Source organism: Trachinotus anak, unplaced genomic scaffold, assembly GCF_046630095.1.
Source record: "Trachinotus anak isolate AG129_WGS33_773 ecotype Australia unplaced genomic scaffold, CSIRO_AGI_Tana_v1 ptg000005l, whole genome shotgun sequence".
Classification (NCBI taxonomy): domain Eukaryota; kingdom Metazoa; phylum Chordata; class Actinopteri; order Carangiformes; family Carangidae; genus Trachinotus; species Trachinotus anak.
Genome location: NW_027273856.1, coordinates 12,374,659 through 12,487,518, shown reverse-complemented (window position 1 = coordinate 12,487,518; position 112,860 = coordinate 12,374,659). Strand labels below are relative to the sequence as shown.

The 112,860-nt window shown below is 42.6% G+C and overlaps 6 protein-coding genes and 1 pseudogene across 18 annotated transcripts; 2 read left to right on the top strand and 5 right to left on the bottom strand.

The window, feature by feature from the left end:
• Window positions 1-4,068: 4,068 nt before the first annotated feature.
• cep85l (centrosomal protein 85, like) lies at window positions 4,069-19,407 on the bottom strand. 4 transcript variants are annotated; one of them, XM_071478370.1, is made up of 13 exons: window positions 19,045-19,407; window positions 14,873-15,037; window positions 13,142-14,001; window positions 11,794-11,879; window positions 10,987-11,104; window positions 10,715-10,882; window positions 10,476-10,628; window positions 8,952-9,103; window positions 8,131-8,248; window positions 7,990-8,040; window positions 6,465-6,569; window positions 6,074-6,254; window positions 4,069-5,975 (listed from the first exon to the last, which is right to left on the bottom strand). In XM_071478370.1, the coding sequence occupies exons 1-13, from the start codon at window positions 19,088-19,090 to the stop codon at window positions 5,809-5,811; spliced, it is 2,370 nt and encodes a 789-aa protein (XP_071334471.1). In that variant the 5' UTR covers window positions 19,091-19,407; the 3' UTR covers window positions 4,069-5,808. The 4 variants fall into 4 exon arrangements, with proteins under 4 accessions (XP_071334471.1, XP_071334470.1, XP_071334472.1 ...); XM_071478369.1 differs by having other exon boundaries at window positions 8,952-9,106; window positions 19,045-19,406; XM_071478371.1 differs by having other exon boundaries at window positions 6,074-6,257; window positions 6,480-6,569; window positions 8,952-9,106; window positions 19,045-19,406.
• Window positions 19,408-31,994: 12,587 nt separating this feature from the next.
• Window positions 31,995-72,711, bottom strand: cenpe (centromere protein E). Of its 8 annotated transcripts, none has more exons than XM_071478348.1 (55): window positions 72,437-72,710; window positions 64,703-64,815; window positions 64,511-64,600; window positions 64,289-64,407; window positions 64,081-64,200; window positions 62,509-62,590; window positions 62,351-62,418; window positions 62,199-62,273; window positions 62,026-62,077; window positions 61,825-61,912; window positions 59,237-59,366; window positions 58,884-59,003; window positions 58,647-58,799; window positions 58,411-58,561; window positions 58,221-58,320; window positions 57,668-58,031; window positions 57,470-57,526; window positions 56,872-57,039; window positions 56,603-56,677; window positions 56,228-56,296; window positions 54,649-54,780; window positions 53,100-53,277; window positions 52,847-52,992; window positions 51,634-51,927; window positions 50,915-51,082; window positions 50,530-50,700; window positions 50,280-50,429; window positions 48,885-48,989; window positions 48,661-48,765; window positions 48,441-48,557; window positions 48,120-48,353; window positions 47,719-47,793; window positions 47,427-47,540; window positions 47,110-47,331; window positions 45,948-46,028; window positions 45,586-45,669; window positions 43,724-43,885; window positions 43,292-43,513; window positions 42,403-42,450; window positions 42,115-42,228; window positions 41,798-42,019; window positions 41,623-41,718; window positions 40,761-40,841; window positions 38,368-38,493; window positions 38,087-38,281; window positions 37,789-37,998; window positions 37,404-37,616; window positions 36,173-36,376; window positions 35,270-35,446; window positions 34,978-35,078; window positions 34,636-34,733; window positions 33,643-33,778; window positions 33,205-33,551; window positions 33,064-33,102; window positions 31,995-32,214 (listed from the first exon to the last, which is right to left on the bottom strand). In XM_071478348.1, exons 1-55 carry the CDS (start codon window positions 72,493-72,495, stop codon window positions 32,129-32,131), a joined length of 7,506 nt encoding a protein of 2,501 aa, XP_071334449.1. In that variant the 5' UTR covers window positions 72,496-72,710; the 3' UTR covers window positions 31,995-32,128. The 8 variants fall into 8 exon arrangements, with proteins under 8 accessions (XP_071334449.1, XP_071334447.1, XP_071334448.1 ...); XM_071478346.1 differs by having other exon boundaries at window positions 42,403-42,477; window positions 72,437-72,707; XM_071478347.1 differs by having other exon boundaries at window positions 42,403-42,477; window positions 48,885-48,968; window positions 72,437-72,704.
• Window positions 72,712-72,875: 164 nt separating this feature from the next.
• ddx51 (DEAD (Asp-Glu-Ala-Asp) box polypeptide 51) lies at window positions 72,876-79,993 on the top strand. 2 transcript variants are annotated; one of them, XM_071478374.1, is made up of 16 exons: window positions 72,877-73,102; window positions 73,701-74,035; window positions 74,711-74,886; window positions 74,995-75,145; window positions 76,091-76,236; window positions 76,317-76,388; window positions 76,467-76,573; window positions 76,768-76,876; window positions 76,958-77,103; window positions 77,444-77,633; window positions 77,728-77,843; window positions 77,926-78,042; window positions 78,914-79,015; window positions 79,115-79,178; window positions 79,263-79,397; window positions 79,649-79,993. In XM_071478374.1, the coding sequence occupies exons 1-16, from the start codon at window positions 73,080-73,082 to the stop codon at window positions 79,664-79,666; spliced, it is 2,007 nt and encodes a 668-aa protein (XP_071334475.1). In that variant the 5' UTR covers window positions 72,877-73,079; the 3' UTR covers window positions 79,667-79,993. The 2 variants fall into 2 exon arrangements, with proteins under 2 accessions (XP_071334474.1, XP_071334475.1); XM_071478373.1 differs by lacking the exon at window positions 79,649-79,993 and having other exon boundaries at window positions 72,876-73,102; window positions 79,263-79,610.
• Window positions 79,977-83,033, bottom strand: smim8 (small integral membrane protein 8). The gene is made up of 2 exons (XM_071478401.1): window positions 82,783-83,033; window positions 79,977-80,763 (listed from the first exon to the last, which is right to left on the bottom strand). Exons 1-2 carry the CDS (start codon window positions 82,909-82,911, stop codon window positions 80,605-80,607), a joined length of 288 nt encoding a protein of 95 aa, XP_071334502.1. The 5' UTR covers window positions 82,912-83,033; the 3' UTR covers window positions 79,977-80,604.
• Window positions 83,034-84,998: 1,965 nt separating this feature from the next.
• gjb7 (gap junction protein beta 7) lies at window positions 84,999-88,375 on the top strand. 2 transcript variants are annotated; one of them, XM_071478343.1, is made up of 2 exons: window positions 84,999-85,225; window positions 85,851-88,375. In XM_071478343.1, exon 2 carries the CDS (start codon window positions 85,866-85,868, stop codon window positions 86,688-86,690), a length of 825 nt encoding a protein of 274 aa, XP_071334444.1. In that variant the 5' UTR covers window positions 84,999-85,225; window positions 85,851-85,865; the 3' UTR covers window positions 86,691-88,375. The 2 variants fall into 2 exon arrangements, with proteins under 2 accessions (XP_071334444.1, XP_071334445.1); XM_071478344.1 differs by having other exon boundaries at window positions 85,824-88,375.
• Window positions 88,376-88,737: 362 nt separating this feature from the next.
• On the bottom strand, window positions 88,738-104,765 carry znf292b (zinc finger protein 292b). Its single transcript, XM_071478342.1, has 8 exons — window positions 104,524-104,765; window positions 99,581-99,735; window positions 99,366-99,444; window positions 98,816-98,951; window positions 97,717-97,919; window positions 97,110-97,246; window positions 96,509-96,650; window positions 88,738-95,956 (listed from the first exon to the last, which is right to left on the bottom strand). Exons 1-8 carry the CDS (start codon window positions 104,686-104,688, stop codon window positions 89,141-89,143), a joined length of 7,833 nt encoding a protein of 2,610 aa, XP_071334443.1. The 5' UTR covers window positions 104,689-104,765; the 3' UTR covers window positions 88,738-89,140.
• Window positions 104,766-110,525: 5,760 nt separating this feature from the next.
• Window positions 110,526-112,212, bottom strand: LOC139621252 (5-hydroxytryptamine receptor 1E-like; annotated as a pseudogene).
• Between the last annotated feature and the right edge of the window lie 648 nt (window positions 112,213-112,860).

The following is a 112,860-nucleotide window of genomic DNA, read 5'->3' as shown; positions in this document are numbered from 1 at the left end:
TGCGTTCCCTGCCTGGGGCTGGTCCACAGACATCTGCCTGAGGGCAGCAGTGGACCATGAGTACACCCTCACGTGTTGAACTGATTGTTTTTGATAGGAAACATAATTTGATTCTCATCAAAATTGACATGTTTGATTTTTATTTTCAGTTTTTCTTGTTTGGTTATGAATTTTCCTGCTTTTCGCTTTTAAAGGTGGAGTCAGTAATTCTTCACTGACTCCTGAAATCACAAACACAACGGAGTAAAAGCTACAGTTAGTTGTTTTTAATTGTTTTTTTATCCATAAGAACCCGGACCCATTTCCCATGAAAGGAAAATTATGGGGAATATAAATAAATAATATAATGGACCACACAGAACACATTTCTAATTTGTTTTTTAAATTCTGACCCCTACTGGCAAAGATCTGGAAAGTTACATATATGTCACACTGGGCGTTTATAGTAAATGTATTCCTTATTTGAAAATAAATCAGCTTGACAGTTTTTTTTGTTCAGTAACATATATTTGTATTTTTATTAGCATTTCCATAAGATACAATAACATTCTAACTTTAATGTTCAAGTTTAACAAAAAAAATATTTGTGTGATTGGTTTTACAACAAAAAATGTGCAAATTGAAAACGGTTGCGTGACATGTTGTCAGCCACGATGGGACACCTTGTGTCATTTTCCCAGTATGCACGATTTCCCGGTAGTTGGCAAAGACCCATTCGCAGGTAGAGGCCAATCAGTATTTCCAGTTCTTTAACAGTGGTGTTAATGTTGTTGTGACGTTCTGATTTTTGTACACGATACAAATTTGTTTGCTCCTTCAGTGACTCGAGCATTTCTGGTGTTATGAACTTTCTGAAATACTCCAGGGGAGTAGAAAGATCATCTGGAGATCATCTGGAGGCGTGACACTTTGGCCTTTGAATGTGCACTCAGGGGCTTCAAAAGGTTTTTTTCTCCAAGAAAATTTTTTTTTTCCTTGGCCAGTTCCTTGGACAGTTTCTTTTACAGTTTCTTGTACAGTTCTTCTGTCAGTTCTTTGGTCAGTATTGCTGCCCTGGGTTCATGTTTGTTTGTGGTACTTCATCTAAATCATTTGATTCACTGTCTGAATCACCACACCCACTTGACTCATCACTCTCCATGTCTTTTTTGCTGGGAGTGTAATCTGGGTCTTCAGGGTCTTCATCTGAGCTATCTTCACATCCCTCAAAGTCACTGTCATCTTCAAAGATGACATCTAGTGCATTCTGAACACTGTAGCATTTGGCCATACTACAAAAAAAAAAAAAAATTAATAGAATTACATTGAATTAGGAGCACCGTAAAATCGTGTTTGTTTTACCTACAGATATTCAAAAATTGTTTTGTAACATATATTATTAATAATTTTATAAATTTAACGTTGTTATATTTGTTTAAATGTGCTTTGAATTGAACATTTTTCTTATTGTAACAAATACGTCACATCATATTTTCCACGACTATGTTATGGTTAAATATCAATGTCACCACAATGTTGTTGTAACTTGTTTTATATCAATTTCTTCAGGAAATGTTGTCAGAACATGTTAAATGTAATATTTTACATCTTATTTAAGTATCAGAATTGATAAATCGGTTGAAACATACCTTTAGTTACCAAAAATAAGATGTTTGAAATGAGATGATTTGGTCAGGTGTGTTTACCCTGCACACGGCTATCTTGAAAATGGTGTCATGGGTACCCAAATTCACAGAGTGTCATGTGACTGCACCAGGAAGTTACGAACATGTCACTTTGGGGCCTAATGAGGTAAAGTCAAGGATAAAGCTGTGTGAGAAAGTTTGCAGGACATTTAAAGTCACGGTGACACCTGTGTCACAGTGGGTTCTTATGGGTTAAAGTACAGTGACAGAGGAGAGGATCGTAGGTTTGTAGCTAAGCTAACATGTTACCTGGTGTAGCATTTGTAATTAATCATCAGTCCAAATAAATCTACTCTGCTAGAAAACTTGTGTTTGTCCTTGTCCTGAGCAGGGGCTGTGCAGGGACACACAGGACAGACAGCTATCATGAGGAAAGTGGCAATCAACTCTGAATATCACAGTGTGGCTCACTTGTCCAGGATAAGCATTAGCATTAGCAGCATGCAGCATCTCCAGCCTTCAGTTTAATATTATGATGTTATGATGTCACTCCTATGTGTCTTCACTTTGACCCAGGTGTCATCCACACACCTAAACCAGTGACTGGGAGCAGTTCCTGTGGAGATCGGGGCTCTGCTCCCCGCATCTTCCACTAGAGATGAGCTAGTATTAGAGACAATGGTGAGCCCATGGCATTCCTCTGTCTGTAGAAACCCTCATTATACAGGAAATGGTCGTAAGGGACCCTTTGTGGTCTGGGGTGAGGTTGTGCTGTCCTGTTGGAGATGTTTCCTCACAGTCTTTCCTGCTTCAGAGGTGGGGATGCATGTGAAAAGTGAAGTGACATCATAAGATACCATGGTTACATTTGAGTCCAGTTTTATTTTTTCTAACCTTGTTGGCAAAATGTGAATTTATGAAGTGGTGTTGGGTGTTGCTGACCAGAGGAGCTGGGATGGTGGTCATTCAGTGTTGTAGGTTTTAATGCTCCCGATGATGGGTCTGAGTGTGGCTCCTTCAAGGGGTTGTTGTCTCAGGGATAGATCAGATTATAAAGTCTTTATTGGTTTGGTTTACAACAGTAGTCAACACACCCGATACACATCATAGATAGATAGATTAATACAATAAACGGAGAAATGAACCAAGTTAACATACACTAGATTTGATCATAATAAGTTACAGTAAGATATGAATCACTAAGGCTCCATCAGTATTAGTTAATTGCAATGACAACTAGGTCAACAACTTGTCCAAGAACCCAACAGCTGATGGGACCTTTGCCCTCTGAGTAGCTCTGACCTGATAAACCCAGATCATTCAAGTTAGTGCCAGTGATCTTTTGGCAAAGTTTAACAGTATTTCCCAGCCTGTTAGTGTGAACTACACTGAGGTTCCCAAAACAACAGATCACTGCAAAAGTTAAAACTGACTCAATAAAAAACAAAGAAAAATTTTTTAAGAATGATCTGTCACATCCCTGAAGAAGAACAGGCTCTGATTGGCCTGTTTGCAGATGAAGTCAATGTTGGCCTCAAAAGTCATTCCATCATCCCGAATGGTGCCTAAGTACTTAAACTGGCTCATTGTCTCCACAGCTGTAACATTAATAAGAAACGGTGCCGTGATAGGCAGAGTATCGTATTTTGTCTTTGTGGAATGTGTTTTTGGAACTATAAGACTGTGGCCCTGGGTAACATCTTCAGGCCACTCACTCACTGACTGTACTGCTGTTCGGTTGTGTTTGTGTGACTCCATTCATGAATGTTTATTAAACTCAAGAAAGACAGCTGACGCGTGAAGATCTTCTTTTTCAATTATTGAACAAGGTAAAACATTTTTGCCACCACAGCCCTCAGTCCAAAGACATGCACATTAGGTTAATTGGAGATTCTAATTTAACCCTAGGTGTGAATGTGAGCATGAATGGTTGTTTGTCTCTGTATGTCCAGCCATGTGATAGACTGGCATCCTGTCCAGGGTGTACCCCGCCCTCGCCCAATGTCAGCTGGGATTGGCTCCAGCCCCCTGGCCCATGGCCCTGTACAGATAAGCAGTATAGATAATGGATAGATGGTGAAATGCACCTGTCTCACCCTCTCTTTGAGCAGCTGGTTCTGAGCCTTCTCCAGGATTATCTTGTTTTATTTACAGTGCAGTCCAGGTGTAAACTGTTGGGAATTATTCTGCATCCCTAGTTGAAAAGCAGGTAGACCTACTCTCAGTGGTTTGGTTTGCTTCTGGTTTATATTTATGGAAACTGTTCATTTTTTAATAACCTTTCAGTATGTTTGATTTTCCTCGGTGAATGATAAGTGTTGTTCTGCTGCAGGTAATCTCTCCCTATTAAACTTCCTGGAACCAGCTCCTTGTTGACCATCATCATTTTTACTGTGCACATTACACTGACTCTGACTCCAGTTTGTAAGAATCATACACATAATTCTTTAGAAAAATAATTTTATTTTCCATTTGAACAAATATGATCAAACCTCCATGTGGACAAAACCCTTGTTTAGGAACATGGCTGTAAATAAAGATACCTTTGGCATTCATACATTTTGGCAGTAAAACTGAAAGAATTTCTTCTACAAAGGAACAAACCATCCAGTGGCTTGTTAAATCACCTTAACTTGTACAGAGCAACTAAATGTTACAAACCTGTTCATTCATGCAGACAAAACATTTGACGGTTAGTTTGATAGCTCGAGCTCGGAATTTATTTATAACTTTCCTGGTTGCACATAAGACAAAATCGACGAAAGAGCACGTGCTCTTTCAGTCTCTGTCAGACTCTTTGGCTGATGCTTCATCGCACTCGAGGCGACCGGAAACAATAAGCTCTTCAAAAGTGACAAATGATAAATAATAAACGACATGATGCCTGTACAAATAACTTCTGAACATCACCTGATGAAATCACTTTAACACCACAGCTGCACAGTTGATATTGCTTATTAAGACATTTTCATTCACAGAGATAAGACTTTCTAACATCTGTCAGTGTCATTATGTAGGGAGAGGTGCAGGAGATCCACATCGCTGAGGTTGGATGTTTGAATGTCAGTCTGAGCATGTGCTTACACAGTTTGCCTCATAGTTTCTTCACATTGTTATTTATTATTGTTCCACTCTGAATCTTTCATTGCTTATTTAGATGTATAGGCAAATAATACAAGTCTTCATTGAATTAAACCATTGAACTAACAGGTATCTTGGGTCGGCTGGGGCGGCACTGACACTGACTGTTATGGTGAATGTTACCAAGCAGCTGTATATTTACACATCTGGCAGAATCAGAAGCCTATTCTCTGACACGCGGTTGTTTGATCCATTGTCAGGAGGAACACGTTGATTTTTGTCAGATCTTATTTCCTTCAGTTGTGTCGATGAATCTGAGGATGGCCTCACATCCTTGGCCGTTATCCAGCAGAGGCTGGTATGTTGAACTGGTCGAGCAGGAGTCGTGGTCATTTTCCAGCTCACTAACTTCCTTTTACAGCTGCTGGAAGGGTCTCACCTCAGTGTCTCAGAAGTGGCCGTGTTGCTGAGTAGACTGGTTACCTTGACAACCACCACTGTGCATCTTCCTTCAGATGGTGACTTCTGTCTCTTTGGAGCGATGTTGGTGCCATCCTTTCCTGGATGCTGAGCTTGCAGGGTGAGGGTGGCTGGTCCACCTGGGCTCTGTATCCACTCTGTATCTGCCAGCTGCTGCTTCAGATCCTGTGGCTGTGGGGAGGTGGACCTCTGGTACCTGTTCTGGTCTTATTGTGAAGTTCAGTCCCTAACCAGTCAGACCAGTTCTTCACCCACTTCTCCTGAGTGTCCAGCTGTGTTGTGTTGTCATCCTCCTTTCTCCAGCTCAGTTCTTCTGGTCTACAATAATTGCTGAGTCATGATTGTAATGTTTATGCTGTTTGCAGTGGTGTGATGCAGACTACTGGTACACCACAGAACTGTGGGCTGCGGCTCAGGGCAAGCTCTGGTTCAGTCCACAACCAATGTGAAGGCCAGCTGCTCCATACAACATCACATCCTCCATCATCCATTAGGGTGACACTTGTGAGGTAAGAGCTGCATTGGTCTGAACCATATAATTCTCATGATTAATATATGTCTCTGTGTGGTTATGTATGCAGCACTAACAGTTAAAACACAGTGCGTTAGAGCAGTGCTGGTGTCACTGGGAGACACAGCTGTCACCCATGTACTGAGCGTAGCGGTCTGAGATGCTCCTCCTCAGCTCGTCAATGTCTCTCCTCAGCTGACCCACCTCCAGCAGCTTCAACCTCAGCTCTTCTTCTACCACTGCTCTGCAGTCGCTCTCCTCTGCCGATACACTCAATGCTGGACAGAGACAGCAAAGCACAGAAAGTTATCACTGGGTATGTGATGTGTGTGTGTGTGTGTGTGTGTGTGTGTGTGTGTGTGTGTTATCCACATACACTTCATGCCCAGCAGCAGAGATAGGTTGGGCTCTTTCCCCTGCGCTCTCTGAGCCAGGATGTTGCAGAGAGCCTGGAGGTCCAGAAGACACAGGGACATCTCTTTCAGCAGCCGGCCCACTTCTGGCATCTCCAGGTGGGCTAGAGGATGCACCAACAAGCCTTCATCCACCTGCCGTGGCTTCTTAATGGGAAACAAAGACACGTACTTTAGTTTCCTCCACATATCAATTCTGTGTTGACTCAACTGATCTGAAAGCAGTTTCAGACCCATAATGGTGGGTGGTTGGTGTAGGAAACATACAAACATCTCAGAGCTGTCACAGAGAATTGACTGAAGACATCAGTGTGGATTTCATTTTTTTTTTAGAAATCTGTACAAACTAACCACCTTCTCATGGGATACCTGTGGTGGGGCTCTGGACTGGGGGGGCAGGCTCTCCTCCTGCTGGCGATGAGACAGGCCTCTCTTCTTCTGCAGTCTTGTACTGGTGGCCTGACAGAGCACAGAGTGCGACTGTGAGTCTGATTTATTCTTTACAGGAAGGACACACAGCTTGTGTTGGTGTTGTGGTTTTACTCTGTGTGTTGTGGTTTGTAATATACACTATTAAATGGAGCCACGCACAGACAAGCTCGCTACATCAATGATGATGATGCAGACAGTTTGGACACATAATTAATTCGATAAAAAAGTAACTGGTCTCAAACATTTGGCCTCAAATGTCTGAATTCATATGTGCACTGTTGGAGAAATTAACTGTCATCAAGCTGAAGCAGAGCGGTGAGACACAAAAACAAGGAGCTAAAAGAGGCTAAAAAGCTCCACAGCAGCAGCACCTTTCACACATTAACAATTAATATTCAAAAAGTAATCAAGTGACCCATTGTTAATATTGAAATATTGATTAAAGCTGATTTGAAGTGATGGTTAGTCCGTTTGGGAATAAATACACTAATAATCAGTATTTGATTCCTTCCCAAGATTTCTTCCCAGCCTCAGTGAAATGTCTACAGGAGTTAGCTTAGCTTAGGTTGGCCTAGCACAAAGCTAAACAGCTAGCCTGGTTCCTTTTGGAGGTACAAAGGCAAATGCTAACATGTTATCTTGTGAATATAACATAACACAATACAGAGGCTGAATAAGGTCTTCTCACAGCACTTTTTATGTTAATGATAATGATCGAACATTCAGGACTGAACTGAAAACAGGGGAAGATCCGTTTTTTTCTTCTCTGTATGACGGGGGACAGAACACTTGTCGTCCATTTTTAATGCTCCAGTTTTTGTCATGGACGTAATCACTTGGTGGGGAAAGCAGACTGGGATAGTACACAGGTATGTGATGTGGTCTGGAGGTGATAACATCAAAGGTCCTATCACTGGTTTATTACAGTGATAGGTCTTAACATGAGGGAAAAAAACATTGAGAGTAGTTGTTAAACAATTTTTAAGATCTTTTATTTTATAATAAAATCTTTTCAACGAATTGTACTGTTTCGCAAATGATTGATGGCCTACAGGTTGGAAACCACAGACAGAGACATGATGATGTGACACATCACTGAGTGTAAACACTTCTCTCCCTCAGAAAAACCATCAGTCACATGTTGCCTGTTTCCTGTCCTCAATATGTTCAATCTGTAGTTTCTTGCTTTCACTCAAATAGTTATTTTGATGACCACTTTAACATCTACGTCAGTGCTCGTTATTATCCTCTCACTAATGTAGAGTTTGAGGCCCCTGCAGCATGCACTGTACAGTCCAGGTGGGTGACCTGTGGTGAAAGGTGATTTGGGTCACCTGTGTTCACCTGTGGTCACCTGTGGTCAGGTATATTTGAATAAGACCAACTTATGAACTTATTCTGTTTTCAAGAATGTGATCCAAATGTGTGGATGAGTTTGTTACCTTACCGTTAGCTGCAGGGTCAGTCTCTCAATCTGTTCTTTCTGATGCTCGATCAGCTGGAGGTGGAGCAGAGACAACACGTTAACGGCTTTTTGTCTTTGTGTGTATGTGTGCATCTATTTGTGTGTGTGTGTTTGGGATGCTACCCTGCCACTGTGGTCTTGCTGCTCCAGAAGTTGAGAGTTTTCCACCTCAAGCCGCTTCAGGTCTTGCACAGGCAACCTGACCCCGTCATCCAGACACTGCTGCACCTTCTGCTGCAGGCTGCCCCAAGACAACACATGACGCCAAGAGACACGGCCGTGTTAGACTCATCTACTGTAGGGGAGTTTGTTCCGACTCAATGCAGCACAGTTACAGTTTATCTAAAGACGGTATTGGACACACACTGTGAACTGTGGTGAAGCTGTAACCATGAGAGTTAAAAATGTTTCAGTTTGACTCGTCCTCATAAACGTACATTAGACAAAAAGAAGCTGCAGAAGAAAAACTGATGAAGCTCCTGGAGGTTTTCAGATCAGAGTTCCAGCTGTCACACACAACACACACCCAGAGAAATTAGCATGAATAACACAAGGTGAAAATCTTCACTATGATCAGTCTGAAAACACAGTAACTCCAGATCCACCACTACAACACTCATTATTATTACCACTGTTATCTATTATTTTTATTGAGAGCACCATTTCCTATAGTATATACAGCTGTTCCTGGTCTCTCTCTCTTTTTCTCTCTCCTCCCTCCACCCCCTCTTAAACCCAACCGGTAGAGGCACACCCCCCCCACCCTGAGCCCGGTTCTGTTGGAGGTTTCTTCCTGTTAAAAGGGAGTTTTTCCTCCCCCCTGTCACCAAGTGCTGCTCTTTGTGGTACCTGTTAGTTTCTCTCTATAATAAAGTCAGGTCTGACCTATACAAATAAAACTGAAAGTGAAATGACATCAGGACAAGTGTCAGCTGATGATGCACCTGTGCACAGATGTAATCAGCTCCTTCTCTCTCCTGGTCTGCATCTCGATCTTAAAGTCCTTCTCCTTCATCAGAGCACAACCTTCCTCCAGGCTCTGCTGCAACTGACACACCCTCTTCTCCAGGTTCTTAGCTTTCTGCTGGACCTCCTCCTGCTGAGCACACGCACATGCACACACACACACAGATGCAGCATGTGAACAGTCAAGGCAGGCAACTGCTTGGGGCTCCAGCCTGTTAGGGGGCCCCCGAGGGTTGACAAACTGGACTCTACAGCACTGTCTCCCCTTTAACAACTAATGAACGAGCTGTGTTGCAGACAGTTTGTGTCAGTAAAGCTGCACATATGTAGAATTTTTTAGTCTAAAGCTAATTAAACTAAAGTGACTGTAAGTAACTATATAATTAGCTTCTTTTTTCAAGCAGCTGTTTGCCAAATCTAAAACCTTTATGAAACACAGCATCTAAATCTAGTGAGAAAATCACTGTTACCGGCAGCGCTTAGTGTTGATGAGCACTGGACTTATAATGTGGGTTATTTATAATGAGACAAAGCTGAGGTTATTTAGTTATTTATTTAGGTTTTTATTGTTCTTTTTAAATCTATACTTTGAAAGTTACAATTTTTTGCATGTTCTTTATATTTGAATCTATTTTACAAACTTGTTGACGTGAACATTTGAAATAAAAAAATGTTTAGATTTATTAGATTTTCCATTGGTGTCAGATTATATATATATATATTATATAAAAATGATGAACGCTGATTGATGACTGACACTGTGTGACAAACATCACTGATTTATTGACTGATTTATTAAGTTTTACAGACGACACATATCCACAATGATCTGGAACAAACACTGCTCATTAATAGAAGGGTGAGGTGTTTATGGACAGACTGGACATAAATGTTGTCACAGCCTGAACTTCACAGTAAAATCCATCCATGTGGTCGATTAAACTCCTATCAACTTTTACCATTTAATCATTCTTCACTACATTTCAAAGGCAACGTATTTTTACTTCTTTACATTTATCTGACTATTGGTCATTTTACAATTGAAAGTTATAAAATCAGGGTGCACTGTTATCAATCCAATAATCCAATGGTCTATACAGTTTAATTCTTCAAATTAGCACCAGTAATAATTTAATAATTAAAAAAAAAAGAATTATGAAACATGTGCCTTTATGTGGAGAAACAACAAGTGCTCCAGTTTGAATTTATGGCCAGTTTGCCACTGGGTTACAGGTTTACAATTACATGTTAATTTTTATTTAAGTTAAATTCATAATTAATCAAAAGTAATGGGTTTTTTTTCCACTGTACCAAGAACCTGACAAACCAAGGATTTAAAACCGAGGTACATACCAAAATGTGACTTCTACGTACCATTATATCCCCAGTGACACGGAGCTGCAGGAGACAGGTGGAGTTTACAGAAACACCCCTCTGTGGCACTGGCAGGCACATAGCCACAACCTGTGTGTGTGTGTGTCTGTGTGTGTGTGTGTGTGTACCTGCTGGGCCTGAGCCTGCACCTCATCCAGTGTTGGTAGGTCAGACAGGTATTTCTCCAGAGTCTCTATGCGTAGCTGTTTTTCTTGGCTCTGTTCACTCTCTCTCTGACACTTCTTCTTCAGACTACTGATGTAACGATCCCTCGTCTTTATCTGTGGACAAAAACACCTCACAGTTAATACATGAGACAAAGTGCTCCCTGTGGGTCATGGCGCTGTGTCCTGGTCATGCTCTGCACCTTCTCCTCCAGCTTTCTGATGTCCTCAGTATATTTTTGTGTGACTTGCTTGAATAACTCGTTCATGTGGAGCACTTCCAGTTCAGCGACCGCTAACTTCCTGCCAAGTTCCTCATCACAGCACAGCCTATCAGACGGCTGCTTGCATGGTGTTCTCATTGCTGACTCCTATTGGACAAGCAGAATTTTTATTAAGAAAATATTTGATGTGTGATCATCAAAAGATGGATTTGAACATGCTCATTAATCACAGCGGTGCAGCCATGAGTTACCTTTGTGTTCAGGACGTGGGGATCATCCAACCAGCCTCTCTGGCTCTGCAGGACCTGCTGTGCTCTAAGCTCATTCTCTCTGATCCGGGCATGGAGCTGCAGGATCTGCTGCTTCTGTCTGAAATGCAAAATCCCTCCTGCTTACAACACAGTCACCTGTACATATAGTGCAGGTGCAAAATGGTTTTTGAGATCATACAGCAGCTGTTTTATTTTAAACATAAACTTCAGATAAAATAAGATCTGAGTAAAGAATATGATTAAAAAAAAAAAAAAAAAAAGGTTTTTAAGAAGTGACATGGGCTCAGATTGTGTGAATGAATGCTTGCCACAAACCAGCATGCACTTTACTCTCGGCTCCGCACATGCCCCGCCTCTTTGTCCATATTTGGATTAGCTGTGTTGTTGTTTGTGTTGTTGTCTGTGTTGTGCTGAGAGGTGGTTGTTTGTTGAATGTTAGCAGACTCCATTTCTAAGCTAGCATTAGCTAGTGTTGCACTCTGTAAGGGAAAGGCAGCATCGAGTGAGCATTAACGTCACATCAGTTAACGACATGTAAAGTGCTTCACATTAATTATTATCTTCATTTCCAGGTTCACACTCTGGGCTTGAAGCCTTTCAGACACAGTCTGTCGTCATGATAAGTCCTCCATCATGAAGGTTCTACTGATCAGTTTGTGTTGACACTGATTTTGAGCTATTGATTTGACTGGATGGTCATTAAGTAGATGGAGATTGTGGTGCTGTTGAACTGTATTGTGTTACACAAACAGTGTGTCAAGTGTTTGTGTGTGTGTCCTGCAGTACCTGTCTATCTCCAGTTCTCTCTGTCTCAGCAGCCCCTCTTTGACCTTCACCAGAGTGTTGACAGGAAGGGACGTCCCCGTCAGCATCTGAGAACAAACAAACAAACACACACACACACACAGACACACACACAGGTAGATAATGACATAATGTAGTGATATCACTGCGTTGTGTGTGATTGAATGAGTGATTTCTGTCCACATAAACCTCCAGGAATGTCAATTATAAGCAATACTCTAAATTGATACTGGTCATGTTAATGATCAATAATTGATGGGATTGCTATTATGTTCTTCTTGGCAGCCATTTTTTTTATTAGCAGCAGCGTTTGTCGTAAAAACTCCATTCAAACATGAACTTGTGCATTTCGATGGGGAGTTTCTGGACACTACTTTTCTCAGTGTTACATCTGATCATTTCTGAAATATTCAACATTTGAAATGAATCGATGTTAGTGGATGTTCAGTCTTCTTTCATACAGAGAGACACCCAAGCATAGAGTCTCCCAGAATTTGAACTATGACCTTCAAAGTAGTAGGAGTATAATCCAACTGCCCCACAGACTGCAGTGCAAATTAAGAACCAGATTTTCAGAGAAAAGCAGAAATGTCCTGTTTTTGTAACCTTCTGTTTCTCCCAAATTTTGACACCACAAACAAACAGTTGGTTGGTAAAACCTAAGTTACTACTGTTGCAGTTATAGTTCATATTATTTATATAATTTGTTCACTTTTGTGAAACCAATTTCATAATTGAGAATTTATTTGGGTTGTATTTGTTATTTGTACGTTGTTTTATTTAGAATAAGCAATAGGACTGTTATTTTGAAGGTTTAAGGTTTCAAATTGTCATTAGTTGACCAATTACAAATCACAGCTCACTGGGGTTTTACCATCAGAGGAGGGGCTGCTCATTTGCCCCCCTACTACAAATATAGACTTGGTTGAAGCTCACCGCACGCGCACACGCACACACACACACATTTACACCACTTGACAGAGGTCATTACATTGACCCAGAGTCATTTGTGTAACAAGATAAAACCAACCAAGATGGTGACTGTGAGGATATGTAGTATGTGAATACAAAAAAAAAAAATGTAATCACATTTTTTGAGAAACCATCAATCCCACTGGAATTTCTCCACAAACTGTCTTGTCGAGTTAATTGTTATTCTTGTGTAAAATATGAGAATATGCAAGCCCTTTTATTTTGACTCCTGTTACAGTTTTCTGTCAGTGTGAGGGACATTTACTGACCAAAATCACAGCTTAAAGAGAAGAACTGTAATTCTTTATTCTCCTTCCCTCTTTCCTCTGCTTCCCCATTATTATAACACTCCTCTCACCTGGTTAAGCCCTGGTTCCTGCTTATGCCCCTGTTGCCATGACATAGTCCCATCTCCACAACAGCTCTCTGTTCCCATAGCACTGATCTGTCCAGGGTCACTTCCACGCTCAGCTTTGGGCCTGTACTCCATCTGCTCAGTCAGCCACATCTGGGTGCGAACAGCAGGCTGGATTGGGGAGCCTCTGTCAGTCCGGGGACCCAGTGGTGAGTCTGCTTGTTTGGGTAAACTGAGGCCATAACCCTGTCCGCCTCCCCGACCCAGCTTAGCTTCTGGCAGAGCACTATAGTTCATGTCCAAACTGCTGTGTCTTACTGGCGAGGACAGAGCTGAGGAGAGGGACAGGCCTGTGTCCAAACCAGGGGATCTACTGCTGTGGTTGTACCGGTAGCAGGGGCCTGCACCGGGTGAGCGCTGCAGCAAGCTATGGCAGAGCACGGAGGAAGACAAAGGGAGATAAAGGTCCACGTTTGTACCAAGTGGTTCCTTTCTGTACCCATATAGCAGACCTCTGTCAAGGGAGCCTTGTGAATGTGGGTTGTACTGATATCCTGACGTCCTTGTGGAACTTTTATCAGCCCCAGATGACAACTTGGTGAGAGAGGACCACCTCCGGATGGGCTGGTGGTCTTTCATGTCCAGACAGTTTGGTGGACCCAGGTGAGACATGGCCGGTGGAGGCAGCTGGCAGGACCTGCTCCAGTGACTTGTGCTGCTGGGTGAGGATGGTATTCTAAAACTTGTGTTGGGTGAGGAGGATGGGGACAGCATGATGTGGACAGTGGGGACGCCATCATCATCCTGGCCCAAGTGATGCTGGGACAGTGGCTGGAAAGGTGTGGTACTGGAACTGGAGTCGTCTGTGTGAAGACATAGAGATGAAGACTGTCATCATCATCATCATCATCATCATCATCATCATCATCATCATCAGCACCACAGGTATATCAGTCAACATTACAACATAAAGTATGATGGATTGTAAAAAGCAGAACATAAAAAACAACATGTGAGAAACTGAGGGGTCTGAATATTTTCTGAGTGACTGTTTTAAAAATGTGAGGAATGAACATGAGTATTTACTGCTGACCCAAGTCAGACAGACACAGACCATATAATGCCGTGATCCACTTCATAACAAATCCAGTTATGTGCCACAAAGTATCACAAAGCTGGTTCACTCTTAAACTGGGTAGATTACCACGGTAACCAGTGCTGCATGCCTAAGATCTGCTGTATCCCAGTTCAGGGGCCTCGTCCTTCTAAAGGTTCCCTCTAACATGTCCCTCATTTCCAGGGAAACGAAGGAACCAATGAGTGGATCCCTTACAGCCCAAGATTCATGGTGTGCCTCTGAAGGATCACTTTTCAAACACAGAATAATGTGGATGCAAATAAAACAGCAGCTGAGGATAAGTATGAAATCCTCTGTCGACCAGACCATCTCATTTTAGTTTGGCCTTCACAGTATGTGCTGTCTTTGGAGGCCACACCTTCACAGAGCGCGTCCTCCGAAGGATGGGACACAGCTGGTCATTAGTCTGATTAGTGTCATGACAACATCAATAAGAACCAGGAGATTTGAGGAGAACTAGAAACACTCAGAGTTGGTGAAAAAAGAAATGAAGCAGCAGCTCCAGTGCTGGAGGTTCATGGAGAAAAGCAACATGGGAGTTATTTTGTGATTGTGTGTCTGCGGCAACACTGTAATAAACAGACAGAACATCTTACCTTCCACACTGTCAGAGTAGTAAGTGCCAATGCCAGTGTCACCACTGTCAGATACTGTGCTGTGCCGGCGCCCACCACAGATACTGATCTCAGGGCCAGGGGGGTTGCTGTACCAGGTTGACTCGTGGCCCGGGACCCATCCTGGAGAGCCACCGCTACTGGAGCCTGAACAACAATTTTAAAAGGCTGTTACACAAGTTATTGAGTTACAAAGAACGGGGCTCATCAGGTGGGCTGATTACCAGTATCTACACACAGAGAGCACAAGGCCAATTCGTCTGACCAGTTTGGTTTGTTCTCAAAATTTAATTTACATTTCTATGTTTCTGTAGTTGGGCTCAGAAACTGGAGTCTAAGTGGGTTTAGACCAAAAACAGCCCTGTGGTAAAACAACACAAATGGTTGTGTGAGGATTGGTGAGTCTGAAGGCTTGCACAGTGGTTAATAATACTCTGAGACAGGATTTTACATGATGCGACACTGATCCTGAGGTGAACAGCAGAAGTTTAGTGCCCCCATTACAAAGTAAGAAATGTTTCAACACACCTTCTCACTGGATTATGTTGAGCAACAAATACAGGATCCTTGAACCTTACTCAACTTCTGCCAGAGCCCTCCACCCTCTGCATACATGGAGGGTGCTGTGTTGTTTTGTTTGTGTTTTTTTTCCTATTGAATCAAGACAATAGTCTGCATCTCACCTCTCTGTTCACTCCGCCTCTGACACTTTATTTGGGTTGATGTTGGTGAAACTGAGATGTCCATTACCTCATGTTACGTTACATGACAATGATTCCACTGACTTATATACATTTAGGTAAAATCTGGTAAAATAAGCATGGCTATCTAGAGATGCACCATATAGGCAAACCTAGAAATGCTCGGGGCCCCAAAAAAAATTGGGAAAATGGGTCCCCAAATGGCCCCTCATATTGGCAAATTTTGCAATGACTATAAATCCCCCTACACCTCCTATAAAGACACCCAAAAACTCCCTCAGAAGGGCCCCTGATGATTTGTGTGTCTGTCCAAGACAGGATGTTGCCAGCACTTCTCATAGGCTCTCCTGGGGCTGCTCACCCAGGAAGATTAAGACCCACCCAAATAGATTTTGGTTGTGTGAGGTTGTCATGTATGGTCAGTGTGTTACCTGCAGTAGATTCAGATCAGCTCCAGTTTAGAGAAGCAGCCTGAACACAGCACACTAGCAGAATGATGAGCTGCTGTGTTCAGGGCCATCAGAAAAAAACGTGTTTTAGACACTTTTAAAAGACACGCACTGAAACAATCCAATATCTGTTTAAATGTTTGCTTCATTTAGAATATTTTCAGAGCTTTATCTTCCTGTCAGAACAGCACTTTCCTTTGGTACTACATTTCTCTCAACTGCTTAACTACTGTATTCCTACGTACAAGTGCACCTACGCCGCTCACACTGTAACAGTTTAAATCAGAGTTATTATTAAAAATCAGTTTATTTCTTAACATACTGTTCATCTTGAGTTTGACAGCATGTAAGGTTTCCATTGCACAGTTATCTCTTAGACTCAATAACAGAGTGATAGATATCAGGACACTGAAGGTAAAAAATGGACTGGTAAATGGACTGCTTATATAGCGCTTTTCTAGTCTTATTGACCACTCAAAGCACTTTACAGCGTGAGCCGCATTCACCCATTCACACACACACACAGTCATAGAGCACTTACATCTACACATGGAGTGCTTCTAACATTCACACACACTCATACGCTGATGGGACAGCCTCCTGAGCCACAGCCGCCCACAGGGGTAACAAACAGGTAACAAACTGCACAGCACTGATCCAGTGAGCATCCAGACAAATTTGTCACCCTATCTGGAAAAGTGGCAGCTTTGCTTCTAGAACAGATGAGCTGATGAGATCTCATGTAAATTACACACTGCCTGAATCGCATAGCACACACACTAACACAACACACATTCACACCACACATCTGCTGCCTGGTGACACTAGTTTTTGTTTGGCCCCTCACCTGACATCATCAAACTGCTTCCCATACTGGACAGCAGCTGCCAGAGACCAGAGCTTTAAAAGGTTGAATAATGTGTCCTGTCAGGGTCAGTAAATCAGTTTTCTCAGCTGTAACTGTCACCGATGGAGCCTTTCTTCACCAATTATGGTCAGGTTTCCCAATGTGGTTTAAAGCATTGGCCATTTCTGAAGCCCACCCCGACTCCAGCTGCTTATAATAATCATGTTTTCAGCCTCTCTTCCATGTTGCATATGGATGTGTGTGATTTGAAGGAGATGGCGCCTAATTGCCTGTCTCCCTCTGGCCAATGGCAGTAGGGAGAGGGGGGTATAAAAGCCGGTAGGTGTCACCGGATTTCTCTCTTTCTTGTGGAGGCCGAGGGTACGTCACTTCCTATTGCCTCATCCCTGTCCTTCTGTCGGGGTCTGCAGGGCCGGATTGGGTTCCGCGGGTCTGTGAGCTGCGCATGATTACTGCGGGTCGCCGCTGCAGAAACAGCAGTCTTGGGTCCTTCCCCTCTCCTGCGTGTGTGGACAGAGGCAGCTGGACTGGTAACGGCTTTACTGGGGGGGGAACGACTGTATCGGCTACTTTCACTGCCCGCTTGACCACTGCTGCTTTGCCTACGGGAAATTGTTTTGCTCACGGCGAATTGCTTTGCTTATAGAGAAATACACTGATTTTAGGGGATTCCCTCTCTGGGAATTACCGTACTTTGGGGACTGATTTGTTCTGCCGCACAGCTTGACCTGTTGGAGCCGAGCACTGTCAATCCGTTTCGGACTGCCTTGCCTCACGGAGGGTTGTCGGCCCCCGCGGCATTGGTCGCTTCGGCCTGGCGGCCTCTTTAAGTCGTGTGTGTGTGTGTGTGTGTGTGTGTGTGTGTGTGTGTGTGTGTGTGTGTATTTTGTGGTGTGCGTTCACTGGCCTTATGTGAGTGTCTGCATGCAATTAAATGTTTAGTTGAGTAGTTTTGTTTTGTGGGAATTTAAGTTGATTACAAATTGCAATTAACAATTTTGGTTAAGTGTGTGTGTGTTGTGGTTACTTTTGAGCATGTTGCAGATAATGGTTATTTGTCAAAGTATGATTCAGTTTTTGTATTGATTTATTTACCTAATTAACTTTTTTGTATAGTTACGTTTGATTTTGGTTTTTATATATTGTGGTTTTTTTTTTTTTACTCTTTTGATTGTGTTTGTCCTTTCAGGGGTTGAGACTACGGTGGTGGACGTGGTGTCCTCGGTGGCGGTGTCTCCTGTGTGTGAGTGTGTGTGCTTTCACCCCAGGTTGATCTTCACCAGTGTGTGCGTGTGTCACGAGTGTTTGGGGTGACTTTCCCGGGACCCCTTTTTTACTTCTTGGACCCATCTCCCTACTGGTAGACCTCCACCCTGACTGGTCCCCCTTACTTCCCTGGTAACATCAGTGTGGATGCTATGGGATTCCTTTTATTATTCGATATGTTTAATAAAGTGATTTTGTAACTTGACCTCGTCTCTGCCCCGTTGTATGACGGATCTGAGTGCCTTTAAGATTATAATAGTTCCCTGGGTGAAGTTCCCAGGGTGGCGTTGTCTGGCAACACTAAGCTGAGGTTAAAGTGAATTAATTGGCTAACCTCTAACCCTGGTCGCCACACTAATATTTCCTCATCAGGCTGCAGTCCTATCGAGTCAGGGAAGGAGCTAATGAAGGTTGTGTTTCTCTCAGTGTGTGGTAGCCTATAGTTCCTACACTATACATCACTTTGATTATTGGCTGAGTTTACATACATTTGTTATATTGAGGTATTTATCAACAGCGTATGTTATGTAAATAAGTATTAACACCAATGATTATTTTGTATGGATTTGGAGCTCGTCACAGCTGTGGCCGGTCACTCACTCCCTCCTTCAGCTGCAGTAATTACCTGTCTCTATGTTCCGCTGGATCACCTAAACACCAGCAGAACAGCTGATGAACCCAGATGTTTGCAGAGGACGGGTTCGTGTACCTTGAGGCTGTGTGTGTGTGTGTGTGTGTGTGTGTGTGTGTGTGTGTGTGTGTGTGTGTGCTAGCTGCTCTGCTGTAGCTGTAGCTGCTCTCGGCCTTCAGGACACAATCACTGCATCCGGTTCGCTCATAGCGTCGGCATCGCGCAGACCGTTATCTTACCTGTTTTGTTAGACTCGTATCCATCTTCCAGGTCTCTGAACCACATTCTGAGGTCGGTGGCTTTTGTATCACGGCGGGGGGGACGGGCGGCAGACGGATCAGAGGACAAAGGGAAAAAACCAGGCCAGAGTGTGAAAACACGGCGTCCGCATCATTCAGGACGTCACGGAATAAAACACTAGAAACCACGTGAGGAGGTCCTCGGCCTCTAAACCAGTCTGTCTGAGAACGGAAGCCCTCCGCTACACCAAACCTGTACGTCCTGGGCTAACATCCTGAGTGGAAGTGATCCCAGCAGACTCCTCCTCCACAGTACTGCCAGCACGGCACCGCATTGACCGAGGGCATTCATGTAGCTCCTCACTGCAAAGTAACGGGGGATTCTGTAGATTCTATTCTTGCAATTACGGTATAGTCTCTCTCTCTCTCTCTCTCTCTCTCTCTCTCTCTCTCTCTCTCTCTCTCTCTCTCTCTTCCCCCCCCCCCCCCCCCCGTGTGTATAATGACGCTGACAATTAATTCTGTAATTCAGTTATTCTTATCCTGTGGTCTAGTGTTTTATATATTTCACTGTTGATTAAGAATAAGTGTCTAAATTTAAACCATCTGATCATATTCGACACTTCTATTCATTCTGCAGCAGAGGGCTATGTTTACACTTATGTCGTCATTTCTATATATGTACATACACAATGAAATATACAGTAGGCTATGTAAAAATTATATGTGAAATCTATTTATATTTGTAATATTCAATATATACACACACACACACACCCCATGGCTTGAGGTAGATCAGTATCCCAAAACCACAGGATCTGTCATGTTTGATGACCAATTATTATTCTCTGACCATGTTGCATCCATCTCTCGGTCGTGCCACTTTGCTCTATAGAACATCAAGAAAATCAGGCCTTACCTGACTCAGTCCTCCACCCAGCTCTTGGTCAACCTCAGGTTGAACTCCAGTTCCTAAATTTTGAAATGTTAACTCTAACTATAGTGGAGCTTAGCCCCTGTCCTGTTAGCTTTAGCTGGGAAGTAAGTGTGAGGAGGATGAGGTGGGTGAATATGAACTGTAAAGTTGAACTCTTTAATCTTCACCTCCTGTGCTGTCATTCCTTAAGCTGCTTACCTGCTCTGGGTCTAACATTTTCTGAAGGAGAAGTTTCACAACAGCAGTTTTAATGCCTAAGCAAAAGTTAAAGACAACAGTGAGTGATTCACGATTGTTAGCACTTAATTCTAATAAGTCTAATAAGAGTCTAATAGTATAGTTATTATAAAATAATACCTTCTGTAACCGGTTAGTGTGTAGCGTTGTGTGCGTTGTGTTTGGATAAAGAGGCCAAAGCCAGGATAAATGCAAAGAGGAGCCACTGAAACTGCAGGTGAGTTCAGAGAGTTCAGACTTCATTGGAACTGAATGGAGCAGAAGGAGGGAAACTGCAGGCTGAGGCAGGTGAGTGTTAACACAACAAAGACACAAAGTAAGAGACAGTTTCTACTGTAAACTGAGCTGAAGATGATTCAGTTATTAGACATATGTGAAGGAAACAGAGAGAAAGCAGAGACCAGATTCATAAACTCTGTGTAGGTTCATAACCAAAACTCAGTGACAGAAACATGCACATGCACACACACACACACACACACACACACACACACACACACAGTTAATCAGATATATGAAGCAGAGCGCTCTCATGTTACTGTTTCATCAACCTGTCATTGTGAACACGAGCCTGATCGCCACCTCCACAGTTTCAATAGATGGATTCAGACACGCCCACAATCAGCTGATTTCATATCAACTCCTGTGTGTGCTCCACCTGTCTGTAGAGCTGTCAATGAGCAGGACAGAGAAGAAACACAGTATCTCCATGTTGGAGGGGACACTTTAATGATTCACACCTCTGAGCCTTTAAACTGAAGTCACAGTAAAGATTAAAGCAGATACAGACACTGTTATTTTGAAAAGTCAGCAAACATGTTGATGAGAACCAGACAGTTGAAAGAGCACAATGCTGAATTTAAACAGAGAAGGTTCTCAGGAGGAGACCTTTACAAGAACCCATCACTGAGAGTAATCAGGAAATAAATCCACAACATTGTCACATGGGAGGAGCAGTTTTTCACATGTCACCAGTTGAGACCTGAGCTCAGCGTTTGCTTCAGTTCATGTAGGTTCACAACTAAACAGAGACAGAAACCAGACCGCTTTAGGACCAGGTTTTCATTCAGCTCAACACTCTGCACTTGTCTTTCACTACTGTCTCTCTCTCTCTTCCTCTGGTGTCTGCCCTCAGGCTGACTCCTGTTACTGAAGGCATGCCCTCTTGAGGTGGGTAGCCAATCAGAACAGAGATGAGAAGCTGTGACATGTTAGTGATGAAGAAATGTCTTCATAGAGGGAGGAAGAGGAGTGGTGTCTCTGTGGAGGAGCAGCTGTCCTGCTGTGCTCTGTGTCAGGACGTCCTGAAGGATCCAGTCTCTACCAGCTGTGGACACCGGTTCTGCAGACAGTGCATCACCTCATACTGGGACCAGTCTGGGTCTTCAGGAGACCCCTCCTGTCCCCAGTGTGGAAAAAGACCCAGAGGAAGTAGGAGACTGAAGGCAGCCAGTCAGAGCAGCACTGTACAAAGTGAGAATGAACATTTTTCTGCTGATGTCTTCATTTCTGAAACCAGGACCTGTTGTTTTCTCCAGTGTCAGTTGTTCTATCACACAGCACTGACATTTCAGATGATTCTAAAAACCACAACATTGCAAAGCCTTTCTTTGCTGCTCTTTAGTTTTTCTGTAGTTGATGAAAATAATCAACAGATTCTCAGATTCTCTTTCTTCAGTCTGACATTGTCTCTTCTCTTTCAGCAGATAGTGGTCTGCAGGAGGTTTTAGATCAACATAAGATCAGTCTGAGAAGCAGATGTGAACATGTGACTGAAGGAACTGATGGAACAGGAAGTGGAACCCTCCTCAACAGGATCTACACTGAGCTCTACAGCATAGAGGGAAAGAGTGAAGAGGTTAATACCCAACATGAGGTGAGGCAGCTGGAGACAGCTTCCAAAATGAAGACCCTCTATGATGCTCCAATCAATTCAATTCAATTCATTTTTTATTTGTATAGCGCCAATTCATAATATACACTATCTCAAGGCACTTTAGAGGGTAAGGTCGAGACCTTACTTTGTTGTAGAGAAAAACCCAACAGTTCCCACAAAGAGCAAGCGCTTGGCGACAGGGGGGAGGAAAAACTCCCCTTTAACAGGAAGAAACCTCCAAAAGAACCAATCAAGTGCCACGACATCTTTAAAGCCTTACCTGACCAACAGGGACCCATCAGAGTGGTTCTGACCAACGGCGTTGCCGGTGCTGGAAAAACCTTCTCAGTGCAAAAGTTCACTCTGGACTGGGCAGAGGGCTTGGAGAACCAAGATGTCAGTCTGCTGGTTCTGCTTTCGTTCAGGGAGCTGAACCTGATCAGAGAGCAGCAGCACAGTCTTCTCAGGCTGCTCCATGTTTTCCATCCAACATTACAGAAGGTCACAGCAGAGCAGCTGGCTGTCTGTAAAGTTCTGTTCATCTTGGACGGCCTGGAAGAAAGCAGACTTTCACTGGATTTCAACAACAGGGAGGTTGTGTCTGATGTCACACAGACGTCATCAGTCAACCTGCTGCTGACAAACCTCATCCAGGGGAACCTGCTTCCCTCCGCTTTCATCTGGATCACTTCCACACCTGCAGCAGCCAATCAGATCCCTCCTACATGTGTTGACAGGGTAACAGAGGTACGAGGCTTCACTGACGCCCAGAAGGAGGAGTACTTCAAGAAGAGATTCAGTGATGAAGAGCTGTCCAGCAGAATCATCTCACACATCAAGAAGTCCAGGAGCCTCCGCATCATGTGTCAAGTCCCAGTCTTCTGCTGGATCACTGCTACAGTTCTGGAGCACATGTTGACTACAGAGCAGAGAGGAGAGCTGCCCCAGACCCTGACTGACCTGTACTCACACTTCCTGCTAGTTCAGACAAAGGGGAAGAAGCTCAAGTATGATGTAGGACATAAAGGGAAGAAGAAGAAGAAAAAAAAGAATAACAGTCCACAGGAGCTGATGGGGGCTGACAGGGAAGTTCTTCTGAAGCTGGGGAGGCTGGCGTTTGAACATCTGGAGAAAGGAAACATCTTGTTCTACCAAGAAGACCTGGATGAGTGTGGTCTGGATGTCACAGAGGCCTCGGTGTACTCAGGACTCTGTACTGAGATCTTCAAAAGAGAGAGTGTGATCTTCCAGAAAACAGTCTACTGCTTTGTTCATCTGAGCATTCACGAGTTTCTGGCTGCAGTCTACATGTTCCACTGTTACACCAACAGAAAGGGAAGGGTCCTGGAGAACTTCCTGGGAGAAGACTACAAACACAGGGACTCAACCACAAAATCTTTGCTTAAGAAGATTTCTGGTATGTTTGGAAACCATGATAGTCATCTACCATCTCTGGATGTCTTCCTGAGGGCAGCCATGGTGAAATCCCTCAGAAGTAAAAATGGTCACCTGGACCTGTTTGTTCGCTTCCTTCATGGCCTCTCTCTGGAGTCCAACCAGAGACTCTTAGGAGGTCTGCTGGGTCAGACAGAACAGTCCAGAAACCATCCAGAGAGCCATCAAGAACCTGAAGGAGATGAACGGTGATGAAATCTCTCCTGACAGAAGCATCAACATCTTCCACTGTCTGATGGAGATGAATGACCACTCAGTTCATCAGGAGATCCAAGAGTTCCTGAACTCAGGGACCAGATCAGAGCAGAGACTCTCTGAGATCCACTGCTCAGCTCTGGCCTACATGCTGCAGATGTCAGAGGAGGTTCTGGATGAATTGGACCTGAACAATTACAAGACATCAGAGGAGGGACGGCAGAGACTGATCCCAGCTGTGAGGAACTGCAGAAAAGCTCGGTGAGTCCGAACATGATCAACATAATTATTGATCAGTGGTTTAGTCAAATTCAGATAAACACAGTTTATTTTCATTATTCTTGGTTTTACATTTAAAAAAAGTCAAAGGTCAGTTGTGTGTTTTTTTCTGGAGGTGTTGTAAATGCTGTGAGCACCAAAATGTAGATGTGTCAGTTGGTCGTGATTGTTGCTATTACATTAATAAAAACAGTTATTTTGTTTACTTATATTAATTGTCAGATGCTTCATTTATTTGTTGATGTTCTGTGTTGTTGTATTAAGCATTTAGTGTCTCCAGAGGGAGCTGTGTGCAGTCTGATAAATGTCCTCAGGTGAGGTCACCTGAGTCAGTGTGGGCGGAGTCTGAAGACAATGAGACTGAAATTAAAACATTTGAGGACTTAGAAAGAAGTGAATTTACCAGACCTCTGTTTTTTTAGTGTCAGCTTAGTGGAGCTTTAAAGTCTTTCCATATATTGTGTTAAATAAGACAGAAAGTCACAGGTGTTTTCTCTCTTACTGCTGTAGAGGAGAGTTGTATCAGGAAATGTTCAGCCTCAGCCAAGAACACAGGTCTGAATCTATCAGAGCAGAATGGAGGATTCAGTCTTCTTGTACACACCAGAAGTCAACGTCATGTTTTTTGATGAGAAAACGATTCAGCAAACAAAGATTAGATTGAACTGTTCACCAAGCTGAGCTCTGAAGATCTTATGTGACGTCATTTTCCCTCCTTCATCTGCAAGACAAAGATTCCCATTAAAATGCTGCAGGTCTGAGAGAGAGATGAGGATTATTGTTCATGTCAAATACAATAAAATCAGATGAGCTGAACCACAGATGTGAAGAGCAGATATTCATGAAGTTATGTCATGTGTTGTCATCACATGCATTGAGTCTATTTCCATTACAAACTGTCTGAATTTATATTAACAGATTTTATATTTTCTCTAATCACAGACTTGTTGATTGTGGACTCTCAGAGACTCACTGTGAAGTCGTGGCCTCAGCTCTGAATTCCAGCCCCTCCCATCTGAGACACCTGGACCTGAGTGGAAACAACCTGCAGGATTCAGGAGTGAAGCAGCTGTGTGCTGGACTGGAGAGTCCAAACTGTAGACTGGAGACTCTGGGGTCAGTTCACTGACTGTTACTGTTGTTGTTGTTGTTATATCTTTAATCCACAACTGAACCTAATTAATCTTCACTCAAAAGTTGAATTCATTGGCTTTAAATTAATGAATTAATTGTTTTTGTAAGTCACTTTTTATTCTATTTTCATAAAAGAAAAACTAGCAACCTCACATGGAACAAACAATACAAACATACAAATAGAAGAGACAATGACAACAATAAAAATCAAAACCAAAACCACACATACAAAAAAAGGGGTATCAATGAAGACATCATATCTATACACAGGGCAAATTTCATCAGCACCATCCTATAATGGTATCACTCATAAACCACCATGGCATGGGAGGTAAATATTATAACATCGCAACAGCAAGCAATGGGATCTGCCAGGGCAGGTATAGTCACCCACATGGTTATCACCCACAACCCCAACAGCAAAAGCAAGTAACAAACAATGGCAGTCCTCACAATGTCATCATACAGTCCCATCATACATCTTGATGTACAATACAGGCCAACTCTCATAAGTCTTGATGGAAATATCTTACATACATAGACATTCTCAGCTTCTCCCCACTTAACCATTTCCAAAATACTTCCTGTCTTTTGATCAATTTAAAACTTAATTGTTCATCTTTGGTTATTTTGGTCATTTCCCCCCACCATTCAGTGAAAGGGGTGATGTTTTTTTGGGCATTTTTGCCTTTATTCAACAGGACAGTAGAGAGTGACAGGAAAGGGACAGAGAGAATGGAATGATTCGCAGGAAAGAGTCAGGCTGGTCAGGAGTCGAACCGGCGCTCGCCTGCTAAGAGCATCAGCTCATGTGGTATGTGCCCTAACCACTCTGCCATTGGGCCGTCCATGATGTTTTTCATTTTCCAATATCTGAGCACAATCCTACAACCTGTGATAAGAGCCAGTCGGCACCATAGAGTCTGCTGTACCGTCAATCTCATCCCTACTGGTATTGTCCCTAGTACACAGAGTGCAGGACTCTGTAGCAACTCTGTATCCAGTACTTTGTTGAGGAATGTCATAATATTTTCCCATAAATGCACAGTCATCCAGTATCCTTTGTGTATGATCCTATAAGTAATTAACTGAGTCTGCATTTCCCTTGATACCTTATGCCAGGATCTCCCAATATCCTCCCACACCTTGTTAGCCATATCCCCTTGTAGATCATCCTCCCAAACTCTCTTAAGACCACTAAGTTTTGGTGGGTGAAATTGTCTCACGATAACAGGTGGACAAAGTCACTCTACTCATTTTCAACAAAGATAATTGATCAGGACAAATCTGATTATCAGTCATTTTATCTACATCTTTTATTTTTTATTTAGGTTGAATCGCTGCAGGTTGTCAGAGATCAGCTGTTCTTCTCTGGTCTCAGCTCTGAAGTCCAACCCCTCTCATCTGAGACACCTGGACCTGAGTCTCAACAACCTGCAGGTTCCAGCAGTGAAAGTTCTGTGTGGTTTTCTGCAGAGTCCAGACTGTAGACTGGAGACTCTGAGGTCAGACTCCATGTTTTCTTTTGGTGCTGAGATAAATGTGATGTGAAAGTTGTGTTGACACTGAGCTGCAGACATGAGGCTGATATTATACTGATCCACACTGAGGATCTTTAATGTAAAGTCTGTTTCCTTCTTCCCTGGTTTTAGACTTTTGACTTTTTAAAAGAACAACAGAAACACATTGAATCTGTCAGACAATAACCGATCTATAATCAATAGCTGATGGTTCCACCTCTCTTCTAAGGCTCTGTGATGTTTGTAGTGAAATATTCAAAGCCAACATGTCATGATAACACGTTGCGTCTCTGTTGGTTTCAGCTCTTTGAATCAGTTTGACTGTGTTAAATATTTGAAGTCAGTCTCCAGGTTTTTATGTCTCTGTGGTTCATAGACTGCTTCATCTAACATGTGTTTCTATAGATTTGTTCTCATGTCTCCAGAGTTCAGCCTCACATTTGTTGTCTTTGAGAACTTGAGGATCTTTAGTAGAATCTCTAATAAACATGAGTTTGTATAGATGGAGCCACAGGATGGAGCTGGCAGAGGTGGAGTCACTACATCTTTACTGAAGCAGCAGCATGTTGTCATTATTATTAATGAGAGCTGTCACTGTTTGTATTTGACAGCTGCTTCCTGTTGGTTCAGGTGTTTGAGTTTCATTTTCTAAACTTCTACTTTCTAAACCTTCTTCAGCTCTGAACAGATGATGAAACACTGAACAGACAATGAAACACTGAACAGGTTCAATCAGAAACTTTGTCTCCTAAACTCACATCTTTTATTCTTTATTCAGATTGAGAGGATGCAGTTTGTCAGAGATCAGCTGTTCTTCTCTGGCCTCAGCTCTGAAGTCCAACCCCTCTCATCTGAGACACCTGGACCTGAGTGACAACAACCTGCAGGATTCAGACCTGAAGGATCTCTGTGGTCTCATGGAGAGTCCAGACTGTAGACTGGAGACCCTGAGGTCAGTAGAGGGGTGGAGTCGGTTCTTGCTGCTCTCAGCAGTATTGTACTAAACACAGTTAGTATCAGCTAGGAGTCGCCCCCTGATGGTCATCAGATAGAAAACAGCTTTAAGGCTCTTCAGCATTGGATCCACTTTTCAGATTTGGAGTCTACATCCATTTTTATATACAAACTATAAGTGTCATGAATGAAGATGAGTGCAGATTATTCAGACCAAACCACTTCTAAACAAGAAGGGAAATCCTGATACCAACAACAAGCTGTAATCGCTGATTCTATTCAATTCAATTTTATTTGTATATCGCCAAATCTTAATATACATTATCTTGAGGCATTTTGCAGGGTCAGGTCAGACCTGACTTTACTATAGAGAAAAACAGCTTTATATACTATAGGTAATTGTGTTATCAGAAATAGTAATACAGTGCATCCGGAAAGTATTCACAGCGCTTCACTTTTTCCACATTTTGTTATGTTACAGCCTTATTCCAAGGTGGATTAAATTCATTTTTTACTTCAAAATTCTACACACAATACCCCATAATGACAAAGTGAAAAAAGTTTGCTTGAAACTTCTGCAAATTTATTATGCAGAAGGTTTACCTCACAAAAGTTGGTGTTGTCCCAGAATTGCCTGACTGCATCTACCTAGGGTTGCTGGTCCTCTATGACCTCATCAGCAAGAGCAGAGAAGGGTTTTGTGGTGCAGTCACATGTTCCAAAGCAAAGCATGATGCTGTTGCTTCAGCCCTGGAAGCGTGGCAACCAGTGGTTTCAGCTATACAGCAGGCAGAGTCCTCCCCTTGTCCTGTAAGGATAAAGTTTTTAGGGTAGGTCACACAATCCCTTTGGCAGGTCGACTATGTTTTATGAAAACCTAAATGCACATTTCTAAAAGGTTTTACTGACCAGGTATGTACAGTCAAGTCAAGGAATACTGCAAAACTTGTCCAGGATGTCAGTTGACAGGAGTGAAAGCTACTGCTCATGTTCGTCTTGTTCAACTGCTTGTTATCAGTACCCTGTTTGAGTGCATAGGAGTAGACATAGTAGGCCCAGTGGATAGGAGGCAGGCAGGGAACAAGTTTATCCTGGTCATCAGTGACGATGCTCCCAGATACCCTGAGGCTTTCCCTGTAAGGGAGGTGACAGCTAAGCAGGTAGTTTTTGCTGAAATTTTTTTCCTCAGGTAGGGATCCCCAGATAGGTATTGACAGACTAGGGTCCCAATTCATGAATTGCATGCTCTCACAGGATTAGGGATTATGAGAGTGAGGACTACCCACTACCACCTGCAGGCAGATGGCTTAGTTGACTGTGTCAACCAGACTCTGAGATAATGCTCAGGAAGTTTGTGTCAGAGACTGGAAAGGACCGGGGCAAATGGTTGTCGTTTTCTTTTGTTTGGATACCACAATGTCCCCCAGGCCTTGATGGGCTTTTCACCTTTTGAGGTGCTTTATGCCCACCAGGTCAGAGGTCCCTTTGATGTTCTCCTGGAACCCTGGAAGGGGCCAGCAAAAATCACAGGACATGAACATCATCTCCTATGTCATGAAAATGTGCAAGCAGCTCATGAAGTCCACAGACATTGCCAGGCACAGGCAATGCAGAAGGAGAAATTCTTGGTCACACAGAAGTTACCCACCAGCACATCACCCTGAAGGATCCCATGAGGGAATAGGGGGATATTGAGCCATCGTCTAGAGAGTCGAGCAGCCCAGTTATTTTGGTCCCCAAGAAGAATGGAACCCTGAGGTTCTGTTTGGACTTCAGGAAACATAATGGTGGCAGTAAACTGGACTTATATCCCCTACTGAGAATTGATGATCTGGCGGAGAGAACTGGGGGTTCAAACCACATCATCACTCTCAACCTCAACCTTTTGGACATTTTCAGTTCACTGTCCTTCCCTTTGGTGTTCATGCTGCCCCTGCTATTTGCAAGCAGTTGATGGACAGGATACTGGCAGGTATGGAGTCGTTTGCTGCAGCCTACCTTGATGATGTGGTATTCAGCAACTCTTGGGAAGACCATCTGTACCACCTACAAACTTCCTGTCCAACAACAGATTCACGTCAAAGTCTTCTTCTCTTCACTTACAAAACCCTCCATTCCATGATCAGGCCCCTTCCTACCTCACAGACCTGCTCCATCACCACACTCCTTCCTGCAGCCTCCGCTCCTCTGGAGCCAATCTTCTGTCCACACCACTTAAGACCAAGCACTAGACCTGGGACAACAGGGAATTTTCCATTGCTGCTACCTCCCTTTGGAACACTCTTCCCAAACATATCTGTGACCGCACCAATCTGGCCATGTTCAAATCACTTCTCAAAACTCACCTTTTCAGAACTGCTTTTAATGTATGATCATAACTCACCATTTTCATAGCTTGTTTAAATCTGTTTAACTGCTTTTATAGTGTAATTAATGATGTGTCATGTTTTATTGTATCTTTTCCTTGTTCATTTAAAACTCATGTAAAGCATCTTTGAGTGCCATGAAAAGCATTCCATAAATAAAATGTATTATTATTACTTTTATAGTAGGGCGGCCCAGTAGTCGAGTGGTTAGGACGCGTACCATGTTGAGTGCAAGACGCTCAACATGGTACGCTCTTTCCCGACCGGTCCGACTCTTTCCTGCATGTCATTCCCCTCTCTCTACCCCCCTTCCTGTCAGTCTCCACTAAGCTATAATAAAGGCATAAAAAGCCCCCCAAAAAATTTAATAATTACTTTTATAGTGTTGCACTAAATCAAAGATGCAGGCTTGACCATCTGTCCTGATAAGTGCTCTTTGGCCAGGCAAGACACACCATACTTTTTGTGTTGGGGAAACGGGTAATCCGACCACAAGTGAGGAAGCCATCAGATCAGCTGAGAGGCCCATTTCGATTGATTAACAGGAAAAACATATACTTACTGCATATGCTTCTTGCCTTCTGTATTTCATTGATTTACATTGGGCATTTGTGGGGGGTTATTGTCAGTGTGGTGATTTTTACATTATTTTTGGTGTGTATGTTACTTTTTTGTTGTGCCTGTTTGTTTTTCTGTTCTTTTTGTTTTAAAAAAACAAACAAACCCAAAAGAACAACAAAACAAACATTTTATTTTTATATTGGATATTGGAACACTTTCTTGATGGTGCTGTTCCATAAAGGTTTTGAGTTAATGAAGGGGCAGAGGATAGTGGCTCAGGGTAGAGACGAAGATGTGCATATGTAGGGGTGTATGTTTAAATAAGTCTATGGAGGGAAGTTGAGATGAAGGTGGTGTGCAAACTGGTTGGTGAAAAGAAAATGAAGGCTGAAAGAGTGGGATGGACTAGTTGATGGAAAAACAACAGAAAATGAGGACTGGGAATTAGATTAGATTGCATTTATAGTTTTTTTTTTAAGTAGAGTTTAAAAAGAAAAATATAACAACTGGAATATTTGTTTAATTAATCTTGTCCAATAAAACATAAAGTTGAGGAAAAAATCCTCAAAATCTTGCATTTTAAACCACTTCTTTGTGTTTAATCTGTTCCTACACTAAATGCACTAAGTTGAATTATGCATTTGAGTTCTCTGAACAGACAACAAAGTTATGTGGACTCAACATAAGTTCAATGGCATTTTCTCATTGTGTTTTACAGTGTAATACAGTTTTAGTCAGGAAACATTCAGCAGTTAATTGCAGTTGGTGCTTCTGATCTCTCACACACACACACACACACACACACACTAGACAGATAATCTAGAAATATAAATAATTTTATGGAGCAATAGATAGAACTTTTATCTATCTTACACCAGACACACATAACATACAAACTGGCAGCTATATACTAGTCAAAGCTGTAAACAGCATATCACATGCCAAATCAGTCTATTGACAATTTGCCTCTGATAACCCCTGTCAGCTTTATTTAAATTTATCTGGCCCTAACACACCATGGAAAAGACAAAATGAAATCATGTATCTTTATTATGTTAGTGTGTCCTCTATACTTCCTCTATTGTTTTTTCACTTGTGACACTTGAATCAACCTGTGTATAGTTGTTGTGGAGGAATATCAGTTTCATCATCCTGCCTCTGAGGACAGCCTGTCCTGTAGAGGACATCTTAGTTCTGGGACCTGTGTAGAGGAGGCACACCTCCACTGTTTGACAGACCGAACAAAGAACCTAATCACTTTTTAGGAGGTACTGAAGCTTAGACACCTTCTGACAGACCTGAGGTGTGGGCCTCCCATGAACATGCCCAGTGTATATTTGGTTAAGAAATGATCACAATATTATTCCTGAATATATTGAATAAGACACAAGTCCTTCCTCGTGTTTCAAGAGACTGGATTGAAATGTCAGAGTCAATAACTTTATCAAGAAAATCTTTTATTAGTAACTTTATATGAAGTGTGGGACAGAATGAAGGGACAAAACACTAGAAAACAGTAAAAGCCAGAGACAGTGAAAAGAGACATTTAAAACTATTGCACTGGTTGATTTCACTGGGTTTTACACATGTCCTCTTGTTTTGGAGACAGAGGCCACCACTCCTCCTGTCTGGCTGCACCTACAGCTGCACCTGCATCTGCAACACACCACAGTTTAATCAGACCAATGAATACTCAAGTCATATGTAAACATAATAAAGTCAATCATCCTGGCCTCTGTCCTTCAGTTCCTTAAATTTTTCAAGCAGATTGAGAGTCAGATTAGTTTTCCATTATTTGTCAATGTGTCACTGACAAACAGTAATGGTTGTAATCAGGTGTTTCAGTCATCCACCAGTGTGTGTTAATAAGCCATTGATGATGTTGACATCAGATCCATAAATTAAAACTGTGATGCCAACATCAACTCCCACCTCCATCATTCCCCCTTTTGTCAAACATTACAACTATGAAGTGAATGTTGAATATTTTCCAGGGACACAGGCTGAAAAACATCCTAACTGTTCACTGAGCCGCACCTCAGACTGAGAGCACACTGCTGTTTTAATGGTAATGAACATGGTCGACATTTTGGCAATAAGACAATATTATAGTGGCTGATATTTGGTTGAGGCCATGTATTTGGATGTACTATGAATAAAGATCAAACTTAGGTGCAGTAATTGTGGTAATTATTGTGATATGGAAGCCCATTTTCACCAGTGTTCAGCTCAGTCAAAATAATTAGTAATTTCAGGTGTTCTTGTTGAAATATAAGGCCTGGTCTGCAGACAGTACAAAAACTTCATATTTAAATGGAAGATCAATGAATGGATCACTCAGGTTAATTAAAAGAAAAGAAAAGTGAATTTATAAGTTGAAGATGTGCATCAGTGCTGAATCACGGTTAAGGCTCAGTGGCAGACTGGAAAAGTCCCATCACCCCCTGCACCTGTTAGTACAGCCCCAGTGATCCCTCAAACACAGTGTGATATTGCAGCAGTTACCCTCCTCTGGAGCTGGTGCTTCAGGAACACGAAAAACCTCTGGCAGAACAAGGAGCTGGGTTTTAAGGTGTTCAGACAGTCTCATAGGACAGTGACAGACAAGCTTCTCTACAAAGTAGCTGAATTGTGGAGGTCACTCACCTGGAATGGTGCCGAGGCTGGAGTTGTCAAAGAACTGCTTGGGACAGGTTCTGGACAAGACCTCCGAACTCCCACCCACGTCAAAGAATCTGCTTTTGGGGGAGTCAAGCAGAGAGACTTTTGGAGAGTCCAGCAGTCGCCTGGGAGAGTCCATGATCTTCTTGGGAGTCACCAGAACCTTCTTAGGTGAGCTGAGGAAGTTGGAGGAGTCTGAGGTTATTGGAAAGCCCCTCTTGGTGGGAGTGCAGGGTGATGACAGCTTGTCCACTTCAGGTTTGCTCTTCGCCTTCAGCTTGACAGCTCTGCTCTTCCACTTGCTGATCTCTGCCTGCTGAGTGGACACCAAGCTGTAGAGACAGGGATAGGTATCAGAGCCGGACCAAAAGATGCAACTAACCCAGTCGTTCAGTTGTTCTACCTCAGATGCATTGATCTTACCCTTCCAGCTCAGTTATTTTCACTTGAAGCTGTTTGACCTCCTCCTCCAGCTTGGTTTTCTCCAGCAGGATGCTGCTCTTGATCACCAAACCTCTGGGGTTGGTCAGTTTAGCATGAAGGTCCTCACCCTGCAGGACTGGATTCAGCATAACTACATCAGAGTTATTCTCAGATATAATCAGTTTAAACCTGATAAATATGGGTCTGTTTTTTTTTTTTTTTTAAATTACTCCTTTCACACTGTTGGATGAGTGTGTTTGTGTTCAAACTCAGAGGACACACATAAACACACAACTGCAGACCTGTGAAACGGATCAGTCAAGTCTCATCCCAGCATTAGCACTCCTGTGTGTGTGTGAGACGCTTCGCAGTGTCTCTGGTGTAACAGCACCGTGCTGGCATGTGACAGGTGTGTTTACAGTGTCTGTGCTCTGAGAGACATCACAGCTCGGAGAAGGGGAGAACATTAGTGACTTCATCTGGGGTCATGTTTACATCACTACCCATGAGAGTAGAAGCCAATAAGAACCTGTGACTGCAGCAGAGCCACGTGACCTAGAGGTGAAGGCTGATTGTTCCCTGTCACATGACGTCAAAAGCCCGACAGTAGTGGCTGTTTTGACCAGTGTGAAAGAGGCTGTAGAGAACAGCTGGTGAACACAGTGGAGCATTTAGCAGCTAAAGAGCCAGATGTTTCCCTCTGCAGCGGGAGGAGACCAAACACAGAGCTAAAAGAGAGGGAATGCTGAGATTGATCAGGTGACATAAAGACCACAAGACCGCAGCTTTAAGTAAATGAACCAGTTTTCATGCAGTTTGACTCCATCTGATGTTGATTCATTCATTTAGTTGTGAGATTATCATGAAGAACCATATGGACGTAAATTATTTCTAATGGAGATGTCTCGTTTTTCTAGGATCAGTTCCCTCATGAAGGAGTCACTCTGTTTCCACCTGAAGCTCTAAGGACACAACAGACACACTGTGACTTACATGACTCCTCTCCTTGCTGCTGTGACCTCCTCAACGTCTCCTTCAGCTTCCTAAGTGAATCTTCCTTTTCATTCAGCACTGTGGTCATCATCTGGATCCTGAGGAGCAAAACTCGTCACAGTCAATATATCACCAATAAACCTGAGTTTTTTCTTAGTGTGAGGAGAGAGGACAGCCGAGGAGGTTGTCTCCTGATCTTTACCTCTCAGGTTCAAAACACCACTGAACTGACAGAGAAACTCTTCATCATCTGCTGACAAACCTGACACCACAACAGCCCACTAGGTACAAACAGTAAATGAGACACAGAAGAAGAAAAGACAAGGTTAAAATGATTCTTACTCTTGTTGGTGTTTGTCAAACGCTGAACTCAGCTCCACCTCCACTTTGAACAGTTTAGTCCGGAGTTGTTCCAACTGAGCTGCACTGGGTGATGCATTTTTCTGATACAGAGAAGGACAAAAAAATGCAATTACTATAAACTGCTCAATCTAAGTAAAAAAAAAACTGCTTCAACAACAGAAAACTAATGTGCAACAATTTAGCTCTGAGTTTCATGTCAGATTATGTCCTCAAATTGAGGCTGCTCTACAGTCCTTCACACTGGGCCTGAAAATGAGATGTTGAGGAAAACCTCAGATTCTCGCAGTTTGCTCCTGAGGGTCTGGATCGTGTTCTCCTTCTCCTCAACCTGAGCACGGCTGTCTTGCAGCTCTGTCTGCAGCAGCTGCGTGGCCTGTTTATGGTTGGACACCCTGTGGTTGGCATTGATCTGTGCCTCCTCCAACTGCTCATTCTGCAAACGCAGAGCCTGGAAAACAGAAAAGTATCTGTGGTGATGAAGGGTCATGTGACCCAGTGTGTGACTCACTGGGGTGATTTTATTTTTTAACAATGGAGCTCAATGATGTACTTAAATCAGCTACCAACTGTTGGTGATCAGGTGAGTGGAAACGATGCACTGACCCACCATGAAGAGAGAAATAATTTCTTCCAGTTGGGATCTAATGAAGCTGGATCAAAGATCCATGATGAGACAAGCGCTCTGCTTTGACTACCTACCAGTTTACACTGCTGCAACTAGATGAGCCAGTGTATCGTTTCCATAGTAACCACTCTGTTCTTCTATTGTAATTACAGCTTTTAGTTTTTGTGGCAGGACACTTTGTAGTGTGTTAAAGTATGAATAGAAATCAGAGGTGGAGTGGGGATAAAAATTGTCCCGAGACAGATGATGTTCCTTCTGTTCTAAAAACAGCTGCTGGCGACTTGAGTCGAAAACTGAGATGGGACAGTTTACACTGCTGCAGCTGTTCTCTACTCTGGTCTAAAACAGTTTCATCTCGTCATGAATCTTCTGTCTAAACTCACCTTAACTGATCAGAGGTTTCGCATCTCTTCTCATATTTAGAACCTGAGACTGAATAAAGAGGTGGAAACTTTTCCCCAGAAGCTTCACAGCTTACAGTTAGTTCCTGGTACTAACTGATGACACCAGTCATCAGCTCATATAAAACAGATATAGAAACAGACATACTTTGACTTTTTCTTCCATTTGCTGGTGCTGAAGAACAAGTTGCTGGTTGTCGTTCAGCAAGGAGAGCTCAGTCTTCAGAGGAGCTCCCTCCAGTGCCTGCAGCAGAGTCAAGCTTTTGCTTCTCTCCTCTGTGAGCTGAGTATAAGCCTGAGCCTCCAGCAGCTTCAGCTCTTCAAAGAGACTGGTCTGTTCAGCAATGATGCCCTGCATGAGGTGCACGGATAATACCACATTAGAAAGACAAGCAACAGCACTGCAGTAAATATTGTTTATCATAGAAAACCATGGCAATTTGTTGTTAGCTAAATCATATTTAAAACCAGTGGAAATGCTGCATGGAGTCATTGTTTTGTTTTTTAAATAAAGTTGTATTCATTGAAAGCTATTGTTCCCATTCAGTTCTGTGCTGAACAGCAAGTTGATTCATAACACTTCTCATGAGAAGTGGTAACCTGTGATCCAGAGAGACAGTTTAAATCAATAACAAACATGTGAAACCTCAATCATATTATATTATATATTGTACATTATATATATATTTGAACCTGTTTCAGCTCCCGTTTTCAGACAGGGATGTAATAAAACAAGTAGAAGTGACATACTGTATGTTCTCACTTAATATGTACAAAGTGACCCAACACCAGCAAGCTTCATTACCAGCAGAGAGAAAAACCATCTGCAAGGTCATGACTGGTTCAAAGTGACTCACTACTGTCAGGGTGGCAGGAGACATGTCCGAGTCAGTATTTAACATTTTCTTCTTCCTATGTCAAAACTAATATAATTTTAATTTATGAAAAAGTAAAAATATCAACTGTTGGATAAGAGATAAATACTTTGACATACATTAAACTGTCTCTAAACTGAAAATGCACCTGTATCATTTGTGTGTATGATTGTAGACCTTCTACAGACACACTTAACTGTGTCATGGGGGGACGGATGGACGGACGCACGCGCGCGCGCGCGCGCACACACACACACACACACACACACACACACACACACACACACACACACACACACACACACACACACACACACACACTTCATGATAAAAAACTGTGGATCATCTGGTGTGTGTCAGATCTTTTAGGTTCAGTGGTTTAAGACAAAGTAAGAAAACTTATGCAAATATAAAAATGCCTGGATCTTGATTCCTCCCTGCAAACTGACAAACACAGACACACCCATGCTCCTGCCTGTGGAGGCACTGAGTGTTAAACACTACCTGCAGAGTGGTCTTCTTGCTGTGCACCACTGCAGACCTGCGGTCCAGCTCCCGGCTCAGAATGCTGTCCAGCCCACTGAAGCTGATTGGCTGGATGGTGAACATGGCCTGCAGCTGCTCCTGGAACCTCTCTCTCTCTCTGATCTCAGCTGACAGTTCACTGGGATAAGAAGCCATATTGGCCCACAGCTTCTCCAGAGTACTGGCCATTTTCTGCAAAGCCAGCAGAGCCGTCAGAAAGCTTCAGTACAGTAATGTAGGAGAGGTGGATGTAGACTGTAAAGTCACAGGTCTGAGTGTGCTGTGTGTCACTGAACCCTCCTGCTTATGTTCACACTGCCCTGGATAAAGTCATTCACTGAGGGAAAAGGCTCACACTTCTCACCTGCTGGTAGAGCTGCCTCTTGTCCAGCAGCTCAGCCAGTCTGTGCTCCCACAGAGTGTTCAAGTCCTCATCTCTGACAGAGTAGCTGGGAGCTTGCACTCTGCACAGCAGCACATCCTGCAGCCGTCTCTCCTCGAACACAGCCAGGTCTTTCTTCACCAGCTCCTCAAACAGGTTCCTGTAGCCCTGGGCCTGGCCCCGCAGATGAACCTAGGGGAGCAGGGAGCATGGGTGTCTGGGTTACCATATGATCAAAAGACCTTTATTAAATGTCAAAGTGGGAAATACTGATATTTACCACAATGTTTCCCAGACTCTGAACAGTCTGTAGTCCCAGCTGACAGACAGCAGTGTAGGAGGTCATGGTAGCTTTTGGCAGAGAGGTGAGATGATGAGGCTTCAGGGAGCACTGCACTCTCAGGGCCTTGTCCATGGGCGTGGAACTATATCTGGAACATGTGTCTATGAAGTGCTGGAACCCTCTGAAGGAATCCTACAACGACATGAGGTCAGAGGTGTCAGGCTGAAGATTCCTTCATTCTCATGTGCTCCAGTTCACCAGGTCACAGGTGCCATTACCTGCAGCTGCCCAGCAGAGTGATGCAGCCTCGATGACAGCGTCTCCTTGACTGTGGTGGGGCCCTGATCCAAACTGCTCAGCTGCTCTCTGAGGGCAGAGATGATCGTGTTGGCTTCAGCGAGCAACTGAGAGGAGACGAGAAAAATAAAATATCAAACCTACAACATCCGTGTTCATGTAGATGACAGTGTGCACGTGGCCCTTTAACCATCTTCATATGTCTCTAGATGTTTGATGTGTCCTCTACACTACTGTGCCCTGTGTTTCAATATGAGACATCAATATGGATCAATATCCTTGTCACTGTGGGCAATATGAAAGCGTAGGCGAGTCCTCACAAACAGAAAGAGAAAACTACACACTGTTTGTTTAGAAAAGTCTCCAACTTAAGCTGCATCAGTGCATCACATTTCTTCTCAACATTACATAAGAATGTTCACTCCTCTGATTGGTCAGACTGTCTGGAGGGAGCAGGAAGTCAACACAGGAAGAAGGTCCTGCATTCATGACTGTGACATCCAATGCAACATAGCCGTCAGAAATGACATTTCTTCACAGCTCTAACATGCATCTGAGCAGTTTACCTACAGACTATCCAATGCCAGAATGCTGAATTTGCTTTGGAACGTGGTCATAATGCTGCATAGACCGACTCTGATTGGATGCTCTGCTGTGAGACGTTGGAGAAGGATGGAGCTGATGTTGAGGATGTACAATAACATGCTACCATCATGTCCAACCATCCAGCTCAAACCTGAGTTCACCTGGAGTTCAGAACTCACCAAACACCAAAAACGAACCGCTTCAGAGTTTGTTTGGGACCAGACCGAGACCGCATCCTTGAATGGGTATTATTACATCATTCTTTGTTAGAATTCTTATTCCTTTGTTTTTTAAAAGACCTTGTATGTCTGATTTTTTGTACTTTTCAAATTTAAGACCAGCACTCAATCACACATGAGCATGATTTCCCAATGATATGGTAACAGTTACAGGCAGGTTTTAAATAAACATTTATTTAAAGTAAGTCTTTGCTGCAGCTGCCTGAACACAAACCATTTAAAAGCTCATATCATTTGGCTGCTGCTCAGAATAAATAAAATGAGTTCAGTGTCTAATTTGTGCCTGATGAAGAACGAAGCTTAAATTATGTTCATATTTTAGAGAATGTAATTTCTCACACACTCACACTCAGGCCACTTTATTAGGTACACCTGTTCAACTGCCTGTTAATGCAAATATCTAACCAGCCAATCACGTGGCAGCAACTCAATGCATTTAGGCAGGTAGACATGGTCAAGATGACCTGCTGAAGTTTGAACCGAGGATCAGAATGGGAAAGAAAGGTGATTTAAGTGACTTTGAAAGTTGTATGGTTGTCGGTGCCAGACGGGTTGGTCTGAGTATTTCAGAAACTGCTGATTTACTGGGATTTTCCTACACAACCACCTCTAGGGTTTACAGAGAATGGTCTGAAAAAGACAAAATATCCAGTGAGTGGCAGTTCTCTGGGTGAAAATGCCTTGTTGATGTCAGAGGTCAGAGGAGAATGGCCAGACCGCTTTGAGCTGATAGGAAGGCAACAGTAACTCAAATAACCACTCGTTACAACCAAGGTGTGCAGAAGACCATCTGTGAACACACAACATGCCATGGCTACAGCAGCAAAAGAGCGCAGTGGGTACCACTCCTGTCAGCTAAGAACAGGAAACTGAGGCTACAGTTCACATGGGCTCAACAAAACTGGACAATAGCAGATTGGAAAAACATTGCCTGGTCTGATGAGTCTTGATTTCTGCTGCAACATTTGGGTTTTTGGTGTCAACAACATAAAAGCATGGATCCATCCTGCCTTGTATCAGGTTCAGGCTGGTGGTAGTAGTGTAATGGTGTGGGCCCCTTAGTACCAACTATGCATCGTTTAAACGCCACAGCCTACCTGAGTATTGTTGCTGACCATGTCCGTCCCTTTATGACCACAGTTTACCCATCTTCTGATGGCTGCTTCCAGCAGGATAACGCACCATGTCACAAAGCTCAAATCATCTGAAACTGGTTTCTTGAATATGACAATGAGTTCACTCTACTCAAATGGCCTCCACAGTCACCAGATCTCAATCCAATAGAGCAGAGAGATTCACATCATGGATGTGCAGCCGACAAATCTGCAGCAACTGTGAGATGCTATCATGTCAACATGGACCAAAATCTGAGAAATGTTTCCAGCACCTTGTTGAATCTATGCCACAAAGAATTAAGGCAGTTCTGAAGGCAAAAGGGATCCAACCCGGTACTAACAAGGTGTACCTAATGAAGTGGCCAGTGAGTGAGTGTGCGTGTGTGTGTATATGATTAAATTAAAACTTCCACTTGTGACTCATGTGGGACAAACCTGCTGTAAGGTGTCTGCTTCAGCTCGAGTCTGAGTGTGTCTCTCTTTGTTCATTCGGAGCTGCTCCTCCAGCTGCTGCACCTGACAGCAACAACACAGAAGGAGACAGGTCCATCACAACAGGTCTAGATAACACTAGAGACCATTTCTGTAACAAAACACTGACAGAAACGTCCTGAAGGAGAAAGGAGGGGTCGTGTTAGAGATCAGCTCAGAGGCCTCCTCAGCCTCAGACCTTTGATAAATACTGTTCAGACACAACAGATAACAGACATATTACAGTCTTCAGTCAATTCGTCTCTGTATGTCTGGTATGAACACTGTGCATGTGTTGTTCTCCAGTGATTTAACTACAGATGTGTTCAATCATCATATAGCATTATTCAAGGGAGCTACCTCTGAAAAAGGACACAATGTCATACTGTTGATATGGGTTAGAAATAAATATTAATCACACACACTCATCTGTTGTTCAGGCTTCAACAGAAGTGAATGGGAGATGGAGTGATTATTTGTATACTGGAAATGTGGCAGTGCCTTAACAAGATGCTTTTTAAACCAGGCTTCCTGCTGTTTATTTATCTGACGCAAATGTCAGAGTAAAGCAGCGCGATCTAACATGATGAACGAATTGACGAGCTTTGGGGGGCTGGCAGGTGGATTGTTTCCACTCTTTGGACAGAGCCAGGCTCTTTCCCCATTTCCAGTATTTATGCTAAGCTATCTGTAGCGTCATACTGACCAGACAGACATGAGAGTGGCAGCTATCCTCTAACTTCTAATGGAAAGAAAGAATAAGCCTGCTGTCCAAAAATGTCACCCTCTTCCTTGAACCCTTTGGTAGTAAATGCTGTGGACCTACTTCCTGTTGCAGCCTTGCCTCTTGCTCTCCTCTCTCAGACTGCTGCTGCACATTCAACTGCTCCTGCTCGCTCAGCCTCTCCTGGATGGCTGAGATCTGTTGTTGGAAGAGAGCATTAAGTAACTGACAACACAGAAGTACTGCTGTTGGATTATCAATGACTGAATGAATGTACCATCTCCCTCTTGTCCTCCAGCTCTGCTCTGAGCTGCTGCTTCTCCTGTCTCAGTCCCTCCAGTGTCTCCTGCAGCTGATCTCTCTCCTTACTGAGAGACGTCGCTCTGCACAGCAGCTTATCCATCTCCTCTGTGCAGCTGTGACTGTTGGCTGTCCTCTCGGACAACAGACTGTCTCTCTCTGCTTCAGTCTTCTCCAAAGTTTCTGTAAGAGTCTTTATCTGTGAAGAGTGGAGCAGTAAAAGCTTCATCATGTTCCTGTTTCATAAAAGCAAACTCCTGCTGTTTATAACAAAGTGAGGTGTGAGACACTAACCTGTTGATGTAAAGAGCACTCCTTCTCCTGACTCAGCTTCTGCAGATCAGAGTTCACCTGCTTCTGTTCACACAGCTCTTCTTGGACTGACAGAAGCTTTTGTGATGTGGAAGCCTTAAACAAAACGTTAACTCACATCAGCCTAATATACAAACGTCACATGAAGCGGAATATTTTGAAAATAACATTTTGAATCTATTCAACTAAAATATCTCAGAATGGAAGACCACAAAATAGAACAGAAAATTAGACAAAAGTACAAAACTGACAAAAATGAGTTGAACTCACCATTTTCTGCAGATCGTCTTCAAGCTGTTTCTTCTGTTCAGTAACAGTCTGTAGAGAGGTGTTCAGCTGGGTTATCTGTTGAAGCACATGTGGGCAAATTATTGTTTCTATCCCCAAATGTTCACAAAACAAACTGAGGACAGACGGCAACAAGACAGGGGAAAAATTTTAACCAAACTAGAAACGATCTATTTCATGATTTCAAAATGTATCTCACTAATGATAAAACCACAGTGCCACATCACTGATTGGTGCCAAGCAAGCATCAACCTCCAGAATGAAAAATGAAGCCAACACTGTAGTTCCTCTAATGACCAGTAGTGAGTCAGTCCCCATAGACTCCCATGTTAAAATGTCCAACCTTACAGCAGAAATAAACATGTTTACAGCCTGGTACAAAAACTGTTTGGTCTCTACAGCTAATTTCCTCCTGCATGACAACTGTATATGGGGGGGGGGGGGTTTAACATCAGTCAGATAATATTTGGACATCTGTGCACCTGTTTTATAGTATTAAATCATTATTTTATTATTTAATTATGTATATGTTAGCAGTACTTATCAGGTGAATCAAAATCAGGTGAATCATCACTTATCAAATCAAAGTGTCATAACAACTAATAAGGGAGATTTTCCCTCCATCAATGTACATGTGTGGATGTGAAAGCTCAAAATGTCCCATCACAACTGCTATTATATGACGACAAATACAACTGCTGAGTGACAGACCTCAGTCTGTAGTGTTGCCCTCCTGTCTTTCAGAAGTGTTTGTTTCAGTACATGTGATAGTCTCCAGTATTTGAACACACAGAAAACAATACCAGTCTTTAGTGAGAATGTGAAGGAAATACCAGAATCTCAATTTACAATGTTCAGCCTGTGTTTTTACCATCTCCCTCCTGTCCTCCAGCTCTGCTCTGAGCTTCTGCTTCTCCTGTCTCAGTCCCTCCAGTGTCTCCTGCAGCTGATCTCTCTCCTCACTGAGAGACGTCGCTCTGCACAGCAGCTTCTCCATCTCCTCTGTGCAGCTCTGACTGTTGGCTGTCTTCTCTGACAGCAAACTGTCTCTCTCTGCTCGCATACGCTCACACTCCTCAGTCACACTCTGAATCTGTAAGGAGTAACACAATTGTAATTTCAAATACTGGGAATGTACATCTGTACTTTAATAAGCTTCTTAACTAAGTTTAAAATACCGAGCAACTTTAGATAATGATTAATAAATTGAAAATCAGTCAAAAACAAGTCGATCTATTCAGGAGGGAACAACCAGCATCACAGCAAGTTCACCCCGTGTGTTCTTCATGTGTAAGAGTCCTGCCTGATTTTGAAGCTCTTGTATCTGGGGGGCGCTCTCTTCAACCCCCCCACTGCATGGCCTGCTCTCCAGCTCTGCCTTCTGACTCTGCAGCACGCTGATCTCCTCCTGGAGAACTCTGATCTTCTCCTGAGACTCCCTCAACTCCTCCTGGTTCTCGATCATCTAAAAGATGTTACACAGGTCAAGATCTACTCTGCACTGTCTCATTACCAGAGCTGCAGCTGTTACTAGGTCAATTGGTCAGTTGATCAATTAGCTGTTTCTGCCAAATATAAAATATATCCTGCAAAATCCTGGCCTATGTTGACCGGCAGCCCTGCGCTTCACTGCTTTCAGACTCTGCTCCAAACCGTTGGCGGAGGTCACTTCACACTGGCTTGTTCAATGTGCCACAAACAAAATGGAAGAACTACAGGGGAGCAGCCTTCTGTGGTTGTGCACTGAAGATTTGAAACATGCTCCCACCACATATTAGACAAGCAACCTCTGTTAATATATTCATGAAGCAGCTCAAAACTCATTGTTATGGTCTTGCTTCTAATTAAATCAACCTTTATTTGAGATTTCCTTTATATTGTTTTATAGTTGTAGTAGTCTGCTGGATCCCCATTGTTTTTTTTTGCTCTCATCATCATCATTATTATCATTATTATCATTATTATTATTATTATCATCAGGAGCAAAACTCACCAAAATGGGCAGGTAGGTTGTCAACTCCATCCATTACTCGACTTAAAAAAAAAAAACGACACTAATTGTCTGTAGGTGGCGCTATAATAATCAAGTTTTCATTTTCACAATTTTATTGAATACAGATTGGGCTAAAGTCAAAATCTGGGTGGTGACAAGTCACAAAAACATTTAGATTTGTACACATTGCACCTTCTAATTTAAAATAATACATAATGAATCCCACGAAACGTCCAACAAAGCTGAAATCTTTTTCAGCACATCTAGTGAATGGTGACAAAAGTTCACTTCACTGTTGGTCAATTCAGAACTCTATATTTTTATTCTATATTTTTCAAAACATGCTAAATCAATGAACACTTATATGTCCACAAGTCTTCATTCAAATGCCACAAAAACTGAGGCAGATGTTCTCTAGATGGTTGATATCAAGTGTTTAAGTGTCTGGATCAGACACGGTGAGTCTGCAGAGATATTCATCATCCTGCTGATTCAAAGTCACTGAAGCATTTGATGACACTCCTGAATCCAGCAGAATGATGTGTGTTTTTTTCCAGTACTTACACACCAACATTTTGACCATTTAAGTGTTTTAAGGTTAAAGGGACAAAAATACACAATTTTTTGCATGTGACATTATTGCGTCAACTTGTGTGAAGGTGAGTGCAGCACATGGTTCCTCAGTGGCCAGTCAGTAATTTGCCCTCTCTGGGAATGCCAAGGTCAGGGGTTCAAGATCCCAGATCACCAAAGTCCAGTTTTGCAACAATGTGGTAATTTATGTTTTTTGTGTGTGAGCTGCTTGGACCCTGATGGTACCTGCTTGCAGGTGTAGTTATATCTTTAAATAGCTTTTACCACTATCTGGTTTTATTACCACTATCATTTATTTTGTTTCTTTGATCTCATCTCTTCTCTCTTTCTCACAGTGTTACTGCTTTGTCTTTTATTGCTTTAACGTGTCCTGTCTTAGTGCATCTGTTGTTCATATATATAATACATCTTCTTGTAAAGCACTTTGAGCTTTATTTCATGAGAGGTGCAACAGAAATAATTTTTTTTTATTTTTATTATTATTGTTATTATTATTGTTATTATTATTATTATTATTATTATTATATTGAAAGCACCAGTTTACGATAATTAAAAGAATCTGAGAAAAGCAAACTTACCAGGTCTACATTCTCCTGAAGGTCGGACTTCAGCTGGCTCACCTCCTCCTTGGTTTTCTCCAGATGGTTCTCCAGCTGTTGGATCTGAAGCACAATGGAGGGATCATTAACATTTTCAACATTATTCACATTCTCTCATGAGGCCTTACTTTGGTTAAGAGAACAGCTGAATGCATGGCCAACAACAGAAATCATTAACTTCCAGAGGAGCAATGTGAAAATGCAACAAGTTGCAGAAAGATGTAAAAATTGAACAAGTTGTTTCTTCATGAGTCTTGTTCAATGTTAGGTCACAATGACATCAAATCAAACTACAACTGAAGTACTAAAACTGTGGTGTAACCAGAACACGTGGACCTGACCTGTAGAAGCTGTTGAGCCTCCTGCTCTTCTTTCAGTGACAGAGGCTCAGAGCTGAGCTGCTGTTGGAGCTCACACTGTATCTACATGAAGGGAACACATGAGAATGAGACCTCAGTTTGTGGTGTGAGGGTGTGATGGCCCTCCTGGAGTTTTAAATTATGACTTCCTCACTCTTTTCCCTGGTTTGATAGTAAAAAGAGTGTTCATTCTGTAGTTTTCATATTTGAACAGAATGGCAACATTATTGTTGGACTGTGGCTGAATTCAACACGATGGAGACCTGTGTTCTGGTCCTGTCCTCCGGGCTTAAGCCACTTGTTGAACTTTGTATAATTTGTTTAAAGATTATCTACATGTTCACTGAAACATGTGCTAACTGTAAACTGCATATTAGCATTAGAATTACCGTATTTTCCGGACTATAAGGCGCACTTAAAAGCCTTTAATTTTCTCAAAAAACGACAGTGCGCCTTATAATCCGGAGCGCCTTATATATGGATTAATTCTGGTTGTGCTTACTGACCTCGAAGCGATTTTGTGTGGTACACGGCGCTCTGTCAAAATGTTTTAGTACGACTTTGGTAAACTACAAAGCCGCACCGCTTGCAGCATTACGGCTATCATAGTCAGGAGCGTCGCGGAGTAATACATACTGTGCTTCACCATAATATTACGGTGTGTGTGTATAAGGACCTATAAGGAGTTATTGTGAATACGCTAACGTTTGATTTAGCGGTATCAGACTGTGTTTTTTTTACGTGTTACAACTGAACAAGGTTGAGAGTTATTGTGAACGCGTTTAATAAAGTTTGACTGACTTATCTGACTGTTTTGTTTCGCTTAATGCGCCTTATAGTCCGGTGCGACTTATATATGAAAAAAGTTCGAAAATAGACCATTCATTGACAGTGCGCCTTATAATCCAGTGCGCCCTATAGTACGGAAAATACGGTACTTAAATTACACAACAAACTGTGATTTCAGATTTGACTTCTGTGTTCAGGTAGAACATGAAGTCATCAGAGAGGTTTTTTCAGTGTTTGTTTCAGTACATGTGATAGTCTCCAGTATTTGAACACACAGAAAACAATACCAGTCTTTAGTGAGAATGTGAAGGAAATACCAGAATCTCAATTTACAATGTTCAGCCTGTGTTTTTACCATCTCCCTCTTGTCCTCCAGCTCTGCTCTGAGCTGCTGCTTCTCCTGTCTCAGTCCCTCCAGTGTCTCCTGTAGTTGATCTCTCTCCTCACTGAGAGACGTCGCTCTGCACAGCAGCTTCTCCATCTCCTCTGTGCAGCTGTGACTGTTGGCTGTCCTCTCTGACAGCAGACTGTCTCTCTCTGCTTCAGTCTTCTCCAGTTTTTCTGTTAGAGTCTTTATCTGTGACGAGTGGAGTAGTAAAAGCTTCATCATGCTCCTGTTTCATAAAAGCAAACTCCTGCTGTTTATAACAAAGTGAGGTGTGAGACACTAACCTGTTGATGTAAAGAGCACTCCTTTTCCTGACTCAGCTTCTGCAGATCAGAGTTCACCTGCTTCTGTTCACACAGTTCTTCTTGGACTGACAGAAGCTTTTGTGATGTGGAAGCCTTAAACAAAACGTTAACTCACATCAGCCTAATATACAAACGTCACATGAAGCGGAATATTTTGAAAATAAGAACATTCTGAATCTATTCATACTAAAATATCTCAGAATGGAAGACCACAAAATAGAACAGAAAATTAGACAAAAGTACAAAACTGACAAAAATGAGTTGAACTCACCATTTTCTGCAGATCGTCTTCAAGCTGTTTCTTCTGTTCAGTAACAGTCTGTAGAGAGGTGTTCAGCTGGGTTATCTGTTGAAGCACATGTGGGCAAATTGTTTCTATCCTCAAATGCTCACAAAACAAACTGAGCACAGATGGCATTTTTACAGTAACAAGACAGGGGAAAAACTTTTAACCAAACTAGAAATGATCTGTTTCATGATTTCAAAATGTATCTCACTGATGATAAAACCACAGCTTCCTCATCTGTGATGAATGGAGGAGTTAGAAGCATCATTCAAGTTTTTCTTTAAGCTGAAAACTAGTTATAATCCAAACATCCTATTACAGCTGTTATTATACATAGAACATGCAGTGTATGCTGTTTTATAGAAGTAAAGTTTTCCCTCACAGACCTCAGTCTGTAGTGCTGCCCTCTTGTCCTCCAGCTCTGCTCTGAGCTTCTGCTTCTCCTGTCTCAGTCCCTCCAGTGTCTCCTGTAGCTGATCTCTTTCCTCACTGAGAGATGTCGCTCTGCACAGCAGCTTCTCCATCTCCTCTGTGCAGCTCTGACAGCTCTTCTCCTTCTCCAGCAACAGGCCGTGCCTCTCTGCTTGAGCCCTCTCAAGCTCCTCACTTAGAGTCTTTGTCTGTTTAAATGGAAACCTCCCCATGTAAGAACAGCAACAACAAAGGATCCATTTTGAAAATCTCTCTCTTTAACCTTTTGACCTCACCTGCTGCTGTGAGTCAGATTCCTTCAGCTCACACAGTTTCACCAGATCTGAGTTCTTGAGCTTCTGCTCTTGCAGCTCCTCTTGAAGAGAATGTAGAAGACACTGAGTCTCTGCAACCTGAGAATAAAGTTTGGAATGTTTGGAAACTGAAGTGGCCACAATACTTCTGGAGAGGTATATTCATGTAGAGCTTCAGTGAAACATGTTGGAAGGAACAAACCTCTTGTTCCAGCTGAGCTTGCCTCTCTTCACTGAGTCTCTCCAGGTCAAGGTTTCTTTGATTCTGCTCTTGTGGAGATTGTTGAAGGCTTTGAGCTGCTGTCGCCTAAAATTTAAGAGACAGTTGAACATTTCCTTTCACCTACACAATAGAGAAGCTCTTTAAACACCCCTGACAGTGTGGTCACACTTAGACCAGTTTGACCAAAAACAGCTTCCCCTCACCATCTCTAGCTTATACTGCAGTTCACTTTCCAGCTGGCTCTTCTGCTCACTGACAGCCTGGAGAGCCGCCTGAAGTCTCTCCACCTGTGGAGGAAAATGGTCAAACTGAACTGAAATATTTTCAACCAAGATCCAGAACTGTGAAGGATACTGTTGACAAATCCCAAAAAAGACCCAAATCAACAATGTGAGTGCGTCAGTGTCCTGTGGCTCTCAGCTGAGCTACTGATGACCAGTGTCTTCAGAAACAGCTCAGATATATATACTTTCATAAGTGTTTTCATGGTAATGAAGCATCATGTGTAACAGTGTGGTTTTAATAGTTTCTGAACAGCTCTTTGGCTCAAAGGAAGAGGAGACATCGAGCTGTGGACACACTAACACTTCCTGTTAATGGGACACATTCAGCGTGACTGTTGGCTGTCCTCTCTGACAGCAGACTCCTCAGTTACACTCTGAATCCATTTACAGAGGACACATTAAATCCCTCAGACCATTTAACCTTTTGTTCTGAGGTCAGTATAAGTTATTGTAGTATACCAGCTGAAGTGTATCCAAAGCAGTGAGCTATGAAGTGGGAAGAGCTGCTTGTTGTGAAACTCCTACTTCCAAGTTTTACTGTGTTATTCAACATATAAACATACAAGGCTCCTGGATGAAGCTACAACCCCACAGTTCGATGTTCTGACCACCAATTATTTAAGCTCCAACCCCCATGAGCCTCGGACTCCATTTCTATGTAAAAGTCATTCAGAGACACAAATCAGGATTGTAGAAAACTCAACGGGCTTCATCGTCGTCACTGTAAAGAGAACGCGGCAGCAACGTTTCCATGTTCATCTGACCCAGAATCCAAAAGTAAACGGATGATGCTGCAGGATCTTTCTTCAGCAGCTCACATAACAGAAGTTAAGCTCTGATTGGATGCTTTTGTCTTTGTAATATATGGTGGCCCTGAGAGCCCAAAACAATGCAACTTAAGAAAACACATGCAAACAGACAAAATACAAACACATTCAGAAAACATCTTCATCAGTTTGACAACACATGCTGCAAATACTCACAACACAATAGAAGTGTTTCCAGGGGACACAAAAAGGTGATGACCCAGGCTTGCATGCATGTATTATAATACATCCATGTGCACTTGTTGTTCAATGCTTTTAACTTAAGTCACAGATTATTGAACAACAGGTACATCACAGCAGATTCATCACTTTCGTGTCCCCTGGAAACACTTCCATTGTGCTCCAAATATTGCAACACGTGTTCTCATATTGATGAAGACATTTTCTAAATGTGTTCGTGTTTTGTCTGTTTACATGTGTTTCTTAAGTTGTAGTGCACTGATTGTAAAAAAGATCCAGACTTCCTGCCACATCTAGAGACTCTTACATGTATTTGCTTCTCCTCCAGCTGTGCCCTCATCTCAGTCACAGTCTGGTCTTGTGTGGATGTTTGTGCAGCTTCCAACCGTCTGATCTGCTCCTTTTGTTCTCGGTTCTTGTCCAGAGCAGTCCTCAGCTCCTCCTGATTCTCAATCATCTGTTTCAAAAAGAGGATTTTCTTTTGGACTATGACATGAAGAGACAAACAGCAGAAGCCCAACACAGCTGACAGAAGTGAATGCAGTGTCATAACTGACCATCTCCACATTTTCCTGCAGGTCGATTTTGAGCTGGTCTCTAACAGCACTGAGAGAAGCCACAGTAGAGAGAAGCTTCTCCATCTCCTCTGCAGAGCTCTGAGCATTGGCCTTCAGGAGACTCTCTTTCTCACCTCGAACACACTCAAGCTCCTGCGACAGACTCTGCATCTGTTTACATGATTTATTATTATTATTATTATTATTATTGTTAAAGATTAGTTCAGCCGATTTAGATAGAAAAACAGGTGACCTCACAAACTAAACTGAGTAACTAACTGTTGAGAAACATGCTGACATATTTGTACAAAGAATACTTAAGAAACATCTAAAAATGAAAAGGATGTGAGAGGAATGTGAGAGAGGAACTTTAGGAGATACTCACCATTTCCTTGTGTTGCTGCAGGTCCAGTCTCAGCTGGTCTCTCTCTGCAGTCACACATGTAACAGCAGAGAGCAGCTGCTCCGTCTCCTCTGCAGAGGTCTGAGCTCCAGACAGGAGAGCTTCTCTCTTAGCCCGCAGCTCCTGAAGCTCCTCCCCCAGTTGGCTCAGCTACAAATATCCTCCAGGTTACAATCATGGTACATAACACTGAATTGACCTACAGGCTTCATTACAGAACATTCATGGGAGCATTTATAGCAGACTACTTTAGTTTTAGCCAGGTGTTCCTAATAATCTGCCAGGTTTGTGAGTGTATATTACATATATGTTAACTGATGTTAGAAATTATATAAAAAACTCTGAAGCAAGTTGTTTGCAGAGGCTCCAGGTAGGATTTGTATAAAATCATACTGATCCTGACTTAGTTCCTAACTGTCGAGTGGCAACAAACAAATTCATGTGACTCTACAAATCAAAACTAAGTAAAATTGTTTTAAATATTATAATGATGTTAGTTTCATTCTTTCCACATCTAGGTGATATAAATGTGAGACTATGTGGATCTGTCTGGTTTACAAAGACACCATGTGCTCCTCCCAGTGGACTACAAACAAGGACAATAACAACATCTGTGGTGTTTGCAGCTGTGTGTGTGTGTGTGTGTGTGTGTCCGCAAGGGAGGATAGACAAAAAAAAGTGTGTTAAAGTCTTTAGCTTACTTTCAGGCCTCTCTCTTCATAGTTAGCCATGAGCTGACTCCTCTCAGAATCCAAGCGCTCCAGGTTTGAGTGAAGTGAATTCAGCTGCTGTGTCACATCAGCACACTGCTGCCTCAGATCTGCCTCCCTCTGATTGGCAGCACTAAGGTCTGCTTGGATTTTCAGGACCTGGTCTTGAGATGTCTGCAGGGAGCCTCTGAGCTGCTGAGCCTCATCCTGACACTGAGCGCGGGCTGACAGCAGGCTGTCCCTCTCAGTCTGAACAGTACACAACTCCTCACTCAACTCACAAACCTGAGGAGCAGGGGTGGACAGTAACAAAGTACATTTAATACATTTGTACTTAAGTATATTTTTCTAGAAACTGTATTTGTTTTTGTTATTGGAAACTTATGACTTTTACTCCACTAAACCTAAAGACAAATACTATACTGTTGACTCGACTACATTTCGATGAAGTACTTGTTATTTTGAAGCAGAGTTTTTTTTATCTGTGGAATTAATTTTCTTTTATTTTGAAAAATAAAATAGACCATACACTGTGTTGATCACAGAAGAAAATAGCTCAGTTTGAACCTTGCAGTATCTGAATGATGGCTGCATTAGATAAGATGAGGCAGAAGATTCTACACCAGAGCCCCACGGCCTTACCTCAAGTCTATGTTTGGAATTTTAGAAACAATGAAAGATTCTTTTAGTTTTAAATGCCTGCTGTGTTTACCACGACCGAACTTCATCAGTCTACAAAAAACAAAAAAACAACCAAAAAAAAGAAATACAAAAACGTCAATGGCTCCTTTTGTTCAGTTGTGTCTGTCATTTGTCTATTTCTATTGTCTTTGAATCATACTCTACAAAGCTTTTTATCCTACAGGTTCTACAGTGAGTGGATTGTGTCAGAGCCATTAGTTTCTGTAAATGTGGAGCAATACAACAATGTGTTGAAATAAAAAATATACTTTTTAATACTTGTATTCAAAGTATTTTTAAAAGCAAGTACTCCAGTACCTTAACTCAAGTAAAAAATTTGACTGAACAACTTTCACTTGCATTGGAGGAATATTAGACCAGGAGGATCTATACTTTGGTTCAAGTACTGGAGCTTTGTACTTTGTCCACCTCTGCTGAGAACACAGAGTCAAGTCACATGATTAGTGTAATGTTATCCTTGATCTGATACTATCCTGGCTTAGAGGATGTCTGAAGGACTCACCTGCTTCATCAGGTTGTCCACCCTGTTGGGAAGTGAAACCAGCTCCTCCAGCTGTTCTCTGAGAGCTCCCTCTGCGTCATGACATGCTATCAGCTCTTTATTCAGACTGGCCACTGTCCTCTCAAGTTCCACGCTATCTATCAGATCTGCAGACGGACAACATCTTACAATGAAAACTCTGAAGTGAATGTCTGAGCTCTCAACCATGGACAGCAGAGTTACATCACATGAACACTCTGGCTTCAACACCTACTTTTTGGGACTTTCCCATCTAGTAGAGCGGTGAGCTTGGTGTTCTCATCAAACACAACGTTCAGCTCTCTTTGGAGGTCACTCTGCATCTTTTTGTAGCATGACTTCTCTGTTTCCAGTTGAAAACGCAGGCTGTTCACCTCAGCCTCCATCTTGTCATGGTTGACAGTCAGGGTGACCTGAAGAGGAGACAAGAAACACTACATTCAAAAATGCAGATATTGGCCTTGGTGTCACTTGTACACCTATAACAAAACACAGACACATAGCTCCAAACAGCTGATCAGGTGCTACATCTGTCATCATTTCACTTGAGGCTGTGGAAACTGTCAATCAACCACACAGGTTTAATTAGCATCTTCTTTCTCCTCATGGCTCAGAGTCTTTGACTTCTGCTGGCAAAATGTGTCAACTGTCATTGCCTTTTACTCAATGTGGCTGCGACCCCACTCGACCAGATGGCCTGATCTGAAACTTGTGGGCAGAACTCCAAACACTGTGACTGGTGAAGCCCAGGCCAATCTGATAACCTGGCTAATGCCATTCCTATGGTGAAGCATGGTGGTGGCAGCATTAGGCTATGGGACAGCTTCTCAGCAGCTGGGACAGGGAGACTAGTCATAACCAAGGGACAAGGTTCTGGAAGAAAACCTGCCCTAGACTGCGACAGAGCAAAATGATCTAAAAACCTGTTTTTACGTTGTCATTTTGGGTTATTGAGCAGAGACTGATGGGAAAAAATGGCAACTTTATCAATTTAAAAACTACAACAGAATGAGTGCAGGGGTCTGAATACTTTATGAACTGACAATGAAACTGTCAAGGAAACAATCTCCTGCAAACTATGCACAATAATTAGGTAACCATGATAACCTGTATGTGTCATCATGTGGACACAGGTATTTTAAAGATGGTCCAGATGTCTCAGGATATTTTAAATATGTATTAATTCATCAAAATTATGTCGTCAGCTAATAATGACCATGGCCAGCTATATTTTGATGAGCTCACTTGAAATGTCCAATCAGTGTCATTCTGCAGTCTGCACAACAGGTAGGTTCAAGTTTATTCCTCTTTCAGTTAGTGTGACCAAACTCTACCAGAGCTTTAAGGTAAAAACATTTTTCCTTTCTTCTAATGAACTGCACTGGAGGTGTAAAGTGACCTTTGACCTGCTGACACTTTGATAATTGATAAGATAAATAAAAATAAATATGTGGCCTTCAGAGGAGGAACGGACTGAAAGTCCTTCATTATTCTATCCTACTGTGAACTGCAGCCTGTAGAAGTATGGATGAGTTTTTAACAAATACATCGTTGCTGGTAGCAGCACCTGCAGAGGGGACAGGAAACAAGGTTTCCAGGTGTATTTGAACCGGTGTCATTTATGGTCAGTGCGTTAACCACAAAGGCCCCTCCCACCTTTTCTTCTACACAACAAATAGTTCAGTTCAGACAATAAAGCAGAAGAGCAGGACAAAACACTCAGTTTGCCTTTAACCAGTCAAACAACAAGCATTTTAAGGTTTCAATGGGTTAATGTGACTAACGTTCATCCCCTCCAGAGCGATGTTTTGACTGCGCAGAACAGCCCATTCCTTCTTTGTGTCTCTACTGACTCCCTCTGCGTCGTCAAGAGAGCGACGGAGCTTGGCCACCTCCTGCACCAGGTCCTTGCTACTCTGGAGGGAGACGAAATGACAGAATCAGCCGGCTGGGCAAAAAGTAACCTGCTTCATGACTGATCCTTCAGCTGATTTGCAGCACTCTAGTACAGTAATGTAGTTACATAGTGCAGTATAATGTAGTGTATGTGGCGCTGTATATAGTGATATGATGTTTATTCTTACATTCGGAATTATTAAAGTGTTGAGAATAAATTAGTGAACTCTTTGGAATTAACCTTAATGTATAGATGTGTCTGAGTCAGATCCTCTTAAGGAACACAATCTATTTTAAATAAAAAAAACAACAACAAGCTAATTTAAATGAAAAACACTCAAACATTTTGAGTTTTTCCTTCACAAGAAACATCAGCTGATGTGAACCAGACCTCAAAAAGATCTTAGAGCACTGAGCATCAGGAGATGTTGATTTGGATAAAGCTGAGTTCAGTCCTCATTCAGACAGGAAGTAGGTGCCAAACTGAGATGACTGTCCACCTGCTGAAGCTCAAGAGAAGCTGCTGATGCAGCAGAACAATGACCCTAAATGTCAAAGTAAATCTACTAACAAAGGAAATCCACCTTCTGGAGAACAAACAGCTGAGCTTTTTTATTATGTGACTCTGAAGGGAGAAGAAGAGCTGACTGAATCAGTGAGCTGTACACAGCTCTACTTATCCATTAGAAATAGTTAATTACAAAATGCATTGGGACTAATCAGACTGTGGCAGAGGACATCAGTAGAGGAAGCCATCCTTCAATGTGGCCAGGAATTCACGTTTACACTGCTAAAAGAATGTGACCACATGTGGCCCAGACCACCTCAGAATGTGGTCTGAGTGATCAGATCTCAAATGTGTCCTCGATGCATCTTGGGTGCGTTCACACATGAACTTAACATCTGTCTCAGGTGATACGATCACAGCAGACAGCTCTAATAACAGGTCTGGACAGGACCCCTGATGGTTCGCGAGTAAATTAGTTAAAATATCATGATCTAAATTTAGTGTTTCTCAAACTGTCTGAGAGTGACCACTGAGCCTTGCAGTGAGTAGTGTACATGTCCATTTCAATATTAAATCAACTCATGAAAATTCAAACAAATATTATTTGAATTGGTTGTTTTACAGTGTTGCTGTTACTTCACTGTAACTGACTGTTTTGTGACACTGTCTCCTCACATAGCTTCACCTGTTTACAGTTTATGTTTTATGATGTACATCAAATGATCATTGTGACAATTGAAAGGAAAGGTGGATGAAGCTAACAGTTAGCCTGCCCTGGGACTGAGCTAAGTTTCACCAGTTTTCAGCCTATTAATTATGAAACATGGACAATGGACAAAATGATTGATCGGTTGATTAAGACCTGGTCAATTAAAAGAAAATCAAACAAAACCAGAATTTAAGTAAAACACTGGTCTAGGCCCTTGATGATAATAGTATGCACGCACATACAAACATACCATACTCTGAAGTTCCTCTGCAAATTCAGTTTTCCTCTTTAGCTGCTCAGACAGAGTTTCCACCATGTTCTGGAAAAACAAACAAATTACAGTATTTAACATTTACAGTTTTAAGGTTTCGCTCGTGATAATCTCAGGATTCTAATATTTTGATGTCAGAATTTACCACTTTTGTCCTCTAAACATGGCAAAACAAGTTGAAACGACACAAGTCAGATCTATGATTTTAAAGACTGTTGTACTCAGTAACCCTATGTCATGTGTACATCCATGTGTCACGAGATGATTAAACAGGTGACGGATAGTGTGTGTATTGTGTACTGCTAGAACCTCCCACACTGTTCCAGATTTAAAGACATGAGCAGGTGACCTCACCTGAAGCTCCTGGCAGCGGAGCTCAGAGGATTCATATATCTTTTTCAGGCTGCAGATTTCATTTCGCAGCTGGTTCTGAAGATACATACAAACAAAATGTATACAAACACAGTGTAAAAAAATCATTTCACAAAAATCTATGAAAAACATATTTAGTAAAGGAGGGTTACTGCAGTGAATAATTGACATATGTATTTAAAAGAACAAAGCAAACAAAGCGAAACGCAGGACATCTGACTGTAGTGTCAATGGAGTCTGAATAGGTTTACCTCCTGCTCTGTCCTGCACTCCTCCTCCAGAGATTTGAACTCATCCAGCTCCCTCTTTTCCTCCAGCTCCTGAGACAGAGCAGCTTTCTCCTTCTCCAGAATCTCAGTCTGCTCTATGAACATGCCCAGCTCCTGCTTCAGATAGTCTCGCTCAGCAGCCACCGTGTCCTAAAACATTTCATTAGTTTAAGTGTCAGACAGAATGTACATGTTCTACCTGCTTATCCTCTTATAGTTGACATAATTCTCTTCTTTTATGTTGTGTTACACCAGTATCTCTACTGAAATACATTTCAATATAAATCATCAGTGAGAACACATTTTAAAGCTTGTGTTGCAGTGCACTGTGGGATAAATATATAATATAAATTTAACTCTGACACTGAGATGGTCCTACAGTTGCTTGGTTTTGAATGAACTTATCCGATTTCCTGGACCAATGTGATTCTAGATGAAGGTTTATTTAATACCTCATCCAGAAACAATTTCTGGATCACAACACTGAAAATTCACACAACAGGATAACATGAAAAAGGATTTCCTCTCCTCCTATATGAAAAACAGGCTGTGCTGATCATTTGGTCACAGCAGCTGTTACCTTCTCTGACGCTAAAGTTTCACACAGCTGGATGGTTTCTGCAAACTCTCTCCTCATCTGGAAAACAAGGTACAATGTTTAGTACTGAAATAAGCTACAGCCAAGCCAGAGAAAAAACAACCAACAGTTTTCAAACAGTGCTACATGTGTTATTCTTCTCTCACAGGTGAAGAGCAGGTTCGTTTAAACTCATCACACCTGTTCATCAGGTTCAGTGCGAGCATGGCTCTGGTCTTCCAGCTGCCTCTCCAGGTCTGCCACTCTCAACTGCAACATCTCCACCTTCTCCGTGGCCTCCAGCTTCTGCTGAGCTTCTGTTTGTTGCTGCAGCTCCAGCTCTGCTGCCCTCTGCTCTGCTGCCTGCATCTTCTCCAAGGCTTCCTGTTTCTGCTGGGTCTCTGTTTGTAGCTGTAGCTGCAGGTCTGCCACTCTGCCGTCTAAAGTCTCTAATTTTGTCATGGCCTCCTCTTTCAGCTGACTCTCCATTTCCAGCTTCAGCTCAAGGTCAGACACTTTCCCCAAAAGCTCACACATCTGATCTGGAGACGCAAAGTCTTTGGGACTGGTAAAGAGCAGACACATACATTTGACCAATATGTTCAACAACTGAGAACTAATTTAGGTGGGCTGAAATTATTCTGGCCCACCTAAATTTGAAATCCTGGCGCTCTGCCTGCTGGGATATTAAAGGTGTTAAATTTCCTGTCTTGAGAATGACAATTAACATAACTGTTAAAAGAAAGACATTCACCTGTCTCCAAAGCTTCGAACAGTCACAGAGCTCTCACTCATCTCTGTTTCATCTAACGGCTCGTCGGGAATCTCCCAGTGAGAGTCAAAGTCCTCATCATCTATTAAAAGAAACCATGTACACATGAAATCAATGATCAGATCAGAGCCGCTCATGTGTGAAAAGAGAATCATAAAGTCACTCATGATACCTTCACCCAACTCCATCAAACAGGAGCGGTCAGCTTTCCTCTTCCGAGTGAAAGACTCTGCAAAACTAAGGTCAGATGGACCACTGTCACAGCCTGATGGATGGGCGAGTCTGAGCATCTTTCCTCCCCACGTAACTCTGCGCTTCGGCATCTTAAAAACAGAGCAAGAGTAATTATGAGTATGATAATGAAGACAAAGCTGTTGTCTGACCACAGCTGCATTTTATGACAGACACCTTTTTCACAGGAACCAGGTTGGAGCTGGTGACGATCAGTTTGGTCAGGTTTCTGATCCGGTCCTCTTGTTCTCTCTGGAGCTGGTCCTTCTCTTGGAGCAGCTGGGAGAGAACCTTCTTCTCGGTCACTGTGGTGTGTGTGATTGAAGAAACCTGCAGGAGTTCGTCCTCAGGTTAGTGCTGCTGTGATGAACTCACAGAGATGGGCCAAATAGAACAAAGACTGATGACACTTGCCTCTTGAAGTCGCCGCTTGAGGTCTACAATTTCATTGCGATACCTTTTGAGCAGAGCCCCGTCATCAGACACCTCTGTCACATGGGGGTCATTCTTCATTTTCTTTGCAGTGCTGGCAAACTAATGAAGAAACATTTAGTGAAACATCATCCACTTCGATCAGTCTCATGTTCTCTCAAAGAAATGCACCTTGTCGACTGAGTGTTTTGGATGTTGGGGGCAGATTCAATCCACACGTCCCAACGCAAAGCTGCAGGGTTTCATCTTACTTAGATGTACAGAGGAAAGGGGCAAATCCTATAAAATGTACCATACATTAAGTTAAAAGTACACAACAGGAGCTGTGCACCGACCTGCAGAGTGCTGAGGGTCTCGTCCAGAGCAACAGGAGTGATGGTACAGATGATGACCGTTTTAGCGTTCCCACCCAAGGAGTTCTGCAGGATGCGGGTTAGCTTACTGTCTCTGTAGTTGGTGAAACCCCTGAAGAGAGAGAGTGAGATTCATTAAATGTCAGCACCTATAATTTAATCATTGAGACAAAACAATGAAACTGTTCTTAAAGTCCGCTCCTTTATTCTCTTGTCATTTTCCTTCACATAAAAATGAATTGCTTCATCCCAAATCATAAAACTAGAGATCCAATTATTTTGTCTGCAATCGCTGGAGCCATCTCAATCAATTAAAGGAGATATATTAAAGGAGTAGTTCAACATTTTGTCTTTCCAAGTTAGATTTCAATATCATGCCTATGTGTTAAGTACAGAGCAGGGCTCTGTCCTTCAAATGTAGCTTAACTGATTTAACCTGATGCACGTTATTGCTGTTATTTTCTTCTGAACTGTATGTTATGTTACTCCATAATGTTTCCAGTTAATCTCCTCCTAAACCCAACTGGTCGAGGCAGACGGCTGCCCACCCTGAGCCCGGTTCTGTTGGAGGTTTCTTCCTGTTAAAAGGGAGTTTTTCCTCCCCCCTGTCGCCAAGCGCTTGCTCTTTGTGGGAACTGTTGGGTTTTTCTCTATAACAAAGGAGGGTCTTGACCTTACCCTGTAAAGTGCCTCAAGATAATGTATTTTATGATTTGGCACTATACAAATAAAATTGAATTGAACTGAATTGAATTAATCCATGAGATGTTACCAGTGAATGAGGTGACACCATGAGTGATTCACCGCAGTGTCCATGCAGGAAACTTTTTACAGATCATGACATTGCCACGAGAAGGCATCCAGATCATCAAGTTATCTGGATTAGAAGAACTAATCCCCCTTCTTACTTTCTAATGTACAGAAAAACGGGGCACTGGAGTCAGGTTGTAGTTAGCCTAGCTTAGCATAAAGACTGGAGGCACAGGGGATCTGCTAGCCAAAGTTCAAAAATGCACTAAATGCTGGTATGGTCCGGTAGTCGAGTGGTTAGGGTGCATACCACGTGAGTGTAAGATGCTCTTAGCAGGCAGTCGCCAGTTCGACTCCTGACCAGCTCGACTTTTTCCTGCATGTCATTCCCTTCTCTCTACCCCCTTTCCTGTCTCCACTACTCTATGATAAAGGCACAAAAAGCCCCCCCCCCCCCAAAAAAAGCACTGAATGCTACCAACTAGGGGTTAACTGATTATAAAATCCGATATTCAGAATTTTTACATTTATCAGATTTTTTGATAAAATCAGTTGATTTAAAAATGCTAATTTGGCTCTGATGCAGCCATCTCTCCCCCAGTCTGTAGTCACCAGTCTGTGGTCTTGAGTAATGTCAGCACTGATCTGATTGGTTACACGTCACAAGTAACAGCCTATCAACACTGGAGGTCAATGTTTACACAGAAGGGCAAAAACTGGAGCAGCTCAGGTGAGTTGGTGGAGCTGTGTTGAAGGTGAGGCAGCAGATGTGGCCCGATTCACCCCCCCAAACAATCGTAGGATGTGGTCCTGGACCTTGCTCTGTACTTATGTTTGTCCCAGATTATCTGGTAAAATGAGAGGTTCACAGATCCCATCCTAAACCTCCGAAACTCATTGGGGTCCTGATAATATCAAGCATGTTTCATATGCAGGTGTTAAAACTGGGACGATTACGGTTATGAGTTGCCAAGCAACAGTAAATATTCTTGCCCTTGAGGCTAATGTTAGGTAGCATACTACTACTGACAGACAGTCTGACTGACCATTACCATCCCACCTCCAGATCTCACTAAAGAAATCTGTGTTGATTGCATCTCTCCAACCATTTTCTCACCCAGACTCTCTCAGTCTTCTGCTTTTGTTTTTTCTCACTGCAACGTTTTACTGACGTTAAAACAAGTTGTTGTACTACAGTCTCCATTTTGTTTACATCTGCTCGGGACTTTCCTTTGTCAGCAGCGGTTTTGTGTTGGTACATCTGTTATCTGTCTCCTTTGTTATATTATATTATTATCCTATATTATTATTATATAATTATAATATTAGAATCGTCCCTGAAAAAACCTATTGGTCGACTTCTGCAAACACTACCACCACGTATCCCTTTTGTTTAATCTGTAAACTAACAACTATAAGCTTGAGAGTTTGTGGTTTGTAGGGGAGTTATAGCATAGCCTCTGGGAGATTTCTCATCCCTGTGAGGTTACCAGGTTTGGTACCAGTGTGTCTGTACAGAGAACAAAACCAAAACCTACGTATCTGGTCCATGTAGCTACACAGAAGCACTGGGTGGATGGATATGATGAGGAAATAGTTCTAACCTCTCATTTTACTCTCAGAAATGAAGAAAAGAAGCCCAAGATGTTGAACTATTCCTTTAGAGACTAATGAGATGTGTAAGAATCTGGTGATGCTCCTTTGTGTCTGCGTGGCAAGTGATAATATATCTGGCCAGCAGACTAAACCAGACAATTACTGGATGTATGAATGGTAAAATTCCGATTAAGTTCTGTTAGTAATGTCCATTGTTTACTCACTTCTGGCTTTCATCAGTCAGTTTCTTGATCACTTGGCCGAGTGTGAACAGGCTGCGATTGATATTGCATCCTTCTTTGAAACGTGTGCCTTAGATAAAAAAAACAAGGCACACTCAGTACACACTGTGGTGTGCACACGCTAACATAACATCAGATCTGGTGCATCATGCATTTCACAGTCTATGGATTCATGTGTCTTACCTTCCGCTCCTGTTTGACTTGCTCTCTCAGATCCAGCTAGATCAACTAAATTCTAAACCAGTGAACAATTAGTTATTAGAACACAAACTGTGGCACAGAGAACAAGATAGAAAGCGATGTTCATTGAAAACAAGCCAAAAAAAAAAAAAAAAAAAAAAAAGGAGCTAGCTTACCAAATTAGACACGATAATGGCTCCATCAGCATTTTCACCTGACGCTGGATCACTCCTCTCTCGACTCTCCAGGATCTAAGGAAAACTAAATCATGACGCATCCATGCTTCCTCTGAATCCGACATGTTACTGAATGTTGTACATTTGCTTACCATTCGGAAAATGGTGTGTGAGCGGCTGCTTCGCTGGTTCATCTTTGTTTTCCCATAGTGACGGTTCTCTAAAAAAGGCAGATTGTGTAGAAAATGTGTTGATTGTCACACACACATACACAGTGTCATTAACAACATGATTTAACCTCAGATCTTACTTTCTCCTTTCCGAATCCAGGCCAGGGCTTGTGCAGGAGATGTAACCAGCTCTTCAGTCAGGTCGGCCACAAAGATGTTTTTCTGCACAATTATCAAGATGGAATCATGATGATAATGTAAAACAAAAAGTTAATATTTTTAGTGTTGCTGCCTTTGAGTACTCCACTCTAAAATGTGTTCCTAATGAGCTTAGATCCAGTTTAACATTTTTAGTTACCTCTTAAAAAGATTTCTCCAGAGGTGCACGCCCATACAATGGGGAACTTGTGAACAAAATTAAAGCAGCAGAGGCCAGTACATCTTTGATTTTGGTCCATAACATGAGTCAAGCTCTAAATAGACTGGATCCTGCACTTCCCACAATGCAACTGTATAATTTCATTAGATTGGTAGACATACTTAGACAGCTGCATTTGATCCATCTCAGTAGTAACTCGAAGTATTGCCGCCCAAAAAAATCAAACAAAAAAACAAAACATAAAAACCCCAAAGTAAACCTGCAGCCCAAAACGCATTTCCCTCATGGAAATATAAACATATGAAACTGCTGACAATACCTAAGGCTGAAAACAAGGTCGGTTATTACTCCTTCTATTCTGACTTTTTAGTCCACAGAGGTTATATACTTGTGAGGCTTTCTAAGTGCCTAGAAAAGTCAGTTCTATTTGAACAATGTCATAAATGTAAAGTCTATGAGCCGGCTAGGAATGTGTGGGCGGGGCCAGCAGGGGAAACACTGATATGTGTCGACGGTTATCCATACAGTGCAGAAGCAAACTTTCTGGCTCATCCACCAGATGAGTTATTTTTGAGGGAGTGCCATCTTTGAGTCTGGAAGCTACTTCCAGTAATACAAGTAAACCCTGCCTTACTGAACCATGCCCCCCAGTGTGTAATTAAACATTAAACATTAAACAATTTGTAAACATGTGTGGTCTCTTAGCCCAAGTTAAGATAACGCTGATGACATAATCAGGGTCATGTAAAACTTTCATCTCTCAGCTTTGTTAGCAAAGATACATCAACATACGAAAACGTTTAGGTAGCTGCTGCTTTTTTTAGCTAGCACTGTCACTTAAAATGGCATTACTGATGACAGATTTATATAAATTGTCACTGATATTTCTTTTTTCACATTTCTATAAGACCAGAGCCATGAATGATCCTGACTACAATGATCTAAATGACTACAGCAAAACTAGAATACCCAGGTTAATAATCATATCAACACTTGAGGCTGATCAGCTTTGAACAGCCTGATCAGTTCTGAATCTGGAACAGTTCTGAATCTGAAACTCCAGCAATTGGAGAAAGTAGCCTGTGAAAAATGTGATGTAAATTTTAGAGGGCTGCATCTGTTTTCAACATTTCAGACACATGCTCGTTTCATTTTACAGATCGGGAACATTTATCAGGCTGCCACTAAAACATTTCTGCCCTCTCAGCCAATAAATAATAAAGGTGATCACAGAGCTCAACGGAAGTTTGGCATTTTGAATACTTCAAACTTGCAATTGTTGAAAACTAAAAGTAAAAAAATCTGATAAAATGTTTTTGAACTCCAAACTTACATTGATTGTCTCTCTGACTTCCAGTGGTTTTCTCTTCCAGCTGTCAACAAGCAGATCAGTCACTGTCTCGTTGTAGATTTCCATGTAAGACACCCTGAGCAGGAACTCCTTCTTTGGACACTTTAGGCAAGAGAAAAGCACTGGTTAGAATAAACAGTGATTACACAACAAAATGAAGCACATTTCAAACACGTGATACAATTCCTACATTTTTAATGGTTTGGAACACATCTTCCACGGCCAAAGGTATCACTCCAGGAATATGGTCACTCCCCATCATGGTGAAAGTCTTTCCAGAAGAAGTCTGCCCATAAGCAAATATGGTTCCTGTGGAGCAGACACAAAATATACACCATGCAGCCACAGTGATGGTGATGGAAAACATGGTACCACAAGACAGGTCTCACTATATTCAGTTTCCATTACAAACCATTGTATCCCTCAACAGTGGAAACAACAAGCGGCTTTGCAATGTCCTGGTACAGCTGATTGGTTGTTTCTTCAGCAGTGAACACTCGGTCTGTGAACAACATAAGAGGAAAGTGAATGTATAGTACATTTCCTTTGGTATGACTCTATACTAAATGGCTCATCCTAATCCTGTAGATGCTGTAAAACATACCAAAACTAAAGCTCTTGGTGGAATTCCCATCATCGATCTGATGAATTGATTTCTTATCAGCTTTCCAGAACAGCTGGAGAGGCTCTGCATTCTCCGATGCAGCACTTTCTTCCCTGTAACAAGAAATTACATTCAATATCTATGTGGAAACATTAACAGACATCTCAACAACATCTTCAAGAGACAATGTTCGGTGTCGCTCTGTGAGATTCATTTGTGGCTGACTTGTAAAACATCCTTGATTTTATGTGATGATTTTATGAGTATAGGTTGGGGAGAATCAGTGAAAATAAAAGACAAGAATATTTTACTAGAGTCATGACTGTTAACTTTGTGAGAGATGAGCTCTGTGTATATCAGGGCACCAGGGACATATTGATATGTAGACTAAAACAACCATTTACTCCTCATCCTTGAAATCTTTTCTCTTGTAAATCTGAAACATCTTTAGGCCACACTAGCAGCATGGCAGAAGGGATTTGGTCTGGGCTGGAATATTTTGTGTGGGTTCGGGAGGCAGACACCCTCTCTACCTTTAAGATCAGGCTTAAAACTGTCCTGTTTAGTAAAGCTTATAGTTAGGGCTGGCTTGGGTATGTCCTGACCCATCCCTTAGTTATGCTGCTATAGAGCTAGACTGCTGGGTGATTCCCATGATTCACTGGGCGCTCTCTCTCTATTTCTGTTTCTCTCCCTCTCTCTCTCTCTCGATGACTTCATGCCATTAACTTTGTATTTTTTTCTCTCTCCCGTAGTTTGTGCTTCTCCTCTCTCTCCCTCTCTCTGTCCTCATTCTGCAGGTCTCTCTGCCTCGGGAGCAGCAGGATCCAGATCCACCACTACTCATCTTTACTATTAACCACTGTTACCTGTCATTATTGATAACACCATTACCTACACAGCTGTTCCTGGTCTCTCTCTCTCTCTTCTCTCCTCTCTCCTCCCCCCACCCCCTCTTTTTATCTTCTCCTAAACCCAACTGGTCGAGGCAGACGGCTGCCCACCCTGAGCCCGGTTCTGTTGGAGGTTTCTTCCTGTTAAAAGGGAGTTTTTCCTCCCCCCTGTCGCCAAGCGCTTGCTCTTTGTGGGAACTGTTGGGTTTTTCTCTGTAACAAAGTAAGGTCTTGACCTTACCCTGTAAAGTGCCTTGAGATAATGTATATTATGATTTGGCGCTATACAAATAAAATTGAATTGAACTGAATTGAATTGAATATCTCTTCTACCATCGGATGGATTGCTACATTTGTCACAGACATTCATGCCACCCACAACATGAATTGTAGTAACTTGGTTGGTCCCTTGGTCTACCATCTACTGCCCCTGTCAACAAAAGAACAATAATAGAAAATGTCTGGAGAAATCTGGAGTATGTCTGCTGCTGCTGCTTTGTGTGAATCAATCAGCTGTCAGATGCTGGCTTGTTGTACAAGTGGATGTGAGGGAGCACTCATAGCCAGACACTGGATGTGCTGGAAGCATTCATCCAGGAGTACATGAAGCAGTGCTGGTGACAGTATTTGTGGCACTGATAGTCCTACCACCTCAGGCAGTGGTATTGGTGCTGTTTAATGTGTCATCCTAAGAGAGAACAGCATGGCTGGCAGTGAAAATGGCCCCCCATGAGACTAACAATTAATATGTCCAATTCTGTGTTAAAATATGACAAAGCATTGTGGTTTCAAAGATCAGTAGGTTTGGTCATTTTCACAACAAATTCACATTCATTTTCTATGGAAAAATGTTTGCAGTTTTTCTGCACTTGCATTGCTGCTATTCCTGATCAAGCCACACATGATGACACATGATTTGATGTATGAGTTACCTGGGGTTTCTCAAAGCTGCAGGAGTCGTTATGAAGTTAATTAGTATGGAAGAATAATAAGAACTAAATAGTACTTTCCTTGAAGAACATGCAGTGTGATTGCACAGCAGCTGCTGTAGAAAATAACTGCTTAAGTTGGCAGCTGTTGCAGCTTTCTTGCAACTCCTACAACTGTTTGCAGATGCAGCAGCTGGCTCTCAGCTCTTGCAGCTTTCTAGCAGCTGCTGAACTTGTGAGCTGCAGAAGCTTGCATATGCTATGTTAGAGATCATCCAAACTTGGTGTGTACTAGGGTTGCACATCTCTCTGTGATAAACGATTCGATATGCATCGAGATACACAGGTTACAATTCGATTCAAAAACGATATCCTTTTATTACAGACCGATTCGATACGAATCGATTCCATACAGTGTAAGAACGATAACCGGGTTACAGGCCGGAGTCAGTTATAGTTTGAACCCGCTGACACAGTGAAGGTCATTAAATAATCTATAAAATAATAAGGCGGTTGTTGTGAGCGGATGACAGGCTGGTGAACTGCAGTCAGGATGAGACACTGCTGGCACACAGATCACAGAAACTATCACATAGAAGCTAAATGACTTAAATTAAAATACCTGAAGAAAACTCTTACGGAGGAAGTTATGAAAAATCATATTGGCGTCTTAGTGAATCCACTTATGCGGCTAATATATCGATTAAAAACAATTACATTCCTGAAAAAAGTGTAAGAAGTGACGAATAAATGCGGCAAAAAAAACAAAAAAAAACAAACAAAATGAATGAACCTTGATGTGTGTAGAAGAAAACTTGCCTTTGTGTCGTTTATTCACTTTTCACAATAACTTGTTCTCGTCCTGACGACGCTAGCAGTAACCTAGCAACCATGCTCGTTCCCGAGACACAGCGGGACCGCGGATAGAGTGCACGTACACAGTAGTGACGTCACTCAGAGAAAAAAGACTTTTCTGGGCTTTTTCTGATCTTTGAAAAACTTTTACACAGATTAAAACCCCATGCCTTAAAAATATACATTAGAAAGATTGATATTTGGCTGTGTGCACAGCTGGAGGTGTCCTGTTAAAAGTTTTACAGGCCTCTCTTTTACTATTGCCGTCTATGGAAAAAATGCTTTTTGGGCCGCAGGGGGATTTTTTGCTGCAATACCACAAGTGGCCACTGGAAAAAATTGGCTGCAAGGCTGAGCGGCGGCACCGTATCCAGGTTTTATAATACATCCATGTTCGTCCCTTGTTTATCACTCATGCTAATACCAGCTTGGCAGCTACGGTGTTTCACAGGCAGGCTCAGCTCTCGCGATGTTTTAGAGACCTGGCGCGTGTGTAATGCATAGACTGTATATAAAAATGGACGTCGACGCCAGCTCCGGAAAATGAAGCCAATGCGGAAGAGCCATATACCTGCATTCTATCTACTGACCATCAGGGGGCGACACCACTGGTTGCAAAAAGAAGTCCGATTGTATGGAAGCATATGAGAAAATGGCCCTACTTCCCACTTGGTTTATGACCCCAGTAAACATTTTCATAATGAGTTTATGGTCTCAATCGCTAGTTTCAAGTCTTCTTCAATACAACATGATGTTCATTTTTAAAATTATAGTCCCATTTAATTTAAAATAGTCAGGTCGACAGTTTACGTGGGCGGGCACAGTGATCTCGGCTCTGAGGTCAGCCCCACCCCTCGCTCCTACTCAGCTCCACCCTCTTCTCCAAATATGGTTTCTTCTGGTTTAAAAAAAATCAAGATGGTGGCGGCCAAATTGCAAACTGGAGGCTTCAAAACGGCAGTTCGCAAACCAATGGGTGACGTCACGGTGGGTTGCCACTTGGTGTAATGCCGCCAACCGATTCAAAGTCTCGCGATACCCGATCCATGACTCTATAACCGATTCATCTAGGAATTCATTGATAATTCGTATTGATTGAGGAGGCTGCTACCGATGCAGCCGTATCTCTGGTCGCATCGGTTTATCATTCGCAACCCTAGTGTGTACCATGTTTGGTGAAGTTTGGAAGAGAAATGCTGGAGAGGTAGTCAAAGGATGTCTATAAAAAATTCAGTATCACCCACTGAATCTCAAATCCATCACTGACCCACTCCTGGACCCCCTGCAGTTCGCCTACAGAGCCAACAGGTCTGTAGACGACGCCGTCAACATGGCTCTCCACTTCATCCTCCAGCACCTGGACTCCTCAGGGACCTATGCCAGGATCCTGTTTGTGGACTTCAGCTCTGCCTTCAACACCATCATCCCGGCTCTGCTGCAGGACAAGCTCTCCCAGCTGAGCGTGCCTGACTCCACCTGCAGGTGGATCACCGACTTCCTGTCTGACAGGAGGCAGCACGTGAAGCTAGGAAAGCATGTGTCTGACTCCCAGACCATCAGCACTGGATCCCCGCAAGGCTGCGTTCTTTCTCCTCTGCTCTTCTCCCTGTACACCAACACCTGCACCTCCAGCCATCAGTCTGTCAAGCTCCTGAAGTTTGCAGACGACACCACTCTCATTGGACTCATCTCTGATGGCGATGAGTCTGCCTACAGGTGGGAGACTGAGCGTCTGGTGACCTGGTGCAGGCAGAACAACCTAGAGCTAAACGCTCTGAAGACAGTGGAAATGATAGTGGACTTCAGGAAGAGCCCAGCCCCACCCACCCCCATCTCCCTGTGTGACTCCCCCGTGGCTACCGTGGAGCATTTTCGCTTCTTGGGAACCACCATCACACAGGATCTCAAATGGGAGCTAAACATCAGCTCCCTCATCAAAAAAGCTCAGCAGAGGATGTATTTCCTGAGGCAATTGAAGAAGTTCAACCTGCCAAGGACTATGATGGTGAACTTCTACACCTCCATCATTGAGTCCATCCTCACCTCCTCCATCACCATCTGGTACGCTGCTGCCACGGAGAGGGACAATAACAGACTGCAGCGTATCATCCACTCTGCTGAGAAGGTGATTGGCTGCAATCTTCCGTCCCTCCAGGACCTGTACGCCTCAAGGACTCTGAGGCGTGCAGGGAAGATTGTAGCTGACTCCTCCCACCCTGGACACAAACTCTTTGTGACACTCCCCTCTGGCAGGAGGCTGCGGTCCTTCAGGACCAAAACCTCTCGTCACAAAAATAGCTTCTTCCCATCTGCTATTAGCCTCATCAACAAGGCTAGAGAGCCCCACTGTTGCTGATCAATTGCACCAATCACCAGAAAAAATTCCTTGTATGTGAAAACATACTTGGCAATAAAACTGATTCTGATTCTGATTCTGAATCAACTGACACCTTCTGAGGTTTCTGAGATATTAACCAAAACTATTTGAAAAATGTGTTAGCCAATTTCTCACCACATGGTGGCGCTATTGGTACCATTAAAAAAAAAAAAAGTCAAGCAATGAAAGTATGAGTGAGCAGCAGCACATGTCTCCAAAACAGGTTCTAGATATTAGCATAAAAAAGACACGAGAGAAAGAAAACGGAATAACAAGATTTGGATCACTATGTAAGCAATCAAAAAATATAATAAAGGGTGAATATCGCTATAGTGATTTATAATAAATAATAATATGTGTCCATTTGCCATTCTTTTGACATGTGTCTCTGTTCAATGGAAAGAAAAAAATATATTAAAAAATATATTTTGGGAGGACGGAATGGTCCATACCAATATTTGAGCAAACTCATTTTGAGTGAAGTCATATTAGATAATTCCAATGTGCCCTCCCAGAGGCCATGTCTCCAGGACAACCAATTTAGGCATCACTCCTTCTGACCATGATGCCACATAAGTAATTATACATCCAGCAGCCACCATGGCCTTTGTTCCTGTGCTACTGTCAAATTCTCAAATTTCTGCTGTGAATGTGTATAGTGCTGCAGTATCATAAATGATCCCAGAGCAGCTACTGTCCTTGCCATCTGTTCTTACATTCCTCTAATGAAGTTTATCTGAAGTGAAATGTCTTTACATATTTTCGATTCTGTTTAATTAATAGCTTACATGACGCACCTTAAAACGTTTATCAACTTTTTTATTTATATTAAAAAGTTAATTCATGATTTTCATTACTTTTGTGTTATTTTCCTGTTTTTTTTTCCTTGACAGAAAGTCAAGTTATTTATGTGTAGATATCAAATCACTCAATGGCCTTTGTGCCCTAAAATGTTTTGTGACACCAAAGGCCAAATGGCCAAGCCCCTAAAATGATGAAGTTCCTAATAGCCTGGTCTCCAGCCTTATACTATTAGATTATTAATACTGATGCATCACTGGATTAGCAGCATTTGTTCACTAGTCAAGGTGCTACTTTAGCTAGGAGCTAGTTTTACATATGAAAACAAGGGTTAGAGTTAGAGGTGACTTGCATCACTGGTAGAACTACTGAATATAAAAATATTGATGTTGGATACAAATAAATATTAGTTAGTTTTAGTCTTTTATCTTTAATTAGATGTAAATACAGTTCTATATTCAGCTGACAGCATTAAAAAGTCCTCTTTGTTTTGGAGGGGCTGTTTTGTTCCTACCATTATTGAGACCATACCCCCGCCTTTGAGTTAAATCTGGATATGTAATCTGAGTCAATGCATCATTTTCACTTTGTAAATATAACAGAATTTGTATTTTTTTGTTGTAATTTGCATTAATGAATATGAAATGTTAAATGTAGCTTTGTACATTATTTATATAACAGAGGTGACATCTTGTTGTCTGTCATAACAAGATTAATGTCAATATCAGCCCTATCTGCGATTAAATATTTGAAACTGTATCTCACAAAATGGATGACACAGTCATCACTTTATTTATTTCTATTGCAATCATTAATCATATGTTTTCTATATCCTCTGGAATTGATATAAAGCCAATGAATTCAGCAAACGTCAGCATCGTATTTAGCAGTGACACTCACACCATTGACGGCGCACCGCGGTAAAGTGAGTTGGGTGACACTACACTCTATCATAGTGAAGTTATTGATTAATATTCATAATAAAAATTCCCAGAAATTATGAAAAATGCCTTTCTTTCAAACCAAGTGTTGTAGTGTAATCTATAGGACACCAATGAATTGTGTAGTGAGTTTGGTGACACTGCACTCTATCATAGTGAAGTTATATTTTTGTAATGTCTCTTTTCGGTGTTGCACGGTCCCTGCGCGCTGCTCTCACAGCCGGCTGCACGTAAACACCAATGTTATTAGTGTGCCCCCCCACCCCAGGAGTATAGTTTGGGTTCTGTTATTTTTTTCTCCTCTCCACTTGTTTTTCCCCATCCCCCCCCCCCCCCCCGCTTTTAATGGCGCCGCAGATGGCTGCCTCGGTGTTTTGGTGCGCTCTGCACCAATCACCAGAAAAAATTCCTTGTACGTGAAAACATACTTGGCAATAAACCTGATTCTGATTCTGATTCTGATCTTTCCAACTTTACCGCAGTTGACGGCGCCTGAGCCAAACGGCGCCATCCTCAGTCTCTTCAGAGATATATTACTGCATAATGTATCCTAACGTTCATCACGGCGCTGCATGGAGCCAACACAAATAAACACCAAAACAAAAAGTCTGATGTAATGCTGACTTTGGGAAGTACCATTCAGACAGAAAAGAGATAACAACACAGCTAACGTTGATCGCTCAAAAGCGATAACTTGGCTTGGGTTAGTTAACATTAAATTAAATAAAGGTGTATACAATGCGTTGCACCACTTAATTTAGATACACAGTTATTATTTGCTAAAAAAAAAAAAAAAAACCCAGAAAGACTCGTTGTTAACGTCTGATTTTCAGATGACGACAAACATTACTTCAATCAGTAACTTTAACAGTTAGTGTTAGCACCGGGTAAATTAAGCTAGCTCCAGATTAAATTATGACTCACTTCTCAAAACTTACCTCGCAACGGACGGCGGACGGACTCGAACACAAACTTTCACAGCCGACTCTTCTGTCATTTTTCTTTTAGATAGTCACCGACGAAACAACACTAAAAGGCAAACTAATACATTTTTCATAAATGACAATAAAATAGATAGGCCCAAAGTGCTGATGTGAGCGCACCAGAAGGAACTGTCTTTGCTATGTTTAAAATTGTGCTACTTAGTTTTTGATTGGTCAACGTCATCGGAGGACAGTTCCATTATGGGGTGGAGGTGGAATGACTGCTGGAATACGTTTTGATTGTGATTATGCTTTTAAAATCTATTTTAACGAAATGTGTAATATGATAGTCTGTGAAAATGGCTCCAAAGAACGACATTGAGTTTGTTTTTAATTGAATCTTTGCACCGAATAATCTGGGCAATGTGGCCACGCCCGACTGGTGACGTTAAAAACATACAACTACGTCATCAAACCGCGTGCACTGCAGTATAGCAAAACGCCACACGCGAAAATGGTGGCTTGTGCAGTTTAGAAAACTTTAACTAGAGTTACGAACCTAGAAGGAGATAATTAATTCTCAGTGTTAATATTTCCTTAATTCGGGGTAGTTGAAAAGAAAAAAAAGGTTTTTGGGGCGTTTCATCTTACTACAGACATGTCTCTGTTTCTTATGAACAGGTAGGCTGCTTTTTTGTACTAGTTTACGTCGCTGTTTTTTCTTGAAGTCATTTAACTACATGACCCTGAGGTTATACGTCTCTGTCTGGCTTTGAGTCCTTTTTCGATAGTAAGCTTCAAAAGTTTCCCATTAGAGAGCGAAGCTAAGTTTCAGTAAAGTTCTCTGACTGGTCGAAATATTAGAAGTTCTAAAGGTACCAATTCTACATTTCTTCAAAAACCTGTCACATTTTTGCAGAGCAGGAGGACTGCAGATAGAACTTTTCATACTTTGATGCATTTTCCCAGCTCGTTAATGTCCCTCTGTCTGCTGTTCCTCGACATCATCTTTTGGTTTCTTTTCTGCAAAATTAAAAGACTTTCATCTTAGATGACATTTTTATCAGCTTCATTCACAGTGTATACGATAAAATAATCAGGTTTGATATTAGAGCAGTGAGTGAAGCTGTGTCAGTACTCACAGCAAAGACGGGAAATTATGTTGGAGACCTTTTCTGTATCAAATGAGCATTAAAAGCTGCTGTGCTGTGACTGTGCTGCAGAAGTGGGCCGAAGAATCTATAATGTGTATTAAATTTTCGTGTCATGTTGCTCACAGGTATCTGGGGGAGGAGGACGATGGGAGCGTCTCAAAGGAGTCTCAGTCTCAGGCATTACTGGCTAAACTGCAGCAGAAGGCAAAAGAGAAGCAGAGTTTGACAGAACAGAGACAGCACCTGCGTGAAGAGCAGACAGTACAGCAGGGTGTCAAAAAGAAAAGAAAAGCTGGGAAGGACAGCAGTCAGGAGCCTCAACACCACAAAAAGAGGAAACCAGAAGTAGTGCCTCTGTATGTTTTGGACTCTGAAAACTATGATGAGACTGTCAAAGAGAAAAATAATAATAAGAAGAAGAAAGGTCCAAATGAGAGACAGAAGACGAAGAATCAGTCAGGTGTGTACTTGTTCTTTTATACATTAATTACAAACTCTATAGCTCCTCAGCTTTGTGTCTTTGAGCTCATTGAGCATCATGCAAGAACCACTTGAACGAACAGCTTTGTTTTTAAGTGGCACATACAATTGATTTATGAGAATCTGTAACTTTCACCATTTTTCTTCTACTTAAGTTCTTTTCTTATGAATATGATTCACCAGTGGTCCAGACAAACAGTTTGCCTTCTCCACAGGGTAAACATACGCATCTGACTGAAGAATCCTAATGCCTTAATCTGAATGAATGTGGAATTTAAACACGATAAAAAATGAACTAAAATAAAATATATAATCACGACAAATTTAACACAAAATAACATTCTGTTGGCTGGCTGTTTCTGTTAGGTTCTGGTATTTTATATGGCACAGAAAGTTTTACATTTCAATAAGTGTCAGGAAAATCCCTCTTACAGCTGCCTCAGAGTGTTTCTGCAGGTAATTGTCCAGTATCATCCTCTGATGCATCCAACAGTGTGACATCAACTGTTTGAGGCTACATTATAATCCTGTCTAATATCTGCCTGACACATTTCTGCCCCTTCTCTGCAGTGGTGTGGTTTAGTATTGTGATGTAGCATCTGTAATGCACATGCTGCTTGCATAACAAAAGCAAGTCTCTGTCTTTGGATTTTAGGCAGTTCAGCTGAATGTCTTCCAGACCCTCCTGCGACTGGAAGTGATGCATCGGAGGACACAGGAGAAGAGGAAGCAGAGGCAGAAAATGACCCACCAAAACAACCCACAGAGAAGACCTCTGCTCCCACTAGCTTCACAGTTATGGGAGGATTTGAGAACAAACCTGTCCAAAAGGTATAGTGATACGTTACTAGAGGGAGGGGTCAGGAGTTGTCAATGTCATTAGCATTCCTTTTCTTGGGATCATAGATTTCCACCGAGTGTTTGTTCCTGTGTTCACAGGTACACAGAGTCCTGCCTCAGTGGCTTGCTCAGCCTGATGTGATTCACAGAGACATTAAAACCAACCTGGTCCCCGTCTCTGACATCTCAGGACTCTGTGCTGCACTTGTGAAAAAACTACAAAATAATGGCATTCACCACTTCTTTCCAGGTAAGGACCCAGTCTGAAAGAATCTGTGTATCCAGCAGTGATGAGGCAGAATAGGCTGTATGACTTCACCTGATGTTGATGTTAGGTCATATATGCCACATGTGTTCCAGCTGTGTTATTTGCTTTATTACTTTCTTTGTGGCAGATATCCATGTTGTCTCTTTAGCCCTACAGGGGTCCAGGTGTTGTGAGGGTGTGTACAGGTATCGGTAGTGAAACAAACCATCACCATAATTCATTCAGACCCTTCGCTATTTAACATTTTGTTCTTTTACAGTTTTATGATGAAATCATTTCAATTAGTTGTCCCTGGTCAGTCCACACTCAGTTCTCATAATGATCAACAGAAAACACAATTTTAGACATTTTTGCAAATGTATTAAAAAGTATAAACACCTTGACAGAAGTATTCAGACACTAAGAGACAGGTTCCTCAATTTCTCTGGATCGTCTCTGAGATGTTTCTACACCTGGACTGGAGTCCACCTGTAGTGAAGTCAGCTGATTGGACACACACCTGTCTATATCAGGTCTCACAGCTGATGATGCAGATCAGAGCAGAAACCATGAGGAGGAAGGAGCTGCTGCAGAGCTCAGAGACAGGATTGTGTCAAGGCTCAGTGAAGGTTCAAGAGCTCAGTGGTCTCCATCATTCATGGTCTCTGAGCTCCAGAGAAACTTCCAGAAGGACGACCATCACTGCAGCTCCACTGATCTGGACTGACTTACTGATCTGGAATACTTAGGTCAATGTGACATGTCAGTTTTCCCTTTTTAAATAAATAAATGTAATACAGTTTGTCTCTATGAGGTGTTGTTCGTAGACAGAGGGAAAAATCATCCAAATGATTTCAGAATAAAGCTGCAACAGAATATGTGAAAAGGTGAAGGGTTCTGAAGACCAAGAAATAAAAGTGGTGAATAGTTACTGTGACCTCCTCACAGTGCAGGCGGAGGTCATCCCAGCCATCCTGGAGAGCACGCAGCAGGGGCTGCTGATTGGACGTGGTGGCTACAAGCCCAGAGACATCTGTGTGTCTGTGCCAACAGGCAGCGGCAAGACGCTTGCATTTGTCATACCTGTCATACAGGTAAGCTCCCTCTAATGGCTCTACGGTATGTGTATGACTGAAGACGGTGGATCATTACAGGAAGATATTTCTTCGATCAGGTGCTGATGGAACGGGTGGTGTGTGAAGTCCGGGCTCTGGCCGTGTTGCCGACCAAAGAGCTTGCTGAGCAGGTCAGAATCTTTCAAAATAAAAGTTCAGTAATGTCTGTAGACATTAAAGAAGCTGAGTGGACGGGTTCTGTCACACAGGTTTGCAAAGTGTTCATGTCATATGCTGAGGGGACGACTCTGAGAGTGGTGATGCTGGCTGGTCAGAGGCCCTTCGCTGCAGAGCAGGCTTCACTCTCAGAACACAGGTGGGGGCTTTTCCATTTAGCACCACTACTGCCTGACATTTTATTTAGTAAATGCTTTGAAAGATCTGAATGTCAGAGTGTATTTCCTCATTTTATGCAACGGCTGCAGCACGACAAAGTCAGAAATGTTGACGTATAGGAGCTTCACCTGTGACTCACCTGAACATTTCTGTTCATCATGATCTTTCTTGCAGAGGTGATATGAGGCGCAGTTTAGCAGACATCGTCGTGGCCACTCCAGGTCGACTGGTTGATCACATCAACAAGAATTCAGGCTTATGTCTTGAGCACCTGAGGTTTCTGGTGAGTTCTGTTTAACAGTCACCTGTCAGCCGTCTGCCTCTGTGTACTTTCTTAGAGTGGCTTTCATCTCATCCACCTCAGATCATTGACGAGGCTGATAGGATGATTGACAGCATGCACCAGTCTTGGCTCAGTCGGGTGGTGAAGGAGGTGTACAGATCAGGAAGTGAACTGGGAGCCATGTCCATCTTCAGGAGGACTGAACCAGCATATGTCACAGCAGCCAGGTGAGTCAGGAGAGTCAGATGAGTCAGGTCAGTGTGTCACAGTATAGATCAACACCAGTGATCTTCAGTGGTAAAACTGACACCAAAGTGTTTGTCTTGATTTAAATGGGTTTTCCAGAGAACTGAAAGAAAATTAAAAGAACACTCCCCCTCACACCTATTGTGTACAATTGTCAGTCATTTTCTACACTTCTACACCTTGACTGAAGTCTACCTGTGGTGGATTCAGCTGATTGGACATAATGTGGAGAGGCACACAGCTGTATATATAAGGTGTTAAATGACGTTACGTGCCATACTTCGGACTGCAGTAACCATGTGCTGGTCTGTGTCTCCTCAGTCTGTCTCCACCTCAGATGCCGCTGCAGAAGCTGCTGTTTTCTGCCACACTCACACAAAACCCAGAGAAGCTGCAGCAGCTGGGCCTTCACCAGCCCAGACTCTTCAGCTCCATCCACAGGCACTCCACCACCACACCAGGTGCCCCCACCCAGAAACTGGACCGCTTTGACTTTCCCCACGGCCTGACGGTAAGAGATGACCTTTGACCTTTAGGCAGGAGCGCAGTGGGCAGTAGATGAACACTCAGGTCACCGTGTGAACAACTGGCCCTTGTGTTTTTAGGAGTATTATGTTCCCTGTACGCTGAGCAAAAAGCCCCTCCTCATCATCCACTGCATCCTGCGTATGAAGCTCAGCCCCATCCTCTGTTTCACCAACTCCAGAGAGACTGCTCACAGGTGAGAGAGCTGTTTGAACCAGTTACACGAGGTATGTGTTAGTGTGGAGACTCTGCATCTGCCCTACTTCTGTCCTCCTCAGGCTTTTCCTGCTGGTTCAGCTGTTTGGTGGAGTTGGTGCAGCTGAGTTCTCCTCCCGACTTTCTCCTGGGGAGAGAAAGAAGACACTGAAGAAATTTGAACAAGGAAAGATCCAACTGTGAGTGTGAGAGAGTGTGAGAGAGTGTGTGTGAGAGAGAGAGTGTCAAAAGTAATAGACAAGTGATATTTGGAGTGTACACTGGTGGTGTGAGTAACCATGTTTGGGTACAAGCTTTGTCTTCATTCAACAATAAGCTTGTGTTCAGTTTAACCACCAGGGTAATATCAAGCATTCAGTTATTATTATGGTATCACAGCACTGAGGGGGGGCAGCAGTGTCAGTTCAGCACGAGCAGGACTGTGGTTGTTCACATCAGTAGCAGATTTCTCTCCACCTGTTAACAAGCCACTCTGCTCCTTGTGTCATGATCAAATCAAAGCATGTTTTGCATTTACAGATATCACAAGTGCTTGCAGTAAATGTTGTTGTTCTTCTTCTGTTATTATTATTATTATTATTATTATTATTATTATTATTAGTAGCAGTAGTAGTAGCAGCAGTTGCAGAAGTAGTAGCAGAAGTAGTAGCAGTAGCAGATTACTTGAATTTCCACAGTTAGGTTTACATCACTTCCTATCTTCTACCCACTGAAGGAGTCATTACAGCACATTTTCAGTTTTTTCAGTTTGGTTTATTTAGAATCATAACAGAGGTTATGTCAGGGGGCTCTATGTCGAGGCTCTTTATCACATGGACATCATAAAGTGAACACACAGTGCACAGTTGACTTTATTTCAGTGCTGTAAATGTAAGTAATTTGTCTTCAGTTCTAATTCAACAATAACCATGAACTCTGAGTGAAATATTATTTCTTGAAGCCATTTGTCTGTGTTTAGATTTATTGGATATTGATTTGCATCTGATTCTGGCAGTGAGCCGTTCATACCCGTCTGAGCTTTAAGGTTGAATGAACCGTGTCGTCCTGAAGGTTGATCAGCACGGATGCAGCTGCCAGAGGAATCGACATCAACGGAGTCAAATGTGTTGTGAATTACGATGCTCCACAGTATGTCAGGACGTACGTTCACAGGTGAGCTGTCTATCACACGTCTAACTGCTGTAATCCTTTGTATGGATCCATTGTAGCAGCTCCACCTGCTATGACAGTCTGACTTCTGTCTCTGTTCAGGATTGGAAGAACAGCGAGGGCAGGAAAAGCTGGTCTGGCCTTCACTTTTCTGCTTGGAGTACAGGTGAAACACTTAAATGAATGAACAGTCAAAAATTGACAGTCTACAGAGCCAGTATGAACCTGAGGTTTTTGTTGGCCCCCTCAGGAGAAGAACTTCCTCCAGATGGTGCAGGAAGCAGGAAGTCCCGGGATTCAAAAGCAGATTGTTAAACCTGAGAACCTGAAATGTATGGAAGCCCGATATGAACAAACACTGCAAGAGCTGGCTAATGTGATCAAGGTACCATGTCAAACACGTTTACAATATCCCTCTGAGCATATCTGCCCTTTATATAACTCCTCCTCCTCCACAACTCTTTAATGAGAGATTCAGTGGATAATCATGACTTTGTCCATATTAATCAAGCAGTTAATCAACAGTTACTAGGTCATGAAAAAAGCCAGGTTTAAATTTTCATGCAACAACAGGTGACTTTCACCTGTCGGCTGTGAAACATAAAAGACTGATAACTGCCTTTTGTTTCTCTGTAGGATGAGAAAGAGAAATAATGGAGCATCACTGAGCTCCTCCCCTAAGATGACGACTCATAACAACCTCTGTGTGAGTGTGTGTGTGAGTGAGTGAGCGAAGCTGCTGATTTCAGCTCCACTGTGTCAGTACACAGGAAGGAGCTAAGGTCCCGTTAACTGAATCTCAGTAGAACAAAGACCTTGTGAAGTCAATGAACATACACATGGATTCAGAAACTACTCTTTAGAATCTGTGATATATGGATGAGTCAATAATATGAAGTGATATTTCATTATGTGCTGTTTTTGTTTCACTTGAATCCATTTTCACAATACAATAAAATTTACATTTTTCTACTTCCTTTATATCAACTACACAATCTGTATTTTATTTGGATTTTATAACTGTGACAAACTAAGACAACTCATTTACATGTGCTTCACAGCACAGCTAACCACCACCCAGACACAGTTTTAGGTGTTGAAGGGTGTTTAAGTGGAATCCAGGCAGACTTTAATTTCCTTATAATAAACACAGACCAGCTCAGGTTTGAACTTACAGAGCTATGCTGGGAATCATGTTGGGTCCTAAATAAGGGCCGCAAGTAACAATAAACTTTAATTATCCATTAATCTGTAATCAGAATTTTTGACTGGTGTCATAAGTGTTCCCAGACCTCCAGAAGGTGTCTAATGTTTTCTTTTGTCTTCTGGTCAAAGTCAAAAACGGAGACATTCAGTTTACAGTGATATAAACAGAGAGAAGCAGTCAGGTGATCCCATCACAGTGAACATCTAGAGATAAAGTTCAGCAGGTGAACATCAACATCTGTAGATGGAGATAAGGCCCAGCAGATGAACTGACACAGTTTCATCTTTATATTTAGAGAAAACTGACGGTGTTGTTTCAGTTCAGTCAGGTTTTAATTCACTGTCCTCAGAGTACATTAACTAACACACACACACACAGTGTGCTGTCAGTCCCACTTGGAGGTCTTCCTCCTCGTGTATCTCCCCCCCTCACTGTCGATGGCCTCGTACAGCTGCTGGTCGTTCTCTTTCATGGCGTGCAGGTAGCCCAGATATCCCACGCACAGAGTGATGGTGACGAGGCCGAACACCATCACCGGTTTATTCTGCAACACAGACAGTGTCATGTCACAGCGTCAGTCTAATGACGGCTGATCGACCATGTCATCAACCACTATCACGTCTCAAATGACGTAAGAGAAAGTCACATCAGAAGGTGTTTCCAGAGTCCATTTAAAAGTTAAATATTACTTAACTAAAATTACTTAACTACTTAACTAATATTACGTAACTAAAAGTTACTATTGTTACAAGACTGAGACACCTTGTAAAGATGCATCAAAGGCTCACTTAGTGTCTACCTACTTACCCGTGTTCCAGTTTAACTGCTGTTCGTGTTATCTGGTGATATTTGTTGACACATTAACCTTCCTGTGCTCTCAAATCGCAGATTCGTCATTTTTACAGTAGTAGATCTACCTGTGTGTCTGAAGTGTGGTGATACATTGAAGACCTCGCAGAAATAAAAGTGAACATCTCCAGTTAATGTAAAATGAATATCCATGCCAATATCAGTCTACAGGTAATAAAACGAAATATAAATACAAAAATAAACGACGCCCCGCTAGAGGGATTCGAGCAGCTGAGCTACTGCAATAAAATGACCAAGCGGACACTTACCTAGTTACACCACTAACAGACGCAATGTTTTTTATGCCTATATATCATGTTCACTTTGTCACACATTTAGAACCTGTTTATACTTGTGGTGATGGTCATGACGCATGCAATGAGACTTTGCCAAAGCAAGACTCAGAATAATAAAACGACGTGCTCATTAACGCACACATCATGGCTAAGAACTTCAACAAACCTGCCCCAGTGGCTGCCAATATCTGCCAATATCTGCCATTCCAAATGTTTTTGTTATTATTGCAACCGTCTGACTCTTTGTTGAAACCTTTACACATTGGTGTCAAACAGCCTTACCTGATTTGGGAAATTCCAATCCAAGCTAATAACTAATCACCGAATAAACACAAAACAGAGCAGGCTTGTTGGACAAGAGACTTCATTTAATGCTATTTACACGCAGGGCAGGAGAAGTCCATGCCCAAAGGCGGTTCTTCAACCCGCCGGTGGAACCAGCTGTTGCAAAGTGTGCACCCAATCTGACAGAAGGAGAAATATTACATGTAAAGCATTTATATAATCAAAGCCATTAATCAACTTCAAGGGCTCAATACTTGTCTTACTCATTACTCATGTGTGTCATGTTGACCACACTGCCAAATCCACAGACCCAAATCATCTGTTGATTGCAGATAGTCATGTATTTCTTAGTAGTAGTTGCATTACAAGGAAATAGTGAATAAAACTAAACCAACCTGTTTCCTTGATGAGCGTTTTGGTTAGTTCCGTTATTGGATGAACAATCCTTTGCTCGTGGAATGAGAAATCCAGAGCCTCCTCCAAAAAAATCACATCTGCCAACTTAAAAAATGAGTTGAAGATATATGGAAACCTATCGTGTTTTTCTGAACTGAGGGTAGATTAACAGCACAGCTGCTTAATTTACACACATTAAGGCCGTTTAAACAATAGTTCAAACATGTATTTTCACATATTCTTTTAAAAATAATAATAATAATAAAAGACCTTATTTCATTAGAAGCAGATATGGAGGTTGGATTACAGTATGCTCATCACAAATAAGTTCCTTCTTTTGGATGTGGGTGAGGTGACGTCCCCGCATGTGTCATGACAATCGCCACTTAACATGGGCCTATCAGCGAAAGCATGAACACGTTTTAAACGTGTGTTTATCGCTGTAGCTCAGCTGTTCGAATCCCTCCGCGGGCCATCGCTGATTTTTTTATTTTATTATTTGTAGACTGATATCGACATTGATATTCATTTTAGATAAACTGGAAATTACATTTATTTTGGCGAGGCCTTCAATATATGACCCCACGAACAGAGTAGACACACGGGTGGATCTGCGATCCGCGAGCCCAGGAAAGTAAATGTTTCAACAAATATCACCAGATAACATGAACACCTCGGTGAACTGTGTGTGTGTGTGTGTGTGTGTGTGAGAGAGAGAGAGAGAGAGAGAGTCTCACAGGTTTGATGAAGAGTTCAGGGTTGACAGCTCGGAACAGTGTGGTGGTCTGAGCCCCCCTCAGCCCGGGAGTCCTGTAACCTTTTTCCCCGGGACTCTCCTTCTCTTTGCCGGCCTCCTGATGTGACATGTCTGGTCAAACCTGTGAACGAAAAAGTATCTGATGATGAAGCTCGAAAAATGAGCACCGCAGACTTTGGAGCTAAACTGTTTTCACGGACAGCGCCATGTTTGAAAGCCAAAGACGAGACTGAGGAAGAGCAGGGTGAAGAATAAACGACCTGAAAGATCACAGCGCCCCCTCTGGTTATGAGCAGCAATTCCCACAACTGACCAGTACACACAATAGCTTAAACACGTATTTTCACATATTCTTTTAAAAAGAGACATGATTTCATTAGAAACAGATGTGAACAGATGTTGGATTATAGTACGTTCATCACAAATCTGTTGATGTTCATAGTTCCTAACAAAGTGTTCAAATACACGTAAAAGACACAGCACCTGCAGTGGATGACCTTCGGCAAAGACTGCAATTCTATTCCTGCTGAATGATTTACGTGATTTATATTTGCATTACAAATATACAGATTTTACCTGAAGATGTCTGAACATCAGATGGTTTTTAAAGTCTCTGGAGCTGAAATTTAATGTAGAGAGATACTTTAAACAGTGGAGGAAGACATGTTCTCATCTTTATGTAAAATTGCTGTACTGTCTACTGTAAAAACACTTAATTACAAGTAAAAGTCCTGCATTCAAAATGTTACTGTAACTAAAAATGTGGTTAAAAATTATGGTTGTTTTAGTCACATGTGCAGAACCCGAACCCAACTGCATATCTGAGTCCTCTGAGACATAGAGAGACATACAGTCACTCTAATGTTTCCAGAAAGTATTAAAACACATCACTGTTGCTCTGCCTGACATGTTTATTCGTGTTCATGACCTGCTGTCCCAGATACTGAGCACCAAATGTGGATTAATCCACAGCTGAAAATAGTCCCTAACAAGTGCACTATTATCTCCTGTTTGTTAAACACTACAGTACCCAGCTGCTCAGGTTGAGCTGTTTTTAAAGATCATCAGTAGAACTAGTGAGCTTGATGCTGAGAGTCACAGACACAACAGTCAGGCAGCACAGAAACAGGAGTAACACACTGACACAGAATAATACCAGAATGATCTTTTAGACTGACAATATTAAATTATTGTATTTATTTATTATAAAAATTGAATATTGGCTTGCCTCCCAGTTTACCGCACTTTACCCACATGTATTATTTACATGGGAACACTGACTCTCAGTGGTTAGAATAACCTACTGCACGGATCCTCCTGTTGTTAATGGATAAGCTTTAGTTTTATGTCATATAAATATAACCAGCCATGTGTATAGCACTACAAGCCATCAGCTTGTAGTGCTATACACAGATATTCTATGAACTGAGCACAGTGGGACCCATTACATTTACTGAGCACAACAGGAACATATGACCCACCAGAAGAGGAGAGTGGTCATAGGCTGATCTCCAGAATGTTAAAGGTCCACACAGTCTAAAGGTAGATGTCCATGTGTTTCTGATTATAAAGCAGGTCAAGGTTCTATATTAATACTGTGAAAGTATCAAAGCCTCAGTCCACAGAGAAATGCACACAGCCTGTATTCAGAAACTGAGCCTTAAAACCAGCTGTCAGGACTTCTGGAACTTTGTGATGTCACAACAAAGCAGTCACCACCCTCAGTCACGCCCCAAGCCCCGCCCACTCGTACCCACCATCCAACCTTGCAGGATTTGGTTTCTCTCAGTGATGACCTTATGACCTATATTTTTATTGGATCAGCAGACTGTTTTCTGAGTGATCCAATAAAATATGAGAGATGGTTTTTGGTTCTTAAATCCACAAATATATCTTCTGATGGATATCAACACTTCAAATAAAACACAGAAGAGGAAAACGTGGACCTATAAGAGTTCAGGCAAACACCTGATAAAAAGACACATAAAGACCAAGACACATGATTCATTCATCAGCAGTGAAATGTGATCTGACTCTCATCAAAGTTACATGTGTCAGTCCAGGTGGAAGAATAAAGAACCTCCCCCACACTGAGGTAGCAGGTATTATTTGCATTAGACATCTCTATGGTGATGTAGTCTGTGTACACACACACACACACACACTTTACTCTGTGAATGTTGGTGTTCCACAGGTGAACTGGAGGAAGGCTCCTGGTCACATGATTTGTGGTAATTCACTGTACACCCTGTTCAGAAGCAGAGGAAGTGTGTGATACATGCCTCCCACAGTGTAGACTGTTGTGAGTCTGGTTGGACAGGGTGTGGCTCAGAGCTGCGTCCTGCAGGTGTGCAGGCGGAGGACTCACAGCAAAGACCGACACCAGCTGCTGTGACAGCGGAGAAATCCCTCAGGCGGCGCCGGTAAGTCTCACTTCTGTCTGACAAACATCTTCTCAGCTTCTTAGGAATTCCTCTTCTTCCTCTGTCTGAGATGAGCTGTAGCGTCTGTGAAGACAAATGTAAGAAGAAGAGCACATTATAGATGGTCCACTGAGACATCGTTACAGATATGATCAGATCACGTCAACATCTGAGCTCACAAAATAACCTACCTGTCACGGCTGGGGTTGCACTCGTCAGACTGTGTGTGAGCTGCTGCCAGTGTCTTTTCAAGGTTTCATCACAGTCTCCATCCTGGTAGCAGCTGTTAGTTTTTATGATATGGTCACAACCTCTGATGGCTGTGAGAGCAGAAAGCACAGGTCTGCCTGTGGAGCACCACCAACTGTGGGCCACCTCGCTCTTTTTAAATGATTTACAGTCCCACAATCTGAATTTACTCCCCATGGCACCATGTGTGTTTACTATCACAAAAAGTAGGATATGTGCTAAAGTAAAACCTGTAGTGGCAGTGTATCCTTGTCATGTCACAGAATCTAAGGGGGGCACAGAATTTGGTGTAACATTGGTTTGAGCCAAAACCGTAAAACACTGGTTTTTATTTATTCACTGTATTCAGCTCCAGCTCGGTTTATCCCCCCCACAGGAGACTCAGAGGAAGATGAACTGGACCTTTTTGGAGAGTGTGCTCAGTGGGGTCAACAAGTACTCTACTGTGATTGGGCGGATTTGGCTCTCTGTGGTCTTCCTCTTCAGGATCCTGGTGTATGTGGCAGCAGCCGAGCAGGTGTGGAAGGACGAGCAAAGGGATTTTGTGTGCAACACTGAGCAGCCTGGCTGTGAGAATGTCTGCTTCGACCACTTCTTTCCCATCTCACAGGTGCGACTGTGGGCTCTGCAGCTCATCATTGTGTCCACCCCGTCCCTGCTGGTTGCCCTGCATGTGGCCTACAGGGAGCACCGGGAAGCCAAACACAAGCGAAAATTGTACCAGGACAGAGGGAGCATTGATGGAGGTCTCTTCTGCACCTACACAATCAGCTTGGTCTTCAAGATAGCCATGGAGGTGGGCTCCCTGCTCGCTTTCTACTTCCTTTACAACGGCTTTGAGGTACCCATACTGCTCCGATGCAGTCAGAGTCCCTGTCCCAACACTGTGGACTGTTATACTGCCAGAGCCAAAGAGAAGAAGATCTTCCTGTACATCATGGGCTGCACCTCTATCCTCTGTGTCACTCTGAACTTTGTGGAGCTCATGTACATTATTTGGAAGCAACTGTGGAAGCGTTTCACCAGGCGGTACATCCCAGTGGAGCAGAGTGCTCTCAACCACAGCCACACACCTGTTTCCATTGTCAACAAGTTTGTCTCCACTGAGCCCACAGCAAACACAGAGGACAGCCCACATCTGAAAACCAGCCTGTCCAGTCCCCAGGTTCCACCTCACAGTGAGACCACAGTGACTCCTGGTTTCCCTTACAACTAACACTCCTCACAGCAGTCTCTCTTCAAACACACTCTAGTTACAGATGTTAATGATGCTACTGAGAAATATGATTTCAGTGTAACTCCTGACTGTGTGAAGTCTCCAGTTAAGGATTTGAAGGATCCACATGCCTCCACCTCAGCTGCAGCTGACTGTAACTCTCTCATTATTCCACCAACATGGAGACCATTCCGGTCACCATCAGGCCTCCTATTTAACCTGTGAAACTGTGAAGAGAAGACATTTATATCATGCCCTCTGTGGCTCTGGAGGAGCTTTGTGAGGTGTGACATAATGACCCTGATGATGTTGTGCTGATGTGACATCACTGATGTCATCAGCGTTATCTCAGATCAGGTTTTCGATCCTATATATTTTGTGCTATAAACTGGGGATGCAGTTTGAAAGATGTGCTTGTTAAACAGGCAGGAAAGGTCTATCAAGTTACATCATGGGAAATGTAGTTTTAAAAGTTTGTACCTCACTAGGTACTAACAGTGAGGATGTTTTTGCTTCTATTTCTTCAATTATGAACATTGTGTTTTTGTTTTTTTTTTATCTGTCTGTTGTGGGGGGGCTGCATGATGGTGCACTGCTAAGCACTGTAATATACATACAGCAAGAAGGTTCAAAGCTGTGCAGTTTTCATGTTCTGCCAGGTCTAAATTGCCCGTAGGCGTGAATGTGAGCGTGAATGGTTGTTTATCTGTCAGTCCTGTGATAGTAGGATTGTCTTCTGTGACCCTTAAGGCATGAGTGGAAGACACTTGAGGATGTGCCTTTATTTTAAAAGATAACAGTAGCAATAATAACTTTGAATTGTTTGTAACAGATGTTTTTCATGGCAGCCACGTTGAGTTGTCACAGCAGGAACAGCACAAGTGAACCCAGTTTGTTGATGCTGGCTCAGTGCTCCAGTAAACTGACAACACCGGGAGGCTGGAAGCAGCTCACACACTTTTCCTGCTATGATGAGCCAAACTGGATCCTGTGCAAAATGATATGTAAACATATCTAAATGATCTAAAGTTATCCTCAGACCTGATGAACTTGAGTTATGAGTAGCTCTAAATTAGTCAGGACATCTTGAACTATCTTGAGTTAATACTTACTGTATATACTATATAGGCTACTAAATGAATTGTGAAATAATCCATGTTATGGAATGTTTAGCAGTTTACTGCAATATATATTTAAAAATGTAAACTTTTTTGTTTCATTCATTTCCCTCAATAATCTTTATATTTCATAAAGATGGTCAAACAACCTCAACTTTGTAACATTTTAATTTTGATTTTTATTAGTCATATTTTAGATATCAGTTGTAGTTACTCTAACTCAGGATAAGTGTGCAGTTAATTAAAGATCAGTCTTCCATCAGCTGTAATTGATGATTGAATGCATTATCATCGTTTCATTATTTCTGTATGGCTGATGACAGTTTGGTCCATCAGGTCATTGATCACAGATTGATTTCCCTCTGAGGTGATTCCAGCTGATATGTCAAACAATATTGAGCTCTGATCATTGTGTGTGACACATGGGAAAGAAATGTAAATTTTCTACATCTAAATGAGAAGCATAAATATCAAGATTAATTTGCCTACTAGTTATATTCATTTTTTGTTTGCTTTTACCATGTTAAGTGCAATAATAAATTATTACTAAATACACGCTGAACTAAACCTGCTGGTTTTCGGCTGAACAGTTGATACGTTATTCAGTACTTGTTCCTTGTTATTTTGTCTTTAGTTCACTCATCCTTTAAAGGGAAGCAACACTTAAATATAATGAGTGAGTGGATTAAACAAAGAGACCATGTGTTGAGTAGGGGGCTACAGAGGTGTTTTGCTTCTTTGTGTACAAATCTATTTTCAACTGATAGACAAAATACAAAATACTTATGAGCATTTCATACACAGAAACCAATGTTATAACTCAGAAACCATATCAGTACAAGGCTCATGTACTTTTCCTGCTCATGCTGTGCACCTTAAAAAAGACGTGCAGTGTGACCTGAACAAAACGGCAAATGATGAAAAACAAGTCAAACTGGTAAAAAACAGTTTGTTTAATAGTAAGACTGCTGGTGGCAGTGGGTGATTTCAAACTATATACACACAACGCACGAGAATCAACATCTTCAAATCACAAACTACACACAACAACGGAATCCATTTCAAAGTCCATTTGTCTTGAAATCCCACAGGGATAATTAAGACACCCGAGGCTGCTGTCAGATTTTAATTATCAGCAAACTTTTTAGTGAACATGCTATACACATTTCTATTAAAAAAGACAAATTGTACAGATCATTTTACAGTATAACTCCAAACTCTTTTAACTCAATGTGTAAAAAACAACTAATATTTAAGGGCACCAGTCTGCAGCAGAGTTGACTCATTCAAGTCCTGAGATTCTGCTTAAAAAAACAACAACAAAGAAACAAGTCAGTCACTTTTTTCCAACACCACTGTGGGCTGCATGGCCTGCAGCTGTTTCAACATCAGGTCAGTGACACCTGAGAAGGCCGCGTCGATAATGATCTTAACCTTGCTGAGTGATTTCAGATTTTGACGGTTGTTGAACCTGACACAGGTGTCTTTGGTGTTCACACTGGATGGTTTTCTCCATGTTTCTGGTACATCAACCTTCCCCGTGAAGGCGTGTTCAGATTTATTTGACTGCTCCAGGAATTTTAAGAAAGACATTTCGAATCCCATAGGTTTAAAGGAGGCCAGTGGGGCACTCTGGTCAGTCACCTCCTCCTGCAGTACTGCAGGGCACGAGGAGTCCGATTCATCGTCCTTGCTGTAAACTACGTCAGTCTTTGTTGTGCGTGGGATTTTCTTGCGTTTCACTATTTTTTCAATCAGTTTTCGCGGACGTCCTCGTTTGCGTTTGAGCACCACAGAGCCATCAGAACTCTCATCATTTGATAATTTGCTGTCGAACAACGCAGCAGGGATCCCTGCTGTGGTCCGCTTGCGCAGGACAGGCTTTGAATATCCGTACTCTCCTCCCAGGCTGGAGTCTGCTGCCAGCTCAGTGTCCGACAGGTCAGAGGTGTTGTCTGATTTAGAGTCATCACTCCGGATGGAGCGGCACTTCTGCCTGGGGACCTTTTTGCAGAATATGAAGTGACTCCTTTGCTGTTCCAGGTACTTCTCTGACAGCCCGTGTCCCATGTAATGTTTTAATATGCTCCGCTCTGATTTCATGACTGACTCACACCCTTTGATCATACAGGGGTATTGCAGAGGAAATTTCTTTGTGCACATTGCAGATGCCTCGACTTTAGATTTCAAGGAGGGTTTTCCATATTTTGTCCAGTGATTGTTTTTTGACTTGCTCACTCTCTTTGAGTCATTCCCCCTCTGTATGATCTTTTTATTACTCTCAATGTTTTCCTTCCCATTACTTGTCTTGGTAATTTGGTAAAGCAAAGTCTTTGAGTTCTGCTTCATCCCATCTTCTTTTATCTGCTGATTTTTTAGTTTAGGCTGGTACAGGTCCTGATGCTTTTTCATGACATGTCTGAGCAGGTTGGACTTTGTTGCATATGAACGGTCACAGCCTTCGATTTCACACTTGAATGAGCCATTTATTTGTTCAGGTTTGGCCAGTCTTATATCTTTATGCTGTTCTTTGACATGCCCAATATACTTCCAGAGAATAGTGAAGGATGCAGTGCATCCTTGGTGGCCACAAGCAAACCTGCCAAGCTTGATGCCAGATAAGAGACTGCCAACCTTATCAAGACTGAATTCATGTAGCTGAAGATAGTGCTGCAAAAGGTTGGGAACCTCTTGGAAAACTCGGGAGCAGTCTTTGACTTGGCATCTGAATTCAGAAATTTGGGGGATCTCTGCCTCCGGTTCCTCCTCATCATGGTCCATTATTTCATCCAGTCCCTCACTCTGGTCCTGCTCCTTGTTCACCTCCAGTGCTGACAAAGCAGACTGGTGAACAGCCCTGTAGTGGAGGATCAGATTATGCTGGATGGTGAAGGCTGCCACACAGCCTTGATGAACACAGCGATAGGGTCTGTATGGACTCATGGCATCACCGGAGTTGGACTTCTTCTCTTTTGTCTTCCTGGTAAGGTCTATGCTTGGCTTCACTATTGCCTGCCTATTGATTGCAGTAACCTTGGGTGTGGAGGGAAGAGCTTGGGTGAGAGGAGCTGACACTTGGGACAAATGGGCTCCAACTTGTTGACCACTGGTGTGTTGAGTGGGCACCTTGGGCAGGCTTCTTTGCTGTCCATGTGCCCACTGTTGTGTTACCATCCCTGCTCGTACTGACTGAGCCGCTGATGTGGAAGTCTGGGCTTGTACTAGTGGAGCCACAGCTTGGTTGTGCGTGGGGGCTGTTTGCAATGGATGAATGACTGAGGAACGATTGTCATCTTGTAATTTCTGATAAGTTATGTCTCTGTTAGAATGTTGTACAAATGCCTGTGATGGGTAATCACATTTTTCTGCATCTTGGAATGAATACAGATGTGCTCTGTCCTCCAGTGAGGGATGAGTAGCTGCTGTGGTTTGAGCAGCTGGAGCCTGGCTTGGCCTGACAGGCCACTTTTGAATAGCAGCGGATGCAGCAGCTTTGGCCAGCCTGCGCTTCATATCCAGATCTGCAATTTCTTCAGCTGATAATTTGTGAGCCGACTGGTAGTGAGTGCGAAGGTTTGAGTTACGAGTGAATGTTTTACTACACTTTTGACACTTGAAGGGAGCATACTGGCCATACCTTTTTTTAACCACATTCACCATCTCAAGTGTGTAGTTGTGAGTTTTGGACAGGTGTCTCCAAAGTGCTTCACTTGACATGGAACTAAATGTGCAGTTCTCATTCTCACAAGCAAACGGCTTGGCAGAGGTGGACGACACAGAGCTACGTGACTGTACCTTTGCAGGTCCGGTCTGGGTGTTTGTTGTATTGGTATTTTGTTTCATGAAAGCAGAAACCTGATCAGATATTTCTCTGACCAAATTGAGCCTTTCAAATGCATTTTGAATTTCTGTCATCCACTGCTGCTGGCTGGCAGATAACTGAGTGGGTTCAGGGTCTGCTTCATTTACTGCAATACCTGTGGGGCTGAGTACCTCCTGCTGCGGGGTGGCGGTCTCTCTGAAACAAGTGAAGCTGTGTGTGTTCAGTAGTCGTTCAATTTCGCCAGAGGTTCCTTGGATGATTGCAGAGTTTTCTTGAATAATTTGTCCTTGATTAGCTGAGTCATTCTTTGTATCACCAAACATCTGATGATGTCCAGAATTATTGGACAGACTGCACATTAGGCCAAAAGACAGCTTTGAGTTGGCATTAGAGTCAGTATTGTCTGAAAGACACGAGCCATTCCTACGCTGAAAGTCGCCGGCCAAAATCTGCTCCCGCAATCTTTTTTTAACATCTTGCTCGGTGGTCTTCTTTTGTGTCTCAGCTTGCTTGCCACTTGTTGCTGGACTAAGCTGATTACCAGGTAAGACTGTTTGCATCACTGGGTTTGAATCTGTATCTGGTGTCTGAATGGCTGCCTCAGAATCATACCCTTCACTGTGTATGTCCCCAGGAGTCACATGGTTTGTGGAAACACTGCCAGGAGCAGCAGTGGGGGGGTTTTCTGTGAGGATTTGATTAAGAAGTGGGTCAGGGAATTCACTTCCAGCAAATGTATCAATGTTTGGCTGAGGGTAATGGACTGTATTATATGAACTGTCCTCTCGCCGCTCCCCTGTCTTCAGCTGGACATTTTCTGTGTGCTGTATAACTGAGCTCCCCGGCAAACGCTCACCGGCTCCATAGGGAACACATGGGTTTTGAAACAGTGGCTGAGCAGGAGGTGTGTGCACAAAAAGATCAGACATATTAGATTCAGCCATGATTTGTTTAAGAATGTCATCGTTTGACTCACCATTCCCATATGCTGGCAAATTATCTTGTGGGAAATTGGCAGTGGGGTAATCCTTTGTGGCTGTTGAAGCACTTGTTACTGACTCATGAGGCTTTTCCTCATACACAGCAGCAGGATTATAAGACAACTGTGGCTGAGCGGTGCTAACTGTTTGCTCTGAATTGAGGAGGTCAAGAAATGATGCTGGCAAATCTGTGTTCAGTTCTGACTCTTCATATGGTTTGCAGATGGTGCGCTTGGACAAGTGGCCTCCGAGGGATTTGGGACTATTAAATTGTCTGAAACACCTGCAACAAACAAATTTGCCATCCCTAAGAATAGCTGGCCATTTGGTTCTTTTGTTTCTTCTGCCTCGCTTTTGATTTTCGGGATTATTTTCGGAGATGAACGGCCCATTTGGAGGTTGGCTGTTACTGCTGTTTTGGCCTGCACTGCCTGGAGAGGGAAAACTGGACTGGTTTTGCATTGTTTTTTCTGGCGCCTGGGAACCTGAGACTAAACTGCTTTGCATGTGTGATGTATATGGCAGAAGAAGGTCCTCTGCTTGCTGCACTTCCTTTGCACCATCCATGAATGAGGAGAAAACTGACTGGGACCCATTTTCCATTAAAGGTGATTGTAAGGACTCTGTTGGTCTGTTCATTGTTGATCCTATCATAGAGCAAGACGGGACAGTAAGTGGCAGAGCAGCACTGCTAGAATCGGCCTGAGGCATCACTTGCAAGTTAGATGGATAGACTTGTGAGGAGCCACAATTTTGAATTTGTTCAATACCAGGGGCTGAGTGCCAATTCACACCACCTGACACTTGGGACTGCACAGATATTGGATTTGCATCACTTCCTAACTGAGAGAGAACAATGGGATTCAAAACATTTTCCATCAGGAGTGAAGCAGTCTGGTTGTGGGCAGATGAAGAATGGGAATGCAGAGAGGTATAGTTTGAGCTTGTACCCATGTTAGTATAAGGAGGTGACTGGATAACATTCTGCCTCTGAACTCCATGAACTGGGACTTTGCTGCTGTTGCCCTGCTGATTCTGAAGTGAGGTGACTGAACTGAGATGTCCCACAGATGGTGTGCTCTGTGCTGAGGTGTAGGTTATCTTGATTTTAGTTCGAGCAACTTTCCATTGCTCGTAGAAATCTGGATGAATCGTTTTCATGTGCTTGGCAACACTTCTGTAAGAGCTGTAGTGCCTTGTACACATTTCAAATGCACAGTGAAATCGCTCTCTCAGTCCTGGAGGGGGGCCTGTGGTAGCTGAGGACGTCACAGAGTTCTCTGATCTGCTCCCAGCAAATGGCTGGGGGGGTACTGTTGGAGGAAGTGGCTGTGACATTGCTGGCTCTGTAGAATTTTGGGGCGGTGATGCCGTTAACAGGTTGCTGCTATACATGGGTCGCTGCTGTCCTGGCAACGGTAAGTTGCAGTCAGAGTCGTAACTCACTGATCCAGCATTCACATTGCTGGGGAACATTTGAGGCTGGCCTTGTAAGACATGTGTGTTACAGCCAAGTGGCAAGTTTGATTCAAATGGATGTAGGGATTGATTCTGTTGAGGTGGTCTCATATAATCAAAAGAATGACCACCCAAACCATCGATGTGTCTGTTAGGATCAGACAGGTGGGCAGTCATAGGCTGAATCACAGAACTACTCAAACTCTGTGTGTGACTGGTTGAGAAAGTCGTGTTTTGTGGTTCTTGTTTGACTCTGTAATGTCCTAAGGTTTCGACAGGTGCTTGTGAAGAGTTCAAAAAACTTTCAATTGACACTGGCAGCTTTCCATGGTCTAGATTAACAGCACTTTCAGTACTCCAGTTCTCTTGGGAGTTCTCTTGTTTAAAAGGAGTCTGGTCTGAAAGCATTTGTTCAATGAGTGAAGGGCCAGACTGGATATTGTGTGAGGTCTGCTCAGAAGATGGCCTTTCCTCTTGAGTGGCATGCTCCTTTTGGTGCAAATCCAGCTGCTGTTGTGAATGTAATACCTTCCCACAGTCTACAACTTTACAAGTGAAAGTTTTATAATGTTGTGCCTCATGGTCATACAGTTTGAAGGCCTCATTGAAAACCTTTCCACAATTGGGAAACATGCATCTGGCCTTAAAAACAGAATGTGTTTTCCTGTGTATAAGGAGCTCAGTGTTGGATAAGAAGCTTGCCTTGCAGTTGAGTTGTATACAGATGTAAGGCTTCACACCACAGTGGACCTGTAAATGATCGTTCAGATGGGTGACATTAACAAAGTGACGTCGGCAGTACTGGCAAACAACCTTTTTCATCTGCATTTCAAGGAAAATCTTTGCCTCCTCATCGTCCCCATGAGCTTTAACATGTGCAATGAGATTTTTGAAAAATTTAAAGCTTCTTCTGCATTTTCCAACAGGGCAAACATTGTCCTCACTACTCTCTATGTTACACTTTTCCACTGTGGCCTGAATATTATGAACCAACCCCACATTCTGCTCTAGGGAATCACCATTTTCATACAGTTCATTTTCTGTCTTGGCCTTCAATGCTGCAATAACAGGAGCAGCCGTTTTGGGATTAGCCAGTTTCTTGTTTGTTTTCATTGCAGTTAGCCTTTCCTTGCACGACTGTTTGACGTGTGAAGTTACATGAGGAATCAGTGTATCTTTTGAGGTAAAGGTTTGAGCACATATAGGACAGCTGTACACTCCATCGCTCAGGTGAGTCTGTGCATGGCGTACAATCCTGTGGCCAAGAAACTCTTTGTCACACAGCACACAGTACTGCATGTATGCCTGCCAGTTTCTGAACCTGGCAGATATGAAACCTTTTTCTCTCAGTTTCTTCATTTCTCTGTTTTTCTGTTTCTTGTCTGTGATATCTTTTAGTTCATAGGTGCCACTGACTAAATGGTCTGGCACATTGTTGAACCCTTCCTGATTGAGGAAGTCTTCCTCTTCTTCAGGGCTCTCAGTATCATTCAGCAAGTCAATGGATGACACTATTGAAGCTTCTTCGCCCATTAGTGCGAGGCAGTGACGCTTAAGTGTTTTCCAGTCCCAGAACTCTGGGTCAAAAGGCCACTGGGTTTTAAAAACCAGCAGGAGCTCACAGCGTAGCGAGTTGGGAACCGGCATATTCTCCTCCTCTAGTTTTTGATCTGGTTCGTTATAAAGAGTCTCCACAGCGTAGTATGAATCCACTGTGGGCTCCAGGAGGAACTCAGTCAGCTGACAGGCTCGCTTGACTTCTAGGTCAGTAGGCAGCAGACAGGAAATCGTTTTACACACAGTGGCCTTGGTGTTGCCATCATCTGATTCCATTTGCAGAGCTCTTATGCACATTTCAATGCACACTGGGAGTCCAGCACTGTCAATCTGTGAAAAAGAGGAAGCCAAATCATTTAAAACTGCCAAACACATGGAACAACATTATACTGAAACTCACTTAGGACTTTCACAATTAATGAAGCAAATTCATTTTTAGAAAAGAGAAACACTTTACATGAGCCAGTCATCCCCCATTTGGCAAAGCAACAACACAGAATTAATTATTTTTGGCTGCTGGTTCATGTTAATGAAATACAACTAAGTGTTGCAGGTAGGTCATCCTACTGTAAATAAGATGAAGTAGAACAGCACGAACATGAATGGGGCTAAGAACAGAATTAGACCATGGCTGCTGTTGTCTATGCACACAAAACCTGCTTTCATGCCTCCATGCTGTAAGCATTTCATACTAAAAAGATGGGTTTGAACCTGGGCTAACACAGGATAAAGTAAATATATTGGAGCACTGTGGGGGTGGGGGTGGGGGGTGGGGGTGGGGGGGGGACAGTACATGATAGATGAAAGGTAAATGGCGGTAACTTGTGTGTTTCAGTGTGTCCCGCACTTTAATAATATCAAAACAGCTGACTTCGTACTGACCTCTGATTGGATGACCTTGATGAGGAACAGGATGTGGTACACAGTTTTGGAAAGTAAGGACATTTGGCGACATCTGTCGAGGAAGGCCTGATCTGACGGCTCCAGACGCTTCAACAGCTTGCTCCAAAACAGAGTGAGCTCCCTTGTTTGACAGAAAGGGAAAAGAGGAAAGTCATTACCCATTAATTCATCTAGTCAGGCTCATCTGACCAAGACCTCAGTTATTAACAATGTATGACATACAATAGCACAAACACCAAACAGGAGGACAACACCTCATGCTGATTTTGTGATTAATTGTGTGGTCTGTTGGCTGATTTGGATGAAAAGATGCAGAACAAGTCTGAACTATAACAGTCTTCTTTTTTCCACTATGATGTTCCTTGATTCTTCACATCAACATCATGTCACATTTTATTTGAAAAACACACTATAAGAAATCTGTGTGTTTGCAGTGGGATAAACATACTGCCACACTAAAGAACTCACCATGTAATTTGGTTTTGCCCTGTCAAAGATAAATCTTTTTGTCCCTCCATAAAACAAGGACACCTATGTCTTTGCAGACGTGCATTGAATGGGGTAGCTCGCGTTTTCTTACCAAGCACAGTACGTATCTCCTTGAAGAAGCTGTCGGCTCAGGAAGGCTGAGCATAAGCTTAGAGCTGCTGTCTCATCTCCGTCTGACTCCAGATTGCAGATCATCTCTAATGCATCACGGCAGTCCTCCTTTGAAAGCTGTACAGATTGACGTTATGTACATAGTCATTAAGTTTCACCAGAAACAATACATATCCACTGAAGAGAATACTTACTAGCTGAAGCACTATAAATGGCTCCAATTCTGACAGTCTCACAAACTGCTTTAAAGTGTCTGTGATCTAGTGGATGAGGAAATTACAGGAAAGGGTTTAAACTGTAAAAGGAAGATGGCAACAGGCTCAGTGGACAGAGGAAGAGGAGGAGAAAGAGGGAGGCCTGAGCCAAGGTGTACTGCATTTTCTTCTCTAGCGATGTTTCCATACATTTACAACTGGAAGTAATTAAGAGTCTACATGATGTGATGACAATGTTGTGTGCGTGTTATTGTGTATTACAGTCATATCAGTGTGGGGCAACTAATATGATGCAACTCTGTACTAGGTATGATCCCATCATTTATCCGCCTGGATACTGAAGCCAAGCAGTCACTGTGGAGCTCCACGTACCTCGTCCAGGAGCTGATTCTGTTCTGAGGTAGCACAGAGGCAGACAAGATACATCTGCTTGAAAGGTCCCTTCCCTTGGAGTAGAGGACACTCGGAGCACGCCCTTGCCAGCAGTGCAGCCTTCCCCAGCTGCTTCCCCTTCATCAGCTGCTTCACTCTCATCTCTAGCAGGACTGGCCCCTCCTGCACCAGGAACTCCTCAACTGAAAAACAGGGGTTATACTGACAGTGACATTTTGTTCTGATGTCATGAGTCGTGTTTTAGTGGTTTTTACATCTTCACTGTAAATAAATGCTAGAAATGACTGACAGTCACCTTCCTATCAGCAGCTGTGAAGCTTGCTGATAAAGAATCAGCTCAATCAGAAACACAATTTTCCTGTGATTAATGTTTAATTAATGAATATGATTAACAATTTTATCAAGAGTCAAATGTTGGTGATAATAGATCTTATCTCTCTTAGGGAGATGTTGGCTTAGCTCTTGCTAATGCCCATCCTTCTCTAACAACATCTCAACATGTGAAGTGAATGAACTTGAAGTTTCTGACTCTGTATTTCTCTGTATATGCTATGTTATATATGTATATATATATATATATATATATGTTATTCTATCTTGGCTATATGTGATAGTACGATAAAAACATTATTGTATCATGACATTATCATTTTGGTATCGTGGCCAAAAAGATCAATTTCCTCTTCTTTGTTTCAGTCTCCTACGTCAGTGTTTCTGTAGGAGACTAAAACAAAGTGGAAGGAGAAAAGTGACCTTTCCACGTTCACTACCAAATAATTACCACTGTTGCAAAGTCATGAGGCTGCACTTGCACAATGCTACAGAGGGGTTTTAATTTGAAACGACAGATGCAGGAAGTGGAGACACTTGGTGACACCCGGCCAAGGTGAGGGGAGGGAGAGAAAGAAGAGGAAGATAGGGAGGAGAGAGAGGAGTAGATTAAACTACCTAACATGAAGTTTTATTATCTATTGATATTCACTCTGACTGCACACGCACACGCACGCACACACACACACACACACACGCACGCACACACACCTGTCTAGTAACTCTGACAACCGGAGCGGGAACTCACCTTGTTCCGTCTGCAGATTTTCATTAGACAGAAGGCCTTGCAGGACCCTGTTGGTCCAAACACCATCATACTGGGCCAAAGCAGACAGCAGTGACAGCTGAGTGAGTCCATTCTCCTGCAGCTTACTGTGAGCAAACTACACACACACAACAGGAAAACATCACTCAAAAGCAATGTGACAATATGATGTTTGAGTCAGTCATTTCAGTCAGTTTCGTAGGGTGTAAATTTCAAATGAAAAGCAAATGTATGGAAACTTAAATACTCTGCTAGATTAAAGGATATGAAACATGAATGTGATGAGTGAATTTAGTTCGAAGTCCTATTTCCTAACTTGAATCTGAAGCTTTAATCACATGGTTTAAGCAGAGCTTGTGGACATTTTGAGAGCTGAGATATTTCAACTCTAAATTTTCAGAAGGACCAGTGCAGTGTTTACACTGTGTAAGTAACAAACTTATGTGTACGGGGATGGTGCTTTGTCATGGGGAGCATTTGTTCTGGTCTTTCAAATCCTCCTCTTTCTGAATGAAAGAAACTCCATCTTCACCTGAACAGATGACTTGAGTTCTTTCCACAGGCCGTCAGGAATGTCCTCCTTCAACGAGAGTAAAAGCTCCACAAAACTCCTGCAGAAAAGAAAACCAACAAACAATATAATCACAGAAACTCTTTTGTTACAGGGTTGCAGTCAGCATAAGAATCATGGTCATGGGGTAAATCCTCTGCAGTTATTCACACTTGTTATTTTGTAATGGTACTTACAGTGACAACCTTTCAACTACAAGAGGAACATTTTCACACTGCAGGGAGAGGTATGGAGAGGCTTGGGCATAACTCAGCAGGGCAACTATGTACACTTCCACCAGTGGCAGAGGCTCTTCCTCGATCTTCCAACGGCCTGCATACTCCAGCAGCGTCTGCAGAGAGGGAAGAACAACGACGTGAAGAGACCCTGTGTGTACTGACAGCCTCCACCAGGAGAGGGCTCAGTATTTCGCACAGGACTGAAAGGACAAAGAAATGAGCACCACCTCAGAGCTCGACACATTTACACATCTACACAACCTTCATGAAAATGTAGTGGTGCTGTTTTATGTTACAGTGTGTAGCATTATCATGTACTTGGGGGCTTACAAAGGAGAATAATCCATTTTGCTTAATTAACACATCCCTTTGCAAACAGCATGAACTCGATTAATTCTTTACAGGCTTTTGCCAAATTTGACACAAATCCTTTCAAATCTATTTGTTTTCTGTCCAACTTCTCAAAATCACTAAAATCATACACAACTAAAACTAGGACCCATACACAACCCGAAAATGAACTTCATTCATCCTCAAATCATTTGTGTCAAAGATGCTCAGTATACACAGTGAAAATAAATACACACATAGCAGCAGATCGCAATTTGCTGCAAATTCTTAAAGTCAACTAAGAACTGATCCTTAATCTGTTGATATGAGTTAAGTTTCAACTCTGACAGAAGAAAGTGCATTTTATATTTTACAGAGAAGACTCCTAAGTCTTGGAGTTGTTAGAACTACAGAAACTGATTGTGCTGTTGAGTCACAGAGTGAAGCTTCTTTTATGTCATTAACAATCTTTGGCTGAGCATATACTGCATTATACTGACAGTTCTCTCATTCTGTCCTGGGTAAATAGCAGAAACACCCCTGTAGAATGCAGTACAGTTCAACAGCAAAACAAACTACAAACAAAATGATCACACAGATGAATCAAAACAACTTTAACAAGAACTGATCATTATAACCCTCATGATGGAGGATTTACTGCAGGACTGATGGATATGATTTAACTATGTAAACACAATAAACTGAGTGTTCATTCCTTCATGTTGATTTGTTCTGACGAGAACAGATACAACACCTACTCGGTTTCACTGCCTTTAGCATCCTTAGTCATTATCAACATTGAAGCAGACCTTGGTCAGAAAAAGAAATGCAGGCTTGTCAGGCTGGATACCTGTTCTCATTGACATGTTTTTCTGTTTCTGTTGTTTGAAGCTGTGACTGAAATGTGGTCCATTAAGACAACAAGTTAAACAGCAGCCACTTTGAGTTGTCTAAAATCCTGATAGATAACCACAACGTCATCTGACAACATCAAACACAACATAAAGACAAAGACTGAGCTGGATTTGCTGTAAAATGATCACTCAGAGAGAAAGTGAGAAACTCATTCAACGTCTGTCAGATGCGGTGTAGATGGCTGAATCAGAGTCATAGAGGTGTGCCTGCGGAGCGGCAGTACTGGTTACTCTCTTCTACAGAAAATAGCCACATTTTGTCCAAAATGTTGCTGGATTTGTTGCTAGGGTCTCTTTAGGACTCATTTTTTTGACAAAGAGTAATTCACAAACACACTTGGTGCTTAAAGTTCCTCTCTAGAAACACTTTAAACTCTGTAAAATCATTTGCTATGATTCATATTTATATTAAATTTCATATTAAAAAGCTCATCTACTTTGACTTCCTGATTGAGAAACCTGGATCAGGCCTTGGCCTGCCCACCACCTGCTTGCTCCAGGTGAAAGAGCAGAGAGTATGATGATGGTTAGAGGAGGAAACATAAGGGAGAATCAGCCACATGTTTGCGCCTCAGTCAGACCCAGACTCAGGCATCATTCATGGAGCATGGGGTCCTGCCATGAACACCACAGAGGAAACTGCTGCTCTCCAGAAAAACATCAACTTAACCTGGAGTTTGTCAAAGAGCAGCTTGACTCTCCAGAACAATACTGGGAAAGTGTTTGATGGACTGATGAAACTGCCATTTGGGAAGAACATGCAGCTCTATGTTTGGTGTAAAAAGGGCTTCAGCATACCAACATGAAAATATCCTCCCACAGCTGAAGCAGGGTGGAGGGAGCATCATGACCAGGGGCTTTGCTGCCTTTGGACAGCTCCACATCATCAAGGGGAAAACTGATTTTATCAAGTTTATCAAGGTCTCTTCACGATAATGTCAGGGTGTCTGTTCACCTGCTGCAGCTCAGGAGAAGCTGCTGATGCAGCAGCACAATGAGCCTAAACATCAGAGGAAATCTACTAACAAAGAAAATCCACCTTCTGGATTCTCATGTGGAGCCAGGATTCAACCAGACCAAACAAGGAAATTTGATTCTCAGTCAACACCAGATGAGCTGCTTGGAAAGTCCTGGATCTGGTTGAAAAGGAAACATTCCCTGGGTCAAAGGCTTGCTGCAGAGATGTTCCCTGCCCTCCTTAAAAGAAACTCCCTGCTGAAATACAGATAAACACAGAGATTTCTTACTGCCCTCATTGCTGTGTCCTTTATGATGCCACTGTCCTGAGACTCACTTACATTTGGGCCAATGTCACAGTAACTTCTGGAGCTGGCTGTCACACTGGAAGTCAGCCAGCTGCAGGGCAGTTAACACATTTTAACACTTAATTATTAAAGTGATAATGATCTTGAGCTGTTATACCTGGTATTTTAGGAAATCTGGGACATGTCTGGGACATGACTGGGACATGACGGTTGTCTTCATGGAAAACACTATTTTCGAGAATGGCATGGCAGACTGTCTGTAACATGAGGTGTAACCCTAAAACCCAGTAGGCATCCATACATCAGTCAGAAAACCATACATTTAGAAAAAGTCTCTAAATGTAGTGACAATTTGCTAACTGCAGCTGTAAGCACCCCCTATTAGTACCTGTTCGAGCCAGAAACTCACTTAGTGACAAGGCACTTGGCTGACCAGTGGTGGAAATATGATCAGTCAGTCAGTGATTACAGGGCTGGCCACAAGAAGTGGAAGAGATGGAGAGGATCAGAGTCTGAGACAGGACGAGGAGTCAAGTTGAGGGCTTTCAAACAAAGCTGATGTTTATGTGACTTAAATATCACGTCTTATTCATCTGCCGCAAAGACATTTTGATCTACCTCCTGACACCTGGTTCGAGTTTGTGTAATTTAGATATTATTAGACAAAGACAATAATGACAGAGGAACATCTTTTTTTCAAAAACAATCCTTTGTTGTGGACATCGTGGCAGTGTTTGTCTTTCTTCACTGGAAAAAAGTTAGAATTTGGGAGAATAACAAAAGCAGAAACAAAATACAATTAAAAAAAACCCAATTCATCTCAAGATTTTCTTATTCATCCAAATATCAGCTAGAAAAGTGCTGAACCAATAGAGATTTAAATAATTCTATTATTTTCATTCTTGAGTGATCTGTTGATTTCTTCAATTCATCACTCAATTTAATCTTCGACATGTAAACTCAAATGTTGCCCCCTGTCTAGTTTAAAAACCATGTTTCCTTGTCACTTCTGATTAAATGCATGTACTTACTGAACCCCATTAATGTGGGTGAGAATCACAGTAAGAACTCTTACTTAGTTTTCAGTAAATTTCAAATTAAAATTCAAACAGAACTCATTAGAATAATCACCCTGCCACGAATAAAGTCACTGTACATCAGCCTGAGAACTGGACACGTTCTGTATCAAAGAATGATTTCTTTGAGTGCGCCTCTGGAACATTTAAGTGGCTATTGTTAAAGAACCTTTCAACAACTTCTATGACAAACTCTTAGCAATATGAGGGTTTGTGAATCCATTCATCACTATCGCTTAAGCCCTACTCGTGACCTTACTACCACTATGTTTTAGACACTTCAGTGTTAAGTGAACAATCCAGTGTCACACTTTGCGCTCTGAGGACAGTGGACACATTTCCTTTCTCCAAATCCGCCAAACAAGATGTTTGGTGCAGATCCGCCCCTCCCCGTACCCTCACATGCTCGCACAACACGCTACATACACTTGTTTAACCACTGGATTGTGTTGCTGGCTTACTATTGAGAAACGTACAGGGATCACAAGAAGGCTAGAAAGACCGAGTTGTTTTAGTGTGCAGCTGTGGTGGAAAACGGCATGCGTCCTCTGCAAAAGCGTACGTTCCTTCCTGCACGTACATCACACGAAATCCATCGGGGGGGAATAACTCACTAATCCTCACCCTTCCACAGTGCCGCCTTAACAAATTCGATGCATTTAGCGCAGTGGCGAACTTTCAATGGCAACGTTGTTGTGCACCGCTAAATTTTAGGCACTGGCAACAAAACACATTGCAAAGCCAGACCATTTGGTTTGGACAGTCGATTTTGCTACTGCTCCGTTACCACCGGAGACAATCCGCGAAATTAGTCTCACGAGCACGCGCACGCAGCCAAACATTCAAGGCTAAAAGCTAACGGCTAAGTGCAGGTAGAGTTAGGTGGCTCGTATGCTAACGTGTAGCTGGGATTTGTCATTATCCCTGGAGAAACTGACAAACATGTTGCTGTTAGTCTGTTGGAACCAGTCAACGATAAATAGCTGAGGGACTTTCACGCCAATAACATAACGGTTCACCACCTCCTGCAGACATTAGTTAGCGTGTGCTTGTAACTAGCTAGCTGAACTAGCTATGTCAGCAGTCAGATTGAGTTCAGTTTCTGCGAGCTACTTCACCGATTAACATTAGTTACCATTGCACATGCTTTTATTCCGTTTATGGGCAAAACTCAACAACAACAACAATCACCCAGCCCAAACAAGCATAGACGGCTTTGAGATCAAACCTTTCACTGGATTCTCCAGGAGCCCGGACGTACCATTATTAGTGCAAGATGGCTAGCTTCTTGACTAAAGATGTGAGAGGAAACTCACCCTACAAAACTCTTGGCAGTACTCAGAAGAGGAGTGGACCGGAGAATCACCGCTTTCTCTACCCACGACTTCTTGCAGTTCTTGCAACCGTTGTCTGAGTCCCCAAATCATTTCTCTGATACCATTCTCAGGACTACGGTCCTGCTCGGCCTCCTCGTCCGCCATCTTCACAACCAGCTCCAGCGCGTACCACAACCGCGTCGCTACGTAACAGCGTAAGCATCGTACGTGATGATGCAAACGCCGCCGTGACTACAGAGGTCACTTACAGGTTACTTTAGAACACCAAAAGTAGAAAAAATCTCCTCACTTAACCACTTTAAAAAATCTTGTCAATCTTTATAATTGTGATTATGACCTGAAAAGGTAATCAAAGCAATCCTTCAGTTTATAATTGTGATGTCCTTTTGCTTATGTCAAAATAATGTAGATTCACAGGTTCTTGAGCTATTGGTGAATGGACATTCTTGCCCAAAACCACAAACCGGAAAGCTATTTTCAAGGAATTATATAATTTTCCTCAACTTTACAGTATTTCTCCAGAGATGAGACTGAGAAATTAAGAACAAAAAATTTCTGATTGCACGAAATGCAAAGGAAGTCCACTTTACAATTCTTAATGGTATTTATCCCTCTGGGGAATTTTTAAGACATTGATGTACTTTAATTAAAACATTGATAGAACAGAATATTGGTTTAATGAATGTTAATACTTTCACTTGTTCCCTTAATTTTTGTACCATGCCATTTATGTTTGTATAAAGTTTAAATTAAGTTAAACCAGTTAATGGTTGAACTTCTTCAGCTGCCTCAGGAAATACATCCTCTGCTGAGCTTCTTGATGAGGGAGCTGATGTTCAGCTCCCACTTAATGTCCTGTGTGATGGTGGTTCCCAAGAAGCGGAAATGCTCCACGGTAGCCACGGGGGAGTCACACAGGGAGATGGGGGTGGGTGGGGCTGGGCTCTTCCTGAAGTCCACTATCATTTCCACTGTCTTCAGAGCGTTTAGCTCTAGGTTGTTCTGCCTGCACCAGGTCACCAGACGCTCAGTCTCCCACCTGTAGGCAGACTCATCGCCATCAGAGATGAGTCCAATGAGAGTGGTGTCGTCTGCAAACTTCAGGAGCTTGACAGACTGATGGCTGGAGGTGCAGGTGTTGGTGTACAGGGAGAAGAGCAGAGGAGAAAGAACGCAGCCTTGCGGGGATCCAGTGCTGATGGTCTGGGAGTCAGACACATGCTTTCCTAGCTTCACGTGCTGCCTCCTGTCAGACAGGAAGTCGGTGATCCACCTGCAGGTGGAGTCAGGCACGCTCAGCTGGGAGAGCTTGTCCTGCAGCAGAGCCGGGATGATGGTGTTGAAGGCAGAGCTGAAGTCCACAAACAGGATCCTGGCATAGGTCCCTGAGGAGTCCAGGTGCTGGAGGATGAAGTGGAGAGCCATGTTGACGGCGTCGTCTACAGACCTGTTGGCTCTGTAGGCGAACTGCAGGGGGTCCAGGAGTGGGTCAGTGATGGATTCGAGGTGGGACAGGACAAGGCGCTCAAATGATTTCATGACCACAGAGGTCAGGGCAATGGGTCTGTAGTCATTTAGTCCTGTGGGCCTTGGTTTTTTGGGGACAGGGATGATGGTGGAGGATTTGAAGCAGGCTGGCACGTGGCAGGTCTCCAGTGAGGTGTTGAAGATGTCCGTGAACACTGGAGACAGCTGATCAGCACAGTGCTTCAGGGATGATGGAGAGACAGAGTCAGGACCGGCTGCTTTGCGGGGGTTCTGCTTCTTAAAAAGCCTGTTGACATCTCTCTCCAGGATAGAGAGAGACGTTCCTTTGGTAGGGGAGGAGGGGGGTTCTGATGTGGCTCTGATGTGGAGGTTAGTGTCAGGCTTGTCCCACTGTCTTTCAAAGCGGCAGTAGAACTCATTCAGATCGTTGGCCAGATGGAAGTCGTTAATGGAGTGGGGGGGTTAGGTTTGTAGTTAGTGATCTTTCTGAGCCCTTTCCAGACAGAAGCAGAGTCGTTGGCTGAGAACTGGAGCTGAAGTTTCTCAGAGTACAGACATTTAGCTTCTCTCACCGCCTTGCTAAACCTGTACTTGGACTCTTTAAACCTGTCCCTGTCCCCACTCCTGAAAGCTTCCTCCTTTTGCCTCCTGAGCTGACTGAGCTTAGCTGTGAACCAGGGTTTGTCATTGTTATAACTCACCCTGGTGCGTGATGGGATACAGCAGTCCTCACAGAAGCTGATGTATGACGTCACAGCCTCTGTGAACTCATCCAGACTGTTGGAAGCAGTCCTGAACACCTCCCAGTCAGTGCAGTCCAAACATGCTGCAGATCCTCTATGGCTTCACTGCTCCACTGCTTTGATGTCCTCGCAACAGGTTTACACAGTTTTAGTTTCTGCCTGTATGTGGGAATCAGGTGGACCATGACATGGTCAGAGTGGCCCAGTGCAGCCCGGGGGACGGCGTGATAAGCACCACTGATTGTGGGGTAACAGTGGTCCAGAGTGTTCCCCTCTCTGGTCGGGCAATTAACAAACTGTCTGTATTTGGGCAGTTTGTGGTTGAGGTCACCTTTGTTAAAGTCACCAAGGACAATAACTACGGAGTCCGGGTTGGTCCACTCCACACACAGTATTTGCTGTGGCCTGTGGTGGGATGTAAACACCGACCAGGATGAATGAGGTGAACTCACGGGGGGAGTAGAAGGGTCTGCAGTTTATGATGAAAGTCTCCAGGTCAGGAGAACAGTGCTGCAGGATCACTGTCACGTCTCTGCACCAGCCACTGTTTGCATAAAAGCAGATTCCTCCACCTTTGGTTTTGCCGGACAGCTCTGTGTCGCGATCCGCTCTGAAGAGTTGGAAGCCGGCCAGCTCCAGCGCAGAGTCCGGATCGATCCACACAGCCACGTCTCTGTGAAGCACAGGACGGAAGATGAAGAAAAGTCTCTGTTCTTCTGCACCAGTAGCTGAGGTTCATCCAGCTTGTTGGGCAGTGAACGCACCTTGGAGAGAAAGATACCTGGGAGCGGTGTGCGGAGTCCGCGCCGGCGGAGACGCGCAAGCGCACCGGCACGTTTTCCTCTCCTCCGGCGTTTCACTGCGAGAGCAACGGTCAGTGACCTCTGACCAAAATGTCCAATAATCCCACAGGTGAGTCGAGAAAGGTGGAAAAAATCCTCTGGAGTTGTTTCTCTGATGTTAATGAGCTCTTCTCTGTGAAAGAGCTCCGGAAACCAAGGCAGAAAACGGTTGCTAATGGTTGCTAACCAGCAATATATACTATCATGCATTGCGCTCGCAGTGAAAGAATGAAAAACGGTGCCGAGAAATTGACCTGAGTAGTGTCCGTGTTTTTTCATTTAACAGATGAGTTCAGTGTGTACCTCTAGAGACAACTTCCCGTGAGCAGGGTGGAGTGAATGAGTGAGTAATTTCAGACACAACATTGGACTCAAGGATGAACTGAAGTCACAACACACTTTTGGCCAAAACTCACAAATACCTAACCAAAACACCAATTGTGACACAATTTAACACAAATGTCTACAATGATAAAACAAGGAAGTGATGACAATTTATATTGAAACAATCAAAGGTCAGCTTCAATGTGACTGTGTAATGTTCTGCCAAAACACCTCTGGCCATTATGCACTAGTTGATGGAGGCATACAACTGTGAGGGATTCTTGTAATTCTTGTTTGTATAATGGAGACCAGGAACAGCTGCATATACTGCTGTATTTAAGCGCTCAGAGTGTGTGTGTGAACCTAATATAGTGAAAGACTGCATGGCCTTATATGTGGAATGTATATGGTCTGCCTCAAAACAATCTGTCAGGCTGGCAGATTTTTAACAGTTGTGATGAACTGAAGCTACACAACACAACCCCCCATGTTTGTGGCTCCCTGTGACTAATACCAGTGAAAAAATTCAGACCCATGGGTTGTAGACTTATGAGGATGTGACAGAAATGAAGGAAAGATTTAATACTTGTGATTCCAATTTTTTCTCTGAAAGAAGCACATGGACACTGCTGCTTACTATGGTCACACTTTGAACTTGAGTCCATCAGTCCTTTGTGCATAAAGAAATGTATACACCTGGACCAGAATATCTTTTGGTAAATAGAACAGTTCTTCTATGGAGATGGAATTGTAGCCTAAGTCTGATTAAACTCATACAACTTAAAGATTTTGTTGAGTGAGCAGGGATTGGATTCCTTTGTGAGTGGAGCCTGTTGTTGGCAGCATGGGGGCAGGGCTGAATTACCAAAGCTTGCTGTGGTTAAGTAATTTTAAAATGAATATTTTCTCTCTTCATCAGTTTGTTATATTTACCTCTTCAGCTGACTGAACAGGGTCTTCTAGTGGGATTTCAGTCCTCGTCACCTTGTCCCTTAACTGTGGTCTTAACCACTGCTCTATCCTGCTGCCACATTTAGTCTTATTTTATTAGTCATATTGAATATATTGTGCTGGCTGTTTACAGACTGAAAAGACTACATTATATTTCTCCAAAATTTCCTTTGAGGTTAAACATGGAACATTAAGTTGCAAAACCTTGCTTTACCGTTAGAGTCCTCACAGAGAAAGGGTCTGCTATCGTTCAAGGAGCATGGATATGGGCTGGCTGTTGTACATTAGGCATGGCTAAGCAAAAGGCAATGGAGCATGGTGAAACAACTGGCTTGTTCGAGATGAGCTGCACCTGACCACAAATGTCTGTGGCAGCAGCAGGAGGAAGTGATATTAAGAAAAATGTCAAAAAGTCAAAGATGGACAGTTTCTAACAATCTGCACAATTTGTAGAGGAAATCACAGAAACAGTCACATCCTGTTATCAGACCAAACTCTCAGCTTGTACAGTCTACAATAAGTGTTGTTTTAATTATGTTCTTCTATTTGAAAATTCTGTCATACAGAGATAAAATGCTGTGTAGATGATCTGTGATGTAGCGGACATCCCTGGCCTAAGCTATTAAAGAATTCATATTAAGCACATGTAAAGTTTTTGGACCCCTCCTGTCCTTCTCACCATCAAACTATCACATGGATAAGAAACAGAGACACAAGACCCTTTTTTCAAAATAAACAGACCAGCTATTACCATGTCAGAGAGATGTATGACAAGATCATGGGTCAAAAGCTCAGGTCCAGAGGATCAACTAAACCAAACATGAATCAATAGTCAAAAGAGAGGAAGGAAAGATTTCATTATTGATCTGTCAGATATACAGACTGTCTGGGCTGAAACATCTGTGCAGATGTTATTTTCAGAATGTTTCACATCATGTCATGTCAACATCTAAACCAATGAGGTCATAGATAAGGTGAGAGCCTGGCGTTTCCCATCATACACTGTGGTGCCTGGATCCAAAAACTGCAGGTGGCTTGATCAGAATCAGAATCAGTTTTATTGCCAAGTATGTTTTCACGTACAAGGAATTTTTTCTGGTGACTGATGCAATGAGCGCACCAAAACACCGGGGCAGCCATCCGCGGCGCCATTAAAAAAAGGGGGGGATGGGGAGAAACAAGTGGAGAGGAGAGGAGAAAAAAAAATAACGGGGGGGGGGGGGTACAGTGTGGGATTTGGGGGGGAAAAAACCTCTGCAACATAAGCATATATAAACATGATAAACATTGATGTTTTGTTGGCTTGATGTCAGAGCATGTCAGGATCAAGTAGGACAGAAAGCTATTTGATTTGCTTTCTGCAGCGATCACTGGTGATCAGCCCAGTGCAGACCTGGACCAGCATGAATGAGCCTGATGGTGCAGCTAGACCAACAGTTGATTTCATTCAAGTCTGTGTGGAACATGGTTCTGATCAATAGACTGTATATAAAAATGGACGTCAACTCCGGCTCCGGCCTTAAACCTGCATTCTATCGAATGACCATCAGGGGGCGACTCCACTGGTTGCAAAAAGAAGTCTGATTCTATGGAAGTCTATGAGAAAATGGCCCTTCTTCTCACTTGGTTTATTACCCCAGTAAACGTTTTCATAACAAGTTTAACATAACATAACAAGTCTGATCTACCATTCAGGAAATACTGGTTGTTTATATTCTTCTTTTATAACTGCAAGTCAAAAGAATACAAGCAGCAGTGAGGAAGGGATGCATCAGATGATATATTTGTGGTTATAAGAACCAAAAACATTTTTACATCTCCTCTGTCAGGCTTCTCTCTGGAGCTTTGGTAACAACAGGTTGTTGAGCCAATTAGAGGAGAGGCCCAGAGCCTGATGGATTGTCTGTTTTCTGAGTGATTCATTTAAATACAGCAGATTTCAGGTAAACACTCAGAGAAACCAAATCCTGCAAGGTGTAGACTGAGGTTTTGATACTTTCACTGTATTAATATAGAACCTAGACCTGCTTTATAATAAAAAAAAACATGGACATCTACCGTAATACCATATGGGACCTTTAATTTGCAACTTTGAGGACTGCTGCTGTTAGCTCACCCTGCTAGCTGTTGCAGCATGTTTACAACCTTACCTACACTGCTCCTGTTCCCTCCTGCTTTTGAGTAAATTTCACTTGGCAGATTTTGGTCTGACTGCATCATAATGTTACTGTGGATGTTGCTCCTTTACAACCCGGAAATAGGTGCCTTTTGGCACCTGAATTACTATAGTTGCTGGTAGATGACTTTACATCTTTAAGGAAAACCTCATATTTTACCACAGTGCTTCATCTCAAATTGAATCCTAGTGACCAAGCAGTGGTCTTAACCATTACTATAACACTGCAGTCTTACTTCATACATCACTGGTCACACCAACAGCATTGATTAGTGCAGCTTTAAAATGAGGAGTCAAATCAGATAGGCTCTTTTAATTCATAATTTGGAGCAGAAAGAGCACTGATGAATATGAATGAAAGAAAACTAGGCAATGAACAAATAATATTATAACAAATTCTTTTATTTAGAAAACCAGTGAATACACTGTTGGTTGAGATGCAGCTTTTTTTATTGTGAAGTACAACATCACACTGCACGGGAGACAAACTGGAAATAAGATTAAAGTGAATACATTCCCTTTTAACCTCAGACATACGCATGCTCTTTTCTCTTGAGTAGCTTTTTGAAAGCCAGCTTGAAATCATCATTGAAGGTGGTGTACAGCAGGGGATTGATGAGAGAATTGATATAACCCAGCCATGTCAGGAAGTCTGAGATAGGCTGAGAAGGTTGTAAAACTCACAGACCCACCAGAAGCTCCTTTAAAAAGAAAGGCAGCCAGAAGATTATGAAAGTCCAGGGCTATGACACACAGATGCAGGATGGAGCAGGTGCAGCAGATCATATCCACGCTCAACCACACCTTGCACACTAGCTGACCCAGGGACCATGTCTCCATGGTGATGTAAAGGATACTGATGGGCATTACGAGAAGTGCCACCAGGAAGTCTGTGATGGCCAGAGAACAGATGAGGTAGTTGGCAGGCAGGTGGAGCTTCCTGGTGGTACAGATGGCAATAATGACAGTGCCATTGATGAGTGCAGTGAGGAGGGTGAGAAGGCTGAGTATTACTACCACCACAATCCTGTCGGTGAACTGGACCACCTGCAGGCTGCCAGCAGGTGGGCCAGTGCAGTTTGTGATGTTGGGCCCTGTGGTGCTCCACCCTGGGTAGCTCTCCATGTCTTTTTCTGGACCTGGGCTTGCCGCTCTGTCCCTGAAGTCTCTCGCAGGGAGACAGTGTTTTCTCGAAGGTCACAGATCAGTCTGAAACAACAAAGCATGAGTAAAGTGTATCAGAGACAGAGTCAATGTGCAAACTCCAGGGTCTTCCTGCCTTCCACATAATGAATGCTGGGATGTTCTACAGATGACTGTGATCCTGAAGCTGCTGGTAAAGAGAAAGAAAACACATGGTGTCTTGTTTTTTATGTTAGAGGATGTGATATTGGCCAGTCTGTTGGTTGGATTGACTGTTTCTTTTATTTTTTATTTTTATTCATGGGCTTTTTATGCCTTTATTATAGTTGCACTGAGAGAGAGACAGGAAAGCTGGAGAGAGAGGGGTCGACATGCAGCAAAGGACCAGGGGTTAGACTTGAACCCCAGGCCACTGTGGTTAGGACTAAGCCTTAATGGTATGTGCTCTACCAGGTGAGCCACCCAGGCGCCCCTGGCTGGATTGACTGTTAATCTGCACAACACTTTGATCCATGACTTAAGTATCTTAAAAATAAATGCAGTTTGTTTGACATTAACTCACTGGAGAATCACTCAGTGAGTATAAAAATATTTTGTACACACCTGTAAAGTTTCAAGAACTTGCTGGTTTTGATGTTATGGCCTTGAC

Bases quoted from the DNA above. Each gene is read 5' to 3' on its own strand.
- gjb7 (XM_071478343.1), top strand. From the start codon at position 85,866: ATGAACTGGACCTTTTTGGAGAGTGTGCTCAGTGGGGTCAACAAGTAC.
- smim8 (XM_071478401.1), bottom strand. From the start codon at position 82,911: ATGTCACATCAGGAGGCCGGCAAAGAGAAGGAGAGTCCCGGGGAAAAA. The intron at 80,764-82,782 runs GTGAGACTCTCT...TCTGTGTTGCAG, and splicing joins CTGAACTCTTCATCAAACCT to AATAAACCGGTGATGGTGTT.
- cep85l (XM_071478369.1), bottom strand. From the start codon at position 19,090: ATGTGGTTCAGAGACCTGGAAGATGGATACGAGTCTAACAAAACAG. The intron at 11,880-13,141 runs GTGAGAGGAGTG...GTTTGTTCTCAG, and splicing joins AGGAACCAGGGCTTAACCAG to ATGCTGACGGGGACGTCCCT. The intron at 6,255-6,464 runs GTGGTTAGTTTG...CCCATTAAGAAG, and splicing joins CACAGGTATCCCATGAGAAG to CCACGGCAGGTGGATGAAGG.
- ddx51 (XM_071478373.1), top strand. From the start codon at position 73,080: ATGTCTCTGTTTCTTATGAACAG. The intron at 74,887-74,994 runs GTATAGTGATAC...CTGTGTTCACAG, and splicing joins AGAACAAACCTGTCCAAAAG to GTACACAGAGTCCTGCCTCA. The intron at 79,179-79,262 runs GTGAAACACTTA...TGGCCCCCTCAG, and splicing joins CTTTTCTGCTTGGAGTACAG to GAGAAGAACTTCCTCCAGAT.
- znf292b (XM_071478342.1), bottom strand. From the start codon at position 104,688: ATGGCGGACGAGGAGGCCGAGCAGGACCGTAGTCCTGAGAATGGTATC. The intron at 99,736-104,523 runs GTGAGTTTCCTC...CCCTCTCTGCAG, and splicing joins ACTGCCAAGAGTTTTGTAGG to ACGCTGCTGGAGTATGCAGG. The intron at 98,952-99,365 runs GTGAAGATGGAG...GTGTGTGTGTAG, and splicing joins AACTCAAGTCATCTGTTCAG to TTTGCTCACAGTAAGCTGCA.
- cenpe (XM_071478346.1), bottom strand. From the start codon at position 72,495: ATGACAGAAGAGTCGGCTGTGAAAGTTTGTGTTCGAGTCCGTCCGCCG. The intron at 57,040-57,469 runs GTAACAGCTGCT...GAAATGTTTTAG, and splicing joins AAACTTTAGCGTCAGAGAAG to GACACGGTGGCTGCTGAGCG. The intron at 42,478-43,291 runs GTAAAAACACAG...GTGCTTCAACAG, and splicing joins TGGAGGACAGGAGGGAGATG to ATAACCCAGCTGAACACCTC.